The sequence below is a fragment of the Erithacus rubecula genome (assembly GCF_903797595.1).
Source record: "Erithacus rubecula genome assembly, chromosome: 13".
Lineage (NCBI taxonomy): Eukaryota > Metazoa > Chordata > Aves > Passeriformes > Muscicapidae > Erithacus > Erithacus rubecula.
This window is the reverse complement of record NC_136665.1, coordinates 2548836-2670731: the sequence shown is the minus strand read 5'-3', so window position 1 is coordinate 2670731 and position 121896 is coordinate 2548836. Positions and strand designations below refer to the sequence as shown.

General features: G+C 42.2%; 2 protein-coding genes across 4 annotated transcripts; both read right to left on the bottom strand.

Moving 5' to 3' along the window:
- Positions 1-917: 917 nt before the first annotated feature.
- Positions 918-77492, bottom strand: VGLL4 (vestigial like family member 4). Of its 3 annotated transcripts, none has more exons than XM_079316794.1 (6): positions 77290-77492; positions 70880-70956; positions 25804-25990; positions 10248-10470; positions 5607-5721; positions 918-3671 (listed from the first exon to the last, which is right to left on the bottom strand). In XM_079316794.1, exons 2-6 carry the CDS (start codon positions 70941-70943, stop codon positions 3406-3408), a joined length of 855 nt encoding a protein of 284 aa, XP_079172920.1. In that variant the 5' UTR covers positions 70944-70956; positions 77290-77492; the 3' UTR covers positions 918-3405. The 3 variants fall into 3 exon arrangements, with proteins under 3 accessions (XP_079172920.1, XP_079172922.1, XP_079172921.1); XM_079316796.1 differs by lacking the exon at positions 77290-77492 and adding an exon at positions 73886-73903; XM_079316795.1 differs by lacking the exons at positions 70880-70956; positions 77290-77492 and adding an exon at positions 48049-48582.
- Positions 77493-88305: 10813 nt separating this feature from the next.
- Positions 88306-104681, bottom strand: TAMM41 (TAM41 mitochondrial translocator assembly and maintenance homolog). Its single transcript, XM_079317210.1, has 8 exons — positions 104443-104681; positions 103568-103747; positions 102230-102322; positions 99732-99882; positions 97475-97620; positions 95288-95453; positions 93203-93265; positions 88306-88430 (listed from the first exon to the last, which is right to left on the bottom strand). The coding sequence occupies exons 1-8, from the start codon at positions 104578-104580 to the stop codon at positions 88354-88356; spliced, it is 1014 nt and encodes a 337-aa protein (XP_079173336.1). The 5' UTR covers positions 104581-104681; the 3' UTR covers positions 88306-88353.
- Between the last annotated feature and the right edge of the window lie 17215 nt (positions 104682-121896).

Below are 121896 nucleotides of genomic sequence, written 5' to 3'. Positions count from 1 at the left end.
TTAAATGGATACAATTCCTATCAAGAGCTCTTCAGGGATACAATGTGCTTTATGACCATGGTGCCACTCCTGCTCACACCAGCACTGCCCACTCTCTCTGTATTTGTCTGCAAAGGAGATTTCCACAACAACCCAGCCTGAAATGCACCCAAGTGCCTTCAGGAGAGGGCACTCCCTGAGCTGTGCATCCCTGAGGAGGCTTGTGGGGCTGCAGAGATGACTGAAGGTGTGTGTGCACAGCTGCAGGTGCCTCTCACTCAGCTCCCAGAGCATTACAACACTGGGGGTTTAATGCAAATCTGTGGCTGGGCTGGTCTCTCCAGGCTGTGTTCCCTTTCAGGCCCTGCTGAGCCAACAGGAGCTTCATGTCTTGTTCCATTTAGAGGCTTTTTATTTTCATTTTGGAGCCCCCTTTCTTGCCTGGCTCACTGGGTTTTCTCAAACTCAGGTAATCAGCACTACTTTTTAAGGATTAACCACTTCAGTGCCATTGGAATGCTGCTCACCCAGAACAGAGGACAGTGATGTCAACATTTGAAATTCTCACCAGGGAGGGATTCCTTGGAGAAGTTGAGGGACAAACCACATGCCACAGATTTGGTCTTTTCATGGACAGAAATGCAGGACCAGCTGGTGTTTTCCAAAGCAGTCTCTGTCCAGGTGAGTTCCTCAAGGCCCAGCAGAGCTGCTGGAGCAGCAAGAGGGTTTTTTATGGCTGTAAAGGATTTCTTGACAAACTCCTGTAGGGAACCCCCTGATCTCCTGACTGAGGCTGTGGCAGCCACACCAGTGGGGCTACAGTCCTAAAAGAGGTAGGGATGCTTGGAAGGAAAGCAGGACATGGCCAGAGGTTTGTTTCTGCCTCACACACACCAAGTCCTCTCTCACCAGGCAATACAGAGGCTTAGGAACACACCTGTGATTTAAGAGCACTTTATTGTTCTTTAAGGCTACTTTTTAAGTACAAAAAAAAAAGATGGCCTGCCAAACCTTTTTTTTTTTTTTTTTTTCCAGGTGAAACAAGGCCACAAAAGAATGGTATATTACAGATTTACAAACACAGAGAGAATCTTTCAAACTGAACTGTAGATAATAACCTGGCTCTGTGAAGAAACTTCACCACGTCTCATGATGGTGAGTTCAGTTTAGTGTCCTTCCACCTCCCCCCAACCCTTTGGCTTTCATGACATTGTTGTGTCCAGTATCTGTTTGACTGGACATAGCACATTAAATCTTTATTGCCCTCAAATCCATTTACCTATCTCAGATAAGTAAATGTAACCTTGTAAAAGAGCTATTATTGAAAATATTAGCTTTAAAAACATTATCTTATTTGTGTTTACAAAGAAATAGAGGAGTCACATTTTCCACAGAGTCCATCTACAGTATTAGTATTGACTGTTATACTGCTCAGTAGCCTGTAGCAATAACAAACGAGTGGCTATTAATGCTAATGCAGTGTCCTCATAGAATAACTGTGTTCCTGCACTTTTTTACTGTATTACAGACAAATCTACAACAAAAAAAAAAAAAAAGATCAACTTTTTTCTCCAAACAAACAAAAAAAAAAAAAAAAGAATGATTACAATAAAGGAAAGGGAAAAATTAAATAGCTACATATCATTAACAAATTAATTGTTCCTCAAAAAATACCTACAAATTTCTCTGTACATTCTTTACGCACAGCGTAACGATGGTCTTAAAGTTACCTATATAAAAAAGTGTTCTTTTAACAATCTTCCTACAGAGAGTAGGGTACTGAATGCCAAAGCAAGGAAGCATTGACTACCCAGTAAGATGGTAGTGAAATGTGTAAAACTGGGGGGCTTAGGTGTTGGGTTGGGTTTTTTTGTGTTTTTTTTTTTCATTTTTTTAAAGAAAACTGAGCAGCCACCTTCTCACCAAGAGTAAGAGCCAATCTCCCGATCTCTTTCTACCCTGCACCTTTTCCAAATTAAATAGCTTAACTTTAAAAAAAAAATAAACCAAAAAGCATAAAATAAAAGCCACAATGGACCCAATACTGTAACATAGTCCATAATACATCACGTGGAGCTCATCTTCCAACCAGTGCTCACTTCCTACACTGAGCCCATCCTTTCAGGGAGCCCAGGATAAAAACCAAGGCCTGGCTGCAGCTGTCCTGGGAAGATGGAATGTACTGGGGAGAGTAGTTACACTTAACAAGAAGAAGAGAAGCTCTTAGCACTAGCACAGCTGTGGTTTTATGCCTGCCTCTACTGCCTAATTTCTAGTTAGTAGCTATTAATATAGCAAATGATAATAAATGCAGTAATACCTGTATAAAACCTACTGGAGGAATGTATGCTGCGACTTGGCGTAGGCTGATGGATAGGCTTAAAAAAAAAACAAAAAACAAAATAAACAAGCTGAAAGATCGTCTTTCACAAACTGTAACAATCTGTTGTCCAGCCAAGATCCGTAGGGGTAGCAGTTCCTGCAGCTAGTTCAGGGTGGATTACACAGACTGGGGTTTGGGAAGCAGATCCCTGTGAAGCAGCAGTGCTGCACGAGGCCTGTCCTGAGCTGCCCTCGGTGCTGCTGCCACTAAAGTGAATAGCAAATACAAATATCATAGAGTACAACTGTACCAGCAGTAAGTATATCTAGGGTTGTTACTGACAAAAATAAACTAATTCTGAAGAGAAGCTAATAAGTATTATGATTCTTACTGTCTATACATTAATAGATACCAGCTATTTTTCATAAAACATGCATCCTTAAGCACTATGGAACCCTCCAACCTCAGTTCTAGTCTAACAAACTGCAGTGTTTAGGAAAAAATGCCCGTGTTCTGTAAATTATGCAGTCCAGTTGCAAGCACTAAGCACCTGAAATCTAAAGAGAGAAAGACCTATAACCTGTATGAGACTTCCCCTTCCAAAGCTGTTTTGCTCTAAGAAAAAAATCAAACTGATAGAAATGTCATCCTTAAACCCTTTTTTCAGCAGTTTGCCCTCAAAATATTAGCCTCTTCCAGAAAGTTGCTGTGCAACTTCAGTCCTCCTCCAATAGTGCAAATCATACATGACAGTTCTTTTCAAGTATATACATACAAAATTACTTCACAGAGGGAAAAAAAAAATAGCAATGTAAGCAAACCAGACAAATTCTAGTCTTGAGAAGCTAAGAAAAGCGAAAAAAAAAAAAAAAAAAAAAAAGCACTTGGGTCAACCAACTAAGTGTAATGGCTTTTGTGGATTAGCGTGCATTATTTCTTTAAGGGGCAGCAGATTTGCATCAGAGGTTTCTTTGGTAATTGAGGCAGGAAAAACAAATAAAAAGGATGCTACATCATCTGAGTGTTTATGAAATAGTTCCTGCTATCATCTTTGAGGGCACCCTTTTCCAAACGCACAGCAGCGGGGCAGCGGCGGGGCGGTCTCAGGAGAGCACGGAGGGCGAGTGGCTGTGGCTCAGCATGTGCGCCGGGGGCGAGGCCCGCCCGCGCCGCGCCGCCGCCTCGGGGCTGCCCGCGCCGTCCTTGGCCGCCTTCAGCTGCAGCCACGTGTCCCCCAGCGCTTTGGCGAAGTGATCGTCCACCGAGCCCGTGATGGACACCGAGTTGGCCGCCGGCTCCGGCTCCTTGTAGTTCTTGCCCAGGCTCCTGCGGAAGTGCTCCTCCACCACCGGGTCACACGCGGCGCTGGCTGCGGGGACAGCGGCACTCAGACCCTGCCACGGCCTCTGCTCTCGCACTGCCCTGCGCTGCCTTGGCTTGGAGCGACCTTAGAGCTCATCCCGTTCATCCCCACTCCCGGCGGGCCCTGCCCTCTGGGACACGGCGAGCCGCTCTGCTCATCCCATCACAGCTCCCTCTCCGGCTCTCCTGGAGCCCGTTAGGAACTGGCAGGGCTCTCAGTTCTCCCCAAGGCATTCTCCTCTCCAGGCTGAACACCCCCATCTCTCCTAGCCTGTCTCCAGCCCCCAAAGCAGCTCCCCTGTGCCTTAATGCCCTGTCACTACAAGTCCCAAAGATGACCTTCCTCACACCCTTACAACCCTGAAAGGGATGGGCAAAAAGGTGGGAAGCAAGGAGTTAAAATGAAAAAAACCAACTGGAGTTAAGTATTTTTGCATTTCTGTGATCTGGAACAGGTGAGCATTTATATATAATTGTATTTCTCCTCCAGGGAACTAACAGCTCCAGCTCCAATTCTATGGAAACCTTCTCCAAAACAATCACGTAGAGCTTAAATTTAGGCTTAAATGGAATTAATGATGTAAAGAGTTGTTTAAAATCAGCTCCCAAGCCTGCTGATAGCAGTCAGGTGTGAGACCTCATCCTAAGCTGCAGCATGCCAAAAGCTGAGCTCAGAGTTTCATCTTACTCCACACACTTGTGCTGGGAGCAGAACTAAATGAATCATGAGCACTGTAGTAAGTGCTCTAAGACTATCACAAGACCCTTTAAAAGACAGGTTTTGAACAAGAACTGTAGTAATTCCTCATACTAAATAGCAGTTTTACAGTTTAGAATCAATATTTGTGTGCCTTAATAAGAATTGTCCTTCCAAAAATACTTGGAACTGTTGGGATCCATGGCACAGCCCCTCTGCTTGATCCTAAAGCAATGCTTGATTGGTCCTAAAATAAACATGAGTGTCATGCACAGACACCTCTTCACCTGACAGGAGACAAATCTTTTTTGGAAACATCCAGCCCTGTTCCCATGCCCACTGGAGCAGCTCTCCAGTAGCACCAGCTTGTGAGAAAACTTGTAACATCTGAGCTCCCCAGTGATTGATTTCTCCAAGAGTCTAAGGGTTTCCTTCAGCTCCCAATGTCATTATCAATAGTATACTGATCTTTATAAAAATTTGAAAATTACTATTAGTAATAAAATACCAATAATTACCCTGCTATGGGCTTTAGGTTGCTGCCTACATCATGTTGGTGCTGTTCCATGGACACATCCTGGCTGCTGGAGCCCCACTGCCCTGAGCTTTTGGCAATGCTGCAAGTTAAAGCTCTGCCCCAGCAGGTAAAGAACTTGCAAGGAAAGGGCTGAAGTTTCCCCTGTGCTTTTTGTGCAATGAGAGTGAACAGAAACAGCCCAGCTTTCCCAGCCAGTACTGCCTGAGCAGATTTCATGAGCAGTACTAATTGCACAGAAGGCAGAAAGCTAAAGCTCCCTGCCTGGGTTGCTGTAGCAACTGCCCTCCAAAGGTTTTTGTGTTTCCCATGCAGAGCAGGGTGGAGGGCAGGGGCTTTGGAAGGGGATTTGTGGCTGCAGCAAAGATTTCTGCGACTGCAGCTGAATCACAAGTCTCCTGGTATTGAGAGTGCAGGGGAAGCTACAGCTCCTAAAATAAGAGCGTGGGGGGATCTGCTGGCCCTGGCTGCTGTTTGTCAGCTGGACTAAAATAAACATAATGACTTATTTGTCTGTGTGGGGTGCTCATTTTTTTTTTTTTAAGTAAGCTTTTCAAAACAAGAAGAAAGAACACCTCTCTCCCCCTAGTACCAGCGGTACCTCCTGCTGTGGCCCAGGAGACCAAGGGATTGTTGCAGCTCTTCTCTCCCTGTCAGTGTGGCACAGTGTGGGCACTGTGCTGTGTGGGGGCAGTTGGGGTGGCACTTACAGCTGGAGGGTCTCCTGTAGGCAGCCCCCGAGCAGGCGCTGTGGGCGATGGGGCAGTGGGACAGGTTGCAGTTGCGGTTGTTGGCAGAAGCACAGGTGATCACAGAGGGACGGTTCTGCAGGGCACACAAGCACAGAGGCACACTCAGCAGCAGCATGAAACACACTTCATATCAAACCCCATGATACTCAGCTCTTTCTTTGATTAAGAAAGATAAAAATTCAATAAAACATTGATTACGAAAAGTGAAAATCCACATCGCGTTTCCTCAATGTGAGTGAACAGAAAAAGCAAAATCTTAAACAAAAGCAAATCTTAAAAAGTGATTTTACACTGATTGTGTCAACTTTACAGCCACAGCAATTAAACCCATAAACTAACCATTTCACATTAAACCCCTAAATATCCAGTATTTCTATGATCAAAATTAAAACCTACATGACATTTTCATAAGGATTCTTATGTGAGTAAACAGAAAAAGGGCAGTGTGAAAACAAATCTTAAAAGTGATTTTACACTGATTTGTGTCAGTTTCACTGAGGTCCAGATGCTACACTAAATGCCAACACATTAAATGTTTGTTTTATTCTGTGACCGCACATTTGCAGATTTTCCAGGTATTTGTTGTCTTGGTGTTCTAATTTTTATTCAGAGGCTGAGTTTTCCTAGCCCCACCTCTGTATTCCACAGTGCATCCTAATCCCATGGGATGTACAATAAATATGAAGAACTCTTGAGCCAGTCTAGGCCACAAATCCTTTCCTGCCTTTCCAGCAGGTGAATAAATTTATACTTCATTAACATCACTGTGATTCTTAACACATGCAAATTCCCAAAAATGTCTATTCACAGCTACATTACATTAGAACTCCACCATCTGTACTTTAAATGTAACCATAAAATACTCTTTTCATAGCTGTTTACTATGGAAATTTATACAAGGCCCTGAAATGTCCCAGTTTCTCCAGGTGGCTGAAGGGAAATGACAGGTATTGGAATAAATTCCATATATTTGATGATGCAAGGAGTTCATTATATTCCATGCAAATTAAGTAAAAAGTATTCAACAGATGAACAGAATTGATGTAATTTAATTTCTTGACCATTTTACAAAACTTTACCCGCAAAAAAATCACCTACCCCCATACAAGGTCAGTGAGGAAGGAGGGAATTTCCCTTCTTTGGTGGTACTTTAGTCAGAGTAAGAACAAGGCCAGAAAAGTAAAAGAGCTCAGCTTTCCAGGAAAGTTTAGCACAATTTTTGCTAGGATAAAACATCAATGAGATTATTTACATCTTACTGCACTGGCAGCAAAGTAATAAAGAAAAACAGAAGAATTATTTGATTTTTCTGTAAGCAGTTCACATGTGGGAGTAATTATTTTCTATAGGAACCATGATTTTGTGCCTCTCTGAAGTGGTTTTTGAGAAAGGCATGTATTTAATTCTCTTCAGAAGAGTATTTGGGACATGCAGGAGATGGGAAGAAGAGAGAGACAGGTAACAGTATCTCAGAAATGCAAGTGCCAACACCTTAAAGAACCCAGTAAGGCACCTTGCAGAATCCTCTGCTATGGTTGTGTGTGTACAGACTATGGAAACTTATATAAAAATACTGAGATAAACTGAGAATTGAGTAACTATCACTAACTGCAACAGCTGAATAACCCTGTCCTGCTGCAAATCAAGTATTTTTTCTCCCATCTGTTTTATTAGAAACAGAGATGAAACCTCATTCAACATGTTGAAGACAAAACCAACCCCAAAATAAGGAATCATCAAACTAGGATTTCTTTTCAGTACACTTTTTGTTTTGTATGATTTCTACCCTGTGCTCTTAGCAAGGCCTTGCCTCAACATCCTATTTTCACAAGAAAAATGATTGTAATCTGGTTCAAAATGTCAAAGAGAACAGAAGAGAGGGATCCAGGGAAGGGAGAGCTTGGTTACATGGGCCAGTTTGATTTCTCAGTGCTGCAGCTCATCACAGCTCAGTTCTCTTTCTTTGTCTCTCCACTTGTAGGAGGGATAAAATTGAGTCTGACACATAAAAAACTGTTCTTGCCTACAGAAATGGCTCAGCTTCAGCACTTCTGCAGCTAAACAAATGCCATGTGCAAGATGGCAAACCAAAGAACAACCAACAAAAAAAGCCTTGACAACCACTCCAACTCATGGAAATCAGGCATAAAATAATAAAAAATAATGACTTGGCTTTAGGAGAAGGGAATGAGTGGTACAAGAGTGCTGTGAACAATGCAGCAAATGCTTTTGGCTGGCTAAAACAACTAAGATGATTCAGTGTCAAATCCTCCCCCTTCTAGAGGGTGGAGAGAGCTGGGGCAGAGGGGAGGGGAGCACACAGGGATCACAGGGGATGCCCCCAGGCATTGCCTAGCATCTGCTGGAGCCTGCCTGAACCACACTCTGGATTCCCAGCTAAAACACATGTATTCCCAATTAAAACAGGTATTCCCAAATAAAAACTCACGCATTCCCAAATACAACACCTGCATTCCCAAATAAAAATTCATGCATTCCTATATACAACACCTGCATTCCCATATACAATATATATATTCCCAAATACAACACATGCATTCCCAAATAAAAACTCATACATTCCCAAACACAAAGCATGCATTCCCAAATACAATACATACATTCCCATATACAACTCATACATTCCCATATAAAAACTCATGCATTCCCAAATACAACACATGCATTCCCATATACAGTACATACACTGCAAAACAAAAACTCATGCATTCCCAAACACAATACTACATTCCCATATACAACACACACATTCCCATATACAATACACACATTCCCAAACACATTACTACATTCCCAAATACAATACATGCATTGCCAAATACAACTCATGCACTCCCAAACACAGTCCATACATTCCCATATACAGCACATGCATTCCCAAACACAGCCAATACATTCCCATATCCAGCCCATGCATTCCCATATACAGCACCTCCATTCCCATATCCAGCACATGCATTCCCATATCCAGCACATGCATTCCCATATACAGCACATGCATTCCCATATACAGCACACGTATTCCCATATACAGCACATGCATTCCCATATACAGCACACACATTCCCATATACAGCACACACATTCCCATATCCAGCACATGCATTCCTATATACAGCACATCCATTCCCATATCCAGCCCATGCATTCCCATATACAGCACCTCCATTCCCATATCCAGCACATGCATTCCCATATACAGCACATGCATTCCCATATACAGCACCTCCATTCCCATATCCAGCACATGCATTCCCATATACAGCACACGCATTCCCATATACAGCACACGCATTCCCATATACAGCACATGCATTCCCATATACAGCACATGCATTCCTATATCCAGCACATCCATTCCCATATACAGCCCATCCATTCCCATATCCAGCACACACATTCCCATATCCAGCACATGCATTCCCATATCCAGCACACACATTCCCATATACAGCACATGCATTCCCATATACAGCACATGCATTCCCATATACAGCACATGCATTCCCATATACAGCCCATCCATCCCCATATACAGCACACACATTCCCATATACAGCCCATCCATCCCCATATACAGCACACACATTCCCATATACAGCACATCATTCCCATATACAGCACATGCATTCCCATATACAGCACATCCATTCCCATATCCAGCCCATGCATTCCCATATACAGCACCTCCATTCCCATATCCAGCACATGCATTCCCATATACAGCACACGTATTCCCATATACAGCACACGCATTCCCATATACAGCACACACATTCCCATATACAGCACACGTATTCCCATATACAGCACACGCATTCCCATATACAGCACACACATTCCCATATACAGCACACGTATTCCCATATACAGCACACGCATTCCCATATACAGCACACACATTCCCATATACAGCACACGCATTCCCATATACAGCACACACATTCCCATATACAGCACACGTATTCCCATATACAGCACACGCATTCCCATATACAGCACACACATTCCCATATACAGCACATCATTCCCATATACAGCACATGCATTCCCATATACAGCACACACATTCCCATATCCAGCACACACATTCCCATATACAGCCCATCCATTCCCATATCCAGCACACACATTCCCATATCCAGCACATCATTCCCATATCCAGCACACACATTCCCATATACAGCACACGTATTCCCATATACAGCACACGTATTCCCATATACAGCACATGCATTCCCATATACAGCACACACATTCCCATATCCAGCACACACATTCCCATATACAGCCCATCCATCCCCATATCCAGCACACACATTCCCATATACAGCCCATCCATTCCCATATCCAGCACACACATTCCCATATACAGCCCATCCATCCCCATATACAGCCCATCCATCCCCATATCCAGCACACACATTCCCATATACAGCCCATCCATCCCCATATACAGCACACACATTCCCATATACAGCTCGCACATTCCCCAACACAGCTCACATTCCCGAGCTCGGGACAGTGAGCTGTGACCCTCGGTACGTTTCCATCCCGCCCTCCCCTCCCGTCCCGTACCTGCTGCCGCTCCACGCTGCTCAGGCTGGGGGAGATGCCGACTGTCCTGGCTGCATCCACGCTGTTTTTGGTCAGTGCGAGGGGCTGCTCCATGCTGAGGCTGGGGATGGAGGCGTACATGTGGTTGGCGTGGAGGCTGATGGTGGGGGCAGCCGCCCGCTCGATGGGGCTGCGGCTCCGCTCCCGGTGCTCCTTCCGGTAATCCCCGTTGGCGGTCTTGCTTCTGGCAGGGACGAGAACAGCCATTCAGGGTTTCCAGGCTGAGACATGCAGCGTCCCACCAGCCTGGCACGAACGCGCTTTGCCAGTGGAATCCCCCAGTGGGATAGCTCCAGAGAAGCCAACCCTCCACATCTGCCAGCTTTGCCAACCAACTTTTCAGCCTAGAATTTCTTCAGACACTCATCTAGAGCTTTTTCAACACCAGACTCCTCTTTACCATACTATTAATCCCACTCCAACTAACACTGCAATATTCTCTAGGCATCGCTGAAGCCTAAGGTAAATTCATTTTACTGAAAAGACATGGCTGGTATTACAAAAATGCCAAGTGAGGCAGGAAGCAAAATTTTCAGAGGAGAAAATGAAGGAAAAGCAAACTACACTGCACTTATCTCAGAATCATCTGTTTACAACTGCTCTTTCAAAAGACTAATTTCCAGCTACTCCTGGGTAAATCCCTGAAGATGTGCTCACATAACGAGCCCATCATTCACTGCAATGAAAAGAAAGCTGGGTTTGTATCTGTGGATGAGGGATTTCAGTTTCCACACTGCAACAGAATTGTCATTAAAGGCAAACCAGTGACTGAAGGGAAAAGCACTTCCCTCATCACCAGATGAACTGGGCATCCCCAGCAGCCTGGAGTCAGCAGAGCTGGAAGAGCTCACACACTGCAGTGGGGAACAGCAAATTCCAGCTGCAAAACCACCAGAGGAGACCACTGGCTCTATGGAAAATAAAAATAACAACCTGTCTTTGGACCATTCTTGAGTACCAGTGAAACACTCTCTGTGTCCTGTCTGTGTGTGAAATTCAAGGTGGTTTTCCCCCCTGATTTTTAAAGCCAATCATGGCAAATTAATATGCAGGAACAATCTTTAAAAATGCTCAGATGAAAGGCAGATACAGAAAAGAAATCAGTATTCAATGCTGAGGTAAGTTGCAAGTCCAGAAAGCCTGTTTCAGTGTCTGAGGAAGTCTCTCCAGAAGCAAGGCTGAGGGAAAACACCCTGCCAACAGAAGGAAATAGGGAGCCCCTAAAACACCCACACAGGGGGTGGGGATGTCCCATGGTGATTCTGCCCAGCCCTAAATCCATTAGCCTCAACAACCAGTGGTCATGGATTCCAGCCTTTAAACTACATACTTTTCAAAGTACTTTTTCTTCACAGGCTCTTTTTGATTCTTTTCAAGCTAAAATCCAATGGCTTGGATTGCTCTAGCATTGACTCCTGAATTAGGAGAGAGACAAAGCCATTGCTTCCCTCTCATCATCTTGCAATCACTCCCAAGTTTATCTCTTCAAAAACTTTTTATTCCAGTAATACTTTATTCAAATAAAACCTGTACCTTGGTCATTTTTGTGGCCCCTGTCAGGTAAGAGCTAAAAGTCACCTCCTTTCTGGAGATGAGGATCCAGGTCTCTGCTGCATTCAGGAACAGCACCTTGGCTGAACTACTCACAATTCTCCTGTGCTATTTCAGCTTGCTCAAGAGCCACCTGGCTCTAGAGAAATTCCTGCTCCTGAATCAAATCTCAGCTCATTTATCGTGTTAGAAGTTGGGTTAACACGATGCCAGGCAACCAGTGACTTGGGAAGCTCAGGACACAGGGACTCTGTGCCAAATTCCCCTGGCAGCCAGGGGAGGGAAGAGCCAACAGCACAACAATACAGACTGTAACCCTTTGCATCCCTTTGGCCCTTTTCACTAATTATAAAATAGCAGCTGAAGATTAGGAGAATCCACCGTAAAATCCAAGCCTGGAGGTTTCACAGCTGGTCCTGTGTGTTCCTCGAGGCCATTTTCCAGGCTGCATTTGAGCAGCAGCTCCCAATTCCCCAGGAATCACTGTCCCAGCTCAGCAGGAGCAGCCTGAGCAAGAAAGTTTGGGATTGCAGCGCTCTGAGCTAATGCCTGATGCCAAGGGGAGTTAATGGCAGCACAAGGGCTCTATATTTAATGTACAGTAGCTCCTCTTGGATTACAGCATGGAAACAACTCCTGGGCACGGCAGTGATCCCACCCCAGCCCTGAGCAAGCAGGCAGGAACCTCACTCACAGCCTGGCCAAAGGCTGGCACATCCTGGGGAACAGCAACACCAAAAACCAGAGTAAAACCACTGCTCAGCCAATGCTCCTTCTTGCTGCTGCACTGCAGAACCTCTGCTGGCTGCCAGCCAAATTCTCGCTTTTTAACTAAAATTAACTAAGTATTAGTTGGGCTACTACAATTAAAATTACAATTTGGAAATTGCAAAACCACCAACAGCTCCAGGAGTTTCCTACTTTTCACTGCCTCAAAGAGAAACAGTATCTCTACTCAGAATTATTCTGTTTTGTTTTAGTAAGCACAAGCTGATTTTCAAAGCAAACATTTTGTTTGCTCCCCCAAAACTGCTGATGAAATGAAACAAAACATGTACCTACACCAACTGCTTGGGGTTTTTTGTCTCAGAACTCCCTTTTCAACAACTTAGTGTTGCATTTACTGGGGGGTGGGGCTGTAAAGTGACCACTGATGAACAAACTTACTGAAATTCCCAAGCAAAATAAGTTTTCCATTTTACACAACAGTACTTATTTCACTCATCCTCTCTTTAAATGAAGAGCCACAACCCTAATATTGTTGAACTAGCAAGTTTTCTGCCAGAAAAAACACCAAATCAACAACAAGAACAACAAAAAAACCTAAACAAAAACGCAATCCTAACAAAAACTCTAACACAGAAAAACTCATCAAAAATTTTCCCTCAAGACTTTTGGAAAAAATGACTAAAAAACTGGGTAATGGGATCAACTTGTCTCCAGGAACAAGCCCAGCAGGCAGACCTTCCCTAAAGACACCTAAAATTATGGAGTTATCTCAGCCATCTCAGCAGACCACACCCCAGGCCTTTCTGTAGGCAAATAATTCCCTCTTCCTAAATTAGAACAACTCCTCTTCCGGGCAGGGAGCTGGTTATAATCCACTCCCTAAAAATCCTCTCCTCAATTCATTCACCTTCAACTCATACAGTCTCTGCAAGAAATAAAAACCACCTGAAGCTTCTACTTCCACATCAGATAATATTTCTTCTGGAAATGTTCCAGCACTGTGTAGGACAGTGCCATGAAAACTCTGCCCTGGTGAAAATACAGCAGCATTTGTGAGTGCCTCCTATTCACACATAAAAAGCAAAACCAACAGATCTGTCAGAAAATTGTAAGATTATTTATAGGGCATTCATCAATTTCAGGTTATTAAGTAATTTAGTTCAGATTGCCACTTAAAAATCATTTTTATGGAAAATTTGTTGTTGTTATCATGATGATGATGATTCTTGTTTTGCTATTAAAGACTTTATCTGAAGGGGCAATCAGAAGGTAAGTGTGTGAAGATAATCATATTTCACCGAAGTGCATGAGCTCAAACATTCCCCACGCTCTGAACAAGTTCAGAGATGCATCTTTCAAGTCAAACATAAGAGCCCAAAATCACAAAGAAGGATTTCTGACCAAGCTTGAAAAAAAACTTTTAAATACATACTACAAACAAATCCAGCTGTCCAAACAGCTTTGCCATCCCTGGACTCCAGTTTGTCTCAAAAATCAGCATATTTTACCAACCCTGAGCCCACGAGCAGTGGGGGAGGTCATTCCAGTGCTGGAAATCCAGCAATTCCCATGGGCAGAGGGATCCATGGCCACCACCCCATTCCCTGCTCACAGCTACCTCCAGCTTTATTTTAACAGAACTAGACACGACCCCAACCTGCAGTGAATTCCTCCAATCCTTAGAGACCAGCCATGGTTTTGCAGCTGCTGCCCAGTGATCAGAGCACTTACCAAGCATGGTGTGCTGGGGTGGCTGTCACCAAAGGCGCTGCCATGGCTGCGTCCTAGCCCTGCTCGGGGAGGATAAATAAATCTGTGTGCTGGGCTCCGAGGGGGATAAAGAAATCAATCCGTGTGCTGGGCTCCAGAGGGGATACACCCCGTGCTCTCAGCGCTGCAGAGCTCCAGCCCAGGCTGTTCTGCTGCCTGGCACCGCCAGGGGGGATTCAGCGCCGGCCCGCAGCAACAGGCGGCCCCTGCCAGCTGCTGCAGGAAAAGGGAAAGAAGAGGCCCGCGAAGGGGACAGCGCTGCCTGCACTCACTTCCAGGCTGCAGAGCCTCCAGGAATGCTGCCAAAAGCATTACTGTACCTCTAAGGCAAGAAATCACAGACGGTTCTCACTCCCTTTGGCAGAACCCGAGCTCTGGCTTGAAATGGAAGCTCCGGAGCAGAGTTTCACTGCACAAAGAGCAGCACAAAGAACGGCCACCCCTTTTTCTTCACACTAACACAATGCATTGCTCAGGAGCAAACTTGCAATTCTGCAACCCAATTCCAATACCATCTGAGCATTTTCAGCATCTTTATGATGTTTGTTTTCCTCTATTAACTAAGTCTGAAAGAGGGCAGCTGCTTTTGTTAAAGGCTGCTTAAAGATTTCTAACCCACTGACACAGAATATCTGCTCCACAATGAGCAGCATTTCCTTTGCATTTCAATTTGCTTTAATTCTGTTACTGTGAGATGGGAAAACTAGAATTTAAAGTGGTATTTCAAAACATGTTTCTATACATCCAGGGAGAAAAATCTTAAAAGAGTTCCTCACACAATTTTTTTTAAAGTAATACAAATTCATTTAAAAAACAAACAAAAACCCCAATAAAACCTGAAAGCATCAGTAATTTGCTCTGAGTGTCAGCCAATTATCTGAAGTATTCATAACATGAAAAAATGCCAAAGCAACCCAATGCCCTCTTAAATGACTGTCATCCAAATACAAAACCCCATTCCATCCCACTTTATCAGCTTTGTGCCTCCCCATTGCTTTGAGCAGCCTTTTCCTTTTCTGGCTCAGTACTCCATCCCTAAACTTGCAGAGATCCTTGTTTTTTTGCAGGAATCACTCCTGCCACAGAACCAGGTATGGTTTCCTGAGAAACATAATGAATCCCTCAAAGGAAAGACCTTTAAGTCGAAACCACTGAAGAAACACTGAGAAGAAATGGGATAATCTCACATATAAACAAACACAAGTCAGACTTTCTATATTTATCCTCACCAAAACAGAACTTTCAGAGATAAACCTTGGACCAGACAGTTACTTGCAAATGGAACCAACCAGGAGAACAGATTTCACAGCAGAAGAAAGAAATCAGTAATAAGCTGTGAAATGCACAAAGGAGTGTCCCATTACAGCCTGCACCAAGCACAAATATTCAGATACAGATGAAATTCCCTTCCTGAAGCCTGAATATTCACAAGTATGAAAGAATGCAAGAGAACCACATGACGTAAGACCTCAGTCCAAAGCCAAACCCACAAAACTGAAATTTAAATCTAATGTACAGTAAAATCAATTAACACCATCTCAGATCCTACTCGTTTTTCTCACAGGATTATTTTTTAAAGTTTGGCCATCTTTGCTCCAACTCTCACAGCATGGTTTTAGAAGGCAGCACTGGTTACTTTGTAACAGCAAAACTCAGGGATTTATTAAATAAAAAGTTCTGTCTGCTGGAACATTTGTACAAACACAATGCAGAAACAATGACCAAGTTACCTCCCTGCAATAGTTACAGACTGCAGATTACCTGCAAATCACCTTTTTTAAAAGGGGAATAAACTGATTCAGCAATCTCTCTGTTCTGCACTGCTGCTGCCTTGCTCAGCTCCAAACATATTTCACTCCAAACCTACTCCAACTCCTATGTTTAGGTTTTCTTTTGCCTGGCACACTTGATGGCTCATTTTAATTTTCATCGTTTTTTGAAAAGCCTTTATGTGAGGTCATTCTTGAGACACAAATAACAGAAATTTATCTTATAATAAATAGCCAGGAAACTTCTGAAATAGTAACTGATGTCCTTAATTCTGCTGAGGTAGCTTTAATACAATTGAGACTGTAAAGAAAATTTTAAAAATCATTAATGGTTCAAAAAGTGGAGCTGGAACTAGAGAAACCGCCAGGTTTCAGTGTTACCACAAGTGTGTAGGTATAAGTGAATACATAGAAAGTTTCCTAAAATGCACAGTGATTCCTGGAGAATAAACATAACCCTTTGCCACATCTTCAAAGTTTTGTTTAACTTACTAGGTGAGAATCAGCAGCTGAGCTCCCATCAGATCCAACTTACTTTTCAAGGATTGAGGACAAAAAGTTTTCAGCCTCCCACCACTCCCATCAGTCCAAGAGGAGAAAGTTTTTGATCCTCTAACCTGCACTGGGGCATCTCTGGTTTCCTTGTCCCAGAGCAGTTATTGGAAAGGAGACAGAACAAGCAATCAGCTCTACGGGATTTATCTGATTCAGCCACCTCTCCATAACTCTCTTTCAAAGAACACCAGTAGCTCCAGTTGCCTCTGGAAAATCCTGCAGCACACACCAGAAAATGCTGCTGGAGGAATGATTTCTGCCAGCAGTGAAGAGCAGTGACAGAAGGCAGAAGAGTGTTTGGGAATTTGAGAAAGGCCCTGCAGAGGATGTGGTCTGTCCTTGGGGGATGCTGCTACTGCACTTGCAGAGCATTGGTCAGCTTCAGCAAAACTGCAGAACTCAGACACATCAAAGTGTGCCAGAACCTCCATCCTACAGCTGCCACTCCAGCCCAGCACTCAGGTTTCCCTTCTGGCTCCAAAGTGAGCTCTGCAGAAGCCACCACAGTGCCTGGGTGTTTGGAGGTACCTGAGGCAGCCACACAAAGCTGGTGGAGCAGAGGGAGTGGAGCAAGGCAGGATACTGGAGGCACCGGGATGAACAGGATGGGATCTAGAACAGCAAACTATTGTTGGAAGGGAAATGAAAACCATCCTTGCAGAACTCAGCTGCTTCAAGTGCTTAGGGCACTTTGGATGCTTGCAGGGGAGAACTTCCAGGAGAGCAGATGATAAAAACATGAGGTTAAAGAGACACTCCAAATTTCAAACAAGCTGGAAGGAAAACCTGAGTGTAGGGAAAGAGCAGGGAGGCTTTAATGGAAACATCTCCAAGGTCACAAGGGTCAGAAGGACAGCTTCTGTGAAGGATTAATTTGTACCCTCTGCAGTGCCCACCCAAACACCTCTGGCACACATTTCCTCCTGCACTCTACCCATCCATCAGAGGGGTCATGTACAGCTTTTATAACTCCTTTTGAAGTCAAACTTGGCACATGCAATGAGCCTTTTATACCCAGTCACTGGAAAATACTGTAAAAACTATTTATGATCACCAGAGAACACCCTGGGCCAGTGTCAGGGGAAAGGCTGCACATCAAATGCAGCAGTGGTCGTGTCCCAGGGCAGCAGGACCAGTCAGGGGCACTCAGTACTGCCAGGGCACTGCAAGCTCTGGGAAAACCTGCTGGTGTTCAAAATCTGGGGTGAAACCTGGCAGGAGTGTTAAAGGAAATACAAAATGCCAGTTGTGTTCTCTTCAAGGATTCACTGGGTTGTTCCCTACAATATTTTTTTACTTTATTTGGAAAAAGTACTTTTGATCATCACTCGATGCCAGTCATGGAACTGTTTTTGTAAAAGTTGGTAACAGATTAAATCAATCCTTTAACTTCAAATTCTCACAAGTCTGTGGGATTTTCCCTAGTTCCACCACCTAAAAGACTGCATCAGGTTGAACTTTACAGCAGAGCAGAGGAACAGAATAATTGACTTCAAACAGATGATAAGGGAAGTAAAAGATATCAACAGCATGAGCATGGCCAGTTTATTTGGTAAAAGCTTTAACTACACAAACCAGTCTCTGAAAATTCCACAGTGCTGGAATTAACTGTGCCAAATCATCAGGAGAAAATGGGACTACACAGCCTTCCCTTCCAGCTTCACTGGGTCTAATGAGAAAAAGGGCCTGGGACCCTTACAATTTACAAATAATGGTCTCTATCCATCAGATACACACTGTAACATTAGCTGAGGTGAAGCAGGAAAAGCTGAGAAACTACAGTAATTCACTTCCAGACATTTCAAAAATTCTCCAAAAAGAACCCAGGCTCTTTAGGCCTTTAGACCAAGAGCAGTGTTTGAACAACTGGTTTTTAAGAAATTAGACTTTTTTCACAGGCTATTTTAAAGAAGGAATAAACATTTCATTAAAAGTTTATTGAAACTGTTTGTAATTGCTAATAAAATCTGAATTACCAAAAACTCTAGAAGCACTATAAAAACAGTAACAGCTTCACTGTATATAGCACAAACCAATATAGTAAAATATTTCCTTGAAAAGCTGGTAACCAAATGGACCCCAGCAGCAGCAGATGAGTGTTTGCAGGGAATTCCTGCAGCTCAGGCACCCCACACTCTGCAATCAACAGTCTCCTCTCACAGCAGCTTCTGGTTTAGGGGAGACAATTAGAAAAGCAAATCACAAGCAAACATGTTTGGGGATTCTGCTTACTCCCTTTTGAAGGTATTGGTCTGTGAATTATGACAGTTACTGATTAAAAACTTGACAAAGGTTGATGAAGCAGAATTTGGGCAGCAGAACATCAGTCATGTCAGTAGTGTCAGTCTGTCCACATGGGATCCATCTCCATGGGATCCAGGCACACCTACCACCAGCACAGCTGTGGCTTCAATCCCTGTGTGGGCCATTCACTGAGGCTGCACTTGATGATCCTTTGGGTCCTTTTCACCATGGAATCTTCTGTGGCTCTGTAACCCATCCACATAGGGTTCATCCACAGTGGGACCAATCCACTTGGGGACTTTTCCACACCATGATCCACCCATGTGGGACCCACTCACACCAGGATCCATCTAGGTGGGATCCATCTCTGCAGAATTCCCACTGGCAAAACAAGCCCATCACTGGGATCAAACCCTGCAGACCCCAATGGCTGCAAAGCCCTCTTATCCCCCTCCTCTTTCTTTGAGCATAAACCTCAAACCAAGGCAGCCCCAGTGCTGCACAGCCCTCAGGGCATCCCACAGCCTCCAGCCCCATAGCTCAAGGATTCCCTGGGATCCCTCAGCCTCCTCCCCCAGATCACTGCTGGGGAATCCCAGCAGTATGCCAGCACCTGGCAATGCTGCAGAAGGGAGTTAAACCTGCCAGGCTGTGCCTGCCATCCCATAGCATCAGCACTGCCAGCCTAGGGAACAAAACTACTGATTCAACTAGAAATTTATGTAAGTTTTTATTCCAAACCTTACCCTCACACAGTCATTGTCTATAGCAACCGTGTCCATAACACTCTCATTCTCAAGAGCACAACTTTCTAGTAAAAGGCACATCTGTCAAACTGTAGGAAACATCTGGGAAAATGGTTAAATAGAGAGAAGTGAGATTAAACCTTTGTTTCCATGGGATTGGATATACATCCAGAGTATGTTTGCAAAGGTTACTGGTTCTTTTCTTGCTTCTTTCTAAGATCTCAGGCTTTTGGATTGGTGCTGAATTTCACCCCATAGTTGATTCACACAATGTAAAATTTTGCTTTTACCTGGGGTAAAAATCCAACACCAGGGGTTAAGGGATTCCTCATTCATTGATGATCCCTGTGGGTCCTTTCCAGCTCAGAATATTCTGTGATTCTGTGGTTCCCATTCCACCCCTGAGTGCACAGGACCCACAGGCCTTCCCTAAGTAGGTGATCAAACCCCTCTGTGCCACACTACCATGGCTTTTCCCCTGGAGAGGCAGCTTGGAGCCTTCCACACCATGGAAGGGTCATGCTCCTCTACCAAAGATGGAAAATGAAAGTGAAAAACATTATATCAAAGCAGAAATCTGGAGCTGGCTAACAACCCCCTTCTGTTTGTAAGTGGAGGAGACACCTGAGCTAACATTGCCTGGTTTTTCAAGTACCTCAACATCTACCCAAATTTTGACAGATAGGTCTTTTTGTGAAGTACTGATAAGCTATCAATCAAATTGCTTTTAGCCCTGAAACAGTGGCTAACAAACCTTTCACGTGTACTTCAAGTAAAGAGACTGAAGTGCTTTCTGAAATTGCCCCTTGGCTAAGAACTGCAGAACTCTGTGTTAAATATTAACTTAGATGTGGTGGCTCTTTCAAGTCTGTCTCTGAAGGTACAATTTAACATAAATTTCTTGAAAACAATTTAATTTTGTGCAGTGTGTGATCCCCATTAATAAATAAGAAAATTATTCACTCATCATTCATGCAATGCTGATAAGAAAAGGAAAAAAATAAATTAGAAAAAGCAGTTTGAAACCTGCTCTGTGATCCTTTGCCTACTTAAACAACAAGAGCCACATTGCCTCAGTTGCACTGAGGAGTTCAGCTCCATCAGGGCTGCTTGGAGAGCCCCAGGTGAACCCCAAAACCCTTCAAGGGCACATTTGTGCTGAGGGCTGGGTGAAGATGCTTCACTCAGCAGATGAGAGACACTTTGGGTGTTCTCAGCTGTGTGCTGGGGTTTCTTCCCAACTCCAATTTGTCACAATAAAATGACAGTGAAAACATATTTCTCAATAGCACACGAAGTTTGGAACCCAAAGAGCAGCAGTTGCAGCAAAGAGCTTCTCTGACAACTCCCACGCTGCCTCTGAGAGCCAGTTCTGCCTCTTCTCAAGCCCTGCTGGAGCCACGTTCCTCCACAACACAGACCTGATTTTCTGCAGAACATTTCCACCCTGTGCTCTCAGCCAAGCTAAGGAGGAAGGTGACAAGACTCTGATGAGGAACTTTATTTATTCAATATTTCAAATCTTACTTAAAATTTCTCCCTTTGAGTAACTCTGGCTGAGGATGCAGCTGAGCCTGCTCTGAGCAGGAGGTTGGAGGAAATGAGTCTGTTCTAACCTGAATCATTCCACAGTCTTCAAATACAGGTAACTTTTAGCAGCATGCCTCACTAATTTCTATCACAATGTCATTAAAGTGAGCAAATGCCATTGGATATTTATGGCTTCAGGAGTGTTTGGGTGGGATTGATATCATTTTTCAGTGTAACAAAACTGAAGACAGCCTAGAATTTGAAGAGTCTAAAACTACACATCATTTTACATGATACACATTAAAGTAACTTACTCACGTGCAGACAGGAAAAAAGCCAAATTATTTATCACACAAACCAAGAGAGAATTATTCCCTCGACTTCACAGCTGCTAATACTTAGCCGAAGGAAGATTTTTATACAGAAATTAATTGCCATTGCAATCTTAATGTCACCAAACCAAACGGGAAGAAGGACAAGATTCTCCATGCACAATCCCGCTGGTCCCACACCCCGAACGGCAGCTCCCAGGCTGACGTGCTCCGCACAAGGGAACAGAAATAATGGTGCCGGCTGAACTGCAAAGGCCATTTCTCTGGAAGGGGCAGCGCTGTGCCCGCTGTTCGCGCTGGGGACTCTTAGGGCGGCGGGGCGGCCGGGACAAGGCGGCCTTTGTGTGCCCGGGGCTGCAAAGGGAGGGGGAGAGGGAGGAGAGAGGGGCGAGGGAGGGAGGGAACCAGCGACAGGAGCCGGGAGGGGAGCAGGGAGCCCCGCAGGGAGGCAAAGAACCTGCAGGAGAGGGAGCAGGGAAAGAAAAGAGACAGAGGGAGCAAGGGGAGCAGGGAGGAGAGCAGCAAGGAGCGAGGGAGCCAGGGAAGGAGAAGGGAAGGAGAGAGACAGGGAAGGAGAAGGGGAGGGAGGAGAGGGAGAGAAACAGGGAGAGAGAGAGAGGGAGCGAGACAGGGAAAGAGGGACCAGGGAAGAAGAGCAGGAGAGAGACAGGGAAGGAGAGCAGGAGGCAGCCAGGAAAGGAGAAGGAGAGGGAGGAGAGCAGGAGGGAGATAGGGAAAGAGAGAGTGAGACATGGAAAGAGAGAGGGAGTGAGACATGGAAAGAGGGACCAGGGAGGGAGGGAGGGAGAGCGACAAGGAGCCAGGGAAGAAGGAGGGAGGGGGGGTGAGTACGGGGAAGAGAGCAGGAGAGAGAGGGACTGTGAAAGAGAGCAGGAGGGAGCCAGGGAAGGAGGGAGATCGGAAAGGAGGGAGCTCGGGCAGGACCCCGGGAAGGACCCAGGGAAGGAGGGAGCCAGGGAAGGAGGGAGCTCGGGCAGGACCCCGGGAAGGAGGGAGCTCGGGCAGGAGGCAGATCGGGCAGGAGGGAGCTCGGGCAGGAGGGAGATCGGGCAGGAGGCAGATCGGGCAGGAGGGAGATCGGGCAGGAGGGAGCTCGGGCAGGAGGGAGATCGGGCAGGAGGGAGCTCGGGCAGGAGGGAGATCGGGCAGGAGGGAGCTCGGGCAGGAGGGAGATCGGGCAGGAGGGAGCTCGGGCAGGAGGGAGATCGGGCAGGAGGGAGCTCGGGCAGGAGGCAGATCGGGCAGGAGGGAGATCGGGCAGGAGGGGTCCGTGCCCCGCAGCGCTGCCCCAGGCGCTCCCCGCAGGGATCAGAGCCCCAGGAGCCGCCCGCCCCTGCACCGCACAGAATTCTCGTGTAATCCTAGTTCCCCATCACTCTGCTCTAAACCATGGTGGTTTGAGTGAATCCACGGGAAAACAAAGCCATGTTTCAAAGCCGAGCCTCAAAACAAGCTCCCTTCTCCTTCACAGAGCAGCACGAAGCCAAAGCACCTTTTACTTCAGTAAGACTTGACTTCAGTGAGTGCATTTCAAGTGAAACACCGAGGGACACACCAGAAAGTGTGAAATTCAAAAAAGGGAATTCCCTATTCCCTGTCACTATATTTTAATTTGGAAGTACTTGTTCTTCCCAGCCGAGGAGTGTCACCACTTCTATCACCACAAAAACACAAACTATAAAAGTATATGAAAGGGAGGCAGTGTCATATGCTAGGTTTTTTAAATTAATCCACAAGCTCTCAAATATATTTTATTATCCTAACACTGAGAAAAAGCACTTTTGATAAATTGTTCTTTGCACATTAATTCCATTACACATTTAAGGATCCTGCTAGGCTTGCCAGGGCATTTGATTCACTCTGCACCAGAGACTGCACTCCAATAGTTGTGTTTTTCCACAATAAAGTAAACATACCCAAGTACAGCTCACAAATGATCCCTCAGGGAATTACACCTGAGCAGGGAACGTCTCAAAGCACTCGGTTTCCAAACAAAAGGCTGACGTAACTGGATTTCTAATAACACATCCAAAGCCTTTCAATGGATTCATTCCCACTGAAGCACAGTGGGGTGCTGCTACCTCAGAGTTAAGATCAAATTGCTAACAAAGAGGTTCCACCATTTATAATGAAGCAAACACACAATTCTTGGCCTATTTAATTACATTTCCAGCCACAAGATGCTGGTGTTAAGAGAATGAATACACAACTGCTTCCCAGTTCTACCAGAACCATCACAGAGACCCAAATGCCTGAACAAGAGCTGCTGCTGGAGGTTATAAAGATTTCTATGCCAAGGTTTTGTATCATGAACACTCTCATCCTGTGGTTTCAGGGCACTTGGCCCTGAAAAGTTCAAAATACACAGCCTCAAACTTATCTTTACAGTCCCAGTCACAGAAATGTCTTAGGTGCCACCACAGACACTGTGCCACCTGATCACACTACACTCCACATCTCTCTCACATTTGGATTTCTAAACTGAACCTTACATTGTCAATCTTAAATTTCCAGAACCACCAGGTCACTGCAATGGCTGCCATAATCATGCTCCATAAAGTAACTCTTTCACCAAATCTCTTATGTTTTCTTTGGTGTGAACAAGCCAAGCTTCCACAATACACTTCCCATCTCCCAATCAAAATTCTTAGGACAGATCCACATGGTCTGAATAATCCAATTCTACTGCTCAACCAAAAAGTCAGAATCCAAAAAAGATGGAAAATAGGAAAACCAGCAAAAAAAAAAAAAAACAACTTCATCGGAAGCAGTGACAGGGAAATGAGAATAAAATTCAGATAATGTTTGTGAACTTTTCTGATATATGTGAAATACACAGAAATTCAGCTTTTCAGATGAATAACAAAATGCTTGAGTTTTTGTAATATTTCACTGAAAGCATATTTTTGTATGGCCAGATCAAACTTACAAAATAAAGCAGAAAAAGAGATAGCCTCATGGATGCTATTTTAGATTATAATCCATCTGCAGCAGATGGTTTAATTGAAACAGATTAAGTCACATGAACCCTGGGCAGAAAACCAGTGCTTTTTATTACAAGAAGAAAAGATGCATGTTTCATATACAAAAACACAGAAATAATCTACTGAGAAAAACCATAAAAATGTACCACACTGGAAAATATTAGACAGCCTTGACATATAGCTAAGGGATCACATGAAAGAACTGCCTGCATCTTTTAGTTTTGAACCTTGGTTGCACATGAGTCTGCTGGTTCAGACTTCATTATTTTTATGACCTCCTCTATATAAAGTGTTACAATGTACGTAACTGCCAGCTGTGTTTTATTTCATGAGTAGAAAATGAGCCTTAAAAAAAAAAAATCACACTTTCCCCCCCCATAAAGTTACATAACATTTCAAAAATGCCATCAATCTCCTCACTTGTGTCATGCATCCAGAAATGCAGCACAGGTTCTTTCCAGGCACTCTTGGCCCCGGAGAAAGGCTATAAATAGTTAATTTTGGGGAGAGAGCAGGAGGCATGCTGTAAATGAGGAGCGAGCTTTTATTGTTTTGCATTACTTCAGCGCTGGATTCCCGATTTGTAACAAATTCCAAGGCTGCAGAGCGCGGGCCCAGCCTGTGAGTAAGGCAGCGGTGATTTATGGGAGGATAAATCCCTGCTCCACATCCCATGACTGCGGAATGCGCGGAATGCCGGGGCTGCAGGAGCTGAGGCAGCAGCCACAGCAGCTCCATCCATGGCTTCCTGCAGGCAGGAATGCCCGGAATTCTGCAGCAGTGCCAGCCGGGCTCGCATTCCCAGGCAGGCATCTGCTGATTGCCCAACAGGGCTCTGGGCCTTACCTGGGCGGCACATTCCACACCTGACTGTCAGAGCAGGAATGTTTAGCAACAACTGCCGCTTGCCCAGTTGTCAAGGCAGCCCAGGAAGCAGCTGGCTCGGAGCTCCTGGCCTCGGAAAAATGCAAAGCACTTGTGTTCCCCCTGCTGCTGCTGCCTCCCCACCCCCAGGCAGAGAGCCTCAGAATGGGGGGAAGTGAAAGCAGCGCCTTACAAAGAACGAGGGAACAATACTGCAGAAATCGCAAGGTGAATACGTATGGCTTGCTATAAATAGTTAGGCTGAGCTAATTCCTGTTACCTCACGCTGTAGGAAAACAAAGGAAAACATGAAAACCCATCTAATCGGGCGGCTCTTGTGCAGATCTCCCACACGAGCTGGAACAAAGGGGAAAAACGAGCGCCAAGTTTGAGGCAGGACAGGATCCGTGCGAGGCACTTACAGATGCGGGTTGAACATGCGGCTCATTTTGGAGACGTGGTCGCTCTCACAGTCCAGCTCCTCGTCCCCTTGGTCCATGCTGAGCTTCCTCTTGCCGGGGCTGATGGGCGGCGGGCCCGTGCGGTGGTTGCTGAGCGCGGGGGATTGCAGGGGCTGCATTCGGGGCTCCCCTCTCAGCGCCGCTTCGCCTGCCCGGGGAGACACGACAGGGGGTCACAACTGAGTGTCCAACAGCACAACCGCCCCCTAGAGCACGCAGCAAAACACCCCGAAATTCACCAGCGACATCCCCCAAAGCACAGAGACACCTCCCAAACTGCACACGTGTGATGGGGCTGTAGGATGGACCAGGCACCCAAAGCACGCTTTGTGCTGGAACAAAGTCAGCAAAGGCAGTGGGACAGGGGCAGCTCACCCCGGCTGATCCCGAGGGCTGAGATCCCAGCCTGAGATCCCAACTAACCCATCTTTGGAGCCTGGCTGATCCCGAGGGCTGAGATCCCAGCCCGAGATCCCAACTAACCCATCTTTGGAGCCTGGCTGATCCCGAGGGCTGAGATCCCAGCCCGAGATCCCAACTAACCCATCTTTGGAGCCTGGCTGATCCCAAGGGCTGAGATCCCAGCCCGAGATCCCAACTAACCCATCTTTGGAGCCTGGCTGATCCCGAGGGCTGAGATCCCAGCCTGAGATCCCAACTAACCCATCATTGCAGCAGCTTTGTCACTCAGAGTCCTCCCCTCTCAGGCTGCAATCCGGGCTGTGATTACCTCACTCTGCAAACCCTGACTATTCACAGGGAAATAAAAGCTTTGTTCCTCTTCTTACAGTCATGGTTATAAATTCCAGTACTACGGTTCACGTTAATGCCAAATATTCCAGATCTAAAACTGAATAAACGTTTGGATTCTCAGATGATTCCCTTTATAAAAAGCTGTCCAAAACAAGCTTGTCTGGTATATAACTATGCGAGGGAAAAATTAGGGGGAAAATTGGAACTTGCTGATTCAAGTTTTAAATATGTCCTTAAACATCTTTCTCTATACTTTAAAACTACGTTTGGACCTATGAACAAAAGAGCAAAATTCTTCAGCAGAGGAATCACAGAAATGCTAATTTCCAACTGGTGGCAGACTGAGGAGATGATAAGTTTTTATACAATCTAACACTTCCCAGAAAAAGCCATTCCCAGCATATGGGAGCTGTTTATAAATAATTCCAGCAATGCTAGAGTTGGCTGTGCACAAACACATGGACACAGGCATTAAAGCTTTTCCCATTTCAGTTAAATGTCTCGCTGCTCCTATAGCCTGAACACAGTGCTGCACTTCACCACCTATGGACTTTACTGGAACTCACATCCTCAGGTCATATTTAGACCTCCTAGGGATTTAAAGATGTTTAAAAAGTGCTTTTGGGGCTCCATCAGAGGCTTGCAGAGGAGCTAAATTAACCAGAGTTACCTATTCTGGTAATATCCCTGAAATAGCTGCTTTTGCTGGAGTTTAAAATTTGTATTTTTCCTACACTGCCAGAAGCATTTTGTTTTCTACACAGCCATAATTTCCAGACCTAAAATTAGGCCTGAGTTAACTCCATCTAGAGCCCTGTGGTACCTGACAATGGAAATCTTTGTGTGCCACCACACATTTTCACATCATCACCGAGGCAGATGATTTATAAAATGCTGCCTTAATTCCACACACGACAAATAACATTTTGTTGGGAAAAAAAAAAAAAAAAAAGGAGCGAGGAGAAAACCTCCTGAATGTTTACCAGTAAAAATAAGCATTCTGCCAATTTAGTCAGCATAATATAAACTAGCAAATATACGCTGACCTATAATACACCACAAGCCATGATTTCTATTAAAGACTCTGGCACCAAATCTAAATAGGAACTTTCCATCTCAGCTCTAAATAGCAAAAACTGTGCCCTGCTGCAAATGTTCTGGGACAGACACCCAGAGCTCTCCTGTTCCAACCAAACATTAATTGAGAAGCCCCCACAACCACCCCAGTGCCACAAAAAAAAGCTTTCATCAACACAGCATCTCTTGGAAATTGTTTTCAGATCAGTAAATTTGTGCATTTTTCCTTTGTATTTTGCCAATAGAAACCCCCACCTACGGAGTGTTCATGTTCTAAACTTTCAAAGCAAACCACATCACACCAGTTCCTCTCCATGAGGAATCTCCCTCACTCCTGTCTTTGAAAAGGAATCACTGAAGAGCAATGTCAGCAGATAAAGCTTTCAGCACCTGGGGCTGGAGTTGTGTCCTCCCACCCATGCAGGATCACTCCTCTCCCTGCACTATCTCCCATCACTTCTGGGGACTCCAGCACAAAATTCCACAACAGCAATTGCAAATTCCATGTGGGCACCTAGCTCCTCCTGACTCCTGATCACCTACTAACTCTACCTTGGGCAGTTTAAATACCCATGTAAAGATAACTTGGGTGTTTACAAAAATCCCAAAAACCTGCAGACATTATTGAGGTCAGTAAATCAGAACTTGCCCTTTTTACCCAAACAGGACCCGATGCTATACAATTACCAAAATGGGGCTTTTTTAATTCAAAATTTAAAAACTCACTTCTTCTATGTATGGTAACAACAGCATTTATATATTAACATTCAGATTGAGTATAAAATCGGGTAAAAATGCTATTCTATGCTGGAAGAAACCTATTTTAAAGAAATTTAGCAAAGAAAGGAAGGTCTTCTAATTAAAGCCTTTGCAATTTGGTAATGCATTTTCCTGACTATGCAGGGAAAACCAAGACTTCAGCTAAACATACCAGGATCTGACCAGCAGCACTGGCCCAAAATTAACCCAATTAACCAAACTTTGAACAGGTAGGAGCAGTGAGAGTCTCCTACAGGACAGACAGGACAGTTCCATTTGTCAGCCCCTCCTGCCCACACCAGGCAGGAGAACAATGCCAAAAGGAGTCCAGATAACAGGAACAATCAAGGAAACATGAAAAATCTCTTTACATTGTTTAGAGAGATAAAATGCAAATTCCTATACTGGTTTTGCACAGCACCTCAAATACTCATGGGCCCTGCACATTTGATTAGGGCTAAAACTGCTCTTCATTTAAACAAAATTCCTTCCCCTCTACTTTCCTCCTTACCAAACATGAATCTGAAGCAGAGAGAAAGAAACCACAGAGGAGACTACGGCCCCAAATGCTGTTTTAGAGACTAGATTTGTCTCCCTCAGCTGACCACACTCCATGGAAACCAGACTCCCATCACACAGCTGGCAAGGCAACACTCTGATAAAACAACTGTGTTTTATAAATTCCCCAAGTCCAAACTGCAGGCTTGGAAATTCATTACTGTGACGGCTTGTGTCTGCCCTGCAACTGAGAGCAGAGATAGCAAACACATTTATTGTGCCTCTCATAATGCTCCTCTTTGTTTCAGCCAGCAGCTGGTGGAAGGCACTCCAGATCTGCTGCTTTCAGATACTTCTACTTACAACTATTCATACTAGTCTTTTTTTTTTTTTTTTTTTTTTACTTCTCCTCCTCCTTCTCTTTTATTATTAAAACTGTTGGGCAACATGATAAAGCACAGACAAGCTAAACAAAGATAACACCGTGACGTAGTGTCTGCCTATAGAGCAGCTCTGCTCTCACTTGACACCAGTCCATGCAGTCAGTGGGAATGTGCTTTGTGTTAACCACTTAGGAGCCTGACTGCAAGTGCTCCCACTGCCCAGGATGTTTGTCAGGGCTCTCCCCAGCCCCTGGCAGCCCTGGGACAGCTCTCTGTAAACAGGGGATGTCCAGCTCTGCCTGCCTTGCTCTGGGCACAACAGCAAAAGTTGTGTTTTTACAAGTGTGCCTTGACAGAGAGACACCAGAGGGGTCTGAAATCTGCCTAGAGCTCCAGGAGTCACCATAGACTGGAAAAAAAAATATATATACACTACTCTGGCAGCAAGCTTCCTTCCTGTGACTCGGTATGGGCTGCACGGACACAGGGCTGCCATATCCTATCCCCCCTCCCAATTTCCTCTCTCCTGCTGGCTGCTCTTAATGCACAAAGTCTGAGCATTAATTACAACCCAGAAATGAAAGGCTTTGTCCTGCCAGCTGAAGATTGACATGGTGCAGACTTTAGGCAGGTTAGAGTAAAACTCCTCAAAAGAAAATCCCAGCACTGCCCTCGCCTGTTTTTTGCTCTGCATCTGACAGATGGATTTATCCACAAGACTGAATTCCTGACAAGTTTATTAACTTTTAGAAAAAGACCCAACAACTTAAAGTTCTTCAGTTGTGGTGTTTGTCATCAAGGTCCTACCTTCAAGGTCTTGGATCGAATTACTATGACCTCAGGCCACTCTATTAATTAAAAAAATCATGGGCAAGAGCATTAAACCAACTTTAATTAACGGGCATCACACCTTTAATTACTTTTTCCAATACCTGCAGACAAACTCTTGTTAGTGAGAGGAGTTGCCTCATGTTCTTAAGGCCAGATTCCAAGGAATGAGTAGTACATGAAGATCTTCAAGGGCAACTTTTTCTATTGATTCAAGATCAAAATTTACTTTCATGGCATATAGTGAAAAGCCAAGATCTTCACAAAAGCAATATGGATGTGAAAAGGATATTATGAAATAAAATCTATTTTATTTTCTATTGCTATATTTTAAAAATTATTAGGAGATTGAATAACAAATAGATTGGAATAAATTTCTAAACTATTGCATGCTTTATTGCACTATGGCAAACACAGAAGCCAATCTGTGCCAACATAAATTGGGATAAATAGCATAAAAATTCCAATTCCAAAATAAAAATAGTCACATGATTTGAGATATCAAATAGCAAGCAGGGAAGTCACCACAAATTACTCAATCCAACAAGTCATCAAATCAAGTTCCCAGCACAGAATTGCAGTGCAGCAGCAGAGTCCCTGTGCAGATGCTGCCAGCTGCCTGCTCTGGGTGTCATTTCACCTCACACTGCACAGTGCAGAGGACTGATAGCCCTGGCACTGGGAAATTCCCCAGAACCAGACCTGTGTGAAACAGGCTGCAGGCAGGCTGGAAAGTGTGCAGTTCCAGGCAGATTTGCTTCACTTGCTTGACCAAAGACAACAAATGAATCCGTTCTCAGGAGGCATTCCTCGGTCACCACGAAAGACATCCCAAGAAGAATCACTAATTATATTATTTATATCATTGCTGAGCACTTCTACAACTCCCACTCAGAAAAACAAACAAGATCCTTTATCCCCAAAATCAGCATTCTGCACCACTACTTTATTTCTGGGTTATTTCTACAGATGATATGATTTAAGACAAGCTTAAATAAGACTTAATTCTGGGAAGTAGTAGATCAACCACTGTAAACAGAGTCACAGTAGTCTGTGTTTCCTTTAGAGTACATTAAACAGGCCTATCTGGAGAGCATAATAAAACAGCAAACTACAGAACAACAAAAAATTAAGTATTAATGGCAACAGCCTGATTAAAACATGCTGCTAAGAAATCAGATCTTGGAAATAGTCTTTATTATAATTGATAGATTTCTTTCAGCAGCCAACTTACTGATTCCTTGATCTGCCACATATTTTACTGCTATGATAACAAAAAGCTAATTTAGGAAACCAGAAAGTCACATACACATGTGGAGAAAAATTGGCAAAAGCCTCTTCTCCTCCGTTTACAAAACATATGAAAAGCACTTACTCCTGGAAACAAGCTCTGGCTACCACTGTGCAGAGATGTGTATGCCAGAAAACCCATGGCCAAAACCAAAATACAGTGATTCAAGTGACTGCTCTGTGCTGGCTCCTCCAGCTGCCCCTGCCTGCCAAGCAGGGACACATTCTGCTCCACACTGCAGGCAGGGACATTAAATAGTGACCTCTGCATTCAATCACCTCCACCCATTTTCCTCCTCTTTCCTTCAAAAGCCTCACAAAGGAGCCAGAATTTGGTGCAGCAGCATCACTGGCAGCCTGCACAGGGCTGGCTTGAGGATCCTTCCAAAAATATATTGGTAAGCAAAATTAGAGATGATTTCTACTAAGAAGGTCTTGAAAACACTGTATTATGTACCAAAAACTACAGTTCAACAGGCAGAAAATGGTAAATTTGCCTAATCCAAGCCAACATGACCCTATTTGCTCCTTCAAAGGTAGTGTGAAAAACTGACTACTCATCTGAAATTCTCTCTCCACACAATGTAAAAGCACAGCTGTAGAAAATACTATGTTTTGGTTCCACAAACTTATTTCACAAATACATAAGATTAATAAAAAAGTCTTTGCTGAACACTTCAACAAGGGCTGAAAAATTCAGCTGAGGGAGTCTCCCTGGTAAAGAGGCAAGAATGGGAATGCATGGGAAGAAACAGGGCAGCAGATGTGCCACAAAGAAAGTAGGGTGGAATAAATTTTAATGCTGAGGTCTGGCAGAGCTCCTTAATATTTCCTCTGTCAAACTGCAGCTTTCACACCTCAACAGTTGTGACTGTGAGCTGTGTTCAGTTCCAGCCCAACAATGAACTCAGGCTTGGGTCTAACTTTAGACCATGAGATTACTTCAGTTCTCACTTAAGATCAAGTCCCATTTAGGTAATTTACAAAAACTGAAAGAATTGCTTTTTCTGCTTAGAGTACATGTGCAAACTGTGGCTAAAACAAGATTTCAATTATCTGGCAGGCAAGATTTGGATGTAGTTGATGCTGAAACTACACTGATCTCCAGATAAAACCACCAATAACATCAGTGTCAGCAAAGGATTTCTCTGACACAGGTGGGTTTGTGCTCAAGGGGCAGGGTTGCACCCCAGGAGCAGCCTCTGAACCTTTCTGCCAGCTCTCCCAGGAGAAACCTGCATCAACCACCCAAAGTCACTTAAGAGGGACTAAAAATTAGCATAATTGTCATTTTGTCTTTGCTCAGAGAAGAGCCAAGCTCTGGGCTAAGCCCAGCTCCTGAGTCCAGCCAAGGGTAGCAGTTTGGGCACCCCAGACACAGGAGGGGAGAAAGCAAGACAAAGGGAAAAGAATTATCTATACTTCCTGCAGAAAACAGTGAATTCCATATTCTTTTTTGCTTAGCAAACATGACACTCCTCTTTACTGGGCAGTAAAAGACACACATGATAATGTGGTTTTATTGAAAATGTAAAAGCATTATCAGTAATTTTTTTTCTTGGTGAATGAAATATAATTAAGACAACATGTTGAAGATGTTGTGTCCCAGACCAAAGGTGTTTTCAAATCTAGATGTTCTTTTTTTGGTCATCAAGACTGGGAGTTTAAATGACTTTGTTACATAAAAGATGCCAAAGCTAAACTACTCAAAGACCAGCTGGAACAGTCAAAGCCAGAAGCCCTGCCATTTATTCCAAAAGTAAATCAGAGTCACAGCAAGGTCACTACAGAAGAAATTGTAAGATTAGGGACTAAAGCAGTTATTTCAAAGCACTAAATCCTACCTTAGAGCTGTATTGTCATGTGATGGCAAAGAGAGACAAATTCAATTTGTGAAAGCTCAGATTTGAGTAATTGTCCCTAAAGAGAAAATATTTGTTACCCTCCCTCTGGTTTGGTTGGTTGGCTTTGGGGTTTTTTTGGATGTTGTTTCTGTTAGTGGATTTAAACAGGTTTAAACACCTCTGCTCCAATGGCTGATATTCCATGGATATGATCTGTAAGATAAATTAAATTCCCAGTGTTCAGTGTCCCTTGTGGATATGAACACAGGATGTTCTACAGCAACCGTGCTTCAAACATTAATTTTGAGATGTTCACTTGCAACAGGGTCACATTAAAAGTAAATCTAATAAATTGTGCACAATTTCCTTCATAAGGATTTGAAGCAAAAGGTGTAATAGAAAGATAAAAAAAATTCCACTTATTTCAACTGGAGCCTATTTTTAGAAGTATTACAGGCTTTTATTGCAGTTTAAAATAAACATGCTCTGAACACCTTTTCTCACATTATTCTCCTTCACTACATGTGGAAAAATTTGGACCATCAAGAAAATGAGCTCTCTAAAAGAGCTGTGAAATCTGATATTGCACTTTCCACCAATGTTTCTTTTATTCCCATTTTATTTCTCCCCAAATTCCCTACCTGGAAGGTTAAACAGCCCTCAAGGGAGGATAGAAATGCTTTAAAATATGATCTGAAAAGCAGATGTATTTAAAATGTTAGGAAAAGACATGCACAGGTGGGTGCTGCTTTTGGGATGGATCTGGAATAAAACAGGGTCACTGTGCAAGATCCTGAGGGGATCCTTGGGACTTGCATCCAAGTGACCAAATTCTCTCCCTAAACAACAGTGAAATGAGAAAAAATATCACATTTGGCCCCACAAACAGAGGAAAAAGTTGGATTTCCACTTTGGTTTTGCTACCTGATGTGCAGCCTCATGGTCTCCCAGATGAGGACACTGAGCCCCTCCAGCCAAGCTGCACAGAATATCCAAGATTTTAATCCACTGAGCAGCAGAACAATCCCAACCCATCTCCCACAAAGAATCCATTGTGGAGAACAAAATCCCTTTGTCCTTCAGAAAGGGCTCCAAAATCCCCTGTGCAGAGGGAGAGCAGTGACAACTGGGCAGGGCAGTCAGATTTGGGAATCCTGCAGAGGGAAACAAGATCCTCATCTGGCCATGGCCAGGGAGCAGGATGTGCCAGCCTGCCCCTTCCTCTGTGCTCCATTTCTTACTGGGAGCCAGTGGCTGGGCCCTGCCTCAGCCTCAGCACAAGCCCTGCAGGGTGCACAAGGTCAGACACTCAATCCTCTGCATTTGTATCACTCAGATGCAGCTCAGCACTCCCTCAGATGCTGCTCTCCTGCAGTGTTTTAACAACCAACAACTTGTGAAGGTTTCTAGAAGAACCCAGAGAACAGTGTAGCTCATGAGATTCAAAGGAAAGGATTCCATATCATTTCTCCAGGTTTAAGGAAACATGTAAAAGCTAAAATATCACTGTTGTTCATGACAGGACTGTCTTCCAAAACAAACAGACACACAGCACCTCTTCTAAGGAAAAAGATAAAACAAATCTGTGCCTGTGGCAGAGCAGTTTTTAATCTTGTGTACATGACACACAACTACATTAATTTTACTGAGGAAAAAGAAAATGGCTTGTGCAAAAGTTGGGAGCAGAGGATGAACTGCTGCCCAGAAGGACTGAAGGTGGTGGATGTGACCTCAGGCACTCCCAGCCAGCCCAGCAGCAGCACTGGGATTGCTGGAGGCTGTCCCAGGGATAAAAGGGAGCCAGTGCCATGGTGCCAGGGGATGGATGGATAGCAGCACTGCCCAGCCCAGAGCTGTTTATTTCACAAGCAGGGGGAGCTTTGTGGGGCCAAGTTGCAGGGTCACTTCAAATCAGTGTTCTCTCCAAGGGGAGGGCAGATGGAGGGAGGGATTGTGTTTGCTACCAAGAAATTACATGCTGCCTGAGCAGCCTTTCTCACAGTTTTCTGGGCACTGAGGACAGGTTTTCCAGAACTCTTGGAAAAACAAGCAGAGGTTCTTATTTTTGAAGTTATCTTGACAGTCATGGGGTTGGAAGGGGTGAGCAGCACCAAAGTTACACTCTGCTGCTCAAAGACCTTTAATTAGGGCTCCTAATAACTCCAGGCTCCTTCTCTGTTTATTTCAGAGCTGCAGCAGCAACTCAGTCCTGACAGAACCCAGAAAAGACAGGGAAGTGCAGATGGGTTGGTAAAACAAAGGTAACAAAAATATGTCAGCTGTGTGTTTGTGACCCACGGTCACATCACACTGTCCCCAGAGGAGCCAGGAATCAAACCTCTCACTGCATTACTATGATATAATTCCCCAGTGAATCACCTGTTAAATTCTTACCCATCTCACCTGGAAAACATTTCTGCAGATCTCTACCCCCTTACCCCATGTTAAAGATGTTCCACCCTATAATTAAGCAGGCAATGAGAAGTTTTTAATCGACCCAAACAGCAATGCTGGGGGCAGTGAGAGACTGCATTATGAATTAAAAAGTTTGGAAGCCCTGCTTCAGCTCATAAATGGGCTCAGCCTGGCTTGCACTGCACAAGCACAGCTGGACTGCTATTTCATTAAGTCTCTGATCCCAACTCATCCTGCAAAGGGAAAATCAAAATTAACTGCCAGCATCTGTGGGCACATTCCTTTTATCCAACTTAACGGGCTCTGATCTAAATGAACAGACCTGGGGAGGTCCTGTGGCTCAGACAGGGAACTTCAAATTCTTCCCAGCATTGTCTGCAAGGCCTCATTCCTTTTATCAGCTAAAGACTCAACTACATCCACTGAAGGAGATTCCATCACCTCCCTTTGGGTGGGGTGCACTATAGAGAGACCAAAGTCACACTATTTTAGTCCAAAAGCTTGTTTCCCCCCAATGACAGCTGAGCACAAAGTAAGGATTAATAACAGCATCAGTCCAAGAATCATTGTTTTTACCTGCTTGGCTGATTAATGACATATTTTACTTGAACATCTCAAACCAGTAAAAGCAATTTTCTTTGCTAAGAGATCACAGTAAAGTTTAGCAGCTGTGGCAAAATATTCCAACTGAGGCACTTGGAATGCTGCTGTCAGCTTTATCCCAGACTTCTGTGAGTTCAATCAGTTACAGCTCTTTATTCCCCACTGTAAATAAGGATAACATTCATTGTTTATTTCACAGGGGTGGCTAAAAGTTGCATTAACTGGGCTTCTGTGAGTGCAAGAACTCTGCAAAGAGGATTAAAAATATATGCAAATGTGAGCATTAAAATGTTTGTTGTCATACTTGTTGCTAAATGCACCAATTGAGAAACACTTGAACTGAAACAGGGTTCAATTTACTGTTCTGCAAAGAAAAACTCAGAACATCCACGAATTAGCTGTTAAGGCAAACAAAATGTACCTCAAAGCAGTCACAGTCATAGATATTTGGACTTTTAAGAGTTTTTAAAGAAAGGCAACAATTTTTTAAAACTTTTTTTTTTTTTTGGTGATGAGCTGAGTTCAATACATGGATTATGTAACATTAGTGAGAGAAGCATTTCTGAAGATAGAGAACCCAGGCAAGGCCCTGTAAACATTGCTGCTAGAATTCCTATTTTTGCCACCTTTGGCAAATAGCTGAGTGTGGTGCCTGCAGCAGGACAAGAGCAGAGTGTTCCCCTCTGGGTCTGGAGAGTTCAGCATGAAAAGTGTGCACGTCAGCATTGCCCCAGCAGATTCCATCCCCACCAACCACAGAGAGCCCCGAGATGCCCCAGCAGGAAAACTGCAGGGTGGGGGTTAAACAAGCACCACTGCACACCAGATGGCCCAGGAGGACATCTAAAAAGGATCCTGGGCACCAGGAAGAATATTAAAATGAAAAAAAAAAATCCCCTTCAGTGCCATAAATATTTATACTAAATCCAAGGAAGTGGCTGGGTCCAGACTTGTCCTATGTGAATCATCCAGCACTTCCCTCACCCCATCTTCATTTCATGTGTTCTGGATAAAAGCACCACAAAGGAGGTGCCACAGTTGTGTCAACTTCTTTTTCTCCATGGTAAGAGCAGTTTTTGTCAAGCTGCTTTCCAAAGAATATAAACAGAACAACTAAACACTCCTATTTTACTTGGCTAGCCCTTGTGTGGCATTTACTTATATTCCTAGATCATTTTGATTCATAGAAATAGTTTCCTTTTGCCTGGACAACTTTAATTTTCCTTACAGGGACACTTAATTACAATCAGTAGAGCATCACAGAAAAAAACTCCAATGTTGTAATCTGGAGCCAAGAAACCATAATTTTCTGAAAGGTTCTGCTCTGAAAGTGTCCAAACCTGCTACTATCTTAATTTACACCTACTAAACTTTAGCAATTAAATAACAAAATAGGAAGTCTCAATACCATTTCTAAAGTGTAAGCACAGCTTGTTGATACCATTTGCAAAAGAAGTAAATCCTCACTCATTCCCAAAAGAACAACAGCTACTTAAAAAGATCCATTTGGGAGGTTTGGGTTCCACTCTTCTCATGCAAAAGATGGCTGGGCTGGGCACTTTGTAGGTTGTAACAAAGGGTATTGCCAATCTGCTGTTCTGGGATTTTGAGTTAAAACAAAACATAATAAATATTCCAATTTGGTTTATATTCCCATACAACACTGCCATTCCTGGGCAAGAAAATCCCCAAAAACTGACTAAATCTCTCTCACATCTAACTACAACCCATATTTAAAGGCAAAACCCCCCTATTTCTGAAATGCTGAAAAATAAATATTAAGGCTCAAAAAGCAGGAAAGTACAGTACTGAGAGGTTTCCATGCCTGCCCTGTCAAATGGGTTTCCAGGAAAAACTATTGCTTTTTAAACACAACTGGTTCCAAACTTTCCCTGGGAGAGTAAATATATTTCCTGGAACCTGCTAGCAACATTTGGAAGAATAGGAGGAAAGTTATACATTACAATGCCTGGTTCTCACAGCTGACAGGGAACTCTCTGAAGTGATGAGGAGTGAAAAGGAACATGTCTTTAAATAATCAGAGACTCTTGTAACAACAGGAATAAGGAAAGGATGGGAGCCACAGGTTTTGTGAGGGAACTGAGCTGGCACCAGGCTGCTGCAGGCAACCTCCCTTCCTCCCTGTGTGCTGCAACATTCCACTTCTCCCAAATATTATCTACTTCTATCCACAAACACCACTTGTGGATGAGCTTTTTCACCAAAATGAGGCACAAAGCATCACACATCATTTTTGGGGAAAAAGCTGGACTGCACCAAGTGCTACTATGCTTAACCAGTTCTTGCTTTTATCACTAGCAACAACCAAGTTTAAAAGAAACCTTACTTAAATCTGATACCAAACAATGCCATGAAATTTAGGCAAGGAAACATTCTAAACTCTTGTTTAGAAAAACATCTGATACCAAGCAGTGCTGGGAAACTTAGATAAGGAATGACTCCAACCTCAGTTTCACATTTTTGCCCCCACCACCCATATCACCCTGAGATTTAAGGACTGCCATTCCTGTTCAAAGTGGAGCTCTGAAGATCTTTGATGAAGTCCCATCACCTCACTGAGGTTTCTGGGTGATTTTTTCTTTGGCTGGGAGCAGAGCTGTGGTGGTGCCAGGTACCTCAATTTCACTAAGGTTGCACAAGAAGCTGTGCTGAGATATTTCTTAACAAGGAATGACCTTTTCTAAGGGAATGGCCTCCATTGCATCAGGGCAGGGTCAGGTTGGGGATCAGGGAAAGGTTCTACCCCAGAGGGTGCTGGCATTGCCCAGGCTCCCCAGGGAATGGGCACAGCCCTGAGGCTGCAGAGCTGCAGGAACAGCCCTCCAGGGGTGCTCAGGGTGGGATTGCTGGGGTGTCTGGGCAGGGATAGGAGTTGGATCCATGATCCCTGGGTGTCCCTTCCAGCTCAGGATATTCTGTGATCCTGTGAAGTCCCCCAGGCTCGCCTTACCCTACAATCAGTGGCAGCTACTCCTGCTATTAAGAGCAGACTCTTCCAGCTCCATCCATCTGTGACATGAGGTTTACAAGTGGGCAGAGATAACCCTAATTAAGAGCTCAACTGCCTGTTCAGTGCCCTGGAGGATCCATCTCCCCCCATCCCTCCCAGGACACACCCCAGTGCTCCCTGAGCTCCACTCACTGCTGAGTCCACTTGCAGGGACAGGCTGAGAATGAGAACATCTCAAAAATCTGAGAGATGGATCTGCCCCAGCACACCCAGAGGGAGCTGGTGGCACTGCTGGTGTCTGCTCCTGCCCACAGCTATCCCCACAGGCAGGGACAAACAATGCCCCTGTGTGTGCAGCTAGCCATGCTGATCTGGAGAGCAATTGCCAGGGGGATGATCCAGGCTGCAGGAAAAGCTGCCTGCCTTAAAAGAAGGAATTCAACCCCAAAGTCCTCAAAGTTCTTTAATGCTGAGGAAGTATAAAGCCATTTTTGTAAACACTTCTCCAGGAACTTGTGTTCACCACTACCTCACACTATTATCAGTAAGAAATTATAGGCTCTGTCCTGCTGGATTGTTGTTAGTGTAAACAACTTTGCTAAATTGCTTGGCACTCTGTCTGCATGCAGCATGTTCAAACCCTGTAGTCTATTCAGCCAAAATCAAATATAAAGGCCCATCTGTATTAAACCTCAAAAAGAAATTAATAGACAACTATTTTCATGCAAAGCAGATATTTAAAAAAGGCTAAGCCAATACATATGGATGAACTTTTTCATTCATAATTTTAGATGCCACACAATGAAGACTGTTGTTTAAGCTTTATTTTTTCTCTAACAGCTCTCCATACAATGCAGTGCATTGTTCAAACTCTGGAGCAATTTAAGCTTTTTCAATGTCTCCTAAAATCCCTGGATTTATATCCAAAGAGACCTGGCACTGTAACAAATTTGACTTGTGAGTAACAAGTTACAGCCTTTAAGCGAATTGCTCATTAACACAGAATTCAACTTACTGCTACAAACCTCACTACCTTTTATCTCAGGAAAAAAAATATGCTGCCTATCTTATCTACAGAAAGCTGTGGGATAACAGTCTATTATATTTGGGTTTTTAATTTCCTTGTTTGAGTTCTCAGTACAAATGCTGAACTAGCATCCAGGGTGAGAACAACAGAACTCCAGGGGGAAAAAAAAAAAAAAAAAGTTAAAGTATGACCTAAATCTATCCTGCCTTTGATGAATGAGGAAAATAAACTGAATTTTGATGTCAGTCCTGAAGAGGATATTCCCAACTTCATGCTAGGAGGAAATGAGCAAGAAGAGCCCAACTGTGAAGCTGTAGCTCTTTATTTTTTTCTGAAGATGAAAGAGATTGAAAATGCAAAACCCACAGAATGTTCTATAAATGGGGAAAGTTCTGTGGGTGCATCTTAATTTACATGGCTTTGAACAGAAATTTTACACTGCTTTACAAATAAGAACACTTAATTTGCCATGAAAGAGATTCTTATCCAATTCTTAGCAGAAGAATAGTGCTTAAGTCATTTTACATATTTAGAAGCTAATCCAAACTTTGCAGTTAATAGGAGAAACTGATGTTAGAGAAAAATGCAAGGTCAGCAGAGAAAGCTGATGGAAACTCTTCTTTAGAATTTCAGAAAACACGTTGCATTTCATTAAAAAGCAAATGAAGTTAGGAGGATCTGTGATAGCAAACACCTGAAGTGGCCTTTTGGGGAAGACAGACACATTTTCAGGATGCCTTGCAGTGCCCAGAGAGGACACCCAGCTCTGTAAGCCAAGGAATGCTCCAGCCTTACAGGAAGTCAGTGAAATAATTATGTAATATGCCACTAACTAATGAAAGCTGTCCTCAAACCAAAAAGGGGTGTTTTGCTAGAAATCTGGATCCAATTTGCTTCATTAAATTAAAAAAAAAAAAAAAAAAAAATCCCAGTCTTCTGGACTATCCAAAGAACTCTGCCTAACTATTTTGAGTGCTCCAAGTAACATGCCTGGGGGATTTCTTAGCATCTTATTGCATTTCTTTATACCTTTCCCAGCACAGCAGTTCCAGCCCTGAGAATGAAGCAATAACCCAGAGCATCTGAAACTGGGAGAGAGAGGAAGGAAGGCAGAAATCTGCCTTCCAACACACCACCATCTGTGATAAACAAGAGAATGAAACAAATCTGCCTGGAGACTGCACCTCCTCATGCATATTCCGTGGGAAAGCAGGAGCCAAAACTTGCTGGACAGCCCTGGAGTCAAAGAGCAGCTTCACCTGTGCTCTGTTTTAACTCTGAGCACTCCATTACCTCACACGCCAGGCTGGGAAGGAACACTGAGCTGGAGTTTAGTGAGTTTCCACTGGGAGAAATGACCCTCACTTTTACAATTTTAAAGGTTTATTAAACCTTAACAAACTACAACAGAGTGACTGAATAAGGGAAGAGAACATGGTGCTGGGAGTGTGGGACCTTCAGAGCCACAAAATGGCTGCTGCCCCTTTCACACCCTGGGGCTGCAGCAGCCAACCCTGGCCCCTCCTGAATTCTGCCAGCTAATTTTCTTTGCTGTCCATGGGTGCAAACTATTTGCAGCAACCAACACATTATCCATCTATAACAACCTCCCTTTTTCTTTTCTAGAAGTCATTAGGCTCGTGCAATTAATTTTCATTTTTGATTTAGATGATCTACTCCTACTTTTCTTGATTCAAATTTAATTTTGACTCATGATGGTATCTGTTGATGTGGGTGAGGACAGTGAGAACAGAAAAAAACTCCTCAGGTTCTCTTTAAGAAAATGACTGGTGGAGTTGGTGACATGAATTGGTTGGAGCAGGCCAAAGGGGATCACAGAGGTCTGCTATGGCTTTTTGTCCCCACAGCAGGGCTGCATCATCTTGGTGGCCAGCACAGGTCTTGCCCTCTAACTCTCCTTGTCAGTTCTCAAGTGAGCTACCCTGACACCTCCCACTGTATCCTGTGTACTTCTCTTACCAGATCCTTGCAATCTCCATCATTAGAATAGGACAACTACAATTGATATGATTTAAATTCCCTACTCAAGTGTTATTTAAAACAGTCTTTGAGCTGGCTGGTGGAAGCCTGACTCTACTTTTCAGATGTCAGTCTTTGTTCAAAAGCCAACTTTGTCTCACCTGCTCTGGATGTTACAGTCTGTTCTTTTGGGTTCATGGACCAGGTTTTTAATTCTGTTGGCATGAGTCCATTCTTGCTCTGCAGTTCCCACAGCTGATTCAGTGGTGAGCAGTACCTGAATGGAACTCCCCACTGAGGGGTTACAAGCTGGTGTTTCCATGCTTTGATACTCAACCTCCAGGGTTAACATCATCAATTAACACTTTAAACCCTTCTCCTTTTGCACCTGCTACTTGCACAGAATTTTGACTCTTCTTGCATCTCCTTCAAATTTGACAAACACAAGTTTTATTTAACTCTCATGTCCACTAAAAATTCAAATTATTCCTCCTGGGGACTTATTTTACCAAGGACTCTTGATGATACTCTGTGCCTAGGATGTAGAGTACCTGACATCTCTAGTCTTCTACCTCCCTCTTTGCTCATTCTTATAAACTTTCAAGTCCCTTCCTCTTTGGGGGCAATTTCTCTTGAAGTGTCCACTTTTCTTACAATAAAAACAAATTTGCCCTTTTCTAATGGCAGTTAGCATTACTCTGGCCTTTCCTCCTGTTTTCTCTTCATCCCTCCTGATGCACACTCTCTGTGTCTCAAGAGATCTTCTAATCCCCTTTCTTGCCAACTCTCTAACTTCTCTAATTTTCTGCATATATCTGACCAAGCATAGATGACAAAATTTATCTTTAGCAAGATCTGTCTGGCTACCATATTGGGGTCACCCCTTGAATACTGCCTCAGATTTTTCCTCAATCTTTCTAGATACTCTGTTGGGGTTTCTGCTGTTCATTAAATGCCCTGCAAACATTTTGGCATTCTGGAGCAGCTTAATATCCCTTACAATTAATGTTTTAAAGTCTTCCATGTTTCACCTTCCTCCAGGATCCTTGTGGTCCCAATTAGGGTGTACTATGGGCATTTTCAGGCCTCTAGGATGTCTTTGCATGTGCTCACTTTCCCATATCCATATCCCAGCCACCCAAATCATGTCTTTCATCTGGTGTAAATAACATGGTCATTAGCAGTCGCATTTCTTCTTGTGTATAGATACTAGGCCCCAAAAATTGGTCTAACTGTTCCACTTAGCTGATGGTGTTTTCTAGTAATTCTTTTAATAATTTCTTGAACATCCTCACATCAGAGGAATGGAGTGGTATGGTTACAAATTTAATTCCTTCCTGTGCCTCACCTAGTGGCACTTCCCTAAGAGGATACAATCCCACTGCTTGGTTTTCATGCCCTGACCTCCTTTCTTCTCTCTTGCTACTCTGTTTCCAGTATTTTGACTGGGCCCATCAAAGAGCTGTGGGTACCAATGGAAGTGGAGGGGGGAAACAGTCTAACAAGTCTCATTCTTTATTTTTTGATACTTTAAACACTCTCACCTTCAAAGATGAAATCTCTCCTTCCCAGCAGGCAGCATAATCACTCTCTTCCTGACTGAACGGGTTCTTAGCTCTTAGACAGATGTTTAAAGCCTGACATATCTACCCTTTGTCTGACTCATACCTCAGCTAGTGCACATGATTTGACCTAATTTCCTCCTTAGCCTACTCCATCATACAGTACTGTATCATCTTGAGCTCGTCCTTATCTCTGGTGCTGGGGTTGTAATTCCACTGAGCTGGTTTCTTTCTCAGGCGGATACTTGTTGGTATCTCTTCACTTTCTCCTTCTCCCGTTGGGGATTCCCTACCAGCTCTGTCCTATCTTGACAGTCAGGCTTTAACAAGGCTCGCCTTCTTAAGCAGCTAACCACAGGTCCTCCCAGCAAGCCCCAGCAGCCAGAAGGGAAGAGATGGGAAAAGGAAGGAAGAAGAGAAAGAAAGGAGAAAAACCACTTTATGTTCTTTCTGGAGAACAAAAGCAAATCCTGTACTATTGTACTGGGTGGGCTGTGCCACTCCCAACAGGAATCGACTGAGCCACCGAGCTCATGGTGGGGGGCATGCTCCTCTTTTGAAATCTCCCAGGGCCATGGACAAGGTGTTTATCCTGGATGAGTCCCCATTTGTGAGAAATGACACTCACTTTTACAATTTTAAAGGTTTGTTAAACCTTAACAAAATACAATGGAGTGGCTGAACAAGGAAAGACACGGCACTGGGAGCGTGGGACCTTCAGACCCTGGGGGTGCAGCAGCCAACCCTGGCCCCTCCTAAACTCTGCCAGTTACTTTTCCTTGCTGTCCATGGGTGCAGACTTTTCTTCCAACTGGATTGGAGGTCAGGAGTTGCCATGCTGCATGTCCTAGTAAGGAGCCTGCCCTCCTCCCAAATACCAAAGCCAGCCAGTGGCAACAATACACAAGAGAAGGGGAAAGAGGACTATGGGGACAACAGGTCACAGTAACACACATATACACCAATAAAACTTCTTTTATCATCCAAATAATATTCATCCCTTAATTGTGAGAGCCAACCATCACATTACCCATCTATAACACCACCACAAAACAAGATGCAGATGTTCCAGGCCTGAATACCTGCCCAGATCAAGTGGCTGTCATTTGATAGGAAGCACTGGGAATGCCAGCCTGCCTCAGAATGCTGCTGCTCCCTGGCCTCTGCACCTCAGCCAGGGCTCCCAGGAGCTTCCTGATGGCCCTGAGCTCATTAGGAAGAAAACAATCATCTGAAAGCACCACTCATTAAACTGGCCATTGTGGATCACTGGCAGCAAATGTTTAGTAGGAGAATATCAGATGTATTCATGCTAAAGATGAGCATCCAGATGCCAAGGCAACAATTCTCTAATTATTTCTTCTTTTCTTTCCTGTTGTACCAAAACTATTAGAATAAATTGCTTGAAATGGTTAATCATCACTAATATAACTGTAATCTTCCACTGGTGAGGACCAAGTATTCCCATTTGAGTAATTTTAAAAATTTCTTTCACTGGAGAGGGAGACAAAACTCAAATGTCTGTTTTATGCAACTTGTTAAAAAAAAAAACAAATCATTAAAATTCAGATTTTCCTCTAAAAGCATCAATTGGATTTGAGATTACCATGGGGTATCATGGGGGCTCAAAGCTAGCAATGACATCAAGAAAATCCACCAAAAGACACAAATAATCAGTGTGAAACAAACAACCTTAAGGAAAGGAAATGGCTTTATCCTGTGCTTCTGTTATGGACCCCCTTTCTAAAACTCTTCCCCCTCATTTCTGGTTGTAGTCCTTTTCTTGGCTGTGGCTGCTTTAATTACATGAGTGTGCAGAAATTTCCAAGAGGACAAAGGCACCTTTAGAGACCATTTAGAAATCTCCTGCCCAAAACCAGCTCAGGCAGTATGGGATGCTCAGAACTCCAAATTGCCACCTGTGACTCTTGCTGGGCAAGAAAAAGCCCAGCAAGGGATGCAAATTGCACTCCTCTGCTCCATGGTGAACTCAAGGGTTGCCAAATGCACACAGTGGAGGAACTTTTCCTATTTCTTAGGTATCAACACATCTCTGATCCACAGGCTGCTGCAAATCCAACAGTTCCAGTGCCAGAAGAGTAAAACCACCAGTAAACTTCATAAAACACACTGACACATCTCACCAGCATGGAAATCACCTCAAAAGCTAAAAACAAATGTTTCAAGAGAAAATCTAAAGGAACAAGGAACCCATCTATTTCCTGAGGCCTATAGGCACATGCTTATTTCCTCTGAAATTTCAAACCTGTTTTCTCACCACACAATGTATTTTTTATCTTATCCTACATCTTCAAAAGTACTTTTCAGGAAGGCATCAATTTATAAGTAGTTCAAGTGTGGCCTTCAATAAATCCTAATTAATAGAGTTGAAAGGGTGTTTTGTTGTCAATCAGTTACTACTGCAACAGTGTCCCTGGAAAGACAAAATCCATCACTGCTGACACAACTCACTTATAAAATAAATACTATGGCAGAGCCCTGGAAGATCTGTAGGCATCTCTAAAACACCCTTTGAGTTCAGAGCAGATGTTGCCAGTGTTTACACTTTTTAAACCATTGGGATATAAACACCTCACTATAAACACCACTGCAGTTTTGCTTTCCTTCTCTTCATTTTGTGTGTGTTTATTTTAGTGTTAAAAATGTTAACTTCCAGAATAAGGAAAATAGCAACAGATGTTTAACCTAAACAAAAACTGCTCCAGTAGAGTGCATTCCTTAAACTGTTCTTTTGCTTTTGAACTATTAAAGCTAAGATCTGGTTAAATAACAATTACTGGAGAAAAGGGTGGGGAATAAAAGGGGGGCTGGAAAGAATCTTCCATAAATAATAGGCATAATTACAATGAATTGAACTAATGAGCCAAAACTACAGAGCAACAAAACTTAGTCAACAAAACACTCAGAAAGATGTATTACGTAAATAAAGCTTTGCATAAAATTACATGGTCTTCATCAGAAGTTATCAATTGCTTCCAAAGAAAACACTAATTACTGCACAGAGCAGTGAAGAAGTTAAAGGATAAGGATCCTGAAATGAAAAAGTTAAAGGATCCTGAAAGTTGTTTTCCCTTTTTTTTTTTTTTTTTTTTCCCTTTTAAACTGGTTTTCTTGCCCTAACAAAGAAAGCATGGGATAAGAAAGAAGTTGGGAATTCAACTCCATGGAACTCCATCTCCGTATTATTCAGCTCAACTTTGTGTAAAAGAGCTTGATCCAAATGAACATATACATATTTGTGCAGGAAAGAAAAAGGAGAAACAAAGATATACACAGTACAACAGGGAGCCCCTCCACTTCCTGAAGGGAAGCAATGTGGCCATGCTGGTTCAGGGATAGAAAAGACTGTAATTTCCAAAGTGAGATTCGGCTGCCTGGCTTCTGTCCTGCCCTTTTTCTGAGCACTGTGAACAGACATCTCCTTGGCCTGTGCACGCTCCTCATTGTTTCTTTCCTGACAACTCCAGCAAGTTTATTTTCCGAACGAACATGGAAAACGCTCCTGCTGAATCAGAAAAAAAAAAAAAAAAAAAAAAAAAAAAGCTTTTCGCAGCGCTTGTGTGTGGCTACAGCAAAACCAGCCCCGCTGCCAAGCCGAATTAGCTCAGTGGTGCCTTTCTCTCCAAGCCATAACCGCTTCTCGCAGCCGCACGTAGAGAAAACTCGGCGGAGATGAACCAAGAGATTTGCCCGGTTACCTCAGGCGCCTTCCCAGCGGGGCTGTGAGGGCAGCGAGCCCCGGCCCCGCCGGACTCCGCGTTGTGTAAGGCCCGGGGCGGCGCTGGGGGCCGGACAAGGAGCACGGACACGCCGGACACTCGGCCCCGGACACGCGTGTCCGGCAGAGACGGACAGACCCCGGCTGGCCGAACCCCACACAGACAAACCCCAGACGGACAAACCCCCACCCGCCCCCCGGCCCTCAGTGAGGGAAAGCGTTGAAAACGCGGCTTGTGGAAAAAAAAAAAAAATTAAAAAAATATCACATGGAAAGGAAGAAAGAAAGAAAGAAATGTCTGCCTTGAAACACAAGCTCTGACAAGAGCCCGCGGAGCGTCGCGCAGCGGCGGTCTCCAAAAACATCCCCGCTGACAAACAAGGGCGAGCGCCGCTCGGAGAAGGATCCATCCCTGGAAGGGATCCATCCCTCCCCGTGCGAGGGCACCACGCACTGCCCCTGGCGAGGCACTGTTACCTTCGTAGCACAGGATGCCGATATTGTTGTTCATCTTGTCCAAGTACTGGTAGTTCAACAGGTCCATCCTCATAAACAGCATTTATCGGGCTGGCGGGGAGGAGCGGCTCCGGGAGGGGGAGGCAGACGGTGCGAGGCGCTCCCGGCTTCCAGAGCCCGGCAGAGGCCCAGCCTGGAGCGGCTCGGGAAGGGGGAGCGGCTCCGGCAGCGCGGGGAGTGCGAGGGCAACGCGCTGCGGGCCGGGAGCGCAGCCGTGCGGGGGCTTCCCAAGCGTTCCTCCAAGTTTAAAGAAAATAATTTTTTAAAAATTTAAAAATAAAAAAAAAAAAAAAAAAAAAGAGCGTACAAGCAAAGCGCGATCGGCGGGGCAGGCAGGGAGCAGCGCGCAGCCCGCTGCGCTGACAGCGGCAGTGGCCGGCACTGCCCGCCGGGCCCCGCTCCCAGCCCGCTGCCCTCAGAGCCCGGCCCGCCCCGCGCAGGCGCCGCCGCGGCCGGGGCGCTTTGTGCGCAGGGCCCGGCGGGAGCGGGAACCGGCCGGGGACGGAGACGGGAGAGAGGGAGGGAGAGAGGGAGGGAGGGCACGGCCGCGTCAGAGCGCTGCACAGGAAACAGTCCGGGAGGAGGAGGAGGCGGCTGCGAGGGGAGGAAGCGGCGTGAGGGGCCTGCTCGGGCCGGGCCGCGCTGCAAACGCACTCTGCCTCTCCTCACTCCCCTTCCAGCGCGAACAAGGCGGCTCTGCAGCCACGGCAGCCATGGCATGGCAGGAATGGGAAATGGAATCGCAGGAATGACGGACGCAATTAAAAGGCGTGAGGCAGTAGCCATTTCCCCCTGTGTGTCTCTTATGCGTGAACAGTTTAAAAAGGCTTCTCTCTATGCATACAAACAGGCATGGCACGCATTGCTACGATTCCATCAGCGCCCGGGCCAGAGCGGATTTTTTAAGGGCTATTGGTGGTTAAACATTCCGGGCTCTGGCGCTCAGCAGCTGCCGGAGCTGCGGCGATGATGATGATGGTGATGGTGACAGAGATGACGGAGCCTGGCGCTGCTCTCTCATCTCAGGATGGGCTGAGCCTCCCGCGGCACGGAGCTGCTCAGACAGATGTGGGCAGAACATCTGGGCGGCTGCAGCAGGTGCGAACCTGATGGGCATCGCACTGCAGCTCCTGCGGCTGAGCAGCACCTGAAGTCTAATAGAATCCTCATTTTCCCTCTGCTCTCTTCAGCTTGGAGCACAGCTCATCCCTGCCCATCTGGGACAGGAATCTTCACAAGGCAGAACCACTAAAACACTTGAATTTCCACCCTGAGAACTTCTCCTCTCTGCTAGAGAAGGGGAACAGATAACATGAATTAAGCAACTCACACATTTTGAGTTGGCATTTTGAGTTACTGCTTGAATGCTTTGGGTATTTCAGCAAAAACAAGTAGTTTAAAGTTGCTGCTGGTGTCTACTGAATACTCTAAGATTGCCTAGAACGTAAAAAAAGGTTTCTCCACACTTCAGATACACAATGCTGAAGTAACAGCACATCTCTGAAATGGTACCTAATAAAAAGTTGCTGTTGTTTTGCAAAAGTTCCAACCACACAGACCAAATCAGCCCATGATATTTTCTAAAAGGATAAATAGCTTTTTATTAAAGAGTAGTGTATGGTGATTTTTAACCAGGGCATATTGTGCATACTCATATATCTCTATATTCTACACCAATCCATCAAATCAAAACAGCCATCTAATAAAGACATGAAGAGAAATCTGAGCCCTTTAAGATATAAACAACAATAAAAATCCACACCTACTACATTACAGAAAGAGAGGCACATTTCTTCAGCATGAAGTGCAAGCTCCTCACCAATTTTTGATATATTTTGATATGTACAGCTTTTAACATAGAGAGCATCCCTGAATTCAAATGAATGCAACACATTTATTGGGTGCTTGGGAAGGACAAGGATATAAGTATTCAATTTTTTTCACTTTAAAATACTTAAATTTTTGTGGGAGGTGCAGGTGATGAGGAAGAAAACACTATTTAAACTCCTTTAGAGCACTGCTCTACAAGACAGGGGTGCACATGGGCATTACAATTCCAAGCCCAATTTGAATTCTGCTCTATATTCAAAGTTACATATTTCTTCAAGCTGTTTGGAAAAGCATGATTGGATGTTGTCCACAAACCACTGACTACTCAGGAGTGCTGTCCAGACACCAATAAAGGAGTTAATTCTTCTTTATTAGACCAGTAGTCACTGGTGTGCAGGTTTTTAGGCAGTAATGATCCCTGTTAGGTGAATGGCTTTCAGCATTTCAGTACAAACTCTGATTGGACTTGCCAAATGTTGCATAATGAATGTTCTTCACAATAAATACTAATAAACTGTACCAAGCACCAAGAGCTTTTTGAACTTCTAAATTAAAATATCTAAGCTGAAAACAAGGCAATGCCTAGTGAAAGAGTGGGGAGAATTATCTACATAATTATCTCTCTTATACTGCATTTTAAACCCAAAATCCATTCTTAGGAAAACTTTATTTGAAAGAAATGTTATCAGCTCAACAAATCCAAGTCCAGCAGACATTAACCTCAAATACTGCCAGGGTCACTGTAAAGTACTTGGTTCCTGTCAGCAAATTCTCAATTCAGATTGCTGCTCGTGGGTCTGAGAGATCTTCCAATGAACTGAAACCACTAACTAGTGCATCACTGGAAAAGGAGACAAGGATAAAAAAAAGAGGAGGGAAAAGGGAGGAAAAAAAAAGGAGAAAAAAAAAAAGAAGGAAGAAAAAAAAAGGAGAAAAAAAAAAAAAAGAAAAAAAAAAAAAAAAAAAAAAAAGGAGGAAAAAAAAAAGGAGGAAAAAAAAGGAGAAAAAAAAAGGAGAAAAAAAAAAGGAGAAAAAAAAAAGGAGAAAAAAAAAAGGAGAAAAAAAAAGGAGAAAAAAAAGGAGAAAAAAAAAAAGGAGAAAAAAAAAAGGAGAAAAAAAAAAGGAGAAAAAAAAAAAAAGGAGAAAAAAAAGGAGGAAAAAAAAGGAGAAAAAAAAGGAGAAAAAAAAAAAGGAGAAAAAAAAAAAGGAGAAAAAAAAAAAAGGAGAAAAAAAAAGGAGAAAAAAAGGAGGAGAGGCTGTTTCTCCTCAGCCCCTTTTACAGCCTGCTAGCTGCAAGCACAGAGCCGTGCTGAGGCATCTCTGCCTCTCATTGTCTGCAGCGTTTCCTCTAGGGCTGCACCCTCCCTGCTCCGGGCAGTGGGATCGGGTGTGAACCCTCTGAACTTTAACACAACAGCAGCCTCTAGAGGTAAAGGGGAAGCCACGGGCTCGGGGATTGACATGGCATTTTATTCGAATTATCCCACAGAGCAGGGGACAGGCTTCAGACTCTCGGGGATCTGCCTTACTTGGACACAGAATGCAAATCCAGCCCGCACTCTGCAATGTCCTACCACCTCAGGAGGCACAAAAAGCAAAGCAAGGAAAGCAAAGACAGCAGATAAATCACCACTGTCAATAATGGGAATTAATATAAATATAAATCCTTCAGCTGTATGTTATTTGTTCACCTGGATTTTTATAGGGAAAAAATTTTTAATACATCAAGTCTATGATGTCAGATTTGGCAGTTTATATGAGTTTTAGAGCATTTGAACGTGCACTGAGTTGCTTTAGAGCATTACAAACACACAGGGAACTGCTTATTTCTTCTTTGCCTTTTCTCTGCCCTCCTCAACCCTCTCCTCCATCTGCTCTCAGGCAGTACTGAAGAGCCTGAGAAAATAAAATGTCTTTGGTGCCTGCACTCCACAACATCTTCCCGAGGGAAAATGGGCAACCCTGGCTGAGAATCCATACTGCAGATGGAGACAAGTGAAATTCCACCCATCAGGATCATCAGCAGAGAGCAGCTATTGAAACAGCACCCAGTTCTGCAGCTGAGAGAAAAAAATATCTTTATAGAGGTGAGACACACTCTGATATGTCTGGTGGCCACACAGTGCTGCTCAGCATAATTCCACTTTTGAGTAGATAATTACCAGCTGCAGCTCCTCAGATCAGACAGGCACCTACTGAAACCTCAGTGCACACCAAGGAGGAGGTGGAGGAATAAAGCAGGAACATTTAAAAACAGGTTTTACCTTTTTTCTTTCCCTGAGAAAAGAGCAAATTCGAGTTGAGAATTGCTAGGTGGCGATGTGCCTGAAGGAAAAGGCTTTTCTTTTTCCACACACTCCACTGCAACACTGCTGCTCTAACCACCCCGGTTCTTATATTTCTGTCAGAATGCATTTCACAGGAGAAAAGCAAACCAAAAATTCTCCTTGAAACAGGATGGAGTGTTTGCTTTGAAATCCATTCAGATGGGATGAGGAAACACAGAGTTAAAATGGACTGAACACTCAGCAAGCCCAGAAATGCATGACAAGGAAAATGACATTTCAAGCTCCTTGCAAGCAGCTGTGCCTCCAAGATCCACAAATACAACTCTGCTCTTGGTGAGTCAGATACCACAAAAAATCACTTTACACGCTTCTTACAAAGCATTAAGCACTCACAACTGCACCATGAACAGGAGGTATCAAAACACACATTATATGTGCATTCTCCCACTTTTTTCTTAATCATAAAGTTGCATTGCAAATAGTTTAATTACACCCAACTACCTGTTCCTTTAAAATAAATCAATAATTAAAGCAAGCCCCACCAGGTAGAGCATCTCTGAGCTCAAGCTGGTGCCTTCCTGTTTTACCTGTCCCCTAGCTAAAGGTTTCAACAATGTACCAGACATTAGAGAACACAGAAGATGCTTTTAAAATTATCACTGGAGCTTCTCAAGCCTGAAATAGGAAGCTTACACCCAATATCAACATGTAACAAAATAATTTGTGTATTCTGCCATTCTTGTCATAACCTAAACTTAGGGAACGCTGCTTGAAAAACCCAAACACAGCATTACCTAGAGAAGAAATCTCTTTATGAGTGTGTGAGTGTCACAAAGTGCTGGGTAACTCATGACAGGAATCCCCATTGAACAAAATGCCAGGGAAACCAAAAATACAGACCAAGAATGTCTAGAGTTGAAGCATGTATAAGGCCCTGGAATATATGGTAATGGCTTGTCTGGACTGGCAGATGGATTTTTTAAAAATTTATTTCTATCATTATTTTTTTAAAATGTCTTGGTGTACTGCAGTTCTTATTCTTTACTACAATTCTTATTCTGTACTACTCCCTTCTTTAGAGACACACAGATTTTTAAACAGCATCTCACCATGATGATAAATAAAAATTTCAGATCACTTGTTTGTAAATATTGAGCCATTTAGGACCAGCTATTTCATACCAGAACATTCCAAGTATTTATCAACTAAAAAGCTTTTGGTTAATTAAAACCCTCCCTCATCAGCAAGAATCATTTGCCTCCCACCCAAACTAAACACACCTGCTGTCCTTCCACAGCCTTTTTCAGGTGGGAGTTTGGGCCAGGAAAGGCAGAATCCAAAACAAGGCAGACAGAACTTCCCTTGTTGGGTTTTTGTTTTTTTTTTTTTTTTTTTTTTTTGCAAAAAACATTTAATTCTGGATGAATATATAAAATAGGCACAGAGGTGCTGGGTGAGGCCTCTGGTTCATCAAGAATATTTTCCATTTCTCACTGGTACCTTGCAGCTCTCAATTTGCTGGTGTTTTTCTCTTTTTGTTTTCTTAGGCTGGGCTGAGAACACTTCAAAAATGCAGCTAAAGCACACAACAGATAAATCTAGTTTATCTGGGTGGAAAAATTGTTATGTGCTAATTAAAAACTTGATAATCTTTCCTGTTATTTGCATACTAATTTAAATTTCTGAAGGGTTGATGATAATCACAAACAATTTAACTTGAACTACAAAGAGTCTCAAACTCCACCAGAGCCTCCAGATGCAAACAGTGAAATGCAAACATTGCCATGCCCTGATATCATGTTAGCAGGGCAAAAAAATTACTTTCTGTTCTTTCAGCATGAGAAACGAGAGGGAAAAAAAAAAAAAAAAGAGATTACTAAAGAAAAAAAAAGCCAATTTTAAGTCAGCTTGATGCTCAGGCATCTGAACCACTTTTAACTTAGGAAAATTAGGAGCCAGACCATGTTTAGAGGTTAGATTTCAAAATTACTGTGTGTATCCCTCAGCTTTGAGAAGAAGCAAATCCAGTCTCCAGAAGCCACTAATTACAGGGTTTAGAAATAAAGCAGAGAGCTTGAAGATTGCTAAAGTCTTTGAAAACATTTCCCCTTATAGCTCACTTGGCAAGACATGAAATATGCTTTTTTATATATAAATATACAAGGCTTAATTGAGCTTAGACATCAACATATGTAAATCTATGGAGCTGACCTTGTTTGCACACAGACTGAATATTCCAATAATTATAATCACCTTAGAAATTATAATCACCTTAGAAATGAGATAAAACCAGGATTTCCAATGCTGTCCCATGCACTAAAATCAATTACAACTGTTCTTATGAAACTGAATAATTTTGGCTTCTACACATCACAGCAATTACTTATCCTAAATTTTAAGATTAAAATATTAATAAGTAGCTATTGCAAAACCCAATTATGTAACTTGCCACCTACTCCATTAAATTAAAATGAAACTTCATTCAAGCTCTAAGGCTATTCTTTTTCAATTGAGGGTCTTGTTCTCTATTATTTCAAAAATATTATTTTTGACCACACCAAAAAACCCCACACCTTAAACACACTCTCATCCCAAATTGCTGTGCTCACAAAAACCCAGCCACACAAAAAAAACCTTTGCTCAGGATGCTGAGGGGTGTCCTCTGGATCAACAGAAGAAAAAAAGAACAAAGAAAACAAGAAAAAAACCAACACCCTTGCATTATTTAAAGTATTAATACATGAAGAGCATGATTTATAATATAAATATATAATATTATATATTATTTATTCACACACATGGATACATGCAGGATTCTGTAGGACACAAGTGGAATATTATCAATTGTCCTAACTCCATTAAATCCTGCAGAGGATGCCCTTGCTGTCCAGAAATACAAATTTTATCTCAGAAATAGAGAAATAATAAGGAAAAACCTCACACAAGTCATCACAAAACTTTTCCCTGTTCCAAACCACAACCTTCCAACATTGCTGCTCTCCAGCCAGGACAAGGACTGGCACTGAATGGAAGCTGAAACCCTTTTTCCAATGGATCCAAGTTACCATTTCCAATTTTACATTACACAAGGCATTTTTCCTTCCAAAAATGAAACCTGGAGAATGCTGAAAATTCCCCACCAAAACTGTTTCTCAATGGAATCAACCCTAGGATTTTCTATTGTGCTTTTGCTGTTTTCACTCCAAAAAGAAATGGAAAAAAGGAAGGGGTATTTTTCACGTTTGGATTTTAAAAGACATTTATTTGTTATTATCTTCCAGCTTTATGACAAACCAGTAAAGTCTATATTCACATTTCCCATGTGCCATTCCCCATTTCCCCTCTGCCAGCTCCACCCTGCTTTTCTTAGGGATCACACAACCATCACTCACCACCTATAAAAGCAGACACTGTTCTTTAAACTCAATTTTTGGCTTTTAATTTACCAAAAAGTCATGAGAATCTCCCTGTGCTGAGCACTGCCCATGGCACAGTTGTCCTCAAGGCCATGAGGAATCCCAGGTGCTGCAGGAATTGGCAGTGACCACAACCTGAGCTTTGTCATCTTTCAGCACTCACTTTTAACCCAGAGGCAGAAAGGATCACAGCTACCAAATTTTAACCACACACACAAAAAAAAAAAAAAAAAAAAAAAAAAAAAAAGCCTTGGGTGTGCAGATTTGTGGGTACATATCAGGTTTTTTTCTCCCCAAGGCTCACACCACCACCCCTACACTTCCTGAAATTCAGCATTTCCCAACAGGACAAATATTCCACAATGTCCACAAAATTTCTTCAGCCTTTAAAATATTTCCCAAATTCACATCCCCTTTCACTCACCTACAAGCTCCTCTCTCTCTCCTTCCAACAATCTCAACACCTTGCTCAGGCTGTGTTCTCCAACCACCCTAAACCTATCCCTCTCTTCCTGAACAAAGAATTCCCATCAATCCCACCTTGCCCAGAGCCCCTCATTCTGTCTCACCACAATTTCCCAATCAAACATTAATTCTTCATTACCCAGGCTTTAAAATTCCCCATTTCCAGGCTTTAAAATTCTCTGGTTTCTCTCTGGACCAGCCAAAGGACAGAGCAAGGCACACACAGCATCAAAAGATATCCAGCAATGGGATTCTGAAATCCCAAAAATGAAGTGATAGATCACACTGTCAGAGTACCCCCTCATCTCTCCCTCTCTTGGTCCTTTTCCTCTTGACCTTTTATTTCCTTTATCTCCAGCTGCTTTCAGATCCATGAACTCAATGTTTGCTTCTCTAACCCAGTGAAATTCCACCTTTATTCCAAAAAGCTGGGAAAAGGTGTCCTGAGTGCACTGGAGTTCACATTCACCTCCTTCCAGAGGAAAGGGTAAAAAAGGCATCATTTTGTGACAGGGCTGGTGGCTGAAAAGGAGCAAGTCCTAATGGTCCCAGCAGCTCTCCAATGAGATCAAATAAACAAATAAACAAAAATAAACAAATCCCAGCTCCCAAGCAAAGAAAAAAAACAACAAAACCAGCTGTAGGTGGTAAGTTGGGCTAATTACATAAATCAGAGTATTGCCAAAAATTCTGGGCTTGTTGCTTCCAGAAGTTGGAGGAATTGAATTGTCCTATGAAAATGATTGTTTGGGCTGGGCCAGTCAGTTAAAGACACACATTTATGGTGTGAGGTGCTGATGTGCTGCAGGGGTGATGAACAAGGAGACACAGGAGCACCAACAAGAGTTCCAGCCACGCTGCAAAGCAGTGCACTGCAGCCTCACCACCAAAGGAATCCATCTTCAGGATAAATATTGTAATATGTTATGTTTAAAATACAGAAATATTTAAAGAGTATTGCTCTTTTTTTGTTGTTGTTCTTTGGGTTGCAGCTCCATAATATTGCAAAGTTTTGCAATGCTGATGCTTTTCTTAAAGGCCTTTTTCTCCCATGGGCACGTGAAGATATTGCACACAACTTTTTCTTTTTCAGCTTTTAAATCTAACTAATGAAAAAAAAAAAAAATCATGTAAATTAAGCCTCAAAGTGAATCCACAAGCTCAGAACTGGAAATTAGTGAAAACTCTTGAACTGAACATTTTTGAACGCTGATTGTGAAGTGCCAAAATGTTTGGGTTGGGCAGAATACAACAACTTTTTAAAAGTGTAGATGGATAAAAACTGCCAAAAATGCATTTTCTCCTTTGGTGTCCATTCATTAAATGCACTCAGCCATGTAGAGATCTTCTGTCTCAGAACAAATTCCCTATCTTGAGCTTTCTCTGAAGTCACATATTTAGACACTCATAACACTATGGAAGAAATTACTGTATTTTTTATTATATACAAAGAGACCTAAACTGAAGCCATGTGATCAGCATTTTTCCTTTTAAAAGGTGCATTTTCTAACATTTAATACAGACAGTAGACTAGAAACACTATGTGCACAGAATTTCTATCTGCAAGGAGCCTTGCAAACAGAACACATGCAGTTTTCACCTGAGGCAAGCATCCAGCTCAGTGGCAGCTGCAGAAATCCAGCAGGAAGATGAGATTTCCCTGAAGGCACAGAAGCCAGTCAGATCCTGACTCCCCAAGCACCACACCTTGCTTTCATCCACTTTGGTAATTACAAATAAAAACTCTTGCTCTGGATATTCCTTTCAGGCAGAACCTGTCTGACCTGTTAATGCACTGACAATGGATTTTCAAAGCCACCAGCCAGGGGAGAAGCTTCATTTAAGGAACCCTGGTGGAACACCCACCTCCTCCTGCTGGGGCTGCAAACTCCTCTCTCTGCCTTTATGGATGGGATGGAAATTCACATTATTCCAGGGAGCAGGAGGAAGCTCTGATCTCACAGGAAGGTGAAACGTTTTCCCTCCACATGAGGGAGAAGCAGCCAATTCCTGCCTGCACATCTGATCTGCCACCCAGCACTGAAGTGACCACAATATTGCTTTTTGGGAAGAGCTGCACATCTTGACACCCCTGGGTTCCTGTGACCCTTCACACATCTCAGTGAGCACAATCTGCTTCTGAATTTCAGCTAAGAACCCCCCTCAGCCTGACCTGGAAAACATCCTCACAAAATTTCTCTGATCAAATACAAGGATGAGGACTCCACATCCACGAACCTCACAATAATTAGGATTAATTACTGTTGATGGGAATGGGTCCTGGTGAGGCAGCAGCCTCAGTAAGAAATCTGCAGTGCAGATGATCCCAAGATCAAAGTTCACCTCTCAGAGCTGCAGGATGCAGCTCCAAAGGGAAACTCACTGTGAGTTATATCAGATATCCCAACAGATTCTCCCTGTGCACACATCACTGCCACAGGGAACACCAAAAGAACATTAACCAGGTGCCTGCTGATTTTCCTAAACAAATAATCCTCCCAGCTCCAAAGCCAGGAAGTCTTTTGTATTTTGTCATGGTGCAGCAGCTTTGCCACAATAAATTCATGTCACTAACACAGAAGCAGGAGATCAGCTGTGCTGCCAGAGTGTAACAACACTCACATCACCCTGGCAAAGCTTCTGCCTGAATTCTTATTTTTTATGGAATTTTATGCCACCAAGAAAATCCATCTCTGGTGAGCTATATTCCCATTTTTCCCCCCTCTGTGTACACGTGGAACACGAATTTTTAAAGTTTAACCCAACCACCACTGCAGTCACTGAGTAAATTCTCATTTACTGCTGGGCAGTAACATTGATTTTTATACCCCACTTTCTCCTCAGGTTCTGCACATACTGAACAAATACTGAACAAATACTGAACACTCAGAGGTGTTGGTAAAATGTGCTGGAGCTTCTCTCCAGTCAGACCAACTCCAGAGACAACCATCACACCACAGGATATTTCCACAGCACTGCTTCTGTTGAGCTAATTTAGGCTTTATTTCATACTCCAGCTCAGCCTAAAGCCTGCTCACTTCAGCTTTCCTTTGCTTGCTGGGAGATTGAATTTGTGTCAGCAATGTCTGTGCAGTGAAGACAATCCCAAAGAAACCAATTAGCCACATCAGGATTCAGCATCAGGAGCAATAGCCCAGCACTGCCAGAGGTTATCAAACACCCAGCAGCTGCAAAGTTTCACAGAAATAAAACAAAATAACTACAAAAAAAAAAAAAAGGATACAAGTCGGTTTGCTGTGTTGCATAACAAAGGTTGAAAATAAATCCTACACCTTTGGGTGCCAGAATTGAGCAATGTTGTTTAGGATAAGCTCAGCTCAGCAGTGCTTGCAGACAAACAGGTCCCAGTGCAGGGTGTCAGCACATGAGGGGCCTCCAAAAGCAGGCAGCACACAAAATCCCAATAGAAACATCAACTTCTCATCTTCACACACACACACACATCTCCTCTAATATTCTAATTATAAAGTCTAATCTAGGTCTGATCTGACTGAACTGCAGTAAGAGCTCTGAAGATTTGGAATCAATTAAAGTGATTTCTATTGATAGAGTGTGTTAATCACATCAGCAAACTCACTGAACTGATGCTACTGTGCCATGACAACTTCCCAAAGTTGGTTTCCTGCATTGATTTCTGAGTAAAATTGATAATACACAGCCAATAACTGAGACCAAGCTGGGAGGGGATGCATTGATGACACCAACATTTGTTATTTCACCCCTCATATTCTTATTTTATCCCTACCATTGCACAGCACAAACTGTTCTAAATCACAACAGATTCAACACCTCTTTCTCAATACAGTGACAAACCCAAACCCCACAGTCTGAACAAACAGCTTTAGGATAAATACTGCACCAGAATTCAAGAAATGATGTTGCAGCTCTTAAAGGAACTTTTAAGTTGTCAATTCCTTTCTCTCCAACCTCCAGATTAATTCCCTAGGGAATTGCCTGTGCTTTTCCAGTTTCCTTCTCATAATTTACTTCAGAAGCACCTGGATATTAAACCTTATAAAATATTGATGTATCTAAACTCTCAGGAATTGTGAGCTAAACCAATAATTCATACCATGGCAAAGAAATTGTGCTAAGAATGTTCTGGCACAGGACAGCCTTGTCCTTCCTTCACCCCCATTTTCACCATTTCTCACCTCTTCCTTCACTCACTGTTAGAAAATCAAATTGCAGAGGGTACATTTCAGTTAAAGCTGATGTCACAAACCTCTTAATTGCAACAAAAGCACCTTCCAATTATTTCTTCCTATAGCAACAAAATGCAAAAGATATTCTCATTAAAAAAATAAATTAACTCTTGCTTAGAAGCATTAAATATTTTAAATGCCTCATGGCATTAATACCAATTTCTGTGCAATCAAAATAATCTGTTCCTTGACAAATGGCATTATGTGGATTTCCTTAAGGCCATACAGATTCAAGGACACCAGTTCACATGGAACATTTAATTAAATAGCTGGCCCATGGAATTCAATTCCAGCAATAAGTTGCACACTCTTCTGTAGCCTCCAATCTATTACCCACACACCACTGCCTTCTAAATGGCAGGTAGAAAGAAAATAAAAAATAAAACCTTAGAGAAAGCAGAGAGTAAATTGAGAGAGATCTTAAAAAAAATCCTCATTTACAGCTTCTGTTTCTCAAAGGAAACATCAGTTATTCTACAGCTACCAGAGAAATTATTTATCTTCCCTGTGTTTTAACAATCAAAAGAAGTCACAAGTTAGCATAAATATTTTCATAAATTTGAATAAATATTTTCCCCTTACTTCAATGAACATGCAGTTTCAGCCAATTAAAAAAGTTAATTATGATTCCTTCCCAATTTAATGAAGAACAGGAATCCAAAGAGGAAAGAGAAACAAGCAGTTTGAAAAAATTTATTTGGAATCTGTCATGTCAGAAGGAAAAAAACCTCTGTCCCAGCCAAAGCCAGGAGAGAATCCAATGTGAGAAATAAATAAAAGTTCTTCCACAATACTGTTTCTTTATCCTTTACACGTGTTGAGAGAAATTTCTGCAGTGCTACCAGAAGCATTCCTCATTAATACCTGAGTGTGAGAGAGCAGAAAGGGGCATTAATGGGATTGCATTAGGGTCAGGGGAACAGGCACAGTGCCCCTGTGCCCCATTTATGACAAGGAAAAAGAAAAACAAATTGAGGCTAGAGCTGCCAGATGATCACAGACACATGAATGCAAATCTTAACAATGACCATAAAAAAGAGTCCAGTGGGAGCACACCAGAGTGCAGAAAGATAACAATAATCAAGTTTTATTGCATGACACTGCAGTTCTCATGTTGGTTTGCCAGGTTGCTTCTGCTCTACCTGTATGGATAAATTTAATCTTCATGTCTTGCAAGAATCAAACCCTTGAAAGCCCAGCGATTGTGTCTGAAGCCATTCAGAACCCACAAATTGCTCACATCATTCCATTTTAAATGGAATTACCATTTAAAATCCTGCCCTGCCTCTTGTTGGCAAAGTGGGTGTGGTGAGACTTGGTTGGATAACCAAGGAAGAGAACAAGAAATCCACAAAATTTCATTCCTGATGTGAACCCACATTCCAGCTGTGAACTCTGCTGGCACACCCTGGGGAGCCAGGAGCCAGCCTGGACACAAAGTTAAAGTGACCTTTAAAGGCAAAACAGCTGTTGGGAGTCATGAGAAGCTGAGCCACTGCTCATGGAGCAGCTCCTGCCAGGAGAGCTCAGAGCTTGACACTGAAAATACAATTTTAAAATGCAATAAACAAAAATCTAATTTTTTTACATTTTTCCAAATTCTTCATTTCCACAGAAGACAACAATACAAAGCCCATTATTTTCCTTCAGACACAAACATTAAGAAATGACATTTTTAATAATGTCACCTTAATAATGTGTCATTCTAAATAATGACACGCTTAGTAATGTGCACCTATTTTATTCAACATATGAATAAATTCTTGATTGATAACTCTCTTAAGGACTACTATGAGTGTTGATGTATTTAAAGCTAAGCAACTATTCAAATATACTTCTAAAATTGGAGCTCATAATTTTGGAATAAAATAATAATTTGAGCAGGTATATAATAATGTAGAATAAGGTGATATAATTATGGTAAGTGTTATGTACCAGCATTCTGCAATAAATATATTATGAAAAAATATATATTCTGAAAAAATAGATATATCCTGAAATAAAAATATATATCCTGACATTCTCTCAAAGACAGATTCTTACACAGTTATATCACAGATTTCAGCACTGCTCAACCTGAACACATTGGAATTCCAGATCACTACTGAAAACCATTATATGGTCTGCTGATGAGGTAAATCTGGGGATAAAAACAATAATAAATCTCATAATTTGGAGTAGAGTTCAAATGGGAAATAGAAGTTTGGATATTTATAAAATCAAATATTATTAAGAGGTGCATGAAGGGGCAGATGGAGCCATGGATGAACTGGGCACTCTTCTGTCAGGAGCCAGATCCACCCAGCACAAAGCAAGCAAATTCTGAAGTTCCAGCTCTAACACACAGATGCTTTCACACAAACCAAACAGACAACATGGGCATGACCCAGAAAATAAAAGCAGTTACTGCTCTTGGCATGGCTCCAGAAAAATCCCAGTGCTTGTGTAAAATTGTTCCATTTGAACCAAGAAAACACACAAAGGGCCAGTTCTGCCCAACTGTTTCAAATTTCTCTGCCTTACAGAGCAGTGAACGTATATCTAAAACAAATTTATTCACTGCTATGGAATTATTATCACCCAGTACAACACTGTTGCAGGGGGTGCACAAAAATCCTCTTGAAATGTTTTGGGGCACCTTTAAATGAATGTGTCATTAATTAAGCCTAAAGTCAGAACAGAAATGGGAAAAAAAAAATCAGGAGTGTAATAAATCACTCTTCAATTTGCTGAATAAGAAGCATTTCTCCTTTCAAGCTTATGGATGACAGAATTTTCTGCAGTGACATGGTTTATTGCTGCCCAACACATTTGTAGCCAGAATTCTGCTTCCACAGGGAATTGATTTTTGAGTCAGCAGCAAAAGAGAGGGAAAAAATTAAAAACAAGTCATTTTGGTGTTTGCTCCTTGGAGAAAAATTGAGTTTCTCTTCAGCTGAAGCAAAGCACTGCTGCTTTTTTTTTTTTTTTTAATTCCTTCTTCTTGAACAACAGAACAAAAGGCTGAAATTAGTAAAGCAGTGTGTTAATTGACAGTATCCTCTCTGTTTCACAAGCCATTCCATCAGGACACTCACCTTGGATTAGAAAATCCATGCTCACATCCCTCCTCCTCCTCCAGGTCAGAATTTGAATGGCATACCATAAATACAGTCTGGGTTCCCAGCCAGGGAAAAAAGAAAACTCCAAACAGATGCTCATTAACTAAGAACTTGCACTTTGCTTTTTACAGCAGAACTGTAAAATTTCTATGATGATTTCACTAAAGACTGTGACTGAACAAGGAGTGAAGGTTGCACAGGACCACCTCAATTTTAATTGTTAACTTTAAAGGCAATTTTAACTGCTGCTAAAAGAATTGGGTTTATAATGTTGAGCCTGGTCTAAGACACTGCATTAGAGGCAACAAGGAAACTGCAAAGTGCTCTATTCCAACCCTTGATAAAGTGCTGAAATAAGTACCACAAGTACATTAAAAAGAGTAAAGAAAGCAGTAAATATGCCAAATCCAAAATCCTGCTGAAATATTTTTGAAATATTTTATCTCCTTTCTCTCCCCAGCTGTGCCTTGCTGCCTGTCCATGTGTGGCACTGCCATTTCCAGGAATGCCCCGTGTGCTCTCTGTGCTCTTACAGGACATCCTGGAAAGCACCCTGCACTACTTCTAATTAACAAAGAACTTTTTTTTTTTTTGCTTTCTACAACCAAATCAAACATGCCAAATAACATATACCACAGGAAGAATGGCCAGATTCCCATGACAGTTTCCATCCCCACAGACAAAACCTAATCAGGGAATGATTTCCCTGCATTGTTGGGGAAATCAGGCTGTAGCAAATTCCAGTTCTGGTCAAACAGACAAATGCCAAGCCCAGCATTTGAGAAATGACAATTATTTAGGAGCATGTGCACAAGTTCCATATGGGATGTGCCATCCCCCTCCCCAGCCTGCCATTCAGCCAGCTGTGATTTCCAGTGTCTGGTGACAAATTCCATCCCAGCAAGGAGATTCCTCCAGATAACATTCAGAGAGATGAAGTTTCAGCAAACCCCATTTACTGGGGGGGATGGAGAGCCAGCAGCCCCCAAATTTTATCCCAAATTCCCTGAGAAGGGCTCAGGAGGGAAAGGCACAGTTGTGTGGCTGCTGCTGCTCAGGGAGGAACATCTGGGCTGTCTGAGGGATGCTAGGAAGTGTTTACAAACTGCAGGCAGCTGAACTTTGGAAAAATTCATTCCAAAGGAACATGCAGGCCCTTTGTTCCTGCAGGAATTTCCATCCCTCTACTGGCTCTGCTAATGGGGTTCCCCTGCTACTGCAACACATGGAGGCTCCAGGCAGACAATTGCCCCATTTTCCAGCCTATTTAACAAGCTGAAAACATCCTTTTCTTTTCTTGCTACAATAAACTTGGAGGGTAAAAAAAAAAAAAAAAAAAAAAAGACGAAACTTTCTGGGGGTAAGAATAAATCATTGTTTTTAAAAACAAAACAAGCCAAGCAAGCAGTTGTCCTATGTAACACTCCTACTTCCAAGAAAATCCTAAAATTAATGGGATGGCCCTGACAGCACTCACAGGAAGCTTCTCTGTGAGATCCTGAGTGATGCAAACTGCTAAAGGTTCTGGAAAGACAAAAAGCAGAAGGTCAGGAGTTCAGCCATTCAGAAATTTTACTAAAAAGCAGCTTTAGTGCTGTTTCAAACAGAGAAGATATTAGTGTTTTCTGTGGGGCTCATCAATTTAAAAGCAGAATGCTTGGCATGTTATTACTCAGAGTTTTATTATTTCAAGCTTTTGGTATTCATACAACAGATGATTCAGGCTGCATCTCAAGGACTGAGCCACTTATGTTTTTCCATCACATTATTACTATGCTGAAACATCACATTTCCATACTTTCCATTAAAAAAAAAAAAAAAAAGGATGATTTATGCCACAAAATCCACTCCAAAACTAACAGGACTCCCTCCACCATTGATCAAACATTACTCACATGACAAACTGATAAATGTACTTTTAACACCTCTCATGACTGTTAAGGGATTACAAATGTAGATTTCTGCTGACACTGCTCCTTAGAAATTCAAGCTTTTCCTCCAGGAAACTTCAGTTTCTCTTTTGCTGGACAGCACAGATAAGCTCTGACCATAGGCACAGTTGCTAAATCAGAAAAACTATTCCTTTACTTAAATACATATTAATTTCCATAATTAAAGAATCCAAGGTATTAAAATGAGTTGCAGAACACCACAGTCTAATCACACCTCTAATTTTTAAGACCAACTTTTTGTGTGTATCAAATATCTGCCTCTTCCCTGAGCCAACCTGGCAAAAAGAGAACCAAATCAATATTTTAATACAAACATCTATGTGGTAAATCCATCTATATTCATATTAGAAATTATCCTGGAGAACATCTCACCCTCCCCTCAACCAAAGTCCCAAAGAAATTGCCAAGCTCTAAATTTGGGCTGGGTTGGTTAATAAGAGACATCCAAGAGCTGACAAACCCTGATTAAAAATCCCCAAACTCTGAAAGTACTCAGAAAAATCACACATACAAAATACTTTTAAATTAATTTACAAAATACAAAATAAGTGTCTGAGTTCAAGTGGTTGTGTTGCCCTCAGCCAAGCAGGACTGCAACAAGTACTGTCCTACAAAACAAAAAACTTCATTACTGGAGGAGTCCTGGAAGTCACAGGAAGGAAGATTTTTAGTAGAAATCACATATAACCTTTTCATTATAATGTAAATTCTTACTTAGGCTAAACTGGGAAAAGCCAAGCCAGGGATTTTCAGTCTCTGCAATGACTCCCAAGTAAAGGAACAGAACCCAACACTCTCCAAAGCAAGGAATTCTGAATTTGTTTTTGACAAACATATTTTAGATGTCCAAAGATCCTTAAACATGCTCCAGGATGCCCTTATTAAACCAATTTAATTCCCTTCTAGCCCTGAAGCAAAAGTTCCATGGATGAGCAGCAATACTGAAATCTCAATTCAGAATCCAAGACTTTTCCCATTTCTTTCTTTGTATTTTGAACCTACCTGTGGAAATGAAATACAAAGGGCAATCACATAAAATTGTGTTCTACTGGAAATCTTTCCTTGCTTTGAGTAATATTTTGCTATAGAGTATTTCTTATCCTTACACTACAATTCCTCCCACTTCTGCTCAGAATGGGGTGAAGCTGTGAGCAGAAAATAAACAAGGATTGTGGCATTTAACTGCTATTTCACATCTGGGCACAAATGCTGTCCTGTTCCCCATGCTTCTGGAACAGATGAATCTCTAGAAAAAGGGAAATGCTGGAAAAACCTCCCAATCCTCCAAAAACCAAAGTGTAAATGATCCCTGAGATTCTCTTTGTACCAACTGCATTCACAGATCAAATCCCATCCAATTCCTCACTTTTAGTCACTCAGGACACCTTCAGGTATTTCCAGTGCTGATGTAACTGTTCCCACAGTAGGATGGAAGCTCTTTAAAGTTCTGCAAACATTGATTTTAAATCCTGCCTCAGGCTCCCTGCCCATAAATTGCCATAAATTTACACAACAAACAGTAGCAGTGTGGGTGATGCTGGAGATATTTCATCATTAATATCTTCAACACCAGTAACAGCACTCAAGTCTAATTCTGCTATAAATACTGTTGTTTTATTTTATTTAAAACAATAAGCTTACAGAGTTACCATCTTCTTCAACAGTGCTTGAAAATAATAAATTCTCCTCAGCTCAGCCTTGAAGCAGGATCATTTTTTGGGATCAGCTATCCAGAACAAATAATCATTGCATGTTTATTCATGAGGGGGTGGGAGCCAGCACAAAATTCATGTTCCTAATGAACTCCTGATAGCAGTGAGGAACACTAAAAACTGCTTGGTGGCTCTTGTCTACATGAGGATTTTATTACAAAGCAGATTAGGGCAGGGATTTTAAGGCACAATAATTCTTCTGTACTAGAAATATCAACTGTATGGCCTGGCTTAATTATTTGAAGTGGATTAAACTAAACCACATAAAAGCAACTGCTGCCAAACAATAACAGTGTTCACAGGCAAGGAGTGTGGAATTGCAGTTCCAGCTTCCCTGCACACATGTGACTGATGGCACATGTGCAAGGAGCATGGATTCATCACAGATTTTTTTTTTTTTTTAATGCAGTTCTCTATCAGCTTTGCAGAACACAAATCAAGACTCAACAGGTGTGAACTTGGTCCAAAGCTTAAAACAAAGTTTTACCCAGGACTTGGTGGAGGTGTTACCAAATCTTTCATTTTCTTCTGGAAGTGTATTTTCTCCTGCTTGCCCACAGCAGATTTTTCACTATATTACCCTGAGAAAGTGAGAATTGACTTGGTTTTTCTCATTCTTTCTTATATTTTTTTAGCTGGGCTTATATATTGGAGGGAAGAGTAAATAAAGTGCTCCTATAAATCCATACAGGCTGAGTACAAAGTGCTTACAATAAAATCTGCAAGCACAACTCCTGATTAATACTTGCCCTCACTGTTCTCTCAATGTCAAGATTATGCTGTAAAACTCAGGTTATAACTGAAAGACCAGTTCCCAAACCCCTTATACCAGATAAATACAGAATTTAATCCTCATCACTGCTTGAATACTTGCCTAAACCCTACCAGCTTATCCTGTGCTCTTCCAAAAGCAGCAGATTGAACCCTGAGCAGATGAGAAATTAGAACAAGCCCAGTAAGAAGAGTGCAGGGAAAGAAGAGCAACGAGTGCCAGGCACCTCATTGGAATCTACAAAAATCAATTTACAATAACCCACGTTCTGTAAGGTTTAAGGCCATGATAACAATAAAAACCTGCATGGGTGCACATCACAGAGGTGCCTACTTCTCCTACATCCCATTTCTGAAGCCCTGAAAGGATCCCAGCCAAACCTTCCAGGTGCCATGTACAGATTAAATAGTTGCACATTACCTGTAGCTCCTCACCAGGGGAAACAGATTTTTTAATGGCTTTTCCTCCACTCTTGACAAGTCAGAAATTAGTGACAAGCCTTTAACACATCTGGCTAATAATGACATCACTGTCTATCTTTTGTTCAGCCTTCTTTTGACTTTTTAAGTACAGATCCACTGTACAATAAACCTAAATAACTGCTTACATCTCCATGGTAGGAGTTAAAATCCCAAACTGCAGTAGCCATTCCTGCTCCATAATTAATCTTTCCCATGACACAGTAGTTAAACAAACGTGGTTCATAAATTTTCATTGCTAACAAGTGCAGGATGATTTAAACTGGGAGCTGTTGAAATACAGTTTATAGTTCCTGAGCTAAAGCAGAGATGAGACTGAAAGCAGCACCCAGGGTTAAGTTACCATCCTGCCCAGTATGGAACTGGGATCAACTGGGGGCCACCCATCACTCACTGCCTCTGTGTTCATTCCTTTTCTCTTTGCATGATCATAATTGTAACATTTTATTTCAATAATTAAATTGTTCTTATCTCAACCCACAGGTTTGACCCTTTTTCTTGATTCTTCTCCCCATCCCAGTAGAGCTGGGGACATGAAATTGAGGAGCTGTGGGCACTTGGGTGCTGGCTGAGGTTAAACTCATCTCTAAGTGCTGCTGAATTGAAAAGCATTTGTTTTAAACAGTTTATGATTTGTATATACACTAACACAATTCAGTACTACTGAGTGCCCACAGAGATAAGAGGATTCTTCACATTTCAAAGCATTAAATGCATAAATATTGGTAATATTGCTGCACTCCTGGTCACTACTGGAATATTGGAAACACTGCAGAATTCTGTTTCAGACAAAATGAGTAGAGATAGAGAAATACAGACAGCACCACTGCTAGTACCTCACTGAAAACTCAAGGGTAACAGATGAAAAGTAACTTTCAAAAAAAATTCTTTTTACCCAGAAGGAGTTCAAGGATAACTGCTGAATTCAATATTAAATCTCACTTCCAAACTAACTCCTTTTTACCCAGAATGAGTTCCAAAAGCTGGCACAGGAAGGCAGGAGCTCAGGGACATCTCTGCTGGTTCCTTTGCTCCCAGCAGCTCCTGCCACTGCAGCACTTTGGGCTGGGATAGAGCAGCAGGACAAGCTGGAGACAGCACAAGCTAGAAGCTGCAGAGTGGCATAAATCTAATTAAGTCTAAGTGGTAAGACTAAAGGAATGTAAATTAGAACCAGATACACATCAGCTCCCTCACATGCAAGCTGCACTGAATCAGACTTCCTCTGGATTCTCTAAATCCAATATTCCTACCCTGTGGAGCTCAAAATCAAACTACAGTCTTAGGCAATAGTTAGCCAAAAAGAAGGCATTTGAGCTCAAGAAAATTGAGAGCACAAATTCAAAAGGCAATAGTTAGCCAAAAAGAATGCATTTGAGCTCAAGAAAATTGAGAGCACAAATTCAAAATATACTTTTTTAAATGTAGCCTAAAGAAATCCCCCTCCTCCCCAAAAATCATGGTTGAAATTATTTCCTCAAGGAGTTCCACTGCTGTTCATTTTAGCAGTAATAGCCAACAACTGGGGCAAGTCAACCAAATCATCCCTCTGCAGTGGCACCACTGAAAACTTGGTACTTATCCAGCAGCAAAGTGAACATGCAAGAACAGCAAAATCAACATTCATTACAAAGCAGATTCACAGCAGTAAACCAATTATTTTATTCAATATTCAAGGCAAATAATTTTCAAAAAGGTATACAGAACAAAGGAACAAAAGAACAGCTGCATTCATCTTAAAAGGTGACTTTATGCACAGAAGCAAGTCACAAAAGCAGTTTGAAATTCAAAATACCATTTTTTTAGTCAGAAATCAAAATACCATTTTTCTCCTGAGGCTGATACCCCAAGTGCACACAGCCATCAGAAAGCACCAAGGACATTTATTACTGAGCAGGCAGGTAACAATCTGATCTGTGAAGTGGCACTGCAGCTTGGCAGAATTGAAAATGTTATTCTAACATGAGTTAACCCATGTGAAACTGTTACCATGAATGGTAAAAGCAAAAATATTACCCAAATGATGGGCAAAAGGAGCCTCTGACTACTTAAAATCCTGTAATTCCCCTTTGAAGAGCTCCTTACTAATGACAACAATCAACCTGAGAGTTTTCATCAGCTGAAATCTTTGCAGCCCACTGGTGCCCACCCAGTTATGTGTTCTTAAATGAATTCTACCCAAAATTATCTGGGAGCCTGAGTTCTCCACCTGGCCTTAGTTTGGCAGCAGCTGCACCAGAACTTTTTGTCTGCTAACAATGCAAATGCAATTGGGAAAAAAGAGAGGCACCTTCATGAACTAAATACATTTTAAATTAAATTCATATTTATATTATATATATATACATAAATTAATTAATTTTAAAAAAATCAGTCAATCTTTCCTGCCCACTGACCAATTTAAATGCAAGGTAAACAACCTCTGAAGGTTTTCCTACACATCTCCATGACCCTGAGGACAGTTTTCTCCACATTTTGGGCTCAGTAAAATTGCAAGGTGGGTGACACCAGCCTCTGGTGCAAACACCAAGAGCTGGGCCCAGCAACTTACGTTTCTCATCATCAGCATGGACCAGAGATGCTGCTCTGGACAAAACATCCAAGGGAGTCTCCATTCCTCTCTGGATCCTGCAAAATTCACAAGCAAAGCTTCAGAGAGTAAATTTAACACTCAGAGCACACACACACACCAGGTTTACAGAGTAATGCACAACAGGAGCATGACAGCAAAAAGAGCCAAAAATCCAACTTTCTGCTGTTGTTTTCTTGCTACACCAGCAGAGGATTTGTTCAAAGTGTCATTACTGAAAACAAAGAAATGCTGGGATTGGCTTTCCCACCCAAAAACAAAGCAGAACAGCAAATTCCCAAGTGCTGTTCACTGCTCACACACAGTGTAACAGGGTTATCTGTTGATAAACAGCTGTAATAAGACAATATTAAAGATATTGTCCCTGCAGTGCAGGCACAGCTGGCCTGGGTGGCTTCAGAGCCTCAGGATTCCACAAAGTTCACCTCCACACCCTCTCTATACCCAGAACAGAATCATAAAATTATCATTTTACTAAGATTTTTTTTAACTAATAAACACATAGTTGAACTCTGGGCATGTGTGTGTACAATCACACACAAAGCTGTATTTTTTTTTTATCATAACCACACCTCAGTAGCTGCTTTTCCCTGGATTTTGCCCCTTACACCCAATTCCCACCCATGAAAAATTAATTTCCACCAAATTCAAAATTTGTTGTATTCCACCACTACACCAAGCAACAGACTCCCATAAAACCAGTGACTGAGTCACAGTTTTTCATGAATGGCTTCAAAGCTAAAAAATAAAGATGTTTCAGTATGAAATTCCAAAAATATGAAAGGGAAAGGAAGGAAGAGAATAACATGCTGTCAAGATGTTTCTACAAGACAAACAACTTATACCTGGTTTCAAATAAAAAGGCAACAGCACAGGCAGAACTGTTTTTAAAAATGGAGAATTAGAAAAAAAACCAGAACAACTAAATATTGTTGAAGTTTTCCATAAAAACTTAGCAAAAACTTCTCTCATAAGAACTGTTTACTGTAACTTGCTTTACAGTATGATCTTGGGGGAAAAAAAAAAGGTAGTGGCAACTGCAGAAATCTCAAACATATGTCCAGCATGTACATTGACTTAACAACAAGCACATGTTTGGGAAGCAATTTCCTTGGTTTGCACTAAAACAATAAACCCCACTATCCTCACTCCCCCTCCTAAATAAGTCAGACTTTAAAATAATCAGACTTTAAAGCACAAGAGAAAGGATTTTAAAGTGTTTGTAAGTTGAAAAAAAAATGTATTTCTAAGCTCAAAGTTTATACTTTTAAGTTTAAATAATGAAATCCAGTAAGATTTCCATAGAGCTATGAAAGAAGGGACAAATTTGAAATAATCAAGTGTATTGAGGATTAAAACACATTTCTCTCTCCCTGCCAGAATCAGCTTTTGCTCAAGAATATTTTAACTAAACTTATAAAGTCAATTAACTCTTTCATTTAAAGATAATACCTGTGGGCAAGAGGTTCTAGAAAACAAGATCTTAGCTTATTTTACTATTTTGTCCTGATGAAATATTTCTTCCTTTCCCAGCTGGCCACATCCTCCTCCAAATCAAAGCAAAGCTTTGGAAGAGGGTGTTCCCTGAAAAGCCTTCTGCTCCATTCCACTTGCATCCCTCAGACCCTGATGCTTCATTTCTCTCATTTTTTGTTTTCTTGGACTTTACTGACCCTCTCACAGAAATTCCTCTAAAAAAATAGTCAAAATTCAGTTGGAAAAATGATTTGTCTGATCAGGGGATGCAGCTACACCAGACTGAGATAACTCAGGATTCAGTGCTAACTTCATCCTACACTTAAAATACAGTAATACAAATATAAACAATAGTAAAATGCCTTACTAAAAACAAAATAACTACGTTAAGAAACTTTTTTTTTTTGTCTTCCAGCTTTCCAGTAATTTTCAAATAATGGGAGTAGCAGATGCCCAATCCCTTTCCAGACTGTGCTCCCAGTAAGAGAATTAACTGGTGACAGAAACCCACACTGGGAGAAGGAAACAGGAACCAAAGTCTTAATTCAGTTCAGGAAATTAGACACTTAAAAACCAACTTGACTGAAAGTGGCCTCAATAGAGCTTTGCAATTTCGTGTATTATTTAAAATTCATAACATGAGAGAGATGCTGAGGTGCTCCCCTGACATCCAGGCCTTGAGTTCATTCAAAAACTGCAAATCCCAGGGTGAAATCCCACAGATTCTGTCCCTTTTTAAACAGAGGACCAACATTTTAAACAGAGGACCAACATTTTAAACAGAGGACCAACATTTTAAACAGAGGACCAACAAGCAAGGAGCTGTACAGTGCCAGATTATTTTTCAAATTGTGTTACATCTCTTTATCTCTCAATCAGACTAACAGATCAGTGATTACAGTTCAGGAAAGAAATGAAGGAGAGTGAGAGAGGAGGGATCCTCTCCCAGCTCCAAGTTTAAAACCCTAGTTTAATCAGAAAATGCTGCAGCTGAGCCAGGGCTGCTTGGACAGCCCAGCCATCCTGGGGATTTTTCCTTTCAGAAAGGAAAGGCAAAAAACACTCCCCAGGCTTCCAATAAATAAATTAAAAATTAAAAATTAAAAAATTAAAACCCCAAACAAAGAAAACCACACCAAAAAAAAGCCCAAATTCTGTTAACAAGGAGACTTCTGACCAAACCCAGCTATTTCTCAGAGTGACACAAACCTGTCTGTGCAGCAGAACCCAACTTTGAATTTTCACTTTTCCCCACCAAAAAAACCCCAACAATTCTGGAAGTGCTTTGTAAGGGAAAGTGAAACATGAGATACAAGTGGATTTCCCCTGGCTACATCTGATTTAAACACCCTGGAAACAGTTTCCCAAGTAAATCTCTCTGGTTACAAAGTCTTAACTGTTAGATACAGGAGACACGAGCCAAAAGCACTTCTGCAAGCATTCAAGATATTTTTATCTACTGTTATTTCAAATATTAGTTTAATATCTTACAAAGTGCTCTTATTTATCAGTTACTGCTCCCACTCAGCATTGCCCTATTCTGTGCTCTCCCCTCCACAGCAGCAAAGAAACACTCTGGAAAACAGAAAAGACATAAAATGTGAAAGCAGAGATGTCTGAAAGACTGATCTAAACACTGACCCACCTGTAATTTTTTAATGCAACACCTGAAGCACACAACAGCCATTAGTGTAAAGAAACAGCACTTCATTTTCCCTCTCCTCCACATTTTGGCAAGATCCAGAAACACACAGAGTACTCTCAGCTTTACAAATGCCTGCTAAGGTTGGTTTTTGAAGGCTATAGAGAAGTGGAAGCTTTAGGAAATAAACATTAAAGTGTTTTCAGGGATTTCTGCAGCACCTTCCAAGCATCAGGAGGATGCAGGGAAAACCCTGAGGTTGCTTGTTTTAAATTCAGTTAACAGGCAGCAGAGCATCACTCACCCAGCAAAAACGGACAAATTATTAATCCTAGCAAAGTTCACATTCACAGTGGGGGATGGCAGGAAAGACTGAGATAAAGAGAAGAACTTTACATTCGATTTTTTAAAAGGGGGGATGGCAAGCAAAGATGATGTTTGGGCAGTGATCTCATACAGAGTTAGGATGGGTCTAAGACAGACCCTAGCTCAAATCAGCTGCCAAAAACAAGGACAAAACTGGGTGATGAGGGCAACAGACACCAGTGCAGGCAAGACAGAATGAGAAGAATTTTGATACAATTTGGAAATAAAGTCCTAAAGAGAAGTCACAACCTCTGCAAACAGCTGAGGAACACCAAACCCAGCCTCAAAGCTGCTGGGACACATCTACACCCTGCCAGGAGAGAAAGGCTGAGCCTCCCCATGGCGGGCAGAAAAACCTTGAATTCCCACCTGCAGAAATCACACAGGAAAGGCTGGGGGGAGAAGAGCAGGATTAATAAACAAAGCCCATTAATTACAACAATGAAAAAGCAATTCATGAATAACAAGGCACTTGAGAAACCATCAAGACCAAAGTGAAGATAAACACAAGTACAAGGAAAACAAGATGAATTGAAAAGAGTGGTCAAATAGGTCAAAAGCAGCTCCCACCTGGGGAGAGACAGGCCCCAAAGTGCCCAAATTCATACCCAGAAATGCCAAGAAGAAACAGCCTCTGCTGATTTCAGTGGGCCAGAGTGAAACTGAGGAGGAAATCCAGACACAATTGATCAGCACAATCAGCAAATCCACACAGGGAAGGAAGATAAAGCAGAAGATGGATGCAAAACAGGTAAATAAAGTTTATTTTTTATGACAGGAGAGAGTAAAGCATATTTGCCCCATGGATGAGAATAATGAGAATAAACATTGTAGCCAATAATTTCCTAAAAATGGCACAACACATTTCAACTTCTTCAGCTTTGCTTGGACCAGAGCTTCTACTTGTGGACAGAAAAATCCTGTGTGAGATACCCACATGAAATGTTAAAATGTGAAATGTGTAAATGCTCACTTGAGATCGTGATTACCAAGTAACACTGATTATCCCCTGCATTTACAATTCAAAATCTTGAGAGTAAGTTCAGGTTAAACCATGCTTGTTATCCATGTGGAAAATGTGTTTGAACAGGCAGATCTTCAAATAGAAACAATCATTTTACTCATCACACAGAAATTATAAGCTTAAAGCAGAGCTTTGGGATTTTACTTCATGCTTTTTGTTGTCTTGCTGCATAAATCCCCCTTAACAAGGCAACATTTTAAGAAGCAAGTTATTAGTAATTTTTGAAAGCTAAGAAATTTAAGGTGGGAAAGTCCAAGCTGACCTTGTCTTGTACCTACAAGATCACTCAGAGCATCCTACATGTTACACAACCTGCTGCAAACACATTATGAAACATTTAACCACAGCCAAGAGAACTGAGCCAAAGCTCCCTTTTCCAGCAAAAAACTTCCAGGTGTGCCTGGAAACAAACCAACTCACCCCTGCAATATGGAGATGCTGAGGAGGTTAGCAAAGCTGCTCATATGGAAATAAGAGACTGAAGGTTTGTGATGTGGATACTCCTAATTAACCTGCCCCAAAGGGTATTTTCTATCCTATTTTAGTTACCAGGCTACCAAAGCATCCATCCCTGCTCCCCACAGCATGCCACTGCTCCAGCCCAGTCCTTTGATCAGGAAAATGCTAATTCTACCAAATTCTACCAGGAGTTAACAGGGCAAATCCATTCATTGTGAGTCAAAGTAGTTCTTGTAACTGAACCCAAAATAACCAGATTATAACTGTGTATCAATAAGAAGAGATACAGAGAATGTAAGCAGTTCTCACAAGTTCACAGATAAGAAAAATAAAGGGACTTCAAGTCTGGAGAAGAGCCTTAAAAAAAAGTTTATTATTAAGGCAGGAGAGGGATATTGCTGCCCAACTTTACAAAGTTTTGGATCTAAGGGCTCTCAGTATCACTGCCTGCAGAGAGTTTCACTCAGGTTTCCCAAACTGCAGTTTGCTTCTCTGTGAGGAACACTCCTTATCCAACTCTCTGTTCTAAAGTCAGAGAAAAACTAATCACAGAAATTACCCTGCAGGAGAAATCCTGGAACTCTTGATCAGCCGAATCCTCTTTGGTGTAATTACACAAATGGCCATTATTTCTTGTTCCTGACAATCCTGAAGCACCAACACAGCAGAGGAGGCGCGAGCAGCTCCACGGAGCGTTCAGCTCCCATCCGTGAACCCTCAGGAAAGGGGTGCTCTGCCCTCAGCGTGGGCAGCTGAATTAATTCCTGCTGATCACATTGGGGAACACGCACCAGCGTGACAGCAGGCTGCTAAAGGCTAAATAAAAAACCTCTGCCAGTGGGACCTAAGAGATGCAGCGCCAAAAGCGCTCACAGCGCCCTTGGGACGCGTTCTAGAAGGTTTCACCTCTGCTACCGATACGGAACCGGGGATTTTCCCTGCAGGAAGAACACCATGGGCGGGAGCCAAGCCGCGAGTTCCAGACAGCGGCAGCGTCCCGGCGCTGCGGTACGAGCCTGCCGGGCAATCCTGCGGGGCCGGCCGGCACCGGCGGGGCCGGCGGAGCCCGGACCGAGCCCGGACCGAGCCACGGGGCCGGCGGAACCCGGACCGAGCTACGGCTCTCCCGGGTCCCTCTCCGGACACGGGGGAACAGATCTCTCCGGGCCGTGGGGAGCGGGTCCGTCCCCGCCCGGATCCCGACACGGCCGGGAGGCTCGGGAGGTTCCCCGGCTGCCGGCAGCGCACGGCCCGGCCCGGCGCGGCTCCCGCGGGGAAAGTCCCGCAGCGCGGGGAGCACGGGCCGGGGCAGCCCCGCTCCAGCCCCGTCCCAGCCCCGTCCCGCCCGCCAGCGCCGCTCCCTCCGCCCCCGCGGCCACCTGTCCCCGCTGTCCCCGCACTCACCGGCGCTCCGGGCTGGGCCGTGCCGGTGGCGGCAGCGCGGCCGCGGCGCCCCGCGGGCCGGGCCGGGCTGGGCCGGGCCGGGCGGAGGCAGCGGCGGTTCCCGCGGGCCCGGAGCAGGCGCGGCTCGCCCGGCCCCGCTGGCTGCGCGGGCCCGCCGAGGAATCCCAGGAATGATGGAATTCTGCGGCGAGCAGGTGGGGAGCGCCGCCCGCCCCCATTGGCCGCCCGCCCGTGACGTCAGCGCAATTAGGATAATGAAGCGCTGACGTCACATCCTCGCAGGTAGGGAGCGCGCGGGCCCGGCCCCGCCCCCGCGGGAGGAGGGACTCGGGCCCGAGGGTCGCGGGTTCGAGCCCCGGGAGCACCGGGTTAGGACAACGCTGTTTCTCTGCCGCCCTGCTCCAACTCTAAACCTTTTACTTTCCCCGCAGGAAAAACCACACTAAACTAAACCAACAGGAAAACAAGCAAAAAACAGTCTCTCTCAGGAACAAAGCTCTTTTTAAAAGCGGGAATGTGCGTTTCGAATTAAAGCACTCTGTCACAGCATCTGCCACAGAGGCTCGGCGTTCCCAGCCGCACTGAAACAGGCACGAGTGACGAGTTTCGAGGCTGCTGTCACCCCCTCCGCCCGCCTGGAGGATCGGTCACATCCCCGTCCCTCGCACGATGTGACAGGAATCGGTGTCAGCAGCTCCGGCACTTTCCTGTTTACTGCTCGCACTGCAGCGGTTTTACAGAATCCCTTCTCCCGAAGTGACTCACTCAGCCTGGGAGGAGCTGCCAGATTTGAGCGAGAGTAAAGCTGAGCCCTCGTGGTCCCCAGGCTGCTCCTCTCCCCTCCGCCTGCAGGGCAGGAGCTCCTCGGCACCGCTGCACAAAACCTGGAAATTGCGATTTCCAGCGCGCGTCCAGAGCCTCCCGTGCCCGGACATCAAGGATCGCACCTGTCTCAGCATCCCAGCACAGCCTCGGGCATTCCCACGGCAGCGCTCATGCCAGGGCTGCCATCCCCACTCAGTTAGGAGCAAGCCTTGCTAAAACGCTGCCTGGTTTTAGCAATGTTATCAAATCAAGCTGTCGGGCAGCTCGTGCGTCTGGAGGGGTCACCTCCCCGAAGCCAAGCCAAGGTTTCTCCAAGGCACGCTGCAGAACACGGGAATGCTGTTCCCAGGCTTGCAGAAATGAATCCCAGAGCAGCAGAGGATACGGGAAAATGCTGCACTGATCAGCAAACAGGACCCAGAACGGCGCGTTTTATCCTCACAAGGATCTGAGGTGGCCTCGGGCGGCTCTTAGAGTGCATTGCAAAGGGAAAGAAAAGAACAATCAATCCCACTTGAGCCCCGTGAACAGCCTTGGGGTTGCAGCTTTTTGGTGGAACCCAAAAAGAGCACAGGGCAGCAGAAATACAGAGAGTCCCCCTGGAATTCTGCTCAGGGCATTTCTCCTGCCCAGCTCCTCCTCCCTCGCTGTACCAATAAAGACACAAGCACTGAAAAGACACCACGAGTGTGTTTGCTGGAAGAAAAGAAGCACCGAGCACAGCAGGATTTGTCCGAGACGCTGGAAGCGGGATTTCTGCAGGGAATGGCGCGGGCAGCAGGGCTCCACACGCAGCCAGAGGTGCAGGAGCCCAGCCAGGCTGTGGGAGGTGCGGGCAGGGATGAACCCACACACCCTGCACTCGGATTCCTGGAGAGATCCGCAGCCCAGGAAGGCGCTGTGCTGCCCAGCTCCCTTTTAAAAGTCCATCAAAATCATGCTGACACTGAAGTGTTTTCATATCCTTGCAAGGACAGGTCATGAGATCTCTGGGCCACCAAAAGCTAGCCAAAAGCACATTCCAAACCTAAATTAAACCCAGATTTACACTCCACACACTCGAGATATCTAATAGGAGCACTTCAGTTGATTAAAAAAAAGAAATGCATATAGAGTCAGAACAACCATGAACATAATTTTATACATGTTGCAAAACCTCCATCTGTGATATCTATAACAATAAAATTTAAAAATTGATACTGTATTAATAGACTACTGGAGATTATTTTCATTACCAGCAAGCAAGAAGAGGAGTTTGATGATCTAATATTTGAGGAAAAAGTAGTCAAAACAGTAATGGAGAACTTGTGTGAGAAAACAAGATACTGGACAAGAAAAATACCATGGAATATGGGAAACAAAACCACAGGCACTGAGAAAATATCTGAACTAGACATTGGTACTTATCACAAGAATCAACTGCTGCAGACTAATTACAAGACTTTTTAATATGTATCTCTGAGAAAAAAGTCTGCCTCTCCTGTTTGGAAGTGCTGGAGGGAAGAGGTGGGAAGGGTTTCTTTGTTTAACCAGACAGAGCTCCTGGGATGAGGAGGAGCTTGAGAAAGGAGAGGTCAGAACAGCTTTTGATCCTTTGGAGCTGCTATTGCAGCTCCCAGCAGAAGTTTTAACCAGGATATTTATTAAACATCTAAGGAGCCTGAGGAGCATCAGCTGGCTGGGAACTGACCTTGTGCATTCCCTACAGAAAGATTTCCATTGCACTGAGGTAACATCTGTAAAAAACAAAAAATAAATGAAGTTGTCAAATGGGAATCTTGGAAAATAGAATCTTGGAATCTTAATACAGCACAAGAAAATCTTGTTGGAGCTGCTGAACTCAACACATGCTTCTCACCAGGCAAATTCACAGATTAGGAAAGCAAACCCAATCTTGGCTGCTGAGCTGTATTTTGTTTTGCTCAGGTGTTAAAATTTGGTTTTCATTTAGCAGGAACTTTCTAACCCAATGGCATCAAAGGCTCTTTGCTGACTCAAATACCAGCAAAAATTTACTTTGCTGAAACCCAAAAACTCACCAAGACAGTTGAAGGTTTGTAGCTGAACTAAAATAAAAGTTGTGCTTCAGCAGCCAGGTAAGGCACCCAAGGTGTGATGCAAATCCTGAGATGTCACTCCTGTTCCAAATGTACATTAACCACCAAAAATCAATCACATTCCTCACAAGGAATGGCCAGTGCAACAGAAGGCTTAACCCCTGTGTGAGGGAGCTGGGATTGTGGCTGGCTGTGGCTCTCAGCTGCCTCAGGACCATGCTTTAGGACTTTTGTGGTTTTTTTCAGCAGAGGCAGGAAAGGTCCTGAAACCAGAGGGCAAAACCCCATATTCTAACAAATTGCAGTCTGAAGGGAGATCCCATGGCCTAGTCCTACAGACCCTACTCAACCATTAATCCTGAAATGATTACTGAAATTGTCTGGTACCTGTTCCACGACCAACCAAGAAAACAAAGCATCTCCATTATAGTAAGAGTTGGTTAAAAATGCCCTGGGCAAGTTTCTCCCTCCACATGGCCCCAGCAGTGCCACACCTCACTTTTGGGACAGACTGCAGTGTCCCCCACCTAAGGGACCCAAACCTGGCCTGCTGAACTATACCTGAGTGAATTCAGTGATTTCTAAGAGCAGCAGAAGTGGCTTCAATCACAGTGCAATGTAGAGCTGCAAAAAGCTCTGTTCTCCTTAGGTGCTCATCTAAGGAAAGAATTTGCCAGCTGGCATCACTGCTTGAAGAAAGAAAAATGGAAATTTATGGAAGTTCTTCCAGTTTCTTACTGCCATCCTGTTTGGTTTTCAAACAGCAGCAATACAGATGCTTCTGTTCCATCAGCCAGGAATGCCTGAAGCTCCCTGGAGCCTGCAGAGAACTCAGTGTGCACCAAACTCTGCACAAAGATGATGCAGTTGGTGCCAAAAGCAAACATTTTCTGCAAGCTATCACAAATGTCCATTATTTGTCACAGGTTTAATGAGGCATGGCAGTGCCTTGCCATCTCTGTCAGTCCAATTACAGAGCATGCTTCCATCTATCCACACCTTCTTTAATAAAACAGGTTCCATTTATACCAAGTGACAGCAGCTTTTAAAACCAATCTCAAAGCATGTTTTATCACACACAAGATACATGGTCTCAGAAGCAAACATCTTTTCAGCAGTGCTAACACTCCTAAAGTCTGAATCTAAAACTATTCCTTGCAAAAATCCACATTAGCTGCACTGCAGCTCAAAGCTACCTTATATAAAAACACACCCAAAATTCACTATACATAAGATTTAATTTTTTTGAAGGTAGTTTATTATTCATTACACCACAATGTGTTAAATTGCAGTAATTCCAGCCAGACAAGTTGATCCCAACTGTAAGTTGATGGAGATGGTTATTTATTACCTGCTTCAAGACAAAGCTTGCCCTCTTCATAATTGTCTGCCCCATCATCCAAGGGAAGATGAAAAGAGACAGAATAATTTCAGTTGGAGCAGGGTCAGAACAGCATCATCATCTCCAAGCAAACAATGAGATACTTTCAGACTCAAACAGAACCATGAACACCACTAACTCTGCTCTTTCAGGACATTTAACCACAGCTACCTTTTGCTTGCTTTGTTCTAGAAAAGATTTCACCCCATGAAGGTTCCCATAAGATGAAGACAGACAAGACAGCTGAAAAAAATTAAATACAAAAGGAGTGTCAGGTTAACAAATTAAAAGCAACCCCTGGCCACAACCTACTGGTTTTAATTTGTTAAAGTTTTGTTAAATGTTGATAAAAAGACCACAAATGGTTCATACCAGAACTCCAAATGGCAAGTTTAGTGTAAAGGAAAGGTCAGTACAGTAAGTGATCCACAGCTGAAGGTAAATATTCAGAGTAACCTCTTTATTATGCACTTCTTTCTTTTGCAGTAAACATCCACATAATAGATTTAACTGCCTATTTGATTTGTATCCTGTCTCACACACAGAACCAGTTGAACTTCAGTCCAAGTGGGATCATTAAAATCACAAACAGGTTGCAGCTCAAGATGAGATGCAAAATTATTTTCAGAGTTTCCACATTAATTCATGGTAAGCTACACAATTTACATACATTTGCAGGCTGTAAGAAAAGGTTCTTCAGGATTTCTTCTAAACCAAAGCCACCAGCAGCAGGTCACTGGACAGAAGGAACTGGCACCAAATGATGTTAAAGCAATTTGGAATATCCATTTATCAGCTTAAGGATGCACATGGAACCACCCTGACTTCCACACTGTCCCTGTGGGCCAGCTCTGGAGTTCTTATAGCCTCATCTTGCTAATTACTGAGGATCTGGGATTCTTCCTGACTGGGGGTTTCTGGATTCAAGTCAGCTATCTCCTCAGCTTTCCAGCTTTTTCCAGCTTTTCCTTTGTAGGGGTTTTTCCCAAATGGCTCACAAGAAGGGGTCAGGCTCTGCTCCCAGGAGACAGGGACAGAACAAGAGGAAAAGGTCTCAGGCTGTGCCAGGGGAGGCTCAGGCTGGACACCAGCAGGAATCTCTCCATGGAAAGGTGGCCAGGCCTTGGCAGGGGCTGCCCAGGGAGGTTTGGAGTGCCCATGGCACTCAGAGCTCTGGGCTGGGCACAAGGTGAGGATTGGGCACAGCTTGGCCTGGATGGTCTAGGAGAGCTTTTCCAACCTTAGTTATCCTATGATTCTCCAGTACAAATAACACACCAATTTTCAATTCTATACTGCAGAGAGAGTCCTGCTAAAATTAGTCAAAAATAAACTAGAAAACAACAGAGGAGACATCCTTCGAACAACAGAAAACATGAAGCAAAATAAACCAGCCCTTTAAAAGCAGCTGTGTGAGTACAACCCTTAAATAGAACCCACTTTAAAATGCTGTAAGAATTGAAAGTTCAGTGATGGATTCCATCACCTACTGCTGTCTGCAGAGAACTCACCTCCAAACTGCCCAAGTGCTGCTGGCTCAGCCTCCTCCTTGGCAGGAATCTAATGCAGGGCTGCAGGGACAGAGTTAACAGGGGTGTGCAGAACGAGCACAGTCTCACCCAACCTCAGACTTGGGAGGAAATGAGGGGAAAGAAACAGAGAAAATAAAATTGTCTAGAATTTCTTGTGCAAATAATTTGGTTTCAAAAAGCTTTGCCCCAGGCTGTAAAGCCAAAGCACTGTGACAGCATCATGAGGCAGACATTGGGAGCTGCTCTGTGTCAGCCCTTCCTGAAGCATCCTAGGAAGGGAAAAACTTCTTGGCTCTCACTGTTGTACAGAGAGTCAGCCAGACACTTCACTGCTGAGAGCAAGACAACTTGAAGATGGCAATATTAAAAGAAAAAAAACAAAACCACAAACAAAACCAAAAAAACCCCACTGAATGCTTCCCCCTCATGCTTCACTATGAATTTTAAAATAGGAGGTTTGGAGAAGCTTTGGCAGGAAGCAGAGATTAAGCAAATAATCACTGTGTGGGAACATAAGCTTTCAAATTTACCAAGTGCACCATGGAGCTACAGAGATCCCATGTAGAGAAGTAATACAAATTAATTCAATAATGAGATGTTTTACTATTTACTTGGCTTATTTAATTGAGTAGGGGGGGTATCTTAAATATCAGGTTCAAGGCTTCTAAAGAAGGTTTCAGTACAAAGGGAAGTGAAGAAACCAAAACACAGAGTGTTTGTTTTTGGTCAGTTTTTGCTTTGTTTTGCTTTTAAAGACAGCTCCTTGGGGCTGCAAACTCCTCAAGATCAAATGTAGTCAAACTGAAAACAAGGAAGAATCCTCTATACCCACTGCTTGCACAGATTTTCAGTCTGTCTTTTCAGCTGCAAGACCTTCCATTTATCAGAAAAAAAATTGTGTACAACCACCCAAACAGTCCCCAGCACTACTGGAAAGGACTTGGCAGAATGCTGGATTAGGAAGGCAAAAATTACATGGAAGTTCTTAGACTAGAGATGTAAATAAAATACTTGGAGATTGCATGAATAATTTCCAAATGTATAGTCTGAAGCTTCCTGTTCATGTAGTAAAACTTCATCAATTTCTAAACATTTCTGCTTGAAGCAGGCTGAGTAAGAGGTTAAAACATGCAGGAGTAAAGTGATTACTGCCTCTCCCTAAGGCAGTCATTAAGTTCAGGATCAGTTAGGAACTGTACTGGAGATTTTTATCTAGAAAAACAGGTAAATAAGGTCACTGAAAACTCTGAAACCACAGTATCAAACGTGACAGAGCAACTGTTGACTCAAACAAAAAGCAGCCCAGAAAACAGCCATGTGGAGGTAATGTCTCTTTTTCCTGCAGCAGGGAATAAAAAGAAAATTCGTTTTCTACACAGACTATATGGCCAGCAGAGTGACTTTGAAAATGAAGAATACTTTGTCCCTCCACACCTTACCCAGGAAAAACCATCAGACACACACTGATATTCTGGCCTTCAAAGCATATTTCAACTTCAATTCTATTTTTAAATTAATTGCTGGGAAAAGGCATGAGTCACAGCCCTGCTCTGATCCCCCTGCACTGGACACTCACCAAGGGCTGTGTTATTCTGAACTTTCCCAGGTCAGAACAGGCTCTTGCATTTCCACCTCATTGTGAAGAACAAGGTTCAGCTCCCTCAGCCACCCAGGAATCCTGGCCACTGTATCCAGCTTGATCTTCCCAGTTTTGGCACAGGTGTTTGTTGCAAACATCAGGAAGCTCTGGGATGCAGTGAAGTATTTCTGCCAGAAAGAGATCCCAGCTCAGCTGTCTGCTGCTGTGGGTACCTTCCTTGTGCTCAGGCTGCAGCATTGACTCTCACCTGCTGACAGTGAAGGTCAATAAAACCTAAAGAGAAGCCTCAGGGAAGCACAGGTGAGAAATACAGGCTCTGCACTAAGAGATACAGCTGGAATTTGGAGGGTCCCACAGTCAGGCACCTGGAAAAACTCCCTACTCCAACTTGGAAAAAGGGGAAATGTGCAAGCCATGAAGAACATGTAATACATCTGCTGATGGAGCTCAGCAGTCTGTGTGGTTCAGCTTTATGCCCTACCCAAAATGAGTTTAGGAGCAGCCAAAAGATTATGAATGCAGGCAAATTTTTAATTTTTTGATTTCCCTTCCTTCCTGTGTCATCCACTTCATTGCCTGTGGAGCAGGAGTTGTTTCACACTCCCCTGGCACTGTGGATGTCAGAGGCAGTGAGGCCCATGCTGCTGCCTCACCTACACAAACCCTCAGGAGTTTGATTGGGTCCAGTCTCTTCATCACAGAGAAGCCTTTTAAGACATCAGAAATAAATCATCTGCCTGGTTGCCTTTAATGAAAGCTCTGTTACAGGAAAAAGGGGGAGGGAGCATGAAACAATATCCATGGGGGAACAGCCAAGGCAGAAAAGAGGGATGTCTGAAGAACAGAATGAAAGACTTGAGAATTAAGTCAAGACAAGAAACAATAAAGTATGGAAATGGAGCAGGAAGGTAGAACAGGAAAGTTACAAATGGAATGAAAGGCTGAAGTGACTTTTTTAGGTGAAAGAACAACCACACCTCATAAGGACAAAGAGGCAGTAACATATTTCCATGTCCCAACTTCCCGTGCAACAATCCCTGGTTATTTTAGTGGATTACAGCTGTAAGAGCAGAAGAAATCATTTCCACACAACTGGTGGGGAACTTCAAAAGCAGCTAACGAGGCTGAAATCAATCTCTCTTCTCTTAAAAGTTTTACATAGCAAAGCTCTGTAACAACTGCCCCAAGTATTCTCTTAACAATGGTGAGGAGTTCAGAGAGAGCTGCTCAGGGCTATGATTCACTCATGGCTCTGTGCCAGAAAAATAAATACATTCAAGACCAGTGGCCCCAAGAGGAAAGGTAGGCCACTCTTTAAAAAGCACAGGATGAATGATTTACAGAGCAGAACCCAGTTCTCAGCCTATATGCATGAGGAGGAACTTTTTTACATCTCCCAGAGATTTACTGCACAGACTTGGATACTGGCAGTGCATCAACAGATGGAGGGAACTGGGAACTATGGAGCTGGGATTTGCAGAACTCACTCCAAGGAGCAAGAAATGACCTCTCATATTGTACACAGAGTTCATCAAGCCACATCAGCCTTGCAGTGGGTACCCAGCAGCACAAGACAAACAGCTCAGGTTACAGGCAGTGCAGTAGAGTCCCACCTGTGCAGGACAGAGGGATCCTTGGCAGAGTGACAGTGACAAACAGAATGGGCAGGGCCTGACACCACTCAGCACCTGCTGCACAGAAAAATACTGAATTAGCTGCCAAACAGCAAGCAGTACTTTACTTTTTTCTTTGTCCCCACAAGAACACTATTTCTGGATAAATGCTCAGCTAGCAGGGTGTAGGATAGAGATTGGGGTTTCACTGTGGGAGTGAGGCCAGCTCAGATCACACCAGCCTTAGTCACTGCCCTCTGATGTTCTGAACCACCATGTCAGTAGCCAGCACCTCCAGAAGCACCAAACCCCACTTTTAAGTGTGTCTTTAATATTCAGAACATTCTATTTAACTGTCTTGCTAAGGGCTTTAAAAAGAGAGCTGCTGTGAAATGCTAGAAATTGCATTGCAACATTAAAAAATTCCAGATTTACCTGGAAGTGGCTTAAATCCCTAGTTCCACTTTTTATAATATGAACTTTGGCCATTTACTAACAGGGCCAGATAATACCAGGGCCATACAAACATTCTCTGCCCCATCAAAAGGTTGTACCATCAGCAAAGGGACATTTGAGGGGATTTGTTTCACACATTCTATCACCAGTGGATAATGCAAAGTGTTAAGAACCTGCCTTTGACCTCAGAAAGTTTCCCAGTGATTTATTTCCTATTTCACAGTAATAATTTTCTGAGTCTGGATTAAAATTTCAAACTCAAATATTAAAAAAAAAAAAAAGCAATATTTAAAAGTCTCCCTGTGATTAAAGCAAGCCTGTATGAGTCTCTGTTGCATACAACAATGTATTTTCTATTGGCTTTCTTAAATTTATGCTCTGAACTTCTCCCTGGAAACAATTACCAGACAACTTCACTGCAGTAATTTATTTTTTAAAGTGAGATCACTAAATCAAATGTAGCTTGAGAGATGGCCCTGATGATCACATAATACACAAGAAAAAAACCCAAACATGCTGATCAGGAAAGATATGTTTTATTTCCTTTTTTTACCATTATTGTTTTATCATTGACATTCTCATAAGAAAAATGAAACCTCAGCTGAATTTATTTCTATTAAGGAAAATTTCCCAAATTAGCAAACCCACCTGAGTCAGTGTGAAAAATATTCTATTTCCAAAAGATCCTCCCAATTTACTGCACCAGACATGGATACTGCCAGCAGTGCCCATTCTTTAATGGCATGATTAATGCAACAGGTCATGTAAAACTCCAGCTCTCTTTAGTTTAGCTAATTCAAAGGGAGTTCAAGATCCATCTTTATGGGCAGTATTTTAAGGGAAAAAAAGATAATAAAAAAAAGAATCAAACAATCTTTTGTAACATGTTTGCCCAAACAGATCCATGGAATTCTGATTTTCCTTCCCACTCTGGCCCTTGTGACAGAATTGGGCACTTTTCATCTCAGCCTCATGAGAGGACACACAATTTCATTATTATTAAATATCCTTATTTAGCAATATTATTAAATATTCTTATTAAAGGATGGGACACCTGCCAAGCTGCCCTTGTCCCTCTCCCCCACTAAAAGTCAGTTTTTGGGATTCAAGATGTCACAGGGAGCATCCTCAGAGGAATTCCAGGATGAACTTGTCAAGGCAGGAATGTCAGAGGAGAGTTTCACATCTACTGAAAACTCAGTGGATTCTCCAGTTCTGTAAATCCCTGAAAGAACTACATCTGGGATACTGATTATTTTGAAAGAAACTCTGAGGGTATTTTGGGAAGTAAAGCTACCAACACATAGAAAATTAGTGACTTTGGGTTTTAATTCCTCTGCACAATCAATCTTTTGTACTTAAGGTTCTTCAAAATATACAGGAAAATTCATTTCAGTATTTACAGAGTATAATTCCTTTGCCCTATTGCCAACAAACCTCCCATTAAAAAAGTTCCTATTTCATTAAGAAAATTTGGCATGTAAATCATCAGAACAGACTTCTTAAATACACTGTAATCTTCTCAAGTATGCAAAGTCACATCTGCAAAACATTTAATGAAAAAGTACCATTTATTTACCCATACACAGTATGTAAAGACTCAAGATGTCTTCTTTAACCCTCCCTTTGTCATCTTATATAATTTCTTCAAACTGTAAGTTATAGATTTCTTTGCACCTAAAAAAAAGAAAAAAAAGAGAAAGAAAAAAAAATCAACATTTAGCAAGGCTGACTCAGCCAGAAGGTGCTTAGTGCATCAAATGAAGGATTTCCCTGGGGGAATGACAGCCTAATCCAGCAGGCAGACATGCAAATAACCTTCCTGTCACAGTCAGAACACTGAAAATAATGCCACCAAAAATACTTCTAATGCTATCAAAGCAGAGCAAATAGAGCAGAATTCTGGTAAACACCATGCCATGGCATACAAAGGCAGATATCTCAGTTTTCAGAGGTCCAGCAGCAGTCATTGCCTCCAAGCATTTATGAGTTTTACATATGATGGGACTGACAATGACTCCCACAAAATTTGTAAAATGTATCCTTGGAGTTAAACAATTCCTGAAATTGTACCTGAGATGAGCCTTCTCTTACACACCTAGAGTAAAAAAATCCACAACTTTTTGCTGGGTTTAATCATGCAATACTTGTAAATTAAAAACAAAACACTGTTAGCCTTGGCATTTCAGGGGGGTTCTGAGATCCCAGCCAGTGCAGCTACTCCCTTTTCCTTTTTTCTTAAAAAAAATCACCCCAAACCAAACAAATAAAAAACTCAACCTAACACACAGAGTGACTGCTCAGATCACAGCACAGTCTAATCACACCCTTACAAATTCAGAACTGAAAAGGCAACTTCTTAGTGCTGCACAAAAAGCTCTAATTTTGACAGGTGCACAGATTAAAAGTGTAGTAGATTATATTTACTACAATCTTTCCTGTGTTTATTTAATTGAACACCTGACAGGACTGACTAAAAACACACAAGGAATTTAGCCAAAAGTCACATCATATCACAGACCAGAACACAAGAAAAGATTTGCAACAAACAAGGAACCTCAAACTAAGTTTAGCTATGTATGTTTGTTTTTTTTTGGGGGGGCGGGTGGGGGGAAATGGGATGGGAATAATAATATTTGACTTGGAAAGACCTCAAAAAATGAAGACAGTAAAAGAAAGAAAACGATTAAAGATAAAATATTTTAAGTGACAGATGCATTCAAGAAGTTAAATGAGTAGGAAAAGTGCACACTCTTATTTCTGAAGGAATGTGACAGAGTAAGAAGCCCCTGATAACAAATAGACTGCAGAGAATCAGTTCTGCACTTCTCATGCCTCCAGCTGCAATTTAAACAAACTCCACCTTCTGTAGGAAAACATCCGTACATGAATTCTGAACTGACAAACCCATGTGCATCCCATATGCACACTCCAACTTTTCCCTATTTACTAGGTTTTTGCAAAAGCAGGCACTCTAATGAAGTCATGACAGGCTTTGCTTTGCAGCATCTCAAATAACAAATAAATAACCACCTAAACCCTGGAGTAAGAAAAAGTGAAAATGGTGCAGCCGCGGCTCTGAAAGTGCCCGAGCTGCGGGATGCAGCCCCTCTGAGGCAGGAATCGCTGCCATGCCAGTGATTCCCGGCGCTCCTGGAGCACAGAGCAGCGTGGGGCAGATGCTCTAAGGCAGGAATTGCTGCCCTGCCAGTGATTCCCGGCGCTCCTGGAGCACAGAGCAGCGTGGGGCAGATGCTCTAAGGCAGGAATTGCTGCCCTGCCAGTGATTCCCGGCGCTCCTGGAGCACAGAGCAGCGTGGGGCAGATGCTCTAAGGCAGGAATTGCTGCCCTGCCAGTGATTCCCGGAGCTCCTGGAGCACAGAGCAGCGTGGGGCAGATGCTCTAAGGCAGGAATTGCTGCCCTGCCAGTGAATTGCCGGCGCTCCTGGAGCACAGAGCAGCGTGGGGCAGACGCTGTGCGGGTGGATCGCTGCTCTCAGCCCGCCCAGCAGGGTCCTGCTCCTCCCTCCCAGCCCTGGGCTCCAGCCCCGCTCAGGTTTGTCCGCCCAGCGCTCCCCAGAGACCCCGCGGCTGATCGCTCACAGCTGCAGCCCAAGTTAATGGCTGGAATTACGGCTCGCTCTCCGAATCTGAAGCGCTTGCACCACATGAAAATGTCTTTCTGCTTCAGCTCTGAATCTGTGACTTGGTGGTTCCACCTCCCCTTCGGATTTTTCCATTCCAGGACACAGAACAAAGCCCTGCTGCTGTGGGACCCAGCCCACAGCGTTTCAGTGTAAACACAGCCCGGGGCTGGTTTCGCTTAACAATCCACCAGGAGCTCTCTGCAAGTGTGGGTGCAGAGAGACAGAGATGTGCTGTGAGTGCCCCAGAGCTTCCTGCCAGCTCTGCCTGGCTGCATGTCCTGCATTCCCTTCTGATGCATCTACTGCTGGACAGCTGTCATGTGGCGCAAACAATTATAGACGTGTAGTGTGGCATGCACAGACACCTGCATTTTTAAAGTTATTTACAGTGAAGCCAGCAGTTATCTGCTCAGGCAGCCAATGAATAAAGTAGCTATCACAAAACCAGAATATTTCATATGTAAACCTGCTCCTTAAAAAAAAAAAAAAAAACAAACAAACAAACCTTGAAAACAAATGCCATTCAGAATATTTGTGCTAGCTTAAAAGTATCTTGGACAAATGCTTCAACTGATGGTTTAATCTGTAAGATTGTATTTATGGAATTTTTTTAAGGGTTGCAGCATTCCTTGAGGAAGATATAAAGAAGAAAGAAGCTAAAGAAGTATCAACATCTCCTTCAGAGGAGCTAAATATAAGAGTTGCAGAGTGAGTTCCCAAAGCCCAAGCAGGCTCTGGCTATGTGGGAAAACAAATCAAACCCTGGTGCCATCTCTAATGGGAAACAGAGAGGCAACCTCACCACAGCCTGGAAGAAATACACAGGCACATTTTCAAAAACTAAATAGGGCATTTAACAACAAACAAAAACAGAGCTGGAGCTCCACTTGAAAACCACATTGGCAGAGAAAGATGAGAAAAGTTCTCTCAAATGGGTTGAAATTCCTTCTTGTGCTCCTTGCCAGTAATGTTAATAGCCAGCATGGCAGCTCAGCACAGCTATTGCTGATGTACCATTGAATTTAGAAATGTACACACTGCACTGCCATGCTGGGGACCACAGCAGGCAGCTCACCTTGGCTGGTGTTCTTAAGATAAAATAATCAGCTAAAGACAACAGATTGTGTCCCCCAGAACACTTCAAAAAGAGTGATGGTCAGCTAATGAAAACTTCTTCCTGCAAGCCAAGTATTTGCACAGTTATAAGGAACAGCAATAAAAAACCAGAGCTTAATGGAGCCACAGATTTCATGATTCTCTTTCAAAATTCTTTTATTTTAAGCTACTATTCCTGACATAAGCACTACAGAAGGTCAGAGCCTTTTCTTTTTCCTAAAGTCTCTACTAGAAAGTGTGAAAATAGGTCTTAGGGGAACAGAATATTGGACAAGATTTGGAAAAAGAATAAAGAAAGAAATGCAGCATCCTCAGAGACTAAATTTAAAGCTCCATACTTCCCTGTAAAATACATTCCTTGCCTGAGTCAAGCAAATACTTCCATGCAGGAGCCACATTCCTGTTTTCTCTCTGTAAATTCTGTATCCTAAGAACATGGAGAGCCCCAAGGGCTGGCACAGCCAGGAATGTTGCTCCAGTTATGCATTTTAAATCAAGAAACCATGACTGGGAGAAAAACCTTCATTAGAAGATACTGACAGATTTAATATAAAATCAATCATAAGTGTTTGGAGACAAATATTAAAGAAAAAATTAAAAGGGCAAAAGGTTTTTGCTAATTAACTTTAAAGCCATGGACACCAATCCCTCATCAATTCCAGAGCAGATCACACAAAAATCACACCTCAAAAATACTGAGGTGACATCCCTGAACATTTCACTCTTGAATTCTGTCACTAATGGTTTTGACCAGATTCTGGCAGATGAGTGTAAATACATTAAAAAAACCCAAAAAAACTAAATCATGCAAAAAGCAAGAAAATTCCACTGTCCTAAGCCTCCTTGCTCAAATTTGGCTTGTGCTGGAGGCAAAGGATCAAAATTGCCTTGCTCTACCTAAATCAACTCACAGAAACATGTTTTCACCACTAAAACCACTAGTAGAAAATAGCTTTTAAATACAACTCTACATAACTGATTGGAAGGAAACTACAGTTTGTTTTTAAAGGAAAAAAAAACACTTTATATATATATAAAGCAAAAAAGCAGTTAAAAAGCAGCAAGGCAAATAGAGACATTTCACAAATAACTGATTTCAGGTGCAAGAAGCAGAAACCATGATAAAAATTACAGGTGCTACTCCAAGCTACATAGGGACCCCCCAAAGTGCCAGTGCCAGGAGAGGCTGGCAGTGATTTACTGCATGACACACAAGAGGAGCTAATGAGCCCCAGAGGTGATTTTCTGTCCATCAAAACAGGGAGAAAGAGAGAGCAAATAATCTCCACAGCTGAACTCTTTCTGTTCTACTCCTGTTCCACTTAACCAGCTCTGCCCCACAGGGCACTCAGGATAACTTGAATTCAACAGCAATAACACTGTCTTTGACCCCTCCCTTCCTATTATTTTGGTCCACAAAATCTCCTCTTCATGATTTCAGAAACTGAGAAAATGAAAGCTGATGTTGTTGTTTGGTTTGTTTAATTAAGACTCACACAGACTCCAGTCCCTTTCAGCATTTTATAATTTTGCAATAAAGCCTCTGCTTTAAATGTTGCTTTTATTCCCCAGGGACTTTTAATGAAACACACAAAAAGTTTATTCTTTAAACTCCTGTAACAAGACAGTCATTTTTCCTGTGAAATCAGAAGACCCAGGTTGATAGAAATCACACACATTCTTACCAGCTGTCAGGATGGTTTTAGCACTCTGCACTATACTGGAGGGTCTCACAATTCCTGAGATGCCTGCAGAGGGAAAAGCACACAGATGTTACCCATCTCAGCACTTGTGTGGGGATTTTTTTTCCCCTCCACCATGCACAAGTTAAATATTGTTCCAGTTATACAATCAAGCTAGCCTGAAAGTAAAACATACACTGAGGAAAATTTGTGTTTGCTCTGCTTTTTCACACTAATTAAAACTATTCTCTAAAGTATTTTAATTTATTGTATATGCAACACACAGAAAAAAACTCAAATCAGTATTAAAACAGACAACAATCAGTAAGAATTGATCAAATCCATTTAGTGTTCCCATTAGTTCTCTACTAAGATGATTAATCACAAAGGATTCAGAGTTGTTTCATCTAAGTGCTGGTAAATTAACATTCTAGAGCAGAACAAATGATATTCCCTGTTTACTTCAACATGAAATTGGAATTTGGCACTTTTCCCATCAAGCAGAGACACCTTCACTGTGCAGTTCTTCCCTGGCTTTACTAAATTACAGCTTTTGGAGACAAGGCTTGTTTACCACTTTGCACTGATGCACATTTAATTCTCATTGTCCAGGTGTTCTTAATAAAACAGTTTAAAAAATATTAAATTTTTTTTTTCAGAACTATTAAATTTTATTTGTTCTAACACATATAAAAGCATACTGATATGTACAAATGTACTCACATCACTAAATACTTGAAAAAATGTAGAACTGCAGCAGTCTCAGAGCTAATCCTCCAGACTGGCACATTCTGCATTGACTCACAGAATATAATTTCAAATATTTTTAAATCCTGCTTCCATACTGAAGAACAAAGCTTAGCATAATCCATGTCTAAGTAAGGATACAATATGCCACTGGAAAATCATCTGAGGGGTAGGAAAAGGGAAGAGAAAGGAACAAATTGTGTCGGTGTAGCAAAATATCTTGGGACAATGCAATTCAACTGGACTAATCAGCTCTGTCTTGTAGCATTCCCAAATGGCTTGGCCTGGCCTTTACCCAGATTGATGATCAGGAAAATGCTTTGGCCACAGAAGTGAAAGAATACCTTGATTTGTTCTCCTAAGAGTTCAAACTGCAGGCCTGGGAAGATGTGTGCAGATTGCTGCTGCACTGCTGCTCCCTGTGCAGCCACAGCTACAGCAACACAAGCACAGCACCCCGGGCTCAGGAGGCACTCAGAGCTCTGTGTGCAGCTCAGCCCCTGCTCCCAGATCAGATTTTATCCCTCTGCTGCTCCAGCCCAGCCCAAGAAAGAAGCTGAACACCTCCATGCCCAGGTGCTGTTCATCCCAGGCTGCCCAAGGAGAACTGCAGCACCCTGGAGCTTTATTCCCCCCAGAAATCTGGCTGAGAGCTCCCTCAGCTCCCTGGTTAGTGTTTAGCAGCCTCTTGGGAATTTTTGCTGTGCTCAGGGAGCTTGCAAAATTTGCTACCTGGAACAGAAAATCTGTCAGGTTCTTAAAATGCATAAAGCACTCCAAGTACTAAACTTTTTCATTTTCCTGCAGTGTGCCAGAACACTGGTGTCTGCAGCATCAGCTTTAACTTGCTCGTATGACATAATCTTGCCTCAGAGCAGTTGTGCTGATGAGAAGCACCTCAGCCTTTCCTCCAAGCTGGAGCTCTCTGCCAGGGCTCACATGTCTGGGCTAACCATGAGGACTGCCAAGGGAAATGTCAGCAAGTCAGAAAATGACCTCAGCTTTGCAGTCTGTGACTGGGAGAATAAAAAGCTCAGTATTTTGATGAAGTTTTGCCTGAAGATGGAAGCACCAGTTAGGTGATCTAAGAAGGACCCACTATTCTTCCTTAAATTCTGCCTCTTTCAGGATCCAAACCAAAACACATCTTCCTGTACCACTATGAATGCTATTGATAATATTTCAGATAACCTGTCTGCAATCAAATCCAAATCCAGGCTTTTAATCTCCTGGATTTTTTCACTCTTCTGTTCAACCCACCCTTCTGAAATACAACATATACAATAGATTTGTGTATCTGCTATGTCTTAATGGAGATTACAGACATTGGTCCAGACCTACCTTGATGCACAACAAATCCACAGTCAGGGTCATGGGCAACTTGCAGTAAAATTTCTTCCACATCTCTGTTCTTTCCAGGAGGGCTCACCAGGGCAGTTATCTTTTGTTGCAGGGTCTTTGGCAAAGCCATAAGTTGTGTAAATTGACCTTCTGGACTTTTATCAATCTGAGTGTTGTAAAAATAAGACATTAAAAACATTCAGTTCTCTCTTTATTTTTTTAAGAAGTCAGAAAATTGACCTCTGATAAATACCTCACAGAACCTGATCCATTTCACTAGCAAAGGTCCTTGACAATGCCAGTAAAAACTTGCCAAGCACAGGGAAATGTAGTATCTCAATTCTCAATTTGAAGAATGCCTAAGCGCAAGGGTTTTTATTCAAGGGAAGACACACATGATCTTTCTGTGTCTGCAAGTAAGTTTTCATTGAAACTGTATTATTTCTGTTGTATCCAATTTCCTTTGGAAACATAAGTACAGGACAACAAAAAAAAAGTTCCCCAAAGACCACTCAGCTGAGTTTCTTCTGCCTGAATATAATCAAACTGCAGACACACACACATTTCAAGTTTAGTTCGAAACCCATTTTCTCTGCTTTAAACTCCAAACCACATCTGGTTTGTGTAATTTGAAGAAAACATTCATCCCACATTTTCCAATCTAAATCAGAAACCCTGTTTTGAATACAACAACACCAGCATGCAGGCCTGGACAGATTTCTCCAAAATGCAATGCACAATGGAGCAGAGCTCTCCAAAGGTGGAGGAAAATCTGAAGAGCTCCATTCCTCCTACACAAGCTTTTAGCCACTTCATGGAGACATCAGACAGCAGGCTGGTTGCCCTCTCCACTCCCTTTTGTCAGCTTGGAGAAAATGATCTCCAGATGAGTCAGCCCCAGCTCCAGAGGCACTGACAGTGAGCAGCTCTGAGCACTGTGTGGGAGGGATCCGTGCCTGAACCAAAACTGAGCTGGGCTCTGCCTCCCCTTGCTTCTGAGGGACCTTTGAAGAAGGAATTTTCTCTCTACTCCTGGAGAAGGGGGTTCTATTCTGTGTTAACTGCACCCCCAACAGCACTCAGCCACCTCAGGCTGGGCAATAACTGCCAATAACCACAGGAAGGTGTGAACAATAAACCATTAAAGCACTTTGTTGATTAAATGCCCTCATTTTGCTCTTGATTTGAAGCAGTCTTGATGACTGTTATGGGATTGTGGAGAGATTTATTATCCAGCAATAAATTTGCAGTATGCTACCAGGATTTGTTTAAAGGAACTTTTTCTTGAAGGAAGTGTTACTAATTCTTTCCCAAAACAATTTGAATATTGCTTCCACCAAACTGTTCATAAGCAATAAGAAAACACAGACAGCTGCAAGATAGTACAGATTTGCCTGTGTTTTCTCCCAAAGCACTGCAGTAAAACTGTTTACTGTACACAAGCCTGCAGTTAAACCAATTTCTAACAAAGACACATCCTAAAAGGTGGCATTTGGGAGAGAATTACCAAGGCTTGAGGATAAAAGAGATGTCCATGAGACAAGTGGTGCTGTTTGTAAATACACCATGAAGTTTATATCACACTTGAATATTCACACAAGGACATGCAGATTACAAAAGGAAAAATTGCTACTGACTGTGGCATCTCTAACTGCAATGTTACACCAGAAAGAAGGAATTCAAGATATTGGTCGCTCTGGATTTCAAAAAAAACTAGGGGAAAAATGGTTTTTTTATGGGTACTGATGCCAGAATTTCATTTGGGTTTAGTCAGCTGATCTTCACAGTCAGAAATTGAGGAGGGTTTTTGTGAGATGCAGTTTTTGATTGCAGAAAGTTGCACCTCTGAGTTACAGCCTCATCTCCCTAACACAAACCATCTGTTTATTCCTCACTTCCTAGCCTGCTATTCCCATATGGAAGCCATTAGAACACACATTTTACACTGATCTGCTCTGGTTCCCTTGCTGGGGTCTATTCTGTGCCCATACTCAGAGAAAATGAGCAGTAGTTCCCTATATGAAAACACTGGCATTTAAGGCAAGTCTGCAGAATTAACTGAACAACAGAAACATAAACAGCAAGCACAGAGCCTACAACTGCTCTCCTAAGCATGGCACCACTCCTGCCTTCTGTCAGTGACAAAGCACTTGCTTGTTTCAAGCTGTTTAGGAGGAGAACACTTGCCTCAAGCCTTCCCAGATGGTGCTTGTACACCACTTGAGGGCAGTCCTGGAGTATGGTACTGTACAGCTTCTGGAAATGGGCAACGTTGGGCTTCACTATGTTCTGCACTTTGGATTTGTCCTCTCCTATTATCATTCTGAAATCACCTAGGCAGGAAAAGACACAGTTAAGCCATTAGGAAAACTCCAAAAACACAAAGAAATCAGCATAGTACAGAGTTGTCATCTAAAACTCTATTCTCCTCTATTATATATGCCAATATAATCCACAGTAACCATCTAAGAGTAAAGAAAAACTATTCAAACACCTTCAAGCACAGAAAAATGTCCTTGAAGGCACACATTGTTATGTAGCCTCTGTCAAAATGGCATCAGCCCACGCACCCACATCTTCACTTGGACAACAAAATAATTCCAGCAGTCAAGTAACAGTAACAGTTACAGTCTTTGCAACCATACCTCAGTCTCAACAAGTACTAAACAAATTGCCCAGTGCTCATACTTTTTATTCACAAGCAAATGAGGTTAAATTTTCCAATTTGGCAGGTAATAATTTGCATTGTTTCCACACTCCAAGGGCAGTACCTGGAGTTCAGCTAATGGCAGTCACAGTAAGATCACTGGATCACTTTTCCTCTTAGCCATGTATTATGTTAATAGTCTCAAAAAGAAATTCCTCTTAACACACTTACATTACTGGCCTTTACACCTTCTTTTCAGATACATGACTGAAAAGTTTCAAAGAGAATAAAGGAAGAGCAAGTCAGTCTGTATGAAATCATTCCACTACCTCTGTTAACCAGCCTGGCTGCCTGCTGGGTTTCCAGCCAGGAGTTAGATGCTCAGTGTAGCTTGTACCAACAACCAACATTGTGAATCAATTCCTTTTCCCACTTCCCACATTCAGGAGATAAATGTTGTTGAAAGGTGGCAACTTGCTAGCCTTCCTTAGTTTATTTCAGTTTATGGCAAGCCACAAAACAAACACTCTGCATATAAATGGTACTGACTCAGTGCTCTCAAAAATGCAGGAAAAAATAAAGGATCAACATTTTCTAAATTAAAGCATGAACAACTCTTTTCAGCAGTCTCCAAGGAGACTGATTAGAGTAACACATAAAATCAATTTTGTCTACTAGTACAGCCTCTGAAAGACTTAACAAAATGGCAGCAAAATAAATATCCACAAGCAGCTTTTTTCTTGTACATTCCCAACTGGGAGCTGTGTTGCTTCAGCTTTGTTCACACAGCACAGCCAGTCTCAGCATTTTACTGATTTCTGTTTAACTGTACCGTTTGTAAGAGCAGATAAAAAGTATCTTGTGCACAGCAAGAATCCAGTGCCAGTGCAGGGCAGGTTTCAGGTGGGCAGATAAGCAGTAACCACCCCTGGCTGGCAATGCCACTGTCAGCACCCTCTTCCTGGTGCTTTAACACAGGCAACAGTTCAGGAAAGAACTGCTCTGGGAAAGTGAGTTACAATCTGAACTGCCCTGAGAAGTGTTACATAAAACAGTGACACTCCTCAGTGCAGCCAAGCTGCAGCTTAGATCCCTCTGTGCCTCCTTTAAAAGCCAAAACTGCATTTCTGTATGAGCCAAGGAAGTGCTGTGTGAAGTACAACTCCAATCAAACTCCTTCATAGTAATTCCAGTAAGGATGTCAGCATTTTAAAAGCAATCCTGGGTTAAATTGTAACAATTACATCTTATATTGAAGAACCATTTGCAGTACTTTCTTAAATATTTTTCCTTAACAATTTCTTAAAAACAAAAAGAAACTCAACAAAAACAAAAAGAAACTCAACCAACCAGGTGTGTTAAATGTAAAATCAAAGAATCATAATCTGGATCTTTAAGTTAACTAAATAAGAACCTTAAACACAGCACACTCAAAAAGAGATGACAAGGTATGAGTCAGACTATCAGATGACTCAACCCTGCACTGAGTGGAAAGAAAAATTTTTTTTCCCAAGGTTTTGAAATATTCCATCAAAATACAATCCATGCAAACAGAAGAGAGCCCTCATTATTTCATCATATCCAATCACTCACACTTAGCTGCTCCTAAATCAAGCAGGTATAGGCAGAGCTGCTGAGCTAGCTACACCTATTTCCTGTGAATAAGCCCAATTATTGGAGCTGTTATGTAACCACCATTCAGAGACAATTCTTGGTCCAAAGCAAGAAGAGAGATGATTTATCACACATGAGACTCCAACTACAGCTGGTCAGCCACCTCAGACCCCCCACACCCACCTGAGTAGGAGAGTCCTGCAATCTGCATGTAAAGCTCCTCTTCAGAGAAGCTCTCTGGCAGCATGAGGAAGGCTGCTGTCACTGCACTCTTCAGGTTGCTGACAAGAGCAGCTTGCAGCCTGCTGTTCTCATTCTGGGCCAGGATTTTCACCTGGAAAAACAGAGCCATTGGAAGCAAGACTTCAGAGAAGTGCTACTGGAGCTAAAAATGTTATTTATTTCTCATTTATTTCTGAGCCGAATTAAGCAAGAAATTATTTAAGATTAGATCTTATTAGCATGGTATGACAAATACTAGAGTATCCCTACCACATCAGAGAAAGAAACATGTTTTTAATAATTAAAAACAATTTCTCTGCTAGAAAAAGTTGTTTTCACACACAGGTTTGGAATTGATATGCACCAGACATTAGCTAATCTCTGAAGAGCTAGTCACCTTTTCATACCCTTAAATTTACAATTAATCAGAACAGGAAATATGAATGCATCAACAGAAATACTCCACATCTGATTGTGCAATAAGAAAAAAGACTACACTAAAACAGAACAGAACACCAGGCAGAAGTAAATTCTCTTACTCATCTTAATTCTTTTTTATTTTTTTTTAAAGAGGACTCCCCTATCAAACGCTTCAAGTAGTTTCTCAGACAGGGTTGTCCTGGCAAAAGCAGGGCTTTATTTTTGCACTTTGCATGAGCAGAATGTGAACTCGAGGGGATCTCCACTTATCCATGAGGAACAGATCACTTGAATGCCTCTACCTGCCACAGGAAGTGTTTATTTTCAGGAAACATTGAAACTGTTCAAGAACACCTAGAGAATCTAATCACCGAGGATATGGAAATATACTGGAATAAAAAGCAGATCTTTGGGAAGAACTGAAGATAGAAACTGGCAGATGAAGGGGAGCTGGTTTAGGAGATGGATAACTGCACTTCCAGAAACAACTTCCCTAGGAACCCCTGCTTGGTGTGAGTTTGTCTTCTTCAAGTGTTCTGGTTAAGCAATACTGCCTTGCTTATAAAAGGCAGCTTTTTAATAACTGTCTACTCCAGAACACCTTAAAATTCAAACCCACTGGCCATTGTGAACAAAGGTATACCCCTTGACTTTTCTCAAACCTCATCAAGCAAGTCACTCAGATGTACATTCTTAACTTGTCACTACAAGGAAATCCAAGGAAAGGCAGGACAGAAAAATCTGCAGCAACCCAAGCAGCCACACAGGTGACTGTAATACCTTAGCATTGCCATGGAAACATCAGCAAGTTATGGACCTGCCAAGGACACCATAGTTAGAGCCTTTTAAAACGTGGAACTCAGCAGAGATGCTATTCCTCCTCATGGAAGACACCAGCCTTGCCTTAGAGAAACAAAATGAAAAACCTCCTTCTTTTCTAAAAATCCCCCCTAATACAAATCAAGAATTTTTCAAAATGCACCAGGCTTCAAAATCTGGATGCCTGAAACACTTGAGAGCATTTATGAACAAATTTTCAACAGTTCAGAGAACTACAGATCTCCCAGGAAGTCAGAGTGCAATGGTTATCACCCTGGTAAAACATGAATGTTGATTCTTGGGGTAAATCTGACAGAGTACCACAGTTGAGGAAGGCTTTTACACAGAACAGAGACTTTATATTCACTGTACCATGTCACAAATCAAAGCAACAGCAAATGCAGTTACACTGAATAGTGAATAGCTGTTTTCAATGTTGATGTGACATCCAGAATTCTCCCTTCAGTTATCTTTCTCAATGGATTAAGTTTCATTCTTTACAAAGATAACAGCTGCTCTAACCTGGATCATGCTGTAATACTTCTCTGGAGATAAAGCCAGTAGTCTGAGACAATCCATTCAAACCTTCACTCCAAGTTTGATAGCTAAAATCATAATTAACTTGTGTTCCAAGACCTGGAGAGATTTCTCCTCTAATTCTACCCCTCCCCTGGTAACAAATTTTTCCTTAGCACTGCTGCCATCTGCTGAAAGCACATTGAGGCAGGCACAAGGGGGAAAGCAAAAATTATTTCTGGTGATCCAAATATGGAGGAGAAAAACCAACATGCAGAACCCATGGTTCATTCAGTTATGAAGCAGACAGTACTTGCACAGCAAAGCTGCTTTCATCTTTAAAGATTTCCATTCTTTATCTGTGTTAAATTTTGGCCACCCCTATAATCTGTTATAAAAGTCAAATAATACATTTAACATTAAAGGAACTTGGCATTAATAGAGTCCAGTTCAAGATCTACTACAGACAGAAAACTGTTATTAATACACTTACCTTTAGGGGTTCATTTTCCACAGAACATCAATAAGAACATCATTAATTCACATCCTCTCTGAGAGATTATCCCTCTGTGGTTATACCCCTAAATCAGGGCAGATTATTTGTGCACTACTCCTGCACAGATCCCTACCAGATCAAAATCCAACTGATTACTTCCAGCCCTGCAATTTCCTGCATTTCCAGAGAGAACTGAGCAGTTACCTACAGGCTTTTGTAGGCGCCCAGCCACATAGAGAGTTTTCCAGTGAAGCAAATCCTCAATCAGGGCATCAGTGCTAATTACTCCATATTTTATCATCTGGAAAAAACAAAGCAAAAGAAAGGCTTGTGAAAAAAAACTATACCTGCACAGTTTTCCCTACATAAAGCTTACTACTTATAATTGTCCTTAATTCTAAGGCACACATACCTCCAATAAAAAAACTGAAAACATTTTTATGTTTTTGTAATTAACAAAATTTTGTAATTCTGTTTATGTAATTAACAATAGGAGGTAAAAAGAAAAATCTCCTGTTTACATTCAAACTTCTGCAGGGAGAAAATGGAACATGAAAATAAGGTCCTTTCTAGAATCAAAGCTGCAATAGAGTCAGCAGCCATATATTACAATAGCTGGAATAATCCACATTATCCTTTATGATATAGAAAAAACTCAAGTAATATTTTGTCAGAGACCTAAATTAAAACCTCCAGACATTTCTGTATCCTGTTATTGGGAGGTGGGGTGTGTATCAGGGAAGTTTTTCTTTTGCTCTTTGATGTTAGGAAAAAAAAATTGTGATTTTGCAGCTTATTTTATGTAAATTGGAAAAAGCATGGGACTTTCCACAGATTGTTATCAACCTGCACTACCTGAATTTCCAAAGATAATCACCACAGCAAGGCAGCCAGCTCCAGAATTTCTGGATAACAAGGGACCACAGCCTGGGATGTGACTGAGTCATTAGAACATAAGACCAGGGCATAAAGAGCCAAGAACACAATGTGATGGCAAGCACCACTGGTCCTTCAAGTGAAATCCCAAATGTCTTTTTATATCAAACAAATAGGGTTTAAATCTCATACAGGGGCAAGACTTTCTGGGCAAGAACCACTCACCAGAATCATCAATTACACCCAAGCCTCACAGGTCAGGACATGAGACACTAAACAATACAAATGTCAATTCCAATTTGCTGTTATAATTTGCATTTTATATCAAACAGTCCACTTTGCTCTTCCTTGGTCAGCTGCTGAAATTAAGCACCACCAAAACTGGCAGACAGAAAGCAATGAGAAATAGAAATCCAGTTCCTGAAATGCTTAAGCTGTTTGTTCCAAACACTGCTCACACTTTTAAGGTGCAAGACCAGCTGCTCTGTTTGCTTTTTAATTAAAATGCTGTTAGTGAAGCAGTTTGAGACATAAATATTGAAGATACCACAAACTAATCTACAATTACAATCTGCAATATTTGCTTCTTGAAATTTGCTTTAAGCTAATCATTTTAATACTTCACAGACATAAATATTTGACTTCATTCACTCAGACTACTTGTACTCACCCTGTCATGGCATGGCACTAAGGTGTTGTAGTAAATTCCTGCTCCATATTTCTGTATGGTACTTATCTTTTTGGGCCCAAAAAATTTAAGGAAGGAATAATGACTCCTGTTCTTTAACAAGTTTGTCATATGCCAGGTCACAGCATCATCAACAGCAAACACAAAGTCCAGCATGTTTGTCTGAGGATAACAAGAGAGGTGGAGGGGGTTAAAAGTCAAGACGAACCAATGTTATCATAATAATTTATGATCTACAAGGCATCAAACTTCCAGCAAAATATTTCTCAGGAGTAAAAAAAAATAAATATAAAACCCAAACCACAAGTATTTATATCAGATGCAGTTAAAAGGCTCCAGTGAAATTGTATGTACATCACAGTCCAAAACCTCCCTGTCCTGGTCATGACCAAACTTGGACCCTCCAGAACAGGGGAGCAGGTGTGAGACCTTCACCCCCTAATTCACAGCCCGGAGATTAGTTTATATCGCTAACAAATTGAGCTTTATGGCCACGAACGGGGAGTGTGGGCACACAGAGGCACCACCGAGAGCTGGCAGCAAGGAACTGCATTTCTAGCTCATTCCTTTGCTTTCGTCAACAAAACCCAAAAAATACAAATAAACACTATTTTCCAAGCTGTTGGCCCTCAGAAGACGAGGAAGGCCCCAGGCTGGCATTTCACGATATATTTTAAATTCCCCTCACACGGTGCACAGCAGCCGGATAAGCTGTGATAGCTCTCTTTAAAAGCAGTGGTAAATAACCTAACACGCAGTCGGTAACACCGGGCTGGAAAGGACCCCGAGCCCCACAATCCCGGCCACCGCTGCCGCGCTCCCCGGGGTTCGGGCTCGCCGCGGGGCCCAGCGCTCACCTCGCCCCGCTCGGCCGAGGCCCCGGCCTGCCGGAACACCCCCGAGCCGTAGGCGAAGGCCAGGCTGAGCTCCTGCGGGAACTGCGCCAGGACCCGGCGGAATTTCACCGCCGAGCTGGACAGCACGGGCAGCGCCATGGCCCCGGCGGGGCCGGCCCGGCTCGGCCTGGCCCGGCTCGGCTCGGCTCGGCCCGGCGCGCCCGCCCACGGGCGGCGGCAGCAGAGGCCGAGCGGGAGCGGCGGAGCCGCGCTGCGCCCCCTGCGGCCCGGCCGGGGCATGGCGGGCTGGGCGGGCCGGGACTGGCGGGGACCCGCTCAGGGAACCTCGGTGTTCACTCAGGATCCCTCCATGCTCCACTCAGGATCCCCTCAGTGCCCACTCAGGATCCCTCAATGCTCCACTCAGGATCTCTCAATGCTCCACTCAGGATCTCTCAATGCTCCACTCAGGATCTCTCAATGCTCCACTCAGGATCTCCTCAGTGCCCACTCAGGATCCCTCAGTGCCCACTCAGGATCCCCTCAGTGCCCACTCAGGATCCCTCAGTGCCCACCCAGGATCCCCTCAGTGCCCACTCAGGATTGTAAGGGAAATTAACCCACAAACACCAGAGGTTTAGGTCCAAAAAGGAGACAGAGGAGTCCTTTTTGCTTTATTCGAATAAAGGGAGAGGCCATGGGGCATTCCCCTGGGATCTCTCGAATTTTTGGAGGACGCAGCCTCCCTTTTTATCCTATTTTCCCGGCCGCTTTTCCCTCTCTCTTTCCCCATTGGCTGAGGTACTCGAGAGGCACAGACTTCCCGGAACGCCTGACACCTGACATTCCGCTCTAATGTATAACCCTCCCTTTTAATTTTTAATTCTTGTAGAATTCAGTTTTCCCCCTCCCTGTTGCTTCTTTCATCTTCTGTTACCCAGTTTTATTTACCAGCAAACCTACAGTTTGTTTGTAAAGGCAAATCTCTTTTTCCATTCATCAATCAGTGTAATCCCTCCCATTGTTTCTTTTATCTATAGGTGCTAACTTTACCTACCAACAGATCTACAGTTTGTTTGTAAAGACAAATGTAACATTCCTCTCAGGATCCCCTCCATGCTCCACTCAGGATCCCTCAGTGCCCACTCAGGATCTCCTCAGTGCCCACTCAGGATCCCCTCCATGCTCCACTCAGGATCTCTCAATGCTCCACTCAGGATCCCCTCAGTGCCCACTCAGGATCTCTCAATGCTCCACTCAGGATCCCTCAGTGCCCACTCAGGATCCCCTCCATGCTCCACTCAGGATCCCTCAGTGCCCACTCAGGATCTCCTCAGTGCCCACTCAGGATCCCCTCCATGCTCCACTCAGGATCTCTCAATGCTCCACTCAGGATCCCCTCAGTGCCCACTCAGGATCCCTCCATGCTCCACTCAGGATCCCCTCAGTGCTTCACTCAGGATCCCTTCAATGCTCCACTCAGGATCCCCTCAGTGCTCCCCTCAGACTCCCCTCAGTGCCCACTCAGGATCCCTCCATGCACCACTCAGGATCCCCTCAGTGCTCCCCTCAGACTCCCCTCAGTGCCCACTCAGAATCCCTCAGTGTCTTCCCAGTGTCCTCCCAGTGTCCCCTCACTATCCCCTCACTGTCTCCTCAGTGTCCCCTTAGCATCCCCTCAGTGTTCCCTCACTATCCCCTCACTATGCCCTCACTGTCCCCTCACTGTCCCCAGTGTCCCCTCAGTGTCCCCTCAGTGTCCCCCCGAGCTGTGCTGTCCCACCAAACCCAGCACTGTGAGGTGTTCACCATGTGGGTCTAACATTTAGTCTTCCACCCCACCGCTGCTTCATCTTAATTTTTTTTAGGTCTTCACAATTCTGCTCCCCTTCTTCGCCTGTTTTTCCTCCTCTATATTTTTAATTTTTTTTAATTCATATTTTATCTGTTCCGAGGCTTTCCTCAGGACTTGTTGCCGGCGTTGCAGTTCTTCACACATCCCCCGGGGAACACAAACACAAACCCACAGCCTTTAATCATCCTGCTTGTGCTCAGGCTGTCTCACGCTCTCCTCGTGCTGAGCCTGCCTTGCTTTCAATGCTCAAGTCCTACAGGATAAACCTGGCTGAGCTCTAAATGTATAAATGTGCCTCATGAAAGTGAAGTGTGCCTTGTTCTTGATTTTACACTTGCCTGCATCTGGTACCCAAAAAGCACATTTTATCTTCCTGTGGTTTATGGCTTTCAAATTTCCCAACCTGAAGTCTGAGGAAAGGCCGGCAGTCAGAGATAAATTTATGCTCTCACTAAATTCCAAACACAATAAGATCTTTAAACATCACTGGGTTCATAATATCTGCCGAAAACAAATATGAAATATTCTGTAACATTTTACACCCCAGAAAGTTTCATATACACAGCTAAGTCACCATATATGCAGTTATTATTCTGAAGACAGATAAACCTGTGATAAATGGGCATTGTTTATTTTAGGAGAGAGCACCTGCAGCAGAAGAACAATCTTGCATTGGTAAACAATGTAAAACTTTAAGGATGTGAGGCAGGTTCCACCATAGAAATGCACCAGAGCTCTACTTTTCTCAGCTTCTCTACACCAAATGATGCAGCCACAGAGACCCTTCTGAATATTCACTTTCAGAGGAGAAACTGTAGCATGCTAAGAGGAATGTGTTTGTTTTAGAAATAATCACATTATAACTACTGAATTTTTATTACTCCTAATAATAAGGTCCCAAAGGTCCAATTATGGCTGGGATTTGGAGACTTGCTTCTCCCCTAGGATTGTGATTCAGTGCCCAGTAACATCTCTGAACTGATTTAACTGCTCATAAGTCAGATGATGGACCTTATTCTTTCCTTAGTAAAAGTGTTTTAGTTATTAAAGGCATTAATAACACATTGATATTAAATGCTACATCAATATCTATTAACTATAATTAATAATTATTATTTAAATACTTCATGGAGCACAATACAAAGAACAGCAGATTTCTTGAGCTTACATTTTATGTTTTTTTCTGCTGCTTAGGTTAGCCAAAGATTTTGCATTACTTTTGAGAGAATGATCTAACTACAGAACAATCTATGGAAGTACACAAAGAAACATTTTGGTGATATAAATAACTGGTATCGCTTGGCTGGTTCTTTTTGTCATTAATTATAAAACTTAATACAAAAGCTTTCAAATATCTATACTGACTTAATGGTCAAGTTTGTTTTCTAAATTCTATTTACCTTCTTTGCTGCTATAAAGAAGTCTAATTTTATTAAATCAAAATAGAAGCTGAAGGCCTTCATATATGTTGTTATGGTATGGAACTAGCATACACTTACTCTAAATAAGAAAAAAGGGGAAGTTTCTTTGAAAATTAACAGGCAGGTAACCTTTTAGAAGGAAATGATACTGTTAACTGACATTAAAAATGAAGGTAACAAAACAAACCTTTGGGAGGATGTGATACCTGGGGCATTTTTCCTTGGTATTTGTGTATTAGTGAAAATCTGAGGAAGAGGTTGCTTAAATATTGCAGAATAGTCCATCTCCACATCTACCTTGCCAGCTCAAATCTCTCCTTGGGCCTTCCAAGGTGGATTTTGTTCAAAAAACTTAAAGGCTCTGTTTTCCAAGTTCCTTACAACTTGTTTTTTGCTGCTCTTCCTTAGCTGAGTTTTATGTATTTTAAGCTAAACTTGAAGTTTATTTCTTGCATCTAGTGCTGACTTTTGAATTGATTTTGTTTCCAGCAGCACAGTCAGCATCAAGACTAATTATCATTTGGGGTAGAGCTCAGAGCTCATGTGAAATCTCATATAAAGCTGTATTACATCTCATGCTGTGTAGCTGATTCTGAGCTTGGCCTCTAATCTGTTTTTCAGTGGAAGTTTTGCTTTGCTAACTTTGCTAAGAGAGCCTGCAAACACCAGAAGGCCCTCAGTCTGATTTCCAGTCTCAGCCAGCACTGCTGATGAAGGGAGCAGTTCTCTTCTGGTATCAGTGTAGGTGTTTGCGTGGCTGCAGATCAGAACAGACTGGGGAATTGATGTGGGTTAAAACCAACTGTTTGGGGTTGTTGGGGCTTTTTAAACCAGTCTGCTTTTAACCAGGTCACCTGTGTGCTTCACCACACGTTTGTGTTGGCAAAAGCAGGAGAGATGAGATCTCTTCTTCTGTTGGCAGTGCTGGTTCAAAAGAGAAAAGTACTTGTTTGGGGGTTTTTTAACAGAATTTTTGCACTGAAAATCTTGGCTGTGATTGAATCCATGCATTAAAGTTGTGTAAGGAAAGGAACAGCATTCTGCATATTGCACAGTCTTTTGCTTTTATTCATTCCTTTCCAGCCAAGTTCTAAAACCTACTATAGAGAGCATGACAGGAGTGTGACCTTGAGCCTTTATTTCATTTTTTGGCAATAAAATGCACACTTTGAATAGCCCCCACATAAATGCATGTGTAGTTTTTTTTTTTTTTTTTCTGCCTTGCCACCCCTGTGCTCTCCAGCTCCTTAGAGTGAAGGAGTCTCACAAGGATTGACCCTTTTCAGTGTCTGAATTTCAAGAGATATTTGCAGCTCACTGTATCTATTGCAGGATAGAAAATTCCAGTTTGGGTCTTCACAGAATTATCTTAATAAGAGCATCTTCAATTAAAATAATAGTTTCTCTAATCTGAATTCTCACAGTCAGTTCAGTCAGTCCATGAGTTGGTGGCAGTCTGGAGCTGGGCTCAGCTCTCCTGTGTGGCTGCTCTCTGCAGTTTGGGAATGCTGTGCTTTGGCAGGTGCTGAATATCTCACTCACGGTGGTTTTGCTGCCCCAGACTCTGCTCAATTGGTTCTTCCTCTGCTCTTGCCTCCGTGGATCTTTCTCCAACAAAACTGACAACTTTGTGCCCTTCTGTCTTGCAGTAGAGGGGAATCTGTCCTACTTTTCCACAGACATGTCTGTTTGGTGGAGGTGGCAGACTCCAATGAGTGTAGAGTTGCTGCTTCTTGCCTGTAACTGCTAAAAAATTCATTTTCATAAAGTAGTGGCAGCATCTGGAATCAGCAACTCATGTTGTTTGTTTGAAATTTCTGTGTGTTTCTGTGATTACACTGCTTGAAATTCTCCATCACTCCATCTTTTATTTATTTAAAGCATGGGCTCTGTTAATTGTTGCTGGTGCAGCTGCACACACATCTGACTTGGATTGCTGGTTTTATATGCTAACAACTAAACACCACCAGGTGTCCTCTGTTTCTGTACCAGATCTGAATTACCTCCTGGAGATCCTCCTCTGGACTGGAAAATATTCATTTTAAACAAGCCCCAGGGGTGAGGGGTGGCACAAACCCTTTTGCTCAGCTTTAACGGGTCTGTTGTGTGCAGCCCCTTGGGATTTTTAGGGGATTTGAACTCTATGTTACATTTTGGTAGCATAGCTTTCCCCTTTGCCCCCACAAACTCACTTGTGGCTCATCAATCCAAGGGATTATATTCCAGCAAGGGCACAGAAGTAGCTGGGTATTTCCAGTTGTCTCTTCCAGACCTGTTGCTGAAAGCAGCTCAGCCACCACCACACACGGGCTCATCCTTCTCTTACCAAGAGTTTATTAGCAGGAGCAGTTAGTATCAAAAATGGATTAGTTAGTATCCAAACAATGGATTTTTGCTAGAATAGTAGTCAGATCATTGAAATAAGAATGAACATAGAAGTTGGTTAAGTACTGAAATTAGTGTGTTTTCTTCTTGCCTTGGTCCTGTCTCCTTGCTTGTTCTAGTCAGGAAGGGATTTCTGTGACAGACTGGCAATGTGTGAGAGAACATATTTTTACACAGCAACACGTCCCTATGTGGGATGCAGCAAAGCACTGGGAGATGAAAATCGTGCTGTGTCCTTGCAGGTGGTGCACTGCAGGATGCTCCATCCCGGGCCAGGGAGATTTTTTTTGTCCCCAGCAACTTCTGAGCTCAGGAAAACTGACCTCTCTCTAAGGGAGCAGCTGAAATCCCCTGGGAGCTGCGAGCTCCTGTTTTGCAGAAGTGATCAATAACACTCCCTCTTCTTCCTGAATGCTTTAAACCAGTATCCCACCTCCTAGCTTTTAGGGAAATTGCACCTTATTTTGGATTTTATGTTTTTCTCCCCTCTCTGTGGAGACATCAAACAGCAACAAATGAAGGTGTTTCCTTGTACCATTATTAGATGGAACAAATAGAAGCCATAGGTTATCCCCAGTTCAATACTTTCTATTTCAGCTCTGTACTCCTGAATTATTCACAGCCCTGGCTCTGGAATGGTAACAGAACTCCAGCTGCATTCCCAGCAGAATTAACCCAGAGCTACACCAGATAGTGGCTCCTCAATGGCTCTGTGAGGCCAGTGATGAAACCATCACTTCTTCAGAAAGAAATAATTTCAGTGGTGGCAATGCTTTCAAGGGCATTGTGATTGTGACAGGATGCTTTATTTTTAATTTCAATTTTGTGAATATTTCTAAACATAATTGGTGATTAACCATGATGCTTTTTTGTTCCTGAGATGGTGAGAAGTCATGTCAAGGGTGTTAGTTTGGGTGTGATAGTTTGAGTTGCTGAGTGATCCCCATGGATTCTGCAGTGGTATTCCTGTGTATTTTGATTGATCAGCTGTTAATTACAGCTTAGCCACATTTGATTGCATGCTAATTCATGAAAGTGAGAACTGGTACAATTTGTGAGTTGGAGGAACTTTATTGGACAACAGCTTGAATTCAAGTGTCTGAATTGAAGTGGATTTAACTGCTTATGTTATTACTAATATGCTAATATATTTAAATCCTAAGGAAGGCAGTTATGCAGCTTCGATGTAGGACATTATTTATTAGCCTAATGATTATAGCCACCAAACTGCATATTCTCACCATGATGAGTTACCACAGAAGAATTGAAATTCTATGCACACACAAGGAAGAATAAAAAGGATCATTAAGCAGAATAAACAGCAAGTGACACTGAAAAATACATTACAGTGATATTTTAAGCTAATGCTTGTGTGGGCTGTGCAAAAGCACAAAGAGTTTATCTCCTCCAATCATTTCTGCAGTTCTGCCACTAAACAAGGGGTTTGTTCTGCTGCTTCTCTTCACCTGTCTGGGCTGGGCAAGGCCCTTCATGTCCTGAAGCAAAACAGGGAGGACAAGAAGGTGACAGGGCTGCAAAATGGGATAAAGATCAGGGAAGGTGGTGATCTAGAAAAGGTTGACACACAGTTGGTGACCATTTCTTCAAAATGTCCTTTAAAAAAACCTTTCATTTTCATAAACAGGTTGGTCTTAATCAGGAGGAATTTTTTTGTCTTTCAAAATGTGTTAATTTTTGTTCTTTATACTTTCTAGGTTCTAGTCCAACTGGAGGCTCTGTGTTGGTTTAAACAGCTTCATTCCATAGATGAAAGGAAAAATTGTCATTCTAATTCCTCATCTATGAAAATATTCACTTGTATTATACTGTCAGTGGAATCCTAGTTGCTCTTCCATTACTTAAGCTGATTTATTTGAAATTGTTATAGTGGGAGCTACAATCAATGGAATTCATATTCCATGAAAATTGGAGCTTTTAATACTGAATGCAGTTCATAATGTCATGGCAATAATGCATCATGATCATGAAAAATGAGAATATGTATCTTTTGACATTTTGTAATAATTTAGAAATGACCATGCTTATCTGCATTTCACATGAACTTTGTTATCTGTAGTAGAAATGAAAAATATTTGAAAGGCCATTTTCCTGTAGCTAATCATTCCTCCAGGCTTTATGTTTCATTTTTCTCTTGTTTCCAGGCTACTTGAGTGCTTGTGTAGCTCTGTCTGAAATGCCTGTGTTCACATGTGTACTTCACCTGAGCTGTGGTTTTATTTACTTTCCTATTCTGCATTTAATTCCATAAGGTTTTGTTTACCCCATTTAGGACAATCTCAGAGGATTTGAACTACAACAGTTGCACACTAAATCTTTTTTGTGGTGAATATTTTTATTTTGGGCTCCCTTGCAGTTAAGAAATCTTCAAGACGCTGTGTTTTGCAAACATCTGCAAACATCTCAGTTTTGCATAAATGCTGAAGAGAAATTACTGAATTTTAACATCTGTTGAAAAGGTTGCTCTTTCATTCGGAGGTTCAAAACTGTTGCAAAAATCCCAGTGGTGATTTTATTTTGCCACAGCTTTGCAGACTGAAGGATATCTTATGTGATCCATAGGTAATACATAAGAATACAGTTTAACTTCTGTAAGGATATAATTTAACTTTTGCTTGGGGTGGTGGAACTACCTGACTCTAAGTGTTACAAATTACATCATTCTCAGAGTTAATTAGATTTAAAAACTCATGATAGAGAATTAACATAATCAGTCAAAAAGATATCCTATAAGACACACAAACAAGGCAGCCTGCAAAGCTGTGGAAAAATAAACTCATCACTGGGATTTTTGCAACGGTTTTGAACCTCTGCATAAAAGGAAGGAGCAACCTTTTCAACAGATGTTAAAATTCAATCATTTTCTTTTGCATTTATGTGATCATGAGTGCACTGAAGTTTGGAGGCATTTGCTAAACACAGAGTCTTGAAGATTTCATAAGTGCAAGGGAGCCCAAAATCCAAATATTCATCACAAAAAAGATTTAGTGTAGAACTGTTGCTCTGCAATGCAGTTGAAATCCTCTGAGAGTTCTGGCTTTGCTCATTCACTCTGTCCAGGTTTAATTAGCTGCAAGCAGGTGACACTTGAGTGCTGAAAAAAACCCCATAACAATTGTCAAAACTCAATCAGACTATTGCTATTTTTCTAAAAGTGCTGAAACCCCCCGTATTTAATCAGACTATTGCTATTTTTCTAAAAGTCTCACACTTCTATTAATTATTGGAGTTTATTTGCCTTTTAAACCTATTTAGAATAGAAACAGCAGCTTCTGCATGCAGACCATGACCACCCCAGCATGGCCAATAAAGCAGTTTGGGTTTTAGAGCTGTGTAAGGTTTGTTGTTGCCAGAGGGGAAGTTATTAGATGTTCTCAGCCTTGTTGATACTCTGAGATTCTCAAAAACCACTTTGCTGCCTGTCGCTGTTTGTACATATGTTTTTTTAAAATATACTCTGGATTTTGAGTCTGTTTTAGATTCCAAAACAAAATAGGACATTACTGCTGAGTTTCCTTGAAAAATCTGTGATAAGCTGGTGAAAGCAGTCTTGCACAAAGGTGCTGCAGCAAGAAATTAATGGTATAGATCAGTAAAATTCATCTTAATTGTGTTATGTCCACAGTAACACTAATCATAGACAGTTAAATCTGCATAAACCTTTTTATTACAGGAAAAGAAGAGAATTCCCTAGGAATCTTCACTTTGAGAATTCATCCCTAATTTTTGAGATGCTCTACATGGAAGCATTAAATTACCTGGCAGGATGTTTTAAAATCAGGATGTTTCACAAAACCTTATGTTTCATGGTGGAAACAGAATCAAACAGTATGGAGAGATACAATTTTAATTCAGGTAGGTGGCTAGGGGATTTAGCACTGCTGAACTGAAATTTAAAAAGGAAGAGAGATGAATGCATTTCAGGATAAATGATTTATTACAGGCCTACCAACTTCCCCAAGGAAACAGTAAAACATTGTTTCACAGATTTAGAATTCTCTCAGACAAGGCAGGAGAGGAGCAGGAGAGAGCAAGAATTTCTTGGGAGAGAAATACAAAAATCTGAAATTTGGCCTGATATCCCTTATGTGTAACTAAGGAGGTAAATCACTGCCCACTTTTCTGCAGGTTAGCCTGTTTGAAAGCAAGCATGCAGCCATGGAGAAATACATTCACAAAAGATATTAGAAACACAAAATATATTCTTTTTTTATACTAGAACAGAGAAAAGTAATTTCTGATTGTTGGATTTTCTCTAAAGGGAAGGGCTCATATTCAGTATAAATTGCACTGAGTTACTTCAGAGATGGAGTAACATAAAGGTGAATTTCAGAGCAGTTTTGATTACTTCTAGTTATTTATTTTGCAAAAATTCTGTGTTCCAAAGGCTGAGAACTACCTAGTTCATGCAGTAAAAAAAAAAAAAAAAAAAAAAAAGAAAAAAAAAAAAAAAGAAAAAAGCAAACTACAGTTAATCAATTCATTTCAAACCAAAATAAAAGATTATTAAAGGAGTTTAAAGTGGTTTTCAAGCTTTTTCTGAGCTCCAGGCTCAGAACTTTTTAATCTAAATTTTGAATTGGATAGCTCGAATTTGAGCACCACTTGTGTGATGCTCTATTGCCCTCACGTTTAGGGTTAGTAGGAAATTATTTCCACTTGTCGTCACAGAATCTGGAATTTTGGCAGCTATGAAGGATGAAGATGCAAATCACCTAGGTGTGTTCAGATGCACATAAAATACTCTTTCTGACATTTTTTGTAAAATAAATCCTATTTAATTAAATGCAATGTTTTTAAATAGACAAACATAGACTCTGTTGCTTAGACTCATTTCCTACAAATAGTTTACATTTACCTGTTCCTGTCTGTCTGCTTTTAGAGCTAATCTTATTAGATTCTATATATAATAAGTAGATGGAATAATAGATTTAGAAGCCAATTTTTGATAAGAATTTGAGGCACCTTTCTTCTGGAATGGGACCTTTCTTTAATTAATTTTGCCCAGTAACTTGTAATTAATTCTTTTTCTAATATACCTCTTTATTCTAATTCAATATTTGAATGCTTGAATTTTGATCAGTAATTTGGGATGTTCTTCTGATTCCCTTCTCTGGTGTGTCAGTAAAAATTGGCAAAGTTGTGTAATCCCATTCTAATCAATCTAAAACTTCAGAAATCTTGAGATAACATTTCGGTTTAGTCTGAAGCCACAATAATATTGAAGGGTTTTATAATACACACCACAAAAAGTTCCACAATTTCTGACCTGGTAGTGTTAATGACATTATCTGGGGTTTATTTATTTGTTTGCTCCTTGGACTATTGCTTCTTTCATTTGCTGTTTTGTCAGAGTAAAACCACAGACTTTTACCAGAAGTCTGGGAAACACTAAAAAGCTTTTGCTTAAAATATCATTTACAGTTGATGGACTTAGAATACAGATCAGGAGTTGTTTTTCCCAGCAGCTTGAATCTACTGCTTTCAGAATATATTAAATTTTGGCTGTTTGCTCTGTTCACTGGATTCCTGAATAACTTAATAGGGGGAAAAACTCTTCTCACCTAAGGTATCCATCTTATTTAGGTAAAAGTAAGTGCCAGTGTTGATGGCAGAGCACACACTGAAGCAGTTGTCTTAGTCACTGCTCTCAGCTAGCACAGAAGGTTCTCACGTTGAATCAGGGAGATGTCAGCTGCATCTCTGGGTATTTTTAGTCCTTTCCTTAGGTTCTAATTAGCAGCATCTTAAAACACAGTGAAAATTCAGATGAATTCTGGACTGGTTGTTTGTCATTGTAGTAAATGAGAATAACAACTGTTTGTTAGTAAAATGTTGTGTTTGAGTGCCCTGTTAGAAACAGTCTGAGGATGTAGGGCTAATCCTGTGGAGATAAATGGGTTTATAGCAGCAGTTCTTGGAAGGGTCACTCTGCTCTAATGATGTCAGGGTTTAGATGTGTGTCTGAGGTGCCCATGTAGCATTTGATACATTTCAAGCCCATCCTATGGGCTTTTTTTCCTTATATAGCCAATATATGCTCAAATTTTAAGCTATATTCTGATATTCTTGAATTTTGCACAGCAGTTTTTAGAGATTTGTCAGTGCTAAACTCCTTTCTCCATTCTTATTTCAAGTTTCACAGGATAAGTGCTTTAAGGTTTTTATTTCAATAGGCAGCTAATGGTTTTATATGTCTGTTTGGCAAACTTAATTACATGTTACTGAGGAGAAAAAGATTTCTGTGTTAGTTAAATAAAATATATCCTCACCTTTAGTGAATTTAGGGAGTAGAACATTAAACTGGGTCATTAAAAGGAGCTGCTACTGTTTGAGCAGTGAGTGGAACACATTTCACATGGCAGGTGACCAACTTTGGCCAGGTGGAACCCACCTAGTTCACCACAGCTCCTGCTGTGTGTGTATATCCAAAGAGAGAATATCCCTATAAAATGTGTAGGTTATTGCCATAATTCTGAGTAATGACAGGGCAGCACAGGAGGCATTTCTCAAGGTGAACTCTGCAGTCCTTTGGCAGAAGCACAGGAGAAGTTAGAGCAGCCTGTTTGTGCTTTCTGTTGCTGGTCTCTGGCCATGTAGGAGGTTTATTTCTCAGATCTATTTTTCTGCTGTCTTCCAAGAGAATTGAAATGTTACCACTTCAAACTCATGTTTTCAGAATAAAATGCTCCCAAAATACTCTATTGACTGAGTAGTTCACCCACTTTAGGCCAGATTTGTAAAGAATCCAAGCCAATTAAGTTGGCTCAGATCTCACTTCTTTAAGACTCCTCCATTCCAGAGCAAGAATCAATGTCAAGTGTTTCTGTTGACATTCTGGGCTTTATTAAAAAACCCAGCCCTATTTCCTTCCCCAATAACAACAGACTGATCCTTCTGACAATCTTAAGCAAGGATTTCAAAGCAAAGGTTGCAATTTTTATTTGAAAAACCAGTGTATCTCAAGTAACCAAATAATAAAAGCACATTGGCAATGCAGGATACTTCATAGCTTGGCACTGACTGCTTTCTTTTACATGGTGACATGTGCAGAGCTTCTCTGACAAAAATGAATCATGAGCAAATGCTTTTTTTTTCTCTTACAGAGAGCACTGGGGAAAAATAGAACTGCAAAATACCAAAAAGATTTTTTCCCACAGGACAAATAGATGGAAGTATATTAGAGTCTTGTTCAGTAGAAGATTCTTAATGGATTGTAGAATTTTCTGCTGGCTCACAGTGTGTCTTTTCTTGAGCTGTGATCGGGGCAGATGCAGCCCATCAGTTCCAGGGAGCCAGGAGCTCATCCTGCCTGCAATAATGAGAGCTGCTGGGGAGCAGAGTGTGAGAATCCAAGTGTCTGCACTGCCTCTGGCTGTGCAAAGCAAACCTTTCCTGCCTGTGACATGTCCTGTGGACACACAGTTAAAGTCTAACCTGCTAGAAAATAACTAAAATGTGAGAAACTGCTCATTATTTAGTGAGTCATATCCTTAATGCAGCTGTAGGATGAAGAATTATAAAGTAATGTGTAAGAAAGAACTTAGGTTATTCTGAAGGGAAGGTGAATTAGTCAAAGTGTTGCAGAAGAACTTCAGCATCTGCAGCACAACCAGAATTTTAAATGCAGGCAGATTTATTTTTTTAGCTGAGCCTCAAAAATTCAAGTCAAGTGTATTCTGCAGGTAGCAAATACTGATTAGAGATTCAGACTGACATAAAGAGCATTCCTGTCAAATTTACTCACAGAAGAATGTCCATCTTTAATTCAATCAAATGTCCAAGATTGTTCATGTACAGATTTCTTGGGCCACTTCTCATTACATCAAGTTCCCAATGTTTTATTTCAGTACTTTCCTTTGATTTTTTTTCCCCTCTCTTCCCTCAATGTACCATCACCCACCCTTCATCTGCAGAGTTTATCACAAACTTCCCTTTCCCCTTCAGAATGTTACACTCAATGATTTTGCCTTTTCTCCAAGCTCTGATAAGCTCAGCTTGGGCTCCCTCTCTCATGCCTTTCCCTGCACATTTTGGCAAAGTTCACCTGGAGCAGCTCCACATGCCTTGAGAGCTTCCTGCACTGCCCAAGGACAGCCTGATGCCTTTTGGGGCTCCCTAAAAACAGGGGCCAGACAGAATTTAGGCAATAAAAGCAGTTCCATTTATTGAAGACCCTTCATATAAATTTGGAGCAGACAAAACCCCCTCAGGGGCTACACCCAGAATAGATGATGGGTCATGGGTTTTTATATATTGATAAATTTAGTCCATTTGCATATTGGGGTTAATCTCCCAATTACAGCTCCAGGTAATGAAGTCATTTACCAAGTTTGCTCCCCCAATTCACTTTTGTTTCCATCTCTGGGGTCTGTGAGGTGTCCTTGATTGCCAGGCTGGAGAGGAATTGTTGTGTCTGAGCAGAATGGGAAAGCAGCAGCTGGCACTGGGTGTGGAGCTCAGAGTTGCACACTAAAGAACTGCAGGATTGCAAATAAATGAAAAATATAAAAGCTAAAATCCTAAGGCATGAACCCAGGACTCCCTGCAGGGTGGTGAGTCTGGCATTCCCTGGGATGCAGCATCACCATCTGCTGGCCCCATCCCCTCTGGACACTTTGCTAATGCACAAGGTGAGGCAGAAGAAATGGTCAAAAAGCTGTTTTGTGCATAAAAACAATTCTTTGGTGTTTTCCACCTGCTCTGTGCTCTGAAGGAATTATTGCACTCTTCTTTCTGAGAAGGAAGTTGAGATATGGAGTCCAAATAGAATATTCCTGAGGTTTCCCATTCCTTCATTCAGAATGGTTTCAGCAATCGGGCTCTTAAATGACAGTAGAAAGCCATTTAATATATTAATAACCCTTGCACAATGAAAAAATACTCAGAGGTCCAAAGTTGTTTTAGAAAAAAACATATATCATACTATTATTGAGATTTACCACTGATAACATAAAGTAATCCCAGTGTATGAGGACAGTCAAGGTGATTAATGTCTGTGTGCTATGGAAACACATACTTTCCTTATTTTTTTTTAAATCCCAGTTTTATGGAGCCTATCCATTAAAAAATGTCTATAACTTTTACCATTATAAAAACCCAAAAGTTGATTTGTTTGCAAACTAAGTTTTCTGTGGAATTCCAGATGGTTTTAACTTTCTGGTTGTGTAATAATGATCATTATTCTCCCTCCCCTCCTCCTTAATTTTAGTGTCAATACTCTGTTACTATATATGAACAATATCACAAATGATGACTATATGAAGTTGTTTTGTTCACTACAACGGGAATATCCTTATCTTTTTCCTTGTGGCCAGTCCATATAATACTTTTTACAGCAGGATTTAATAATTAAAATGCTTCTCCTCCTAAAGCTTCCTTTCCTTGCTGAATTTTAACAGGAAATTGGGAGATATTGATCATTAAGAAGGGGTGAGAAATGTGTATTCTGTCAGTCTAGATTTATCCAGGAATGATGGTATAGTGACTAGCAGGCAGACTTCAAGAAAAAATACTTATAATTTAATTTTCATTTAAGAAAATATGTTATACAGTTTATTTAAAAATATTTTTTAAGATACCCACTAAAGTTGTCTTCAGATCCAATTTTGCTTTCAGTTGCCAAATGCCTGGCTGATTCACTTCTCTTAAAATTTGGTATACTCAGAAGGAACTTGAAAAGAGTAATCAGTTCAGTTTTGCAGCTGATGATTTCTGCATTTACCCAATTTGACCATTTAAAAGAGCAGCACAAGTGAAATAATCTGTTCCTATAGCAACACAGAGAGTCTGGAGGAGCCTCCATGGTGCAGAGATGATGCTGAAGCCTTAGAAAACCCCACAGGATGAAAACAAAAAGAGGAGGACTCAGCTTGTTGGGCATTGGGCTGCCCTTTCCTGAGGTGCCTTTGTGCCAAGGGCTTCTCTGAGCAGAATTACAACATGATTGGTTGTTCTCTTCATTGTCTGCTTCTTTTCTTGACAAGTCAGACTCACCTTTATGTTTGTTGAATCCTTGAGTTCCAAGTAAGGTGGTCTCTTCTTATATTTTTATAGCTGGGAGAAGAAATTACTGCTTGTTGAAAGACAAACTCAAAGTGTTTGTGAGTGGTCAGCTGTCCTGGGGAACAGTGCTTTGTCTCCATGCCTTGTACAAAAAAACAGACAAGGAAAAACTCTTTTCTCATGAACATCAGTGGAAAATGAACCTGCTGAAGCCAAAAGCATTGGGAGGCTCTCACATGGAGACAGCACAAAGTCAGAACTGCAAAAGGAAATAAGTGGAAGCACACAAATATCTGATAAATGAATAATGATGTTTTTTTTTCCTTAATAACATTTCTGAAGTTTAATATAAGTACTGCAGCACAATTCACAGCTGCCAAATTATAGTTTGTGTTGAAAGTCTGCATTAACAATTTCATCAGTACAATATGTCTAAGATGAGAAAAAGAAAGTATGAAACTGAGAGAAGACAAGGTTTCTAGCAGTTGAAAGCCTCCAGTTTGATACACACATGATTCAATTATATATAATAAGATCCAAATTTCAGCAGGGGGGGAAAGCTGAAGTTTAATATAAAGAGAGCTATAATTTAGTGAAGGAGATGCACTGGACTGCTTATTGAAGAAAACAATAGAGAGAATAACAAAATGTCCCTCTTTCAGCAGCTAGGATTTCTTGCTTAATCCAGAAGAGAAATCTGAATTCATCTAGAGTTTATGTCTGTAACAGTCTTGTTCTTATAAAGACTCCAGTACTTGCTAATAAATGTATAGATAACTTCTTATTTATTTTTTAAAAGAAATTTATAAATCTGCACAACTCAATAAAAATTCACTGGGTTGATTTTTTTTTCCTGAGTTCTTGCACAGCTCTTTAAATGAGAGCTAAACATAAAAATTCTCATTTGAAGTGTGCACTTGACTGCTTTTACTCTGGTCCTGGCAATTAAATTATTTGCTTGTGTATAGCATTTATAAGGACCATCATTTATGACTGTCCACAGTAGCTGAATAACATATGTTATGTTGAAACAGACTTTATTTTGAGTTTTCCTGCCATATATGAATGGTGAGGGTGAAGAACTTTGGAGAATGGAAGTCTGAAATCTGTAAGGATGAAATTTATAAGTATGAAATTTGTTACTATTTGTTACAGTGAAGTTTTTTCTTCTGTCTCTTTTTTATTTCCATTACCTCTCCCTAACAGGACAATGATTACTATTTTAATGAAATCTGTGGCTGAGCTAATTCAGTACTTTGAGAATAAAATTAGTGTTACCTGTCTTACAAGAATTAGTTTAAACTTGCACATCAACATTTAAGAAATGCAATGCAATTTTAACATTGTGTGTTCAAGTAAGAAGGAAAATTTCTGCCTCTCGTTGGTTAATCCAGAAGTTCTGTTTTTCTCTCTTTTTTTCTCCTTAGAATGTAACAGTGATGTCAGATTTTCTAATAAAAATTCATTTTTGATTCTTTTATTTGTCCTTTAATCTTGTATTATTAACAGTTAGACTCAATAATTTGTTTTTTGAAATACTTGTGGAGCACTTTCTGGTAATTCATCCTGGTACTGCACTTACCTTATATAGATATAAAATATTCTGTCCCTACTAGAAATTTCCAGGAAAGAAAAGCCTAAACACAAAGCCAAATTTTAAAGCCCACATTTTTTTTTAGCTGCTAGAAACACATATCCATTACAGGGTTGAGTTAGAAAAGAACTTGGGTGAGGAAGTTTTGAATTTATTAAATATAATTAATCTCTAATATAAATTTAAATTACTAGCAC

Bases quoted from the DNA above. Each gene is read 5' to 3' on its own strand.
- VGLL4 (XM_079316795.1), bottom strand. From the start codon at position 48,130: ATGCTGTTTATGAGGATGGACCTGTTGAACTACCAGTACTTGGACAAG. The intron at 25,991-48,048 runs GTAACAGTGCCT...CTCCCCGGGCAG, and splicing joins CGGCATCCTGTGCTACGAAG to GCGAAGCGGCGCTGAGAGGG. The intron at 10,471-25,803 runs GTAAGTGCCTCG...CGTCCCTGCCAG, and splicing joins CGCATGTTCAACCCGCATCT to AAGCAAGACCGCCAACGGGG.
- TAMM41 (XM_079317210.1), bottom strand. From the start codon at position 104,580: ATGGCGCTGCCCGTGCTGTCCAGCTCGGCGGTGAAATTCCGCCGGGTC. The intron at 102,323-103,567 runs GTGAGTACAAGT...TGTTTTTTCCAG, and splicing joins TAGTGCCATGCCATGACAGG to ATGATAAAATATGGAGTAAT. The intron at 95,454-97,474 runs GCAAGTGTTCTC...TACAACACTCAG, and splicing joins ACCATCTGGGAAGGCTTGAG to ATTGATAAAAGTCCAGAAGG.